The sequence below is a fragment of the Rhinatrema bivittatum genome, chromosome 5 (assembly GCF_901001135.1).
Source record: "Rhinatrema bivittatum chromosome 5, aRhiBiv1.1, whole genome shotgun sequence".
Taxonomy (NCBI): domain Eukaryota; kingdom Metazoa; phylum Chordata; class Amphibia; order Gymnophiona; family Rhinatrematidae; genus Rhinatrema; species Rhinatrema bivittatum.
Genome location: NC_042619.1, coordinates 109,537,204 through 109,677,890, shown reverse-complemented (window position 1 = coordinate 109,677,890; position 140,687 = coordinate 109,537,204). Strand labels below are relative to the sequence as shown.

Here is a 140,687-nt window from a genome sequence, read left to right as displayed (position 1 = left end):
GTATAGTGGACCTAGGACCAAGGCAAGGGTGGGATTTTCATTTTTCTTGGCTGGACAGGGAACCGCTCAACATAGGTCTTCCCTATATGACCCTGCTCTTTCGCTCCTGCTCCCCAGGAATTCACACACGTAGATAATCTGAGATTCACTCCAAAATATAAAACAATCAATGTTTTATTGTCTGGGGTTACCAGCAGACAAATGTCACAACTGAGCTCTAAATAAACAAATGGCCTTGGGGTTCACAAGTTTCTACAACCAGGTGGTGGTAACAATATTATTATTTTTAATAAATAAATACCCAATTATTTGAATTTTGACTCATTGTTTTGTCTGTCATTTTTGTTTTTATTATCGTTTGATTGTTGACTTTGTAATCTGCTTAGCCTAACTTGGTTATTATAGGTGGAATAGAAATACTTTTCATAAATAAATAAATTAAAATAAATTAGCTTTCAACAGCTTCCCAAGTGCAATGTTTAAAAAAAATCAGTACCACGGCCAGTACCTCTTCTCCAATTACTCCATGTCATCTCCTGATGAAAACCACATCACAATTTCCCTTATTGAGTACCTTCATACCCTTTTCCCGAGCGCACAGATAAGCTTCTCTAACCTTCCTGGAGTTTCCTCTCTTCCCAAGACAGCTCCAGAAGATATCCTTCAAACCTAGGCAGGATTTTTCCCCTGGACTCCCCACTTCCAATCTTCTTCCGGAACACCTTCTTTCCCAGTCATGCACTGCTAGTGAGACCTTCCACTATTTCTCTTCCTCTGAGAGCCTGGACAAATCCTGTGGGTTATTTCCTCATGTGAGGAAACACCATTCTAGCCTCAGGCATACCCCTTTGAGAGAGAAAGCCCTTTCCATTTGGAGAGGCACCCTGGGCCACCGGACTCTAAAGTGGGGTCCCTCCAACTCCTCCTACCAATTCTTGAACTCAGCATTTTATATTGTGGAACACCCCTTCTACAAGATCTTTCTCCAGTCCTTCCTTAACGAAAGTCCAATAGACAATTTTCCCCACATTCCACTTAGCACACATGCATAGAATAATTTTACCATACATTATGTCATCTAGTGGTTATTCAATATAGCACACTTTTCAGTGAACTGAGTAGTACTTACTGACAGCTTTTGCTCTCCTACAGTATCTCCACAACCTTTCATTCTGTAAAAAAAATCCCGATCATGATCCAAATAGAGACTAAGTGGTCTCCTTCACCCAAGATCCTTTCTAGGGGGTCTTCTCAGTGATGGAAAAGAGCTCCTTCTTGGACGACCTGTCAGAAATGGAAACGGGAAGAGAGTTACTCATATAAAAGAGAAGTCACTGAACCCGTCGAAATCAGCAATCAATTACAGTGATCGACTTATAATCATAGAAAGCTCACGTAACTATTCAAAAGGAACAAATTATCAAAGCAAGAAAATGATTTATAATTTAAGAGGCTAGGTGCTGCGAGGCACACACTGTGTTTTGCCAAACCTGCCTCAGGTGGGGGAAATCCAGTTCACAAAGTATTCTAAACTTACTGCCACTATCTCTGGTAATGGTAATAGAATGGTCTGAATAATTTGTGGATTGGAGTTCACCCTTCTGAGGCAGCTATGGTGAAATACAATCCTCTTAAATTATAAATCATTTGCTTTGCTAATTTGCTCCTTTTGAATACAGGCATGAGCGTATTGATAGCCAATTTTGGCAGGTTCAATGACTTGTTTTTTTATGAGAAGCTCTTTTCCCAATTACATTTAAGTCATTTAATGAACTATCGATTTGAATTTAAATTTCTTTGTTCTGGACACGGTAAAGTATAATACTACCATCCCTTTAGTTTATGTCGATAAAATAATGAATCCCATGTGAACGCAGAAAGTCCATTCAATCACGGGAAGCAAATGGGGGACCACTCCAAAACAATCATGTGGGGCAACTCATAGGGCACCACCCATCCTTTTATCCAATGTAAAACTGAAGCTGCTGCTCCATTTCACAGCCAAGTTATTTATTTATCTATTTATTTATTTATTTGTTTGTTTATTTAAAACAATTTTTATATACCGACATTTGTTGAGAAGACATCACATCGGTTTCCATACAACGAGAAATCAGCCAACGAGGTTTTACAGTGTAACTAATAAAAGAACTAGGGGGAGAGAAAGGGAAGAGAGGGGTAGGGGGTAGGGTAAACAGAGGCTTTGGTGAACAATCAATAAATGCAAAACAAAATTAGATACATAAAAGCAAAATTATATACAATTATAGTACAAGGGATAGCGGGGGGGGGGGGGGGAGAAGGGTGGTGAGGCTAAGGGCTGAAGAGGTAGGAGGGTAGGGGTAGCTGTACAGGAGAGGAAGGGGGGGGGGGTTTAAACGGAGGCAGAGGAGGGAGCGGAGGGGGATATAAAAGGGTGAGGAAAGACAGGAGAAAGCATCCCAGAGTATAAGAAATGTCATCCCCTCAGTTTCACTCACATCCACAAGTAAGCATTCCCAAAGTAGCTTCTCTGAAGTCATAAGTGTGGGTGTAGTTTTGAGAGGTAGATTGTCATAAAATGAGCTCCTGGTGCAACAGGCTTTGACCAATTCAATGTCTGCATCCAGACCTGGTCACCAGAGAAAATTCCAGGCCAGGAAATTCATTTTGGGAACTCCCCTCCCCCTCCCCCTCCCCCAATGTGCTACATGTAATTATGGTTAAAATATGCCTACAAAGCCCTATGGGGATTACCACTCATGAGCCCCATAATAAGTATCTTTAGACCCAAATGAGTTCAGACCAATGCTCCCAGAACCATGCACTGATGGCCTTAGGCTTCGGGAAAGGTTAGGCCACCCTTTTTGAACACAGGCACCCACTTGACATAGCTGTGGGTACTGTTGTGTGTGTTTAGTGACCATCTCTGGGACAAAAGGCATCTTCTGGAGTCCCAGCCCAGAGTCCTGGCCCAGATGAGGACCAGTCTAGCTCAGACAGTGGCAATATCAGACACAATAGAGCTTCTGCCTTTAAACATGTTGCTGCCAGAGTAAGCACTTCCATTTATGGACCCAAAGTTTTCAAGAGAGGTTCATGGTCTGTGCCTAAGGAAAAATGGTGCCCATGCAATAACAAATACCAGTTTTACAGACGGTTTGATACTTAGGTGTTCTGATTGATCCAACACTGGCCCAAATTAATGCAGAAGTCAGATCCTCTTTTTATAAGCTGCGCCTGTTACAACAGCTGAAGCCGCTCCTGGAGTCAGATGACTTTCACTTTGTGCTACAGTCACTGATTCTGAATGGCTTAGACTATTGCAATTCACTGTGAGTTTGCCAGCTTATTCCATCAAAGCAATGCAAATAGTTCAAAATGTAGCAGCAAGGATATTATCTGGTGTTAGATTACATAATCATATCACTCCTGTATTGCACTCACTTCATTGGTTGCCAGTATAATATCACATTCATTATAAAGTTGTTAGTCTCATTCAGAAAATTACTAAACAATGACATTGATCTTGTGCAAACCTCCAAGAGCTCTGCACTCAGCCCAATAAAATGCCTGCTTGAGTTCCTTCCCTAAAGCTGGCACACCTATTAATAACTAGAGATGGGGCCTTCTCTGTTGTCAGTCTGCATCTATGGAATGTGCTTCCTCAATCATTGTGTATTATCTGTTGCCCAAAAGCCTTTGAAGTACTATCATGAGCCAATCAGGACCCTGCTCATAATTTTGTCTTAGCACAGCTATGTTGCACATTTTTCTGTTTGTTTACTGTTCGTTATTTTTATTATTTATTTATTTATTATTTTTATATACCGACATTTGATCTCAATCGAGATATCACCCCGGTTTACATTCAGGTACTGTAGGTATTATGTATGTTCATGTATGTAATCTGCTTCACGTATAATGTGTAGATATGCAGAATATAAATCTTTTAAAAATAAATAAATAAACTTTCTCACTGTGAATACAATCGCTAGTGCTGTCCTTTTCGAGCTGCAAGGCTACTAGTTGATTTCTGCCCTTGAGAATGCGCAGGATGTGAAAGCAATTGGATGCAAATCCCTATTTGGAAATCTGTTCACTAACACAGCACCTACCCCTACAGGTGAAGTGTCAGATCTGTGCACTAACACACCACCTACCCCTAAAAACATAAGAACATACTGGGTCAGACCAAGGATCCATCAAACCCAGCATCCTGTTTTCCAACAGTGGCCAATCCAGGCCAGAAGAACCTGGGCAAGTACCCAAAAACTAAGTCTATCCCATGTTACCGTTGCTAGTAATAGCAGTGGCTATTTTCTAAGTCACTTGATTAATAGCAGGTAATGGACTTCCTCCTCCAAGAGCTTATCCAATCCTTTTTAAACCCAGTTACACTAACTGCACTAACCACATCCATACAGGTGAAGCATCAGATCTGTGCACTAACACAACACCTACACCTACATGGGGGAGACCTGGCTTCAAAGTAGGGAAAAAATAGGGAGCAGGCACTAAAATGCTTTGGCTGTGTCCAATCAGACTGATAATATTTTGACGAGAGCCAAGGGTACACGGTCACCAAGTAATTTGTTAAGGAGACTTACCAAGGGTCACCATATCTGGTCCAAATTGATGTAATAAACCAATATGGACAGAAGATTTGAACTCTGTTGCATGTTTAGGCACTGGAGGGGCTTCTACAAAATAAATTGTCTTTACTTATTAATTGTTGTGTTTTGGTTACATAACTGCAGAGGCAGATTTATCCTTGCCAATGCCTTTCCAAGTGACCCTATGTTACCTTCCATTTTAATGGAGCCTTTCCCAGCAAGAAAGGTGCCAAATGCCTTTCACACATTAGATTGATCTAAGGGAAAAAAGCCTATGACATTTGACACCCTTGATGAAGGGAGGGAACCTACGTCAAAACATTATATTTACGTCAAAACATTATATTTAAAAGATGTGTAGATCCCGTACATCCCTGAGATGGAAGGAAAACAAGCATGCATGCACCAGACATGGATGAGTCACTGTGTATGAATGGGAATCAAGCCAGCTGGAGATGTGATACCCCCATAATTCATTCAAAGGATGTTGGAATATGACTCCGATGGTAGAGTACATGCTGAGTGATGCCCCCTCCCTTGGTGAGAGATTAGTTGAGATAAGGAATTAATAACTTGTTGGTATGCTGATGTTCCAGTCCTCATAAGAGAGGAGGGTGGAGACTGTAGAGCACTGGATCTTAACTTCAGCTAAGAAGGGAGCAAGGTTTATTCTAAGAAGACCGTTGTAGTTCACTTCAGGAGTGACTTTCATTCAGCCCAAAACTTCAGCAATTTACAGAGGTCATTATTAAGTTGGTTTTTTTTTCTGTTTTCCTTTGAATGTGAGCAGGACTGGTGCTGACTGAGCTGCCCCTTCCAGTGGTTGTGATGGTGGGGCTGGTGGTCAAAGCATATAGGGGCCTGTGAGTCGGCCTGCTCACAGGCTCCACAGTGGCCCTGCTTCCTGCATGGGTTTCCTTACTGAAGAGGAAGCCCATACATGAGGAGGGGTCAGGGCCACTGAGAGACATGCCAGCCTGCTGGCTCACTGGTCCCATGCTCTGTGACTGCTGCCGCTACCAGGAGACGTTGCCAGGAGGAACAGGGCTGCTCTCCAAGCTGCTGCTCTGACTGGGACATTCAAGGCATAGAAGTGCAAGATTAGCAGACGCCCAGATCCACTTCCCTGGGCCTGGATTCACCAGACTGAGGCAGAGAAGCTTGAACCTAGCACATTCAGTATTGCCAAATCCACTGACTCACATCAAAAGAGAAACTCTTAAATATATGAGATATAGTTAGGGACCTTCATTTTGGGTTCTAATTTTATTTTGCCTGGAATTTCAATGTTATAACCAAAATAAGACAAGGGAAAATGACTGTTATAACACACAGGAGAAAAATCAGTGGAAAAGTCATTTTATCACTGATTGTTTTAAATCACATTGAAATTTCCCAGGAAAAGTAAAAACTGAAAACGAAGGTCCCTACATATGGTATATCAATCATGAATTACTATTTTTTTCAAGTATAGACAAGGTGTCTTACAAAAAAAAAAAAAAGAGTAGCATACACTGGCCACCTGTGGCATTTATTTGGATAAAGTAAAAAGAGGAGGTTTGATAGAGGAAGTTGTCTTGATTTCACCCAAACGAAAAGTTTTAACTGTGTCAAATTTCCTTCAGTGGGAAGTAATAGGAGTTTGCCTCCGACTTATACTATCCTTGAACAGGAGAACCTGCCCAAGTGAATTTATCTGTGTCTGAGATGTCCTGCAGGCAAATTGAAGGATTGTTTGCAATTCAGGTGCATTGGTCTTTGTGGGAGGGTGTGCACTGCAGGCAGAGTAGAGGGTGTTAATGGGAGTGGTTCCTCCTCCTGTGCCTTCAGATAACCTTTTGTGGGCCATTCCAAATACCTTTTACAACAGTGGTTCTTTCTTTCTGATATTTGCCCTCCAGAAGCCAAAATTATTTTGGGTGAAACCCCCCCCCCCCCAAACATATCAAAGCTAGAGAAGACACCAATGTTGTATTTGAAGTTTATGCTCAATTTGTAAGTTTTAGCAAGAGCCCTATTCTAGGGAGACACAGATATCCACTCTTTATTTCAGATTTCCTACCATTATTATGTCAAAACTCTATGGCCTTTGAATCCAAGCAGAGCCTCAAGTCACTTTCTGATCGCACCTTTTTGTTGCGTCCCCTTCCTTTCAGGCTCCAACGGAGCGCACTGTTAACTCACATTTGGACACGCATTTTCGACGCGCTAGCTTTACCCCCCGCTCCCCCCCCCCGAAACTAATAGCGCCCGCAACATGCAAATGCATGTTGATGGCCCTATTAGGTATTCCCGTGCGATACAGAAAGCAAAATGTGCAGCCAAGCCGCACATTTTACTTTCAGAAATTAGCGCCCAAAGGTAGGCGTTAATTTCTCTCGGCACCAGGAATGTGTACAGAAAAGCAGTAAAAACTGCTTTTCTGTACACCCTCCAACTTAATATCATGGCGATATTAAGTCGGAGGTCCCAAAAGTTAAAAATAATCAAAAATTTAAAAAAAATAAATTTAAAATCAGCCTGCTGCTCTCGGGTTGAAAACAGGAACGCTCAATTTTTGCCGGCGTCCGGTGTTCCGAACCCATGGCTGTCAGCGGGTTTAGAACCGATGCCGGCAAAATTGAGCGTCGGCTGTCAAACCCGCTGACAGCCGCCGCTCATGTCCAAAAAGAGGTGCTAGGGACGCGCTAGTGTCCTTAGCACCTCTTCTTATCGCGGGCCCTAATTTGACTAATTTTTTTTTCTGAATCGCGCACACAGGAGAGGTGGCCTGTGCGCGCCGGGAGAGTGGGGCACTCACCCGCTGTCCCGCGATTTTACTGTGTCGGCCTGTGTTTGGGAGAAACCAAAGCACAGGGGAGATAGTCCATGGCATGGCCACAAAGCAAAGTCAAATGCAGACTTAAAACCAAGAAGTTATGGGATTTATCTCCTAAATTCCGCAACCTGAATCTCTATATGGACAACAAGTCTATATGAGGAGCACTTCGGTGTATGTCGTCATGCTTCAAAAATGTTATGTCATTTATTCTACTGTCTATCATTAGGATACTTTTGCTCCTCAAGAAAAGTGCTTCATGAGACAGAGCAGAATCCTAAACTCTTTCTTTTTTATCATAAGCAAAGTCTTGAATTTGATATGAAATTTATAGATGCTACCAGCTGCACTCATTCTAGCAAATAAAGTGGCCAGAAAGTGGAGAAATGGCTAAACTTTCCCAACAGCATTTCACAGAACATATATTTTTCAAGTGGTCAGAGGTGAGCTGTGCATGTAAGGTTTACATACTTTTCCCTAATGGAAATCCACAACTTTAGTTCAATGTACCTTTAAAAAGATAAAATAGCAAAAGGCACCACTCTTGTCAAATATTTATAGAGGCTCCAAAACAATAATATATTTCTTTCACAAAACGTAAATAGTAACAGATAGTATGTAATATATATATCTCTTGTTAAATATTTATAGAGTTACAAAACAATAATATATACTTATTTCACAAAATTTCAACAGTGACAATATAGTATATTTATCTATATATCCCGTCAGAAAAATTCATATATCTTAAACAATAATATATATTTTTTCACAAAACTTCACAGATCCATTATAGCATACTATGTAAATATTAACTGTAAATGCATTTTTACTATGTAAATATTCCTGTCCCTCTCTCTTTTCCTCCTATCCCAGTTGTTAACTTCCCCGTTCATTGTAACTATTATTTTCCGCACCAGTTCAATACCTCTAGTTCTATATTCAATGCACAACTTGTTAAATGTAAACCGACTTGATGCAACCTCTGGTCGTGAAAGCCGGTATAGAAAATAATAAAATAAATAAATAAATAAATAACAATATAGTATATAGCCATTGTACAATCTCACACCCTGTGAAATTCAAATAAATAATCAAAACATGCAAACACAAAACAAAGCTTACTGAAACCACTACACTAAATTCACTGTGATTGTAATAATTGATTTAAAGTACTATAATCAAGGCAAAATATAGCTAACAGCAATGCCAGATGGCATTCTCGCTGGCATCGTGAATAGTGCCGGATCTCTAGTGAGAACTGAGGGCTGGGATCTGGCTGGAATTGGATGGATTGCTATCTTATAACTGAATAGTGTTGATGCTAACGTGTTGCTTAGAGTCATTCCAAAATATTTGTAAGCAGTGCTAGGAGCTACCATAAATTTGCTTACTGAAATATTCTGGATGAGACGTTCTTGGAAGAGAGCCCGGTGGGCAAATCGGGAGTTGCTCCTGTGTCCACAAGATACTCGAACATAGTCAAGGTCGGTACGTGTGTTACCTTTGTCACCCGACATGCGGCAGGAACGCAAAAGTATTTTAAAACACAGGGAGGTTTTGAGGCCTCACCTCATTTTTCAAGAAATACCTATGTTTGCTTCAAGAAATAAAAGAAAAAATGGGGGATCAAAAGACTATTTTAATCAATAAATGTTTACCCATAGGCTAATAGGATGTAATGTATGTGATAAATTATTTCTTATTAAAACTGCATCAGCAAGCCAGACAGCGTATCTCTTACTTGAAGGAGATCGCTCGGGTCTTCTCAATCATTTTGCGGTTCTAACCAAAGTCCTTTGTTGAGGGAAATAATTTGTACAGTTCTTATATTAGATTCTCTTCTTTGAATACAGTAATAAATAGTCGGTATTCTGACGTGCTGATGTTAAGCATTGAAATCATATCTACGTGGTCTAGCTGCTGATACAGAACTTTAAAGAGTACAATAAGCATTTTCTCCAAAGGGTCAAAACTGCTAAAGCGGAACTTCTGAAAGGCTCACCATGGCCGAAGTTTCACTTGAGAAGCTTCATCAGGAGCCCAACTTGTCAATCTTCAATCAGACAAATAGCTTTTCCCATAGTTATGCAGTGTAAAACAACTTGGAACAGCGATGTCCTCCTATTTCTTTCAACGCTCGGCGTTGCTTTAACATCAGCACGTCAGAATGCTGACTATTTACACTGTATTCAAAGAAGAGAATCTAATATAAGAACTGTACAACTTATTTTCCCTCAACAAAGACTTTGGTTAGATCCGCAAATGATTGAGAAGACCGGGCGATCTCCTTCAAAGTAAGAGATACGCTGTCTGGCTTACTGATGCGGTTTTAATAAGAAATAATTTAACACATACATTACATCCTATCAGCCTATGGGTAAACATTTATTGATTAAAACAGTCTTTTGATCCCCCATTTTTTCTTTTGTTTTTGCTCCCTGCCTGGGATCTTTTTGCTCTTTTTTGATCTTGCTTTCAAGAAATACCTATGTTTGCTTTCTCAAGAGCATGAAACCTGAGAGATCATTTGGTTCACTCTGCGATGCCCACAAGCCCAATACAACACCCACCGGGGGGTGTCACTATCCCTGTGGTAACTGTAGTGTTTGTTTGATATCTTTTAAGGGTGAGAGGGTTGTCCTGCCCAATAGATGCTCCTTCACTTTATGATCAAGAATGACCTGCGATTCTAGTGAGGTGATCTATTTGATTTGGTGCCCCTGTTTTTTTATGTTATATTGGAAAAACCTCTCGCAAACTGAAAGTCCAAATTCAAGAACATGTGAGTTGTATTCGACGAGGTAGACAGGAAGCCCCCTTAGTCAATCATTGGGAAGCCGTAGGGACACATAATTGAAGAATTGACATTTGTGGCCTTGGAACAACTGTCCCCTCGTATCAGAGGGGGGAATTTCAAACAGAATGCTGGTTACGAAAGGGGCAACATTATATATTCTATTGGACTACTGTAGCCCGGCAGGGTTTGAACAAGGAAATAGAGTGGAACTCAGTCTTATAAAGATGTTTTCGATAGGGAGGTTTAAGACAAAGAACAATAAAGTGTTTTTATTTTCTATATTTGAAGAGTTTTTTTTAGAATACTACTAATAATTTTGTGGGTTTATATAATGTTTCTTTTGGGTATTTGTGTTATTATAAGGGATAACAGATTTGTAAGGGATGAGAGGGTGGGGCATCTGTGACATGTTCTTTTTTTGTGGGGTGGGGCTTAAGGGTTTAAAAATTTTCTTGTTAACACACTACTATTGTTCGATGTAAAGTTACCTCTGCTACCTCTGTTCGATGTAAAGCGCTACTCCAGGCGCCGTTTTGTGTTACAATGTGAACCGATATGATATCATTGATGAATGTCGGTATATAAAAATCTCAAATAAATAAATAAATTAAATAAATAAAACATGAGCACGTTCACACTCAAGAACATTGAATGAATAGCGACTACGATGCGATATACACTCATTATGTGGGTAAGTGGGGTTTTCATGTATTTTTTGAAGTTGTTTTAACAGAATAGGGTTGTTATTGAGGTTCTGTTTGTTGTCTGTAATTTTACAGCAATTAAGTTGGTCCCCTGATGCAGGCAGCTTAGTGCTGCCAAAACACTGCAGCAACGAGCAGAGTACGGTTAGCATTGATTACCAGGTCCCAGGAAGACTATTGTTCACCAGGTTGAATAATATACAGATTAATTACAGTTTTCATGATGGCTGAGTGTTCTAAGGTGCTGAACTGAAGTGATCTTTATTCTCTGTGTTGGTTGTTCTGGAGTTGTGGATTCAAATCCCACTTCTGACATGCTCGTCCTTCAATGTGATACCTTAATCATAGAAATGTCGGCAGAAGAAGACCGTCTGCCCAGCAAGCTTCCACACTTATTTTTTTCTCATACTTATCTGTTACTCTTGGCCCTTATTAGTAACTTTTTGGTTCTAGTTACCTTCCACCCCCACCACTGATGTAGAGAGCAGTGCTGGAGTTGCATCTAAATGAAGTATCAAGCTTAATTGGTTAGGGATAGTAACTGCCACAATAAGCAAGCTACTCCCACACTTATTTGTTTACCCAGCCTGTGCAATTCAGCCCTTGTTGGTTGTTGTCTGAATATAAATCCTCTTTTCTTCATTCCCCTCTGCCGTTGAAGCAGTGAGCTATGCTGGATATGTATTCCAAGTGAAGTATCAGGCTTAATTGATGCGGGGTAGTAACCACCGTAACAAGCAAGCTACACCCACGCTTATTTGTTTACCCAGACTATGCAATTCAGTCCTTGTTTGTTGTCTGAATGTAAATCCTCTAACTTTATTCCCCCCTGCCGTTGAAGCAGAGAGCTACACTGGATATGCATTGAAAGTGAAGTATCAGGCTTATTTTGGTTTGGGATAGTAACTGCCGCAACAAGCAAGCTACTCCCCCGCTTTTTTGTGAATGCAAATCCTTTTTTCCACATTTCCTCATGCCGTTGAAGCATAGACCAATGTTGGAGTCGTATTAACCGTGTGTATGTTTATTGAATAAGGGTATTAATCACCAGGTAGTAGCTGTCGTTCCTGCAAGCCCCCCTATGCCTCTTCCCTTCATTCACATCCTCTGGACTTTATGGATCCACAGTATTTATCCCACGCCCCTTTGAAATCCTTCACAATTTTGGTTTTCAATCGGCTATTCTTTCTAATCGAAAAAGTAGAATTTTACATCATAGAAGGTAAGGCTTGTCTATTTGCGGATGATACTAAGATCTGCAACAGAGTGGAAATGCCGGAAGGAGTGGAGAGAATGAGAAGGGATTTAAGGAAGCTGGAAGAGTGTTCAAAGTTATGGCAGCTGAGATTCAATGCTAAGAAGTGCAGAGTCATGCATATGGGCTGTGGAAATCCGAAAGAATTGTATTCTTCTGGCTGGTGTGCACGGAGCAGGAGAGAGACCTTGGGGTGATAGTGTCTAATGATCTGAAGTCAGCAAAACAGTATGACAAGGTGATAGCTAAAGCCAGAAGAATGCTGGGCTGTATAGAGAGAGGAATATCGAGTAGGCATGTGAATTGGAACCGGAATCGGTTCCGGTTTCGTGGACCATTGGGAAATTCTGTTTCCCGTGGTCCGAACAGGTTTTTTTTTATTGGCTGTGCCCAAGCAGATAAACAAAAAACTCACCCCGACCCTTTAAATCTAATTCTTTAGAATCCCCCACCCTCCTGACCCCCTCAAAACTTTCTTAATGTACCTGGTGGTCCAGTGGGGGTCCCGGGAGCGATCTCCCACTCTCAGGCCGTCGGCTGCCAGTAAACAAAATGGCGCCAATGGCCCTTTGCCCTTACCATGTGACAGGGGCTATTGGTGCCATTGGCCGGCTCCTGTCACATGGTAGGAGCAATGGACGGCCGGCGACATCTTTAAAAATGGTGCGGGCCATCCATTGCTTACCACATCCTCTGGCAACAAATTCCACAGTTTAATTGTACACTGATTGAAAAAATACTTTTTCTGATTTGTTTTAAATGTGCTACCTATTAACTTCATGGAGTATCCTCTAGTCCTAGTACTAAAGGGATCAGTGCACCACCAGAGTGTTTTCCTGGTTCTACCTCTCTCAGCTCCCTGTTACCAACGCAGGAGCTCTGTCATCAGCTGCACAGATCTGCTGCTTGCTGCCTGTGCCATCACTGCAGCACCCCTTAGCCCCACCCCTGCTGATGTCACCTGAGCACCGGGCTAAAGGGACCAGTGCATTGCCGGAGTATCCTTCTGGTTCTGCCTCTCTCATTTTCCTTTTACTAATGTGAGAGCTCTGCCTGCCTGTCATCAGCTGCACGGATCTGCTGCTTGCTGCCTGTCCTATTGCCACAGCACCCCTTGGCGTGGTGGAACTTCTTGTCCCACCCCCTGCCGACGTCACCTAGGCGCTGGGCTAAAGGGACCAGCGTGCCACCAGAGACACCGTGCACTGGTGCGTCATGCACAGAAGTGCAACAAAGGGGCCTGACCCCTTTGTGCGCCTATTTTTTGGACTAACTTTTCTCCATTTTTCTCTCCATGTTTCTTTAGATTTTTAAGGTTAGTAACTTTTTACTTCCATTTCTATTCACATACTCATCATGAATATCCCTACTCATAGATGTAGAAATTCCTTAGTATCAATTATACCATGTACTAATTCAGCATTAATCTTGGTTTTGACTATGTCTCTGTTAGTGTTTAATGCTCAGTCTCTAAGGAAAAAATACCTATCATTCACGATTTAATTGAAACTGCTAAGACAGATTGCATTTTGATTTTGGAATCTTGGCTTGTTGATTATGATATTGTAACATTAAATAAACTCTGTCCTGCAGATTATGTACCCATTTCCGAGCCTAGACCAAATCACCGAGGCGGAGGGCTGTTAGCTATCGTTAAGGCCTCTTTAAACCCTAGTAAAAAGACACTCAACACTAATGGTCATCATGAAATTTTATTGGTATCAATATCTGTTGCCAACCTTTATGTGGTATATTGTCCACCTGGCACATTAATTTCAGATTTATGCCCCCTACTAGAAACATTATCTTCCCTACCACTTGATTTATCAAAAACTATAATAGCCATTTATTTCAAGTTACATATTGTCTCCCCTCCGTCTCCTACTGTTTCCATCTTCCTTGAAGCTATGGCTGGTCTAGGCTGGGAATAATTGTTAAACAACCCACACATAAACTTGGTCATACTCTTGACCTTGTTGCTAATTCTAGTTTTGTTTATCCATCTTCTATAGATTTAAAGTTGAAAACAATACCTTGGTCAGACCACTGTCTCATTTCCTAATGCTGTCAACTAATACCAAGAATTCCATTGAACCAAACAAATCTAAAAAATTATTAAAATGAAAAAAGGTTGAACTAGCTCAGTTCATCACTTCTTTTCTCCCGGCTATACCAGACATGACCATTGATAATATTACCGCTGTATCAGAGTGGAATACCTCCATTGTCAAGACATTGGACTCTATCGCTCCTTTGAAACCTACTAATATTAATCATAAACAGAATGCACCCTGGTTCAGTGCACATTTAAAAAATGTGAAGAGAATTCTAAGGCACCACGAGTATTGGTGGCAAAAGAATCCATTAGCTGCTTCCAAAAATACCTATATGGCTTTTCTAGCACTCAGTGCAAAAGACTGGAAAGCTTCCCTCTCGCTGCCGGACTACTTCCTGAATCATAATTTTGTTGATTGTTATCGAGTAAAAATTTCTAATGGAGAAGGGATGAAAAGCTAATCTAAAGTACTTTTAGTCTATAGATTTATTTTATATTTGTTTGGCAATGACCTTCAAAACAGTACAATTAATTAGAGATGTGAATCGTGTCCTCGATCGTCTTAACGATCGATTTCGGCTGGGAGGGGGAGGGAATCGTATTGTTGCCGTTTGGGGGGGGTAAAATATTGTGATAAATCGTTAAAATCGTTAAAACCCGCTAAAATCGTTAAAACCCGCTAAAACCCACCCCCGACCCTTTAAATTAAATCCCCCACCCTCCCGAACCCCCCCCCAAATAACTTAAATTACCTGGTGGTCCAGCGGCGGTCCGGAATGGCAGCGGTCCGGAACGGGCTCCTGCTATTGAATCTTGTTGTCTTCAGCCGGCGCCATTTTCCAAAATGGCGCCGAAAAATGGCGGCGGCCATAGACCAACAGGATTCGACGGCAGGAGGTCCTTCCGGACCCCCGCTGGACTTTTGGCAAGTCTTGTGGGGGTCAGGAGGCCCCCCCAAGCTGGCCAAAAGTTCCTGGAGGTCCAGCGGGGGTCAGGGAGCGATTTCCCGCCGCGAATCGTTTTCCGTACGGAAAAATGGCGCCGACAGGAGATCGACTGCAGGAGGTTGTTCAGCGAGGGTTCCGGCGCCTCGCTGAACGACCTCCTGCAGTCGATCTCCTGCCGGCGCCATTTTCCGTACGGAAAACGATTCGCGGCGGGAAATCGCTCCCTGACCCCCGCTGGACCTCCAGGAACTTTTGGCCAGCTTGGGGGGGGCCTCCTGACCCCCACAAGACTTGCCAAAAGTCCAGCGGGGGTCCGGAAGGACCTCCTGCCGTCGAATCCTGTTGGTCTATGGCCGCCGCCATTTTTCGGCGCCATTTTGGAAAATGGCGCCGGCTGAAGACAAGATTCAATAGCAGGAGCCCGTTCCGGACCGCTGCCATTCCGGACCGCCGCTGGACCACCAGGTAATTTAAGTTATTTGGGGGGGGGGTTCGGGAGGGTGGGAGATTTAATTTAAAGGGTCGGGGGTGGGTTTTAGCGGGTTTTAGTGTGCCGGCTCACGATTCTAACGATTTATAACGATAAATCGTTAGAATCTCTATTGTATTGTGTTTCATAACGGTTTAAGACGATATTAAAATTATCGGACGATAATTTTAATCGTCGTAAAACGATTCACATCCCTACAATTAATCTATCTACATCTTCCTAGTTATCTACCCTATTGACTTGTTTTACATTAAACTCCTTCTCTATAAAATCTGTAGCAAATTACTCCTACCAAACACAATTACCATGTAAAATCAAAATATATAAAACCAAATAAGGTCTAACTCAATAACTGACATCTATTTTGTACTGCTATTTAACCCAACTCTTTGATTTAATATCCTGTCAAGATTGTTAAGTTGTTTTATTATGTATGTATATTTGTAAACCGCCTAGACGGACATGTAAATGCCCAAGTGTGCGGTATATAAAAACTTTTAAATAATAAATAAATAAATTTTATTTTTATTTATTTTTAATTTTTATATAATAAACAGATAAGATATAGCAAGGTAAATAGATAAAGTATAGTAAGGAAGATTGAGGGGCACACACCTAATAGCACAAGCTTCCAGTCCACTTCTACTGCAAAAGGTGTAGGGCCTCTTGAAGCTAAGGCTGTGAAGTTTAAAGCCTGGACCTGCTCGCTGTGACCTCTGGAGTCCTCTCCCGGGGGCTGCTGGGAAAGGTATGCAGATGAGCCTTCCGATCCTCTTCTGCTGCAAGGGGTGCAGAACCTTTGAAAGCTGAGACTGTGGAGTTCGAAGCCCAGCCACTCGCTGTGAGCTCTGGAGTCCTCTCCTGGGGGCTGCTGGGAACAGTATGCAGATGAGCCTTCCAGTCCTCTAGAGAGATTATACATAATTAGATCCTTAATTCTCATCTATATGGCTTTTGGAACAGATTCTCCATCATTTTGAAAGCCATTTCTCTGGACTGCCTCCACCCTGTCTCTAGCTTTTCAGAGGTAAAGCCTCTAGAGATGGACACAATATTCTACGCTATGTCTCACCAATGACCAGTACAGACACATTATCACCTCCTTTTTTTCTGCTTGTTATGAATCTCCCTATGTATCCTAGCATTTCTCTGACTCTAGCCATCATCTTGTCACACTGTTTTGCTATCTTGAGATCATCAGCGATGATCATCCCAAGGTCTTCTATGGTATTTTGTAAACCGCGCTGGCTAGATATGGTATCTGTTGTGCGATATATAAGAAATAAAAAATAATAATAAATAATCCCCCCAATTCTCTCAGCATGTAATCTTGGGGTCATCTTTGATTACTCTCTCTCCTTCTCTACACACATTCAAAGCACTGCTAAAATTGTCCTCTAAAATTACCAATATGCTTCCCTTTATTTCTGAACACACACACTATTAAATCCCTTATCCACTCTCTCACCACCTGCTTAAACTACTGCAACCTGCTTCTCACAGGTCTCCCAATGAATGATCTCTCTCCACTACAATCTATTCAAAATTGAATTATGTGACTTACAATGGGGCCGATGTAATAAGCCGCACTCAATCTGCCGTGGGTAATTGCGCGTTTTCCTGCACTGATCTTATGGGCATATAAGAAATTGCCATGCTGGGTCAGACCAAGGGTCCATCAAGCCCAGCATCCTGTTTCCAACAGAGGCCAAATAATGCATTCACCACGGAAAAAATGCTTGCACAACCCACACAAAAAGCCCGCAGTAGGTTTTGTGCAAGTGCATCTAAATAGCATGTAATGGAGGCAATTATCCATTCATGGGCTACGCAGGGAGCAGCACAAGCAGGGAGAATGGTGAGTGCGGGTTTTTAAAGCGGATTTTTTAGCACCTGGGTCAGGGCAGGAGTTAAAGCACCTGTTTGAGGACCATTTTTCTCCATTGCTAGCACTGGTGTGGGTGTGTGTCTGTGCAGCTCTGGTGTAATTATGGATTACGTTCACTTTTTTTTTCTGATGCTATGGTACATTTTGCAGGTCAGTCGAAAAATGACAGTGGCAGAAGCCTTACGGCATGGCAGAAGAGAGAGACAGGAGAGGAAACAGGCTGAGAAAAGGCAGTTTCGAGGAGGGCCTGAGAGATGCAGGTTGTCCAGCCTTAAGCCAGAATCAATCACCGATTCATTTCTGCTGTATTTTAATGCCCGCTCTTATCAGCTTCTGCCATTATAGCTCCCACGCGGTCGGAGTCAGATCGTGAAAGGGTTAGACATTGCTCTACCCACCTTCAGTTCCACTCCCGGATCACTAACTTCTTCACTGTCTTGAAAGGGAAAGGCTTTCGCCCCAATAATTAATTGTGGGTCTCCACACACTGGCGGGTTTTCTGCGTGGATTGTTACATAGGGCCTGGAGTGCATGTTTTTGCGTGCATAATGGAGCGTGTATTTGTTTCAAGGCAGATTTTCTGTGCGTATCTCATTAGCATACCTTTTGGTTATCACATCCTGCGAAGCTGCCTGTTTTTGCCATCCGCACTCAAAATAAATCACACAGAAAAATAGTTCAGATTTCAGCTCGGGTCTTATTACATTGGCCCCAATATCTTTTGTCAATGTCATCCCGCCTGTATAACCTCTCTTCTCAAGGCACTACATTGGTTCTCTATCCATTTCTGTATACAGTTCAAGTGTCTCTTATTCACTTACAAATGCATTCATTTTGCAGCTCCTCACTACCTTTCCTCTCTTACCTTTCTCCCTTCACTTCTCCTCATGACCTCCACTCACTGGGCAAGTCATATTTTCTAAATAAATTAATTTCCCAAAGTCTCTTTTGTCCTGTATATTTGTCTTAACTAGATTGTAAGGTCTATGGAGAAGGGGCTTCTTATGGATATTTGCACAGTGCCACGTATATCTGCTGGCGCTATAGAAATAAGTAGTCATAATAACTTTCCTGGTTCTGGCATATCAATATCTCATCTCTACCGTGTACCGCTCCTATGAATTTCTGCACCCCAAATGCACGACTCTGCACTGTTTTACATGGAACCTTAACTGGCCATTCAGTGATGCTATTGGTATCTATTCAGGCAACTGATACAGGGAATAGTATGACTTTCTTCAAATGAATGCTTTGATTTGTATTCTGTGTCTGTTGATTTGTAATTTTTATTCTACGACTCCCCTTGTGATTTATGGATGCTAATCAAGAACAACTAAATAAATACATTCCTGAGATGAGGTTGAATTGTAAGATCTGGGAATTAGACATAATCTCATTCAATGAATGACAGTGCCCCAGGAGCCAGGTACAGATCAAGAGGGGTAGGGCAGTTGCCTGGGGCTCACCTTAGAAGAGGATGCCCCATATGGTCTTTACATAATAGAAGTAGCACAAGTGGGGCAGAGGTACTCATAGCTGGGGTTCCATCTCAGGCCCAGGATACCTTTATTCTATCCCTGCCAGTAGCAATAGCTCTGTGTTTCAGATACAGGGTGATACTGATTTGTGGGCAAATTCAGCATATTGGGAGGGAGACCATCACTGGTAGTATTTGATGTTTTAGTTAATGACAGATCCCAACACAAAGAGCGTATAATAGGTCCTAATGATCAAATCCAAAACACACAAAAGGCACCTCTTCTGTCAACTGTAAATCAATGAAGGCGTGTCCCGTGATTTTGTGAATATACCATTGAGAGACCTGGAGTCCGTTTCTAAGGAGGTTGTTACCCCTGACGAAGCTGCCAGCCATGCAGCGAAACACCGGCCGCTGTCGGGAATTTTGTTTATAAATATCAATGGGACACTGGGACATTATTCTTTGTTAACAATTGTCATTTATGAAAAAAAAACATTTTCAAGGCTTTATTGCTTTCACAACAATTAATAGGCTTCACGGCCGGGTAAGACCCGCAGATGAAGAATAGACCGGACGGTCTGACCGGGTGAGGTTAGACACGTCGTCAGGCTTGCAGATGCGGCTCCTGCCTTAACAAAAATTTTTCCTTTATATATTCACTGTTTGATTGCACGTCTTAGTTGATTTACAATTGTCAGAAGAGGTGCCTTTTGTGTGTTTTGGTTTAGTTAATGACAGAACATAACTTTCTTGTTACCCAGTCACCCACTCTTGTAGTAGGGTTGCCAACTTTTCTACAGACCAGGACTGGACACTGGAGGACCAGAGGGCAAAGGGGAGAAGGTACCCTTCATTTGCATAAATTTTAGATCTTGTCAGTGAACTGCCTAACAGTGTATCCTTCTATGCATTAAAGGTCAGTAATGAGCTGATAAGGCTGAACACAAGCAACAGTTCATCTTCCAGCATCTCAGTGTCTATGTCCCCTTTCCTTCTTTTTTGTTTCTGTCCCCTCTCCCTACCTCCATTTGTCTTGTCTGTTTCTTCACCTTCTCCTCTGTGTCTGTATCTGTCTTAACAGGCACACTGCAACCCCTCTCTTGGTTCCTGGCCCAGAACATTGTGAGAGATGGGACGGGACAGAGATCCATTGCTACAGAGCTTGGTGGAACCGCTGGGAGCTGAGGGCGGCACTGGTCCCCGCCTTCTCATCCTATACCATCCAATCACAGCATGGGAAAGGAGATAGGGGGCCGGGATTTCTCTTCCTCTAGGAGGCTGTGAACGAGAAGAACCACCTGCAAAACCAGACTTTTTAGCATTTGGTCAGACCTTCTGACTGGATGCTGTACAGAAGGCATGAAAACCTGGCTGTCCAGTCCCAATGGACGGTTGGCAACGCTATCTAGTAGTAATCAGGACTTGCTATTTATAGTACAGTACTACAGCATTAAATTTATAGGAATCTAGGCAGGCGGCTGGCACACCCCTGCCACTAGGCTATTCATCTAAGTGTGTGTGTAATCTATGAGTGCAATTCTCTCTCTTATTTCTGTGTGTGAATGTGTATAGTCTCTGAGTTCATCACTCTATTATGTCTGTGTGTGTGTGTATAGTATGAGTACATCGCTCGTGTGTGTGTGTGTGCCTGTGTGTGTGTGTGTGCATTTATCTCTCTATCTCTGTGTGGGGGTGTGAGTCAGACAGGTCCTGGGCCGCTTCCAGCCCGGCGCACTAATACCGCCAGAAGGCTGCTGGGCGGCTCCAGCCTGACTGACGCCGCCGGGGGCCACTACTTCTGCTGCTGCTGCCGCGACCGAGCCCTCACTCCTCGCTCCGGCCAGGAAGGGCTGAACAGCAGGAGCCGGCCCCAGCCAGACAGCGAGGGGCTCTGGTCGAGGTAAGAGCCGGCGCGCACGTCCCTCGGGGGAGGCTTGGCCAGATCCCAGCAGTGCTGGGAAGACGGAGGTGGTGGTGGGGGCTGGGGGATTTCTCGGGACTCCTGCTGCATCCCTGAGCGGTCTGCGCACGTAGACGTCGCAACTGCCGCCTTCCAGCGAAACAAATCCTGCCGGCGATTGCGGATCCCCTGTCCTTGCCGAATCGCCGCGACGTGAGAAAGCCTCCGCGGGGAAGGTGTTGCTGCTTCGTGACTCCTAATTTGTAGTTCCTGAAGGATGGAGGGAAAGGCGTAGGAGGGAGCGGGCGCTGCTGGCTGTCCCCCTCGCTGTCAGAGATCAGTGAGTGCCTTGCCTTTCGGCGTCGTTCATATTTCAGTGTGCTGGAGCTTCGCAGGGAGGGGGGAAGGAGGGAGGGGACAGTTTCTTCAGGAGACAAACTGACGCCAGTATTGTGATCGGAAAGGAGGAGGAGGAGCAGCAGCAGCGCCAGGCAAGCATTGGGCTCGGAAAATGCCGCTTGCTCCTGGATGGAGCAGGAAGGAAAAGCAGTCTGCATACTTTTTCTTGCCTTTACCCCCACATGGCTTGTGATAGTTTTCGTTTTCCTTGAGTGAGATGAATATTTTAAAAAGGGAACTATGTGGCATTACTATAATAAACGATTGCACCTGCAAGGGGATTAGCTAAACATTTCTTTAACGGTGATGATGTATACGGTATATGGGAAAGACAGAAATAATTATATCTCCAACTATAGCTATCTATCTTTATCTATCCATCTTATCTATCTTTATCTATTTATTTGTCTATCTATATATACACACAAACACACACACCTGTTGTGTGTGTTTGTGTGTATTATCAAAGTCACCCTCTATGATTGCCTAAGTCACCCTGTTTATTATCAAAGTCACCCTCTGTGATTGCCTAAGTCAGACATTGTACATAAAGGTGGAAATTGCGTTTTCTTTTTCTTTTTTTTTAAATCATCTAAAGGAAGGATTATTATGGGGGAAAAAAATCCCAAAACAATGTGAGCTTAGTGGTGGAGGATGCTATACGTGAGAGCCATGAATCCCCTCATCATGACCCGGACACTTATCCTACCTGGCATGACTCGGTTGTATCCAGGATACTCCCTTCTCCGGATCTTCATATGGGGCGGCCTCTGTTCCTTCACGCTGCTTCACCTTTCGTTTTTTTTTCCTCTCTGATGTGCTGACTCTACATATACTTTATCTTTTAATTTTTATTTCAGCGAAGAAAATGTTGTGTTAGCACCATTTAGGGAAAAATATCATCTTTTGTATATTATTTTTTTTTGTGCACGATTATTTTGAATCCTAACCTGCAGAATTGAGAAAGATGAATGAAAAGAAAGAATTTAGCAAGCATGGCTTTGGTTAATCAGCATTTGGAAGTACTTTATTTATCCAAAATATTCATGGACCTTCAAAAATTGGGGGCAGAGGGCGTGTTAAATAATTGTTTTCTAAAAAATAGTACTTTTTGTACTTTAAATTTGCAGTCTGGTTATGTGAACTTACAAAACTTGCAGTATTTCTCAATGTGAATTCCTTACCTTCCAAACCTTTAAATATCACTGAACCCATCAGTGACAGAAGTATTTTCTGTGAAAGGAACATTTACATTTGAGTATTCATTTCTCCATTACTTTTTATGAGGGGGATAGATGAAGAGAGCTGTTAGCATTCCTTTTGCTTTAGTGCCTTGGTGTTTAAATTCTTCAGTGTGGCAGAGAAATAACCCACAGAACCCCAAAACTGAGTTGATTTCATTTCTGGGTAGACTGTTGCTCTTTTGGAGGCTGTGCTTATTTCATCAGAATAGCAACACATGATTTTGATGGCCAAAAAAACTTTAAATAGCTTATTAAAAATGGAGCAAAGGGACAAACATAAGTGACAGAGGGAATTGAAAGCAAGTTCTGTGAGAGGCAGGTAGTTCCCAGCCTTCCTCTTCTTGGGCAGTCATTCTGGCCTTCTAGAATTGCTGCAAGTTGTAGAGCTAAGTTTAAGCATCAGGCAAAAGTTTTAAAAAAAGTGTAAAAAGCCTGCAGTTTCCTTAAACACAGTTCTTATATTTTGGGCAAAAGTCTTAGCATGCATTTTGTACAAATGTTTTTGTCTGTGCATTGTTTTTCCCCCCCCCCCTCCAGAATTTACAGAAAATTAATTTTGGGGGGGGGTGGGGTGGGCGAAAGATATGCTATTTCAAAATTGCACAAGCAAACTGACTTGCAATCTCTTTTAACCTTTTCTTAAATTTATTTTTTTTTGCTCAAAGCTGCATTCTGATGCTCGCTATCTTACCATTTTTTCTCTGATACAGTGAATATTAAAACAGCAGCTGCTCAGCTTTAGATAATAATGCAGCAGCAGCAGCTGACAATTAGATTTATCCGTGAAAGGAAAAATAAGCAACTGTTCTGTGGTTCCCCCTCCCTGCTCGCTCTCTCTTTTCGGAATGTTCTTTATTATTTATTTATCCAGGTAATTCAGCTGAAAGCTTTGTAGGACACATGCCAATGTAGAATAATTTGGCAATGAGCTTAGTTATCCAGAGGGGGATGCGTAGTGGGACTCCTGGATCCAGACCTTGAGGTTGTGTCCTGCGTACAGAGCCAGTGGCAGACTCAATTCCCCCCTCCCCCCAGGCAAAGAAGTGCTGATCTGCACAGGGAGCACTAGCACTGGGAGAATTCTGCAGACCAGTAAACCACAGCACTTGTCAGACTTCAGGCTGTTCTCTAAGCCAAATATCAGCCAGTAAGTTGCAAGCAGTTTGCTGGGAATGACATTTTCCCACCCTGTTCTGTGCATAAGTAGCTTTCTGCATTGTAAGTTTCCATCCTGACAGCTGTTATCAGTCACAGACAACATCTGCCAGGATTCAGTCCCATAGCGGTAGTATGACTATAGCATAGTTGTTGATCTAATTCAGTAGACCACAGTGTTATTTCTCAGTTGTTCGGTGCATGATAGTTGGGATCTGCCCATGATGTAATTTCCAACTGCAATAGCAAGTGGAGTTTATAAGCCTCCATCAATCTTCATTTCAAATTAGAGAATTGCACTAATTACAGAAAACCTGCTTTGTTCTCTGATTTTATGTTATTGGTACAATAAAAGCACTTACATTAAATTTAGATTTTTCTAATTTGCCTATCGCTGATATTGTAACATTTTCTTGATGTCTACAGTGATCAGGGGCATCTCCAGTATAGCGTTTCCCCTTATATTCTCTGGGAAATGACAGTTTACTGTTGGGAGGGTATCCTTGATCAATATATTAAGCAAGCAGTCCACATCTAGTGTACATAACTATGTCCTCAAACTGTGAGAGAACTCAATTTGCTGGTGGTTAATATTTGTATGGTGGATTAATAGCATAACAGTCAGCACTGATGACATTATTACTGTAATACTTCAACTTTAGATACTGAGAGATTATTTTACTGGAGAGAAATTATTGTTTTATGTATGATACTCAAGGCCCTTCTTTTTCAGTTTAAATTGACTTTTTTTTTTTTTACTGAAAATAGCCCAGGTTTTCACAGATTATTCTGTTTTTATTGCTTTTCATCCTAATGTTGTAAAACTCAGCAGGCAGAATTTGTGACTGCTCCAGATTCCCCTCACCTCCCTAGTGTTACATTGTCCGGCTGCCTACCCCAGTACAATGCCCAGCCCTCCTTTCCCATCCTCCCCGGGACAAACTGCTGCACTGGAGAGGATGCATGCTGCTATCCATCAAAATAAACACTGACATTTAGCCAGAAAAATGAGGAGATATTTTTGCATTGATTTTCTTCCTTTTTAGCTCACTTCACATCAGATTTTCAGGACCTGTCCGGGGGGAAGAGAATGAAGATTCTGACAGGCAGGGGGTGCGTACTTGTGGACCGCAGATGCACATCTGCACGGGTTCTGCAAAGTTGGCTCCATTCATTTTGGGTAGAAATTATTGGGTTTTTTTTTTTGGGGCCCAGTGGTTTCCTGCCTTTGCTTTGGGCTTCCAGCTCTGTCAGAACCGTCCTCTGTTGGGCTACGGCACCATGAGTCTTCATTTGAATTTTCCTCCTATTTTTAGTCCTTCCTAACACCCTTAGCCCAGTGACAGATCTCAGTTAGGAGCCATGCACCAAGGCTCCTTCTGGAACCTTGCAGTCATGACCACTAGGTGTTGCTATTGCATAATGACTGGGGCTGTCTCCAGAGAGGCGGTGAGTGCTGCCTCTCCAGCATCTAAAGCCCTGGCTGTCATGGGGAGCAGAAGAATTCCACTCAGAAATTGAACCCAGGCTCTCTGTATAGCACTGCTACTGAGTCAGCGATAGGGCCTTTTCTGCCATTTTTATTGTTGTAAGAAACATTGCTAAGAACATAAGAAGTTGCCATACTGCACAGGAGAAGGTGGGGATGGGAGGGGAACAATAGGAGGAAAAAGGCAGGGTTAGGGAACAGAGTAGCTCTTCTTTGCTGTGCTCTTGGACTTCAGCCTCACTCCCTCCCCTCCCATCCCTACCTGGGAGAGAAGGGGCTAAAGCAGTAAGCAGAACAACTGTTTTGTGCTGCCTAAGATAATGGAGTCACGCCTACTACCACCTCTGTCATAGAGCAGGTCTAACTTAGCCAGATATAACTTTATCTGGCTAAGTAGTGATTTGTACACATATATTCAGCAGCATAGCCGTGCTGCTGAATATTCCATGCAAGTTAGCCAGATAACTATTATCCGGCTAACTTACATAGACTGAGATCTTTGAATATTGAGGCCATACATTTTGAAATACAATGTTTTAGTAGACTTTGAGGCCAAATCCCTAAAGCTTCTTTCCTATTTTGTGTTTATTGGAAAAGATCTTGACATATCAGGCCCTTTATAAGTTATTGTTGTGCAAGGCTTGCTGCCCAGTATGAAATACTTTATAGAATGTCCTGGAGCTACTAAATTGTTTGAAAGGATACCTTCATCATGATGTGGTTCCTAAGGAGCCAGTATTACTTCATATCCATTTTTGTACTTTATTAGCTAGTACACAATGAAAAGTATTATGAAAACAATAACTTTAATGTGTAATGAAATTAGTAAAAAAGAAACAATAAATTGGTAATATGATGACTGCCTTCTCCCACAGTAACTCAATAATAATATTAAATATAGGGTTTTGGGCATTTGATTATGATTTATGTACTCTAGTGCATTCTTATTTGTGTTCATAATATTTTGTTATACTCAGTTATTCCTTATTAAAACAGAGGGTACAGCTTACCCAGAGTTGCTCATTTTTTGAGTGTAGCAGTTCTGTTTCATTTTGGATACAAGTTCAATGACTATCAAAGGACACTGTCACAGTAATTAAAGTTCTGACAGTTCCCGCACATTTTGGATGACGGCTCTCTATTTTGGGAATTATGCAATAGGCTTGCTGATCTCTGTGCAGAGTTGACATACTGGTTTCTTCCTGCTTCTTTGGACTTCCAGCTCAGTCAAAAACAGTTTCTGTTGGACTACAGTATCATGAGCCTTAGTGGTGACTACCCATGTTTTTTCCCATATTTATATATTGCCCTCCAAATTCAAAGCAGCCATTGCTGGAACTTGATTTACCTGGATCCTAAATGTAGTCATCAGGCACTGAGAATGACTTTGAATTTCCACACAGGAGCCTCTGTAGCTCCCTGGGAATGGAAGACTGGCCCGAGAATCAAACCTAGCTTCTTTGCATGGCAATGAAAGTGCTCACCATTAAGCTACTGGGGCTAACTTCAACATGTTAATTTTTTCAGAGTGTTATTGAGTGAGGCTGGAAAATGGAAATTCTTGTTGTCCACACATTCTTAGTCTTGGGCTACTGGCTTTGGAGGGAGGTTAGTGTGTGCACTGCTGGACTGAAGATGATCTGTTAAGGCATGTTGCACAGGATTTCACAAGGAACAGTAGAAAAAAGTGAGGTGTGTCTCTTAAGCAACAATACAATAGCAGTGGTGGGGACGGATAGCAGCTTTCTTCATGGTTAAGCATATAGAAAGTGATACAAAAAACAATGGGGTAGAAAATAGAATAAGATACTCCATATGTGCACTCATGCGAGGAAATGTTGCATATATATATATATATATATGTGTATATGGAAAATTTCCAATTAATTTTTTTGACATAAAGTAAATATAATCTGTTCACACTCACACAAAATTTCAGAGGGAAAGCAAAATGATAGAACTACCTCATTGTAATTACAGTTAAACTATTTCTATCGCCAAACAACCAACCCTGTAAATTAGAAAGTCAGTACTTAGCTATGAATTCTTTTCATTTTGACATGTTCATAATCAGGCCTTACTTACAGAACGTTGTTTATTATTTATTTCTTACATATGCAAATCAAAGTGATGTACATATAAGACATGTATAACATTTTACATATACATATAGAATAGGTTAAAACTATATAAAACAAAAAATGAAATCATATCAATAAAAGAAAACCCCCAACAGGTTTCTGTAGCTTTTAAGGTCCTAGGTCCTGATGGTGCACACTCCTAGGATACTAAAGAGCTGAAGAATCTGCTGATTGCACCCATTGCAACTCTGTTCAATTTGCCCTCGAAAACCGGGGAGGATCCAAAGGACTGGAGGGGAACAGGGTGTTGCCCTGCTACACAAAAGCAGGGGCAGGATGGAGGCAGGCAGTTACAGACCTGGTAGTCTGTTGTCAGTAGTGGGTGAAATCTATGGAAACAAGAGTACAGCACCCTGAAACAAATAGATTACAGAACATGATTTGGATCCAGTCAGGCACGCTGGATCGAGTTCCATAAGTAGAAGGCAAAAGCTTAGAGGTGCAGTAGATTTTGCTTATTTGGAATTCAATAAGGCCTTTGACGCTTTTAGATTGAAGACTGGTAAGTAGGCTGGAGAGTAGCGAGTAGGCCAGGAAGTTGTACGGTTGGTGAGGAGCTGGTTGGGCAGCAGGACGTAGAGAGTGGCGGTAAAGGTGGTCCATTCCAGTGAAGGCAAAGTGACTAGTGAGGGACCTAGGGCTTGGTACTAAGAGAAGTTCTATTAGTGACATTGCTGAAGAGCTTGAGGGGAAAATATGCTTATTTGCAGATTATACAAAAATTTGTAATAGAATAGACATGCCAAATGATACCTTTTTTTTTTTTTTCAGGACAAGCTAATCCAATCCTTGTTTTACCCCTCTATCAATATGGACATGTAGTCCTGCTTTTCTTGCAGAAATCAATAGCAAAAACAGAACTACAAATCCCTGCATGTGATGGGATAAAAGAGAGAGTGGATCAAACTGTCCTGAAAAAATAGAGCCAGGTGCGTCCTTGGCAGAAAGAGGTGAAAAAATTAAAAGGGGGCGTGAAAAAACTGGAAGAATAGTCCAGGGCAGGGCCGCCGGTCTCCAGCGAGTCCCCGGCCGCGGTAAGGGCTACAAAATCCGACCCTTGCTGCAGAATTGGCTGCTACGGGAGACCGGGGCCATGGGAGACGTTTGCAGTGAGCTCTTCAAGCCCCCCCCCCCCTCTCTCCCTGGAAGAGAAGCGGCATTGGTGGCAGTGGGGAGGCGAAATACTTCCCTTCCAGCGCATCCTCCCTTCCCTCCCTCCTGATCCCATAATCACCCTCCGTGTTGGGAAACAGCTCGGGCTGCATTCTCCTCCTCTGCTGCCTGCACCTGAATGTCACGTATTAACCACGTGGTTCAAAGCACAACTTGGGCCCCGGCAGAAGAGGAGGGGGAGGAGGATGTAGCCCAAAGTGCTGCAAGGCCATCTTCCTCCTCCTGTTTCCTGACAAGGAGGGTAATGGGGTTGGGGGGGGGGGGGATTGGGTTGGGGGACGGAGTGAACCAGGGTGATTGAACAGATGGGGAGGAGGTGAGTGAACCAGGATGATGGGGGAGGGAAGGGTGAATCAGGGTAATTGAGGGGATGTGGGGGAAGGGGGAGAGGGGAGAGGGAGGAAGTGAACCAAGGTGATTGAGGGGATGGGGGAGGAAAGTGAGGGGATGGGGGAAGTGAGCAAGGAAAAGTAAGGGGATGGTGGGGAAGGTGGGGAAGGGAAGTAAGTGAGGGGATGGGGCAGTGAATGAGGGAGAGTGAGAGGATGGGGTGGGTTTAAGAAGGAGTAAGGGGATCATTGTGAAAAGTGAGGGAGAGAGTGAGGGGATTGGAGTGGGTGTAGGATGTGAGTGAGAGGACTGGAGGGAGAATTGGGGTGTGAAGGGATCAAAAGGGGCTTTGGAAGGGAGGTAAGGGAAAGAGGGGATGGACTATGGCTTCCTTCCTTCCTTCTCCACCCCATCCCAATCTCCACTCCTCCTCCTCCTTCACCCCATCCCCATTCCTCTCTCTTTTCTCTTCTTTATCCCACTCTTCCCTTCTCTATCACCCCAGACCCAGTATTTCCTTTTTCCCCTCCTTTTTCCTTATCCTCCCTAAATCCCTCATCCTCTCCTCCTTCACACTCTATCCTCCATCCCTTTATTTATTTGAATTGAAAATATGTGCAAAATTATACAGATTTGCCACAGAATCTTGAAAAATCTGCCACAGGAAGCCAGAGACTCTGGTCTAGGAATGCTAAATGAGATCAGTGCTAAGTACGGTATATGCTCATTATTTGGGATGTAAAAATCCATTAGGCACACATCATCAATTATAAGGACAAGAACTGGAAACTAACAGACAAGTAAGAGATTTAAGAATAATCATCTCAGATGACTCTGCTCATCCAGCTTGCAGTAGGATGATTAGGTAGCATCTCTCCTGCAGAATAAATGATATTGCAACACACACTCGTATTGAGCATACTTGCAGAGATGGAAATACATACAATTGCATTTTGCGAGTGAGTGTTTTGGCTGCCTCTCTTGAGGTTGGTCTCAGGGCCAGTGCTTCCCTATAGGAAAACGAGGCAGTCACCTAGAGCGCCAAGAGTTTGGAGGCGGCAAAATCCTGCCAGTGTGATGTGATGTACCACAGCCAGTATTGTCAAAGAAGGGAGGCACAGCCACCGGTAGTTAAGTTGGGGGAGGTGCTGGATGACCAAAGGTTCACCTAGGGTGCAAATATGCTTGCACCCGCCCTGGGTGGTCTTACTTAGGCTGAGATTAGCACACAAGCACATGCTGTTCAAAGTGGTGAGAGGAGAGGGGAGTTCAGCAAGCTGCTGTAAGCCTATCCTTTGAATTTACTAATCGACTTCAGATTCACTGAGCTTCGCTTCTTCTCTGGGGATGTGCAATTTTCCCAAAGCCATTTCCTCAGGTGAAATTGCCCTCTCCAGATGCAGCTGAAGGGATGTGGGGGATCCTATGAGCATGTGTAGCTCGTGTGCGTTCGGTTATCAAATTTCTGCATGCTCTTTTTTTTCTTCCCCTCTACAAGTGCGAAGCCCGTGGCTGCTTTTAGTGCCCGCACTTTGTGCTTGCCCAAAACAATGCGAGTCGGTTCTCCTGTGTGTTCATAGCGCCTGGGAACCCCTTGGAACTCTGCAGGCTGTTTCAAAAGCGCTCCCTTCAGCATCAGTGCTAGCATTATTTTGTCAGATGGAGAGCTAAAGCAAACACAATCATGCAGATTGCCCTGTATCCTTTTTAATTTGTGTTTCCTTTTCTTCAGGAGAAATACATTTAATTTTCGAAAGCGCTATGCACGTTAGGATGTTCCCTGTATTACATATAGTATCTAAGTAAATCAGGGAGCTTCTTTGCTGAACCTCATCGGAACCCTAGGTTGGCATCCCACAAGTACATGGAAAGCATAAAATGTTTGGACTGGCAAAAAGAGAGCTAGCTTATGAAGATTTTTTTTTTATAAGAGGGACTGGTACTAACAAAGTGCAATAAGTGAAAAATATAAGATATAAAATTTATTAGCCCAAAATGTAGAGAGAACCGAGAGATCCCACGTTACCCAGATTGGTGATTTGGAGTATTCTAGATTCAGGACTGACTCTGAAGCCTCATGTTAGGTCGATAGTAGTCTTCATTTTTTAAAATTGCGCATGTTGCACAGGCTTAAGCCCCTTTTACCCGCTGCAGATTTTCGCTCTGTTTTGCAGGCGCTTGTGCTTGGCGGAGGGGGGGGGGGGGGAGGGAACTTGATGACTGCAATTCGTTACGGTTGGGTTTCCCTGGATCTATGCTGTGGGCTAGATCCAGGGAAATTGTGCAGAACGTTGTAGCAAGGCTACTTACAGGCACAAGGGTTTTTGATCTTGTCACACCAGTCTTAAAAACGCTCCATTGGTTACCAACAGAATGGAGAGTTAAATGTAAAGTGGCCATGGTGATCCATAAAATGATGGTCAGTAATGACCTTGCTCCTTCTTAGAGTATATGTGCCATCGTGCTCTCTCCCCACTTGGCCAGAAAAGGCTTTCTTGAAATCCCCTCATTTAGATTGGTTCACTTTGTAGAAGCTTGAGAGTGTGCATCCTCTTGCAGGTCCAACGCTTTGGAACTCCCTTCCTGAGCAATTGTGACTGATGAGAGACACCAAATGATTTAGAACCGCACTTAAAACAATTCTAACATTTCTCTTTCAGATGGCATATGGGGTGGGGGGGGGGCACTTGATGACAGTTTGTCTTAATTATATCGACGCAGGATGTTTGATGTTGATGTTTTAATTTTTATGTTTTTTAAGTTAATGTTTTATTTTGGCTGCTTTTTATTTCACTTTCATTATTTGTACTTTGTTTTTTTAATGGATTTCATTATGTATATCTACAATTTCCTAGCGTGTAGCAGATGGATTCAGGACTAATGGGTATAGTGTGCTCCTGATAGCAGTTGGAGACGGAGTCAGATTTCAGTCTGACGTCAGCACCAGTACATATACCTGCACAGGAAGCCCTGCTCTTCAGTATTTTCCGTCTCCATAGCATTTCAGGACTCTATGCATGCTTTCTCAGCGTTAGAGTACTCAAACCAAAGAAGAAGAAAGAAAACATTTCAAATCTTACCTCTCCCGTTCTCCTGCGGTGATACCTAAGGGTCCCTCCCCCAGTTGAGATTTCCTGAGGTGATTTCCGAGATCCCTCAGAAGTAGGCCTCGGTCCAGCGTGAACTTAGCCCCCGGCAACGGGAGTGGCTGAGAGGCAGCGGGTGCAATACCGAGCATGACGGTGAAGGTACTTCCCTCTCCCCCCGCAGCCGGAGACCGCCCGGAATGAAACCAGGAAATGCCGAGACAAGGTAAGGTAGAAAACGTTTTCTAAGTCTCCGAGGCTCGGATAGCCACACAGATCGCCTGCCGGCGTCTATGCCATCAAGTTGATCAGCCCAGCCCGGGCTAGACCCAGATCGGATACGACCCCTCTGGGGTGGTCGCCATCTTGCTCGCGCGGTCACTGACGCCATTTCGCCGCTCTGTCCGCCTAACTGAACCGTGCGCATAGGGACAAGCCGAGCACTCAAATCACTTGTGCGCACAGCGGCGTGTGCATAGGTGCCATACACACAGCTACGCGCACAACTGTGCCGGGCACACAAGTTAAGGCTATGCGCACAGTGGCGCACGCATCTTGGGCACACCCAGAGCGCATAGCTAAGCCTCCCGGCGCGCACATTAAATACACAGACCGGGGTTTCAAAAATCTACGCACACAAAACCATGGCACTACTGGCCAAGAAATCCAAGGCACAAGTCCTTTGCTCAGCCTGTCACATAAGAGCGGTGCAGCACGAGGAGGCCACGGCTCTGTGCCTACAGTGCGAGGAGCTCCTGGGAGAACCCGCACAAGGCCCTCCCCAGCCAGTACAGGAATCTGGATCCACCGATAGTACCCCGGACCTCTCTATCCCCAGCACGACCCTCCCCCAAACGGGGTCCCTGGGGACCGCAGTGGCTTTTAATCTAGAACCAGGATCCTTCTCCTGGGTAGAATTCTTTAAGGGTCTACACACCTTTGTCCACATGCAACCGCCGCCGATGGCACAGACACATCCGCCACCAGAGGACCCTTGCCTCCCAGGGCCCTCCAGGCCTTCCAGTGATGTACTCCCCCCGGCCAAAAGCCTCTCCATAGGGGACATGGATACCTCAGACGAGGATCAAGACTCGCTGGAGGAAGGGGAAATACCTCCAGGAACGGATCCTCACCTAACCATGAGGCGTTTCTTCTCCAAAGACGAAATACCAGATCTCGTGGCTATTAGCTTGAAGGAGCTTGCCATTCCAGGCACAAGTGCCACAGAGGAACCAAAGACGAACCCTCTTCTAGAAGGACTCTGCCAGGCCTCCCACCATTTCCCCTTGCTGCAAGCCGTACAACAGCTGATCAAGTTGGCATGGGATGCCCCGGAGGCCAGCTTCAAAGGGGAGCGGGCCCTGGAAGCCCTATATCCACTGGAACCCTCAGCCAAAGATCTACTAGTGTTCCCCAAAGTGGATGCCATGGTCTGTGCGGTCACAAAGCGCACTACCATCCCAGGTGAGGGAGGAGCGGCACTCAGGGATGCCCAGGACAGACGTCTGGAATCCATCCTTAAACAGTCATTTGACGTATCAGCTATGTCACTACAGATTGCTGCCTGCTGTGCCGTGGTAACATGCACCTGCTTATCCATGACCAGGAAAGCTGCCATGCCTGGTGAAGCACTAGAACCAGCGGTATCCTTCCTCACAGATGCGACATCTGACCTGGTATGCACCTCAGCCAGGGGCGTCTCATCCATAGTGGCAGCCAGAATGCAACTCTGGCTCCGAAGTTGGTCAGCCGACGCGACCTCCAAGACGAAGCTCACGAGAATGCCTTTAAAGGAGCCCTCCTGTTTGGAAGTGAACTGGAGAAGTTAGCCGACAAATGGGGCGAATCCCCAGTACCTCGACTACTGGAGGACAAGAACAAAAGAAGCCAACGCCCCTCTCCCCGATTACCTAGGGGCAGAGGATCACAGCGTTTCAGACCCTACAAGAGTACATATCAAGCCCCTCGCCCCGCAGGCAGGGGACAGTCCTTTCGGAACAAACACAAGAAGAGGGGAACCGGCTCTGACACAGGCCTCAGCCGCACCCCACAATGAGAATCAGCCGACCCATCCACAGGAAGAAGCCATAGGGGGCAGGCTTACCCTATTCTACCAAAGATGGGTCGAGATAACAGCGGACAAGTGGGTTCTAACCATCATTCGGGAGGGATACTATCTGGACTTCCACAGCATCCCTCCAGACAAGTTTGTGAAATCTCCTTGCCACGCACCCTCCAAGGCTTACTCACCCTAAAGGCCATAACACCGGTGCCCATGCAACAACAAACTACTGGGCACTAATCAATCTATTTTATCGTCCCCAAGAGAGGGAACGTTCCGGCCCATTCTGGACCTCAAGCCGGTCAACCACTACCTGAGGGTACCTTACTTCCGCATGGAAACTCTGCGCACTGTCATAAGGGCGATACAGCCGGGAGAATTCCTTACATCCTTGGACCTGTCAGAAGCATACCTGCACATCCTGGTCCATCACGAGCATCAACGCTTCCTGCGCTTCGTGATCCTGGACCAACACTACCAGTTCCGAGCGCTACCCTTCGGGCTCACCATAGCCCTTCGGACATTCACCAAAATCATGGTGGTAGTAGCGGCACACTGAGGAAAGAGGGAATCCTCGTACACCCATATCTGGACGATTGGCTGATCAGGGTAAAGTCTCCAGAGGAAAGTCATCAGGCAACCACCAGAGTCAAGGCTCTACTGGAGAACCTCAGGTGGGTTGTCAACACAAACAAGAGCTGCCTACAGCCCTCCCAATCCCTAGAATATCTGGGAGTCCGGTTCGATACCAAACAAGGTCATTCTTCCCCCTACAAGGAGAAGAAAACTGACGAACCAATTGCGAAACCTGCTAACAAGTCTTTGCCCCAAGGTATGGGACTACCTCCAAGTCCTCGGCCTCATGACATCAACCCTGGAAGTGGCACCATGGGCAAGAGCTCACATGTGACCTCTACAGCGCTCCCTACTGTCCCGGTGGAACCCGATGTCCCAGGACTACTCCATTCGCCTGCAGCTTCCGGAGGAGGTGCGGAACCATCAACAATGGTGGCTACAAGAAGACCATCTGAGCAAGGGAGTAAGGCTATCCCCACCGACCTGGACCTTGCTCACCACAGACGCGAGTCTACGGGGGTGGGGAGCCCACTGCCAGGAACTGATGGCCCAGGGGCAATGGGACAAGGAAGAGTCGGGATGGAACATCAACCGACTGGAAGCCCGGGCGTTCATACTAGCATGCATACGGTTCAGTCACAGACTCCGGGGCAAATCTGTCAGAGTCATGTCAGACAACTCCACAACAGTTGCCTACATCAACCGCCAGAGAGGAATCAGAAGCCAACAGGTGTCCTTGGAAATAGATCCTCTATTGGCGTGGGCGGAAGCAAACCTACAAGGGATCTCAGCTGTCCACATCGCAGGAAATAACAATGTCACTGCGGACTACCTCAGCAGAAAAAGTCTAGACCCAGAGGAATGGAAGTTGTCAACCACAACCTTCCAGTTGATAATAAACCGCTGGGAAACCCCAGCCATGGACCTCCTGGCAACCCAGTCCAAGTTCCCAAGTTCTTCAGTCGCAGACGAGAACCACAATCCCAAGGGATCGATACCCTCGTTCAGACCTGGCCACAGGAAGACCTACTGTATGCCTTCCCCCCCGTGGCCACTACTGGGCGGGATCATCCGCAAGATAGAGCACCACAGGGGTCTAGTACTTCTAGTGGCCTCGGACTGGCCAAGAAGGCCGTGGTATGCAGACATGCGAAGACTCGTGACGGGGAGCCCTCTCCCTCTACCGCCACACAGGGATCTGCTCCAGCAAGGCCCGATCCTCCACGAAGACCCAACTCAATTCTCTCTTATGGTCTGGCCATTGAGAGGACATGCTTGAAGAAGAGTGGATACTTGAGGGCGGTGATTGACACCTTGCTCTGAGCACGCAAGTTCTCCACATCGCTAACCTACATACAAATATGGAGAATATTTGAAGCCTGGTGTGAAAACCACGACATCCTTCCCCGGACAGCCAAAATTCCCATGATCCTGGAATTCCAGCAGGACGGCTTACAGAAGGGGTTGTCCCTCAACTCCATCAAGGTTCAGATAGCCACGTTGGCATGCTTTGGAACCAAAGTGCAAGGCACCAGCCTAGCATCTCATCCAGATGTCTCCCACTTCCTGAGAGGGGTCAAGCAGATTCGACCACCCTTAAAGTGGCCGGTACCCCTTTGGAACCTTAATCTAGTACTAGACTTCCTAGCGGGAGCCTCCTTCAGACCTATCCGAGGTCTGCCTCTACAACTACTAACCTTGAAGACTGCATTCCTAGTGGCAATATGTTCGGCCCGTCGCAACTCCAAACTTCAAACGGTTCCCTGTCGGGAACCATTCCACAGGTTCACACCAGGATCCATACAGCTATGCACAGTCCCATCCTTCCTCCCAAAAGTGGTTTCTCACTTCCATCTAAACCAAACCATCTTGCTGCCATCTCCAGATGAGCATAAGGACTCGGACGAATCTCGCCATCTTTGCCACCTTAACGTCGGCAGACTCCTAGTCCGATACCTAGAGAGGTCGGAACCCATACGAAAGACAGACCACTTATTCGTCATTCACAGCGGGAAGAAACAAGGGGAAGCGGCCTCGCGGGCAACCATAGCCCGCTGGATCAAAGAAGTAATCAAGGCGGCCTACGCAGAGGCAGGCAAGCCTCCACCTCTACAAGTCAAGGCCCATTCCACTAGAGCCCAGGCAGTGTCCTGGGCGGAAGCAAAAATGCTGTCACCCTCCGAGATCTGTCGGGCGGCGACATGGTCCTCCATTCACACCTTCATCAGGTTCTACCGCCTGGATGTTCAAGCTCGAGAGGACACAGCATTCACAAGGGCAGTACTAAGTGGGCAATGGGCAGCCTCCCACCCGGCTCGGGAGTAGCTTTTGTACATCCCATTGGTCCTGAATCCATTTGCTACACGCTAGGAAATGGAGAAATTACTTACCTGATAATTTCGTTTTCCTTAGTGTAGACAGATGGATTCAGTATCCCGCCCACGGCTGCCGCTATGCACGAAATCCTTGGGTGTCAGTTCCCAAGAACAGGAAAAACACGGGTAAGCCATGCTTCCCTTCAGCTAGGACACCCATAGTTACCGGGTGTCGGCGTTTCTCGGTTGAGGGCACTGGCGGTCTCCAGCTATAGTCCTCGTCAACCAGTTCAAGTTGATCACGTTTCTCAAGTTATTCAAGTTAAACAAAGTTAACCAAGTTAATCAAATTATCCAGACATGCATATATCCACACTTGCTTTGCAAAGAGAATACTGAAGAGCAGGGCTTCCTGCACGGATATATGTACTGGTGCTGACGTCAGATTGAAATCTGACTCCGTCTCCAACTGCTATCAGGAGCACACTATACCCATTGGTCCTGAATCCATCTGTCTACACTAAATAAGTAATTTCTCAATTGTGTGTCTTTCCAATTGTAATCCACTTTTGCATATTGGATTTAGTGGGGATATAAATGCTGAAATAAAGATAAAATAAAAAAAAGGACAATGGACGTACAATAGACAACTTAACATTTTGGTGTGATGTATCTAGTGTACTGCTTTAAATAGAATTAGTTAAAGATAAGTACTGTGGGCATTTAATTGACTTAGTGCAAGGTGGGAAGAGAGTACAATTGTAGCAGGGCCCCCAGTTTCCCTTGATTCCCTGGCTGTGATAACTGCCGCATAATTTCTCTTTTCCCATGGGGAAACAGTCTTTCTCTCTTTCTCTCTCCCTTTCTCTCACCCCTCCTCCCTTTTTTTTTAGCAGCCTGCAAGTGAGATGGAATTTCAGAAATGTGTAAATTGCAGTTTCTGTCTATACTGAAATGACTGAGACAAGATCTCTATTCTCTTCTTATTCAAATCTAATAATATACAAATGATGTCAGGTATGAGGCCGAACTCTTTCTCCTAAGCAAATTGATGTGCTGCGTGCACTACCTTTCTTTTTTTGCTTTTTGACCCGGCAGTCTCCTCTTGCATCTTTATATTTCAAGCTCATAAGCCCCCTCCCAAATATTCCAGCCAGTCATTGCAGAGACTTTCCAGAACCTTGCAATCATGGGCCCCTGAATCTGGCCACTAGGTGTCACCCTTGGGCAATGACCATGACTCCTTCACCCTCCCAGGGGTTGTGAATGTGCAGCATTCAATGCCCAGGCTGACCCAGGGAGTGGAAGACCCAACCCGGGGTTTGAAGCCAGGGGCCTTCTGCATACCAGTGCACAGCACCTACCATCTGACCCAATGACTTGGCCCACTAAGTGTTATAGAAAATAGAAAAGATTTTAAACAATTTCCTTCACAGAAAATGATAGTCCAATTAACATCAATAGGTGAAACACATTTAAACACCCAAGCAAAATGCACATAAATTTTAAACCAAGCATATGATTCAATAGAGTTAACCAAGCTATATTGAAATGCTATTAAAATGATCAGTGGTCTTTGTTCTAAAATATATGCGGATAAACATGTATGCCCTAGCGGGAAAGAAAGATAGGGGAGGTACGATAGAGATTTAAATATCTCAAAGGTTTCTATGCACATGAGGTGAGCCTCTTTCAACAGAGGCTCTTAGGAAATATTTCTTTACAGAGAAGGTGGTGAATGCATGAAACAGCCTCCCAGTGGAGGTGATGAAGACAAAAACAGTAACTGAATTCAAGAAAGCATTGGATAAAGTCAGGGGATCTCTGAGGGAGTGATGGGAATTGTAAGAGCTAGATAAATTGGATACATGGGCAGACTGGATGGGCCATATGGTCTGTTTCTGCCATCACGTTCCTGTGTTTCTTATAATTTTTACACTTTATATTTTGGTTGTTGCTAACATTTGTAATTATTGGTCCCTGATTTCCCTAAGGAAAGCAAAGAACAGCCTTCACTCAATCACAAGCTAATTGCCATTGGTTGTAGGTGTTATATCTATGATGGTTACTGATTGATGACCCAGTGCCATTAGATATCATTGGGCTGGCCTTTTCACATAATGACCTGTCACTACAGGACTGCTCAAGCCCCCTCTTTTAGTCCAATATTTATTTTTAAACTGCAGCCCCAGAACAGGGTCCTTTAATGTCACATTGCTACCACTGCACAGCCAGTGTTTTGACCCTTACCTATTCTGCGTGGCAAACCCATGGACCTGACATGACATTGGGCCTGCAGCAGCATTAAGCCTTGAGCTGTGACTGTGGGAGAAAGGATTATTGAAGGGGCTAACACATCCACATCAAAGCAACCAGTTATACATGCAGGCTGTAGTTAGAGAATATTGCTTTGCATGCATCTGTTGATGGATACAGTACAAATACTATACAGATAATTCTTTATTCATACCACTTAATAAATATACAGCAAGACTACTATGTCTGTTTTCACAGTGTTAGTGGTGTCGTTTAATGCAACATTTAAATATTTTCCCTTATTACTTGTCGCAGTGACTCCTGTCCTCTTGATTTTACCAGGCAGAGTGTGTCAAACAAATTTGAATGATATCTTTGATTGGGTGATTTGAAGATTAAATCAAGGACATGGACTGGATGCAGTTTAATTGGATTTCAGCAAAGTTTTGACTTACAAGACTTATTAATAAACTGAGCAGCCTTGCGGAGGGTCCCAGCGTGTTGGACTGGATTAGAAACTGCTTGAGTGATTGACAACAGAGGTTAGTGGTAAAATGGAAGTCATACTGAGGTGAGAAAAGTGATTAGTGGAGTGCCTCAGGGGTCGGTCCTATAGCCGTTTGTATTCAAACTTTTTGTGGGTTAAAAGGAAAAATTTGCTTTTTGGGAATGATACAAAGATCTGAAACAGAGTGGACACTCCTGAGGGGGTAGACAGAATAAGCTAAGAAAGCTAAAGGAGTGGTTGAGTGCTTGGCAAAAGTGTAGTATCAGGCATTCGGGGCACGAGCATTTGAGAGTTTAGTTTAAGAAGCTAATGGGCACCAGTCAGGCGAGAGATCTCAGGATGAAAGTGTCTGATGATCTCAAAATGGTGACAAAACTAGAATGATTCTGGGGTGAATAGGGAGAGGCATAACTAGCAGAAAAAGAGAGGTGATAATGCCGCTGCACAGTCAGATAGGGTGGAGGTGAACTAGAGAAAAGCTACCAGAATAAGAACATAAGAACATGCCATACTGGGTCAGACCAAAGTCCATCAAGCCAGACATCCTGTTTCCAACAGTGGCCAATCCAGGCCATAAGAACCTGGCAAGTACCCCAAAAAAGAAGTCTATTCCATGTTACCGTTGCTAGTAATAGCAGTGGCTATTTTCTAAGTCAACTTAATTAATAGCAGGTAATTGACTTCTCCAAGAACTTATCCAATCCTTTTTTAAACACAGCTATACTAACTGTACTAATCACTTCCTCTGGCAACAAATCCCAGAGTTTAATTGTGCGTTGAGTAAAAAAGAACTTTCTCCAATTAGTTTTAAATGTGCCACATGCTAACTTCATGGAGTGCCCCCTAGTCTTTCTATTATCCGAAAGAGTAAATAACCGATTCACATCTACCCATTCTAGACCTCTCATGATTTTAAACACCTCTATCATATCCCCCCTCAGCCGTCTCTTCTCCAAGCTGAAAAGTCCTAACCTCTTTAGTCTTTCCTCCTAGGGGAGCTGTTCCATTCCCCTTATCATTTTGGTAGCCCTTCTCTGTACCTTCTCCATCGTAATTATATCTTTTTTGAGATGCGGCGACCAGAATTGTACACAGTGTTCAAGGTGTGGTCTCACCATGGAGCGATACAGAGGCATTATGACATTTTCTGTTTTATTCACCATTCCCTTTCTAATAATTTCCAACATTCTGTTTGCTTTTTTGACTGCCGCAACACACTGAACCGACGATTTCAAAGTGTTATCCACTATGACGCCTAGATCTCTTTCTTGGGTTGCAGCACCTAATATGGAACATAACATTGTATAACTATAGCATGAGTTATTTTTCCCTATATGCATCACCTTCACTTATCCACATTAAATTTCATCTGCCATTTTGATGCCCAATTTTCCAGTTTCACAAGGTCTTCCTGCAATTTATCCACTCTGCTTATGATTTAACTACTCTGAACAATTTTGTATCATCTGCAAATTTGATTATCTCACTCGTCGTATCTCTTTCCAGATCATTTATAAATATATTGAAAAGTAAGGGTCCCAGTACAGATCCCTGAGGCACTCCACTGCCCACTCCCTTCCACTGAGAAAATTGTCCATTTAATCCTACTCTCTGTTTCCAGTCTTTTAGCCACCTATCCCATGACTTTTTACTTTTCCTAGAAGCCTCTCATGAGGAACTGTCAAACGCCTTCTAAAACTCCAAGTATACTACATCTACCGGTTCACCTTTAACCACATGTTTATTAACTCCTTCAAAAGAGTGAAGCAGATTTGTGAGGCAAGACTTGCCTTGGGTAAAGCCATGCTGACTTTGTTCCATTAAACCATGTCTTTCTATATGTTCTGTGATTTTGATGTTTAGAACACTTTCCACTATTTTTCCTGGCACTGAAGTCAGGCAAACCGATCTGTAGTTTCCCAGATCGCCCCTGGAGCCCTTTTTAAATATTGGGGTTACATTAGCTATCCTCCAGTCTTCAGGTACAATGGATGATTTTAATGATAGGATACAAATTTTTAATAATAGGTCTGAAATTTCATTTTTTAGTTCCTTCAGAACTCTGGGGTGTTTACCATCCGGTCCAGGTGATTTACTACTCTTCAGTTTGTCAGTCAGGCCTACCACATCTTCTAGGTTCACCGTGATTTGATTCAGTCTATCTGAATCATTTCCCATGAAAATCTTCTCCAGTACGGGTACCTCCCCAACATCCTCTTCAGTAAACACCGAAGCAAAGAAATCATTTAATCTTTCTGCGATGGTCTTATCTTCTCTAAGTACCCCTTTAACCCCTCAATCATCTAACAGTCCAACTGACTCCCTCACAGGCTTTCTGCTTCGGATATATTTAAAAAAGGTTTTACTGTGAGTTTTTGCCTCTAAGGCCAACTTCTTTTCAAATTCTCTTTTAGCTTGCCTTATCAATGTCTTACATTTAACATACCAATGTTTATGCATTATCCTATTTTCTTCTGTTGGATCCTTCTTCCAATTTTTGAATGAAGATCTTTTGGCTAAAATAGCTTCTTTCACCTCCCCTTTTAACCATGCCAGTAATCGTTTTGCCTTCTTTCCACCTTTCTTAATGTGTGGAATACATCTGGACGGTACTTCTAGGATGGTATTTTTTAACAATGACCACGTCTCTTGCACACTTTTTACTTTTGTAGCTGCTCCTTTCAGTTTTTTTCTAACAATTTTTCTCATTTTATCAAAGTTTCCCTTTTGAAAGTTTAGCACGAGAGCCATGGATTTGCATACTGTTCCTCTTCCAGTCATTAATTCAAATTTGATCATATTATGTTCACTATTGCCAAGCGGCCCCACCACTGTTACCTCTCTCACCAAATCCTGTGCTCCACTGAGAATTAGATCTAAAATTGCTCCCTCTCTCTTCGGTTCCTGAACCAATTGCTCCATAAAGCTATCATTTATTCCATCCAGGAACGTTATCTCTCTAGCATGTCCCGATGATACATTTACCCAGTCAATATTGGGGTAACTGAAGTCTCCCATTATTATCCCACTACCAATTTGGTTAGCTTCCCTAATTTCTCTTAGCATTTCACTGTCCGTCTCACCATCTTGACCAGGTGGACGGTAGTATACTCCTTATCAATATAGTCTTCCCCGACACACAAGGGATTTCTACCCATAAAGATTCAATTTTGCATTTAGTCTCATGCAGGATGTTTATCCTGTTGGACTCTATGCCGTCCCGGACATAAAGCGCCACACCGCCTCCCGGGTGCTCCTCTCTGTCATTGCGATATAATTTGTACCCCGGAATAGCACTGTCCCATTGGTTGTTCTCCTTCCACCATGTCTCTGAGATGCCAATTAAGTCTATGTCATCATTCACTGCTATACATTCTAATTCTCCCATCTTACTTCTTAGACTTCTGGCATTAGCAAACAAACATTTCAAAGTTTGTTTTTTGTTTGTATTTTCATTCTGCTTTTTAATTGATAGGGATAAGTTAGAATTTTTTTAGCTCAGGTGAGTTTTTAGTTACAGGCACTTGGACTACTTTTCTTATTATTGAAACCTCACTGTCGGGATGCCCTAATTCTAATGCATCATTAGTATCCTTTGAAGATACCTCTCTCCAAACCATGCACTGCTAAGCGACTGTCGGCTTTCCCCTTTGTTCTAGTTTAAAAGCTGCTCTATCTCCTTTTTAAAGGTTAGCACCAGCAGTCTGGTTCCACCCTGGTTAAGGTGGAGCCCAACCCTTCGGAAGAGACTCCCCCTTCCCCAAAAGGTTCCCCAGTTCCTAACAAAACTGAATCCCTCTTCCTTGCACCATTGTCTCATCCACGCATTGAGACTCCAGAGCTCTGCCTGCCTCTGGTGACCTGCGCGTGGACAGGGAGCATTTCAGAGAATGCTACCCTGGAGGTTCTGGATTTAAGCTTTCTACCTAAGAGCCTAAATTTGGCTTCCAGAACCTCCCTCCCACATTTTCCTATGTCGTTGGTGCCCACATGTACCATGACAGCCGGCTCCTCCCCAGCACTGTCTAAAATCCTATCTAGGTGACGCGTGAGGTCCGCCACCTTCGCACCAGGTAGGCATGTTACCAGGCAATCCTCACGCCCACCAGCCACCCAGCTGTCTACATTCCTAATAATCGAATCACCAACTATGACGGCTGACCTAACCCTTCCCTCCTGGGCAGTAGGCCTTGGGGAGATATCCTCGGTGCGAAAGGACAATGCATCACCTGGAGAGCAGGTCCTTGCTACAGGATCCTTTCCTGCTGCACCCGGTTGATGCTCTCCAATCATGAGACCTTCTTCCTCCAAGGCAGCACCAGGGCTGCCAGTCTAAAGTTGGGAGTTGGCTACTATGTCCCTGAAGGTCTCATCTATATACCTCTCTGTCTGCCTCAGCTCCTCCAGGTCTGCCAATCTAGCCTCCAGTGATCGGACTTGTTCTCTGAGAGCCAGGAGCTCTTTGCATCGCATGCACATGTACAACTTCTCACCGGCGGGTAAAAAATCATACATGTGACACTCGACGCAAAAGACTGGGAAGCCCCCCTCTTGCTGCTGGGCTGCTGCCTTCATCTCAATTTTGTTCAGTTCCTAGTTAAGTTTTAGGTTGCTATGGGAGTAGGAATGTGTCTAATTAACATCCTTTAAATGTATTAGTGAATTCACTATATGTCTGGTAGTGGCCTACAAGGGACTGATCAAACTCTCAATAAAGTTTTTTGTTTTTTTTTGTGAAAGTGGCACCTGCCTATAAATTAAAGGATGAGCTAGGGGTGGGTGGGCAAGTGGTGGGAGGGTTGGGAAATCCAAACAGTCTAACTTCAGTTAGTCAGCCAGAGTGACTCACTGCTCTCTTGATTATCAAATGTTGGTACCTAATCAAACAAATCACACTACCTCAACACCTTTTCAAGGTGAGTAACTGAACTGAACTTTTCAACCTTTTTACTTAGGTATACACTGCTCCTAGCTTATTTCTAGCTTCTGGCTACTTTTTTTTTTTTAAAATACAAACACTCAGTTCTGCTTACTAGTTGTCTTACAGACTTTTAAAAATAAACACACTAACTACTGCTTACTAGCTGCCTTACTGACTGACCATTTAAAAATACAAACAGTCTAACTTGTTTATTCGCTGCCTTACTGACTATTAAAAGCACAAACACACTAAATAATATTTCCAAATAGTTAACTTTGCCCCAATACTTTTGAAAAAGACAATGTCTCAAGCAAAAACTTACTGATTCCTTTCAGCCACCAGCAAGGTGATCCTCTCCTCTCAGTGCAGGGTCAATATCACAAGCCATATGGGACGAGATTTAAGTGCATAGAGTGCATAGAGGCTAGAGGTGGTCTAGAGAAAGTCAACCAAAAGCCATATGAAATGAGACTTAAGCACCTGAATTTGTATACTGTAGAGGCAAAGGGGGAATATAATAGAGACACCTGAAAGGTATTAATAATGCCAAGAAGTAAACCTTTTTCATTGACAAGGAGGTTGTAGAACTAGAGGTCATGATAGGAAGTTCTAAGTGAGTAGATTCAGGAACATCAGAAATATTTTTTTCATGGAAAGAGTGGTGGATGCCTGGAATACTCTCCTGGAACAAGTGGTGGAGGTAGAGAGTCCATCAAGCTAGGTTGAGAGAACCTTGCCCAAATCCCATCTTGGAGTGAGTTTCCTCACTCCGAAGGCCATCAAATCTTCACAAGAGACCACTGTTCTGTTCGTAGGTGTCACGTAGCATGTCAAAGTGGCCCCTAACCCCCTACACACTTACCTAATCCCCACCTCGAGTTACTAGGTGGGCCTACCCTAGGGTTACAAATACCTGCCTATAGGCCATGCTATTATGGCCAGTTTCTCTCTCTCTCTCTCTCTCTCTCTCTCTCTCTCATTGAAAATCTGGTCTCCCAGTGGTTGAATGCAGGAAATACATCAGGTTTGGCACATCGCAGAATCTGAAATGGTATCGCAATGTGCACAAACTTAGCTCTTCGCACAGGTAATTATCGCAAATTGCGATAAATACTATATTAGCATAAAACATGCCCCTTTTGCTATCGCAAGCGGTACTTACCGCATTTTGATACATGACCCCCTAAATTAGTAATGGACTTCAAAAGGTTATAGATAAATAAAGAGGATCCTTACTTGTAAAATGTGAAGGGATAATGGAAGCATGACCTAGAGGCCTCAAAGGCCATGAAAGTAGACAAGAGTAAGCAGTATGCACAGTGGTGATTTTTGAAAAAAACAAAATGTCAGGGACAGTCCAGCCAGGATCTTCACCAATGGCAGATGATGATCTATTCAATTAGTATGGGGAAAATATCATTATTGTGAAAAGTGACCCTACCAATCAGTCTGTCTTTCTCTCCTCCTGGACCTCAACCTGTCCTCATTACAGTGGCATTTCTAGACAGAAGTATTTTTCTGTTTTGGGGGGGAAGGGGTAACAGGGAGGTAAGCTAAGAATAGAGGAAGCAAATCAAAGAGACAATCCCACACATCACACCCACTCTCAGAGCATAGTTCCCTGCCTTTACATTGGCTATAAAAGATACTATAAGAAAAAGCCCCATGGTCCTTTTGTGCAAAAAGAAAAAGAATCCTGGCCAGTTTCAACCACCCAGTAAAATTACCATTCAAATTATTTGATAGTAGCATTCAACCAGTTCTTCTATATAAATATAGGAATGAAATCTGGAGTCATACAATATGGACAAGGAAAGGGCGGAGTAAACAGCACACACATATAGGTAAATAACAACAAAATAATGTATGGCAAAGAGTTATGCTGAGCAATAACAGTGTTGCGGTCCTGGCCGCGAGCACCGCGACCAGGCCCTTACTTCCTTGTTCCCGGACCTGCTCCCGCCTCCGGAGCCCTGGCTTGCGGCCTGTTTGGCGGCGCAGCCCCGCTGGGGCTGCGCAGCCGTGAAGGTTCCTGAGGACGTCCTGCTCCTAGGCGCGCGCGCCACTTGGGCGCCTTTCTAGCCCGTTTCCCGCCATTGGTGACTCCGCCCAGTTCCTGATGTCAGACGCCGAGGCCTTGATAAGCCGGCTGCGGCCATCCGGTCCTTTATTTATTTATTTATTTAAGGTCTCTTTTATACCGACATCCGTTGACACATCGCATCGGTTTACAAAAAACAAAAACATTTGGGCGGAGCCCTTACATATAACAGCGGAACAAGATTAACTTTTGGGCGGGGCCCTTACATATAACCAATAGATTACATTAAACAGGGGGGTGAAAACGGGTTAGCTTCCCGGTTCCCTGTTGTGCTGTGCCCCGGAGTGACTCGCTTGGCTTCGTCGCTCCGTTCCTGCTACAGTACCTGCTTGGTTCCTGTCTGCCTGCTACAGTTCCTGCCTGGTTCCAGTACCCGAGTCTTGCTTCAGTTCCTGTCTGGTTCCAGAACCCGAACCCAGTTACAGTATTGCTACTGTCCTAGTCTGGTTCCAGTTACCTGTCCTGATCCACGACCCGCCTAAGTCCCAGCAGCCGGGCCCCTACGGGCTCCTCCCGGGGGGGCTTCGGCTTCCAAGGGTGAAGCCACCTAAATCCCAGCAGTTGGGCTCCTACGGGCTTCTCCCGGGGGAGTACCAGCTTCCAGGGTGAAGAGCATCTGCCTCCCGGCCTGCTATTCATTAGAGACATTGACCATCTATTCCCAGTCTCCAGCAGGTCGGCCCAAGGGTCCACTAAACTGAGACTCCCACAACAAACAGTTAACAAAATGATTTTTTATTTTTGCATATGCACACGTAAATTATGCACGGTGTGAAAATCTACAGTATACAATATTTTATATAAACACGGGACCCCGACACGGACCCCGGCCGCACGGGGTCCCCCTGCGTCAGGGGGACCAGAATTTTCACGATTGTTTGTTGGATAATTGTGATGTGTGATTATTTCTTAAGACAAGTGTGCAAGTTTGTCTTAAGAAGTAATCATACAAGACATGGAGGTTGGGTGGAGAGCTGGTACCGGGTTGCGTATGGGAATTTAAATGCTGATTGGAGGAGAAGCCATTACCTGCTATTAAGTTCACTTAGAGAATAGCCACTGCCATTAGCAATGGTTACATGGAATAGACTTAGTGTTTGGGTACTTGCCAGGTTCTTGTGGCCTGGATTGGCCACTGTTGGAAACAGGATGCTGGGCTTGATGGACCCTTGGTCTGACCCAGTATGGCATATTCTTATATTCTTATGTTCTTAACTGCAGTTGGACAGACTGGATGGCCCAATTTGGGCCTTTTCTGCTATCATTTACTATATTATTTGTTTTCTTTCATGAGATTATGCTGAGAGAAGTAAATAACAAGGTAGATTTTGCAATGTCTCGTGATTTAGTAGATTAGTATTAGTAGATCTGCAGTGCATTCACATTTCAGGCTGGGTTTGAAAATGGCCTTCATGCTTTCATCGTTTGATGGTTTGAGCCCAGTTTAGAGTTACCTCTCCTAATGGAAAGCACTCATAGGCTTTAAATGCTCTCATAAGTTTTCAAATCATACTTTAAAAGACATGGTAATGAGCAGGGGGAGAAATTACACAATGCAGACATTTCATCTTGAGCTGTTTTGCCTGGTGTGCAGCAAAGCGCTCCATTCACTTTCCTACACACCTTGGCTTGTTTCCCACTGCCAACAGTAGTGTGCTGGCTCGCTCTGATGTCACTGCTGAGCTATTTCATTTGGCTGCAAGAGATAGCCATGTTTATTTTAAACTTTGCCAGAGAAATAAAATAATTGCTGAATGTTGCTGCATTATTCTCTGTGTTAGCTGCTAGGATAGTACTGGAATACCTTGGCTTATCAAGTGCAACTGTTTACCTATGCCCTATGCTGGGGAGAACACCTCTTGATAAGAAAAGGTATAACCAGCCTTCTCCTGAATTGCGCAAGGAGGAACCGAGAGCAAACACTTACCTGAGGCAGGCATGAAAGAAACTCATTGATCGTGGTTTTCAAGCTGCCTTCTCTTATCCTCCTGTTCATCACAATTTGTTACTCTGGCGTTAAAAGAAATCTGCACTGTTTGCACATTGTGCAGTGTTTCAGGAGGACAGGAGAACACCTGACAAGCAATTACAAACCGGACCTGTTAGGTCTTTTCTTTCCTTGCCCCGTATCCTCCTCTTTCTTCCCCTCCACCCCTTGCCCACCAGCATCCACTTTCTACCACCTATCCCTTAACCTAGTACATTCCCCCTCTCTCCTCCTCACCTCTGTCCAGCAGCAGCCCCTCTCTCTCCCAACCCCCTCACTCCTACAACGCTCTGCCTAGCAGCAGCTACAGCAGTCTCTTCTCCCCAACCCTCTCTCCAGCAGCAGTCCCCTCTCCCCTATTCTCTGTCTAGCAGCAGCAGTAGCCCTCTTCCCCCACAAGTTCCTGCCCAGCAGCAGCAGCAGCCCCCTCTCCTCCACCCCTCTGCGGCAGCCATGACTGCCTCTCCCCCACCAGCTGCCTGCTCAGCAGGCTTTTCTCTAACTACATCCCAACATCCTGCTGGCTCCTCCCCACTTCACCCCCGGCCAGTGGCAGACCCTCCCCCCCCTCCCTCTGTTTTCTCTCTCCTCCCTTCTATGCGCCTCAGGCTGCAATGCTGTAGATCTTTGGGCAGCGGCAGCAGCAATAGCAGGAGAAATTTAAAATAACTTCTGCACGGGGCCTGTGAGCTAATACGCACCCACAGACCTTGAGGCAGCCCTGAACCTTCTCCCACACAGGTTTGTTCCATGCAGTATCCTGAAACCCTGATTGGCTGAGGATTCTCCAGGACAAGTTTGGAAGCCACTTGCTTAGATCCTTCAGCCTTCTGGCTCCCTCTCCCCCCTCCCCCATTCATTTTTAGGCCCAAAGGCCCCCACTAATATTTTGGTAATAAAATTCAGCAATCATTCTACCACAATCCTCCCAGAACAACCTCTAAATCATATAATTGGATGTCATACTTTTAAATATTAAAATGTGTTTTGTGTATATAAATACATATAATACAAATATGTTTCAGGATTCATATCACAGGGTCTGATGAACATGCCTTATGTGACTTTAAGAAATAGACTACAAAAAGAATCTCAAGAGATTCCTAAATTTATCAATTAAAAGTAAATTTGACTACATTGGTTGCAGGTAATCTCCGAAGCAGCTGGCTGTGCTGAACTGGAATGTTCCTCTTACTTCTCACCAAAGGAAAATGTTCAAATTATGTTGCCACTTCAGTAAGAGTGGCACAAAGTCCCTCCATTATCAGACACATTCTGAAGTAACACAAAACCCTGCAAAAAGTCACTCAGAACCTTTATAGCAAACCTGCACTAACCAGATCCTATATACCAAAACAGCACCAACTCCTAGAACTCAAACTGCAACAACTCTGTATGAAAAGGCTGCAAGGCAAATAATCCTAAAATACCAATGCAGCACCTCCTGTGGGAAAACAGAACGAGCTGGACTCCTACAGATCCCTACACAGAACTTACATGCTAGCAGAATACTTCACCTCAGTCACGTACACAGAATACAGACTCTCACCAAATATGGGGGAGGAGGGCTTCTGCTGCTGTTACAGGGAGAAGAGGCTGCTGCTGCTGCCTTTTCACACAGAGTTGTTGCAGTTTGAGTTCTAGGAGTTAGTGCTGTTTGGGTATGTAGGTTCTGGTTAATGCAGCTTTGCTATATAGGTTCTAAGTGGCTTTTTGCAGGGATTTGTGTTACTTCAGAATGTGTCTGGTAATGGAGGGACTTTGTGTCACTTTTACTGAAACATAATTTGAATATTTTTCCTATGGTGAGAAGTAAGAGGAAACATTCCAGTTCGGTTTTCCCATAGGAGGTTCCGTGTATTGGTTCAGATAACAAATTAGAAATATAAAGATGCAGACAAAAACGGAATTCTTTGTTCAGCTATCTACTCCAGCTTCACCCTCCAACAAGAGGAGAGGATGGGGCTGGATTGGGGAGCAGACTGGGGGCTGGATTAGGGGCTGGACTGGGGAGCAGACAAGAGTACAGTGTTTTGCACTGTACTCTTGTCTGCTCCAGGCTCATTCCCCACAGTCCCCTCCTTGCATGCTGCCTGGGAGGGGAGGGGCTAGAGCATGAAGCAGAGGGCTGTTCTTTGCTGCCTGAGATTCGGGACATTGGCGCACAGCCTTGTGTGCTTTACGCACAGGTAAAAGAGCAACTCTGCTGATGACAGCCCCTTGGGCTTGACACCCTGGGGCAGCCACCCCACCTGGCTCCTCCCAGTCCTGGCCCTGAGTCATTATACCTCAACATGTATTTTGATCTTTTTCACAGTGGATACAATGTACATTTTGTTGAATTCTGTGTAATATGATATCAGTGGAGGTTAATATTTTCCTCTGGCACCCGTCCTGGCTATTGAGCATGATTGGACTGGGAAATCATATCATGTTTACAAAGTCATAGAAACATAGAAAACACAGAAGTGACGACAGAAAAGGACCAACTGATCCATCTAGTCTGCCCAGCAAGCTTATGGTAGCATCTGCCGTGCCATCCAGGTCACCCCCATACTTATCAGTTTCCCAGACCATCAAAGTCAGGGCCCTTGTTGGCTGCTGTCTGAGTCCAATTCCCCATTACCTCTTGCCGTTGAAGCAGAGAGCAATGTTGGAGTTGCATCAAATGTATCAGGATAAGGGCAGTAATTGCCACCACATTCAGCTCTTTTGGATTACCGCATCCCAGATGCATGACTCTGCACTTCTTGTCATTGAATCCCAGCTGCCAAATCTTCAATCACTGTTCAAGCTTCCTTAATTCACTTCTCATTCTCTCCACTCCTTCCTGCGTGTCCACTCTGTTGCAGATCTTAGTATCATCCGCAAATAGACAAACTTTACCTACTATCCCTTCCGCAGTGTTGCTCACAAAGATATTGAACAGAACTGGTCCCAACACCAATCCTTGTGGTGCTCTGCTTAACACCGCTCTCACTTCAGAGTAAGTTCCATTTACCGTCACACGCTGTCTTCTAGCCATAATATTAGAAATTCTGTAGGCTTTTGAAATATGTGAAAGGTATCCAGCCGGCCAAAAGAATTTTAGACAACAAAGCTCTAATTTTCTCCTGAAGATATCCAGAAAAATCCAGCCTTGAACACAGGGATGCCCCAATCCACCGCAGTAAGGGGGACCAGGCTCGCACAGTGAATTCTCCAGAATGGATTAAAGGAGTAAAAACAAGCAAAATCAGGTCAGACAGGAGGATGACCCCACAAGGTGAAATTTCCAACTCCTTTTTAATAAATAAGGGAAACATTTACACAGCAGGAGACATGGGGGCTCCCGTCTGCTTGAAAGTCCAACACAAAATCCATGAGGATTGATGGTGCTTTAGGATGATAAACAGCTAGACCGTACCATCTGAAGCTCCACAAGGGGGGAGTAAAACCCCATACCTCTATTTACTACATCTGCACTGGATCTCCCCAGAAATTTAGTGCATTCCTTTTAGGGAGGGAAACCAAAGGTTCCCTGCACAAGCAAAATTCTAGGTAGAGACGATACCTGTATAAGACTAACAAATACTGGAAGATGTAAGCTACCCAGCTACTTTGGTGGTTGTAAGTCATTTTTATCTTCGAATGTCTAACACACTACTCTGTTTCTACTTTCTCTGCAAACTGGTGAGAAAAGTTTCCCCCATTTCACTATAAAATATGTACAGTGTTTCTTCTTTATAACACATTGACTGGAAGCCGTGAAGATGATTTCTAGGGCTGAGTGTGACCATTCCGACAAATACTGTATGAGATTTTCTTAAGGGGGCCGGACGGAGTGTCTTAGCCTCCTCATAAGCTAGGATTGCTGTAAATTGGTTTGTTATGGATTCCTGCATAAAGGGAATGTTTCAGTAAGGGTCAAAAACTCATACTGATCTTAAGACTAACTGAGACTTTTATTCTTCTACCAGGTGAGATCAGAAAAGATGCAGAATTGAAGACTTCCCAAGCTGCCCCTGAAAACAGATGAGGAAATGCTGCTTTAACAAGGCGGCCGCCCGTTCGCTGCTGAAGATTTCCCTGGGCCTATCCGCACTGTACAGGAAACAGCTTTCCATTTCTGTTCCCATAACCCAAGTCTTCCTATGAACTCCAGCACCCCTATAAGTTCCCTGTTCTCCTTCACCAGCCCGGCAGTGAAAAGACTGCTGGGCTGGAAGCAAGGAGATGAAGAGGAGAAATGGGCAGAGAAAGCGGTTGACTCCCTGGTGAAGAAACTAAAGAAGAAGAAAGGGGCCATGGAGGAACTGGAGAGGGCGCTCAGCTGCCCCGGGCAGCCCAGCAAGTGCATCACCATCCCACGGTCACTGGATGGAAGGCTGCAGGTGTCGCATCGCAAGGGCCTGCCCCACGTCATCTACTGCCGGGTCTGGCGGTGGCCTGATCTGCAGTCTCACCATGAGCTGAAGCCGCTGGAGTGCTGCGAATTTCCTTTCGGTTCGAAACAGAAGGAAGTGTGCATAAACCCTTACCATTACCGACGGGTGGAGACCCCAGGTGAGATATTGATCAGAAAGTGCCTCTCTTAAACCTCCCCTCTCTCTGTAGCATTACTTCGGTACCCTCTTTCATAAGCTGACGCATAACTGTAACCTCTTGCTCACAGTTAGATGAGAGATGACTGTGAGCAGGGAGCCGTCTCTTATTTTATGGCAGGAATTGCTTTTCCAAAGTAATCTCATTTATAAACTGATTTATCTGTGAGCCGGACGTCCTTGGTCTCCTCTTTCTCCTCCTCCCCTACGTGTTGCCCCTGCTAACTGGCTGAATGGTTTCGAGGTGCTGCTCTGCTACATAAACACAGCGCCTTTGAATGTTTGGACAGTCTCTAGCTTATTTATGTAGTAAGTGCCTGAAATGTGGAGTAGCTGTAGCTAGGCACTGTTTTCCCGATGTGCTCAGGTGCCTGTTGTAGAGGAGACGAATAAGAGCTGTGGTTTTTTTTTTTTGGTTTTTTTTTAGCAGAGCTTTGCCATAGGTGGAGAATAGGACTGCATTATCAATTCAACCCTTCCAGCCTGCTCCGAAGGGGACAGAAGGGGGTGAAATTTCCCATTTATTCCAACTCCTCTGTGATATCAGCTTAATGAGATGAATAAGATGGAGGGCATCTGGCTTATTATAATGAGACCAGTCACTCTCAAGATAAAGAAACGTCACTTAATGCTCTTCTAGTGATATTTATAAATGCGGAAAGAATGTTGCATGGCACATCTCTGGAGTCCCACTAATGAATCTGTTCCTAATTCATGGCTTCATTGTTTGTAGGTGCCAGAAACATAGAAATACAATGGCAGACAAAGACCATATGGCCTATCTAGTCTGCCCATCCTCTCAACTGCTCAGCTCTGCAATCCCTATCCCCTACCTCTTTATGAAAAATGACACAGGCATTTAATAAACTTGCAGATTTATTGAGGCCTAAGCTTTCAAGGACAAGAGTCCATGCTGTCAAGGCTGCATCTGATGAGGTAGGCTCTTGTCCTTGAAAGTAAATCTGTTTGGGAGCAGTAATCAAGCTGCCTGTATTGGTGCAAATACCACGTGTACGCTTTATTTGCCCTGATAATCGAAGCAAAATTGCACACAGGTCAGTTATAAAATGTGTGTGGGCCGTGCGTGAGCCATGTGGATGTAAAAAAGCCGCGAAGTACACATGTATATATACTCATGTGCGCATAAAAAATAAGAGGCCAGAAAAGGGGCGTGGCATGGGCTTTCGGGGCTGGGCTAACAGTTACATGTGTAACTCCGTATTTTAAAACCGGAGGCCTGGGCGCACATTGGCCTGTTAGCTGCATAACTTTGCTGCTGCTCGAGTTGAGGAGCAAGTCTGTAGATCTTGAGTTATAGGGTTTACAGGATAGGGGTCTTGAGGACCTCAGTATTCCCTGGCCAAATTGGTGGACTAATTGGAAAAACTGGATGTTTTAAAATTTGCCTTACATACGCGCGTAAAAACCGGCAAAATCCTAGGAAAGATATGCGAAGTACGTTTTCCCGAGCAATCTCGTAAGATTAGACTCATACTTACGCGCAGGAGGTGTATTTTAAAACATACATGCGCAAGAGCGTGTACAGTTTAAAACTGCAGTGTATCTCCTCGCATGCTGCTACATGCTTGTATGGGCGCACGAACGCTTGTTTTAAAATTAGCCAGATAATTTTGCTTCGCTTATTGCCTCATAGACAAATTAGCCACAGAAGTTCTGCTTGCTTTTTTTTTTTGGAGGGTGGGGGGAATGTAAAAGAAATATTACAGGTACATTTGAAAATTCAGTCTGCTTGCTGTGTTTTGCTCTTTGACCTAAACGCGACCTAAGGAACAGCTCCTGATCGTGCAGGTAAAAGAAGGTGCATCGTAGAGCAGCATGTGTACCTGCAGTAAAGGTGGGCAGTTTTCTCAACATACTGATTCTATGTGGGTAAAAAGAGTTTATTCGCCTCTGTGTGTCATTTTTGCCACTGCAGTCTTGACCAGTCTGGAAATCGTTTTTATGAAAGGTTCTTTGTGGAAAGTGGAGCTGTATATACCATTGACTGTAACTTTATAGAGCAGCTGGAGGGAGGAAGATTGATCTCAGAACATGGAAGGAAAGGCCACTAACGTTGAATCCAGAACAATACAGGCAGAAAAAACTGAGCATCCAGGTTTCTTGTGTATCCTTTTTCCATTTCCTGCTATGCAGGGCCAGTGCAAGGGGATTAGGTACCCTAGGCACCTTCAGCCTTGCGCCACCCCCAGCCCCGCCCCCGGTCACAGCCCTAACTCCAGGCGCAGGGACCACATGCCGCTACTCCCCCACCCCCAAAAAAAACCAACTTACAAAACACCTGGTCCAGCGAGGAGCCCGGGAGCCATCTGCCGCTCCCAGGTCGTCGGATGCCACTAATCAAAATGGCGCCAATGGCCTTCAGCCCCTACCATGTGGTAGGGGCTACCGGTGCCATTGGTTGGCCCCTGTCACATGGTAGGGGCTAAAGGCATTGGGAGGGTCACACGACAGGTGGTGGAAGGCAGGGTGAGGCGGGGGCTGGGCAGAATTTTGAAGGGGCATTTTTTGCCCTTTCAAAATTCTGCCGCCTGAAGTGACCACAAGTGGCGGCGGCGCCCCCTAAATCTCGGCACCTTAGGCACAGGACTAGCTCGCCTGGTGGTTCCGCCGGCCCTGCTGCTATGGCTATCTCTCTTTATAAACCATAAAAGATAGTATAGCGCTATGTGAGTTCATAGAACCTTATCTTGAATATTTCAATGATTGAGACTTGAGAATTAATCAGATCAACATATCCTTCATTTTTTTAACAATTGCTTGCAGACAAATCTTTCGGACCTCTGACACGGACCGTGTTTCGCCACAAGGGCTGCGTCGGGAGGGACAAAAGCCCAAAACTGAAACTAGGAAGAATGAAAACAATGCTATAATGAGGAACCATAAAAATAACAATAAAAATAACAAAGACACCAACAGCACAAGGAAATCAATAACATCAAACGTTGATAAATACATATAAATATTAGAGATGTGAATCGTGTGATCAATCGTCTTAACGATCGATTTCGGCTGGGAGGGGGAGGGAATCGGATCGTCGCCGTTTGGGTTTTTTAAATATCGTGAAAATCGTGAAAATTGTGAAAATCGAAAACCGGCACACTAAAACATCCCTAAAACCCACCCCGACCCTTTAAAATAAATCCCCCACCCTCCCGAACCCCCCAAAATGCCTTAAATTACCTGGGGTCAGTGGGGGGGAGGGCGGGAAAACCGGCACACTAAAACATCCCTAAAACCCACCCCGACCCTTTAAAATAAATCCCCCACCCTCCCGAACCCCCCCAAAATACCTTAAATTACCTGGGGTCCAGAGGAAGGGTCCCGCTGTGATCTTCCACTCTCGGACCTCCGGTGCTTGTAGAAATGGCGCCGGCGCTACCTTTGGTTTTTCTGTACGGAAAAACGATTCGCATGCAGGAAGTCGTTCCCGGACCCCTGCTGGACCCCCAGGGACTTTTGGCCAGCTTGGGGGGGCCTCCTGACCCCCCCACAAGACTTGCCAAAAGTCCAGCGGGGGTCTGGAACGACCTGCAGTCGAATCGTGTTGTCTACGGCCGGCGCCATTTTGCGCCGCCATTTTGCTCAAAATGGCGGCGGCCGTAGACAACACGATTCAACTGCAGGAGGTCGTTCCGGACCCCCCGCTGGACTTACCCTTCCTCTGGACCCCAGGTAATTTAAGGTATTTTGGGGGGGTTCGGGAGGGTGGGGGATTTATTTTAAAGGGTCGGGGTGGGTTTTAGGGTTTTTTTAGTGTGCCGGTTTTCCCGCCCTCCCCTTTCCCCTCCCCCTTCCCCCGATTTACGATTTTTGACGATTTAAAATATATCGGACGATATTTTAAATCGTCAAAAAACGATTCACATCCCTAATAAATATGACTGCATGAAAATCGAATAACTGACATAATGGTAAATAATAAAAAATATAAAAAAAAGAAGACAATGCTTGAAGTTTAGTGTTAATGTAATAGTAAACATAAGAATGTTTAATGCTATACCAAGTTTTCAGATGGTAATTTAGATATCAAGGAAGGATTAATGTAATACAGAGGTGAAGTGGGGAAACATGAGAAGGAAGGTGAAGAAAAATTGGGGAAGGGGAGGGGGAGGGAGGGGAGGGCAGGGGGGGAGAGGGGAGGGTAAAAAGGGGTGAAGGGGAGAGGGGGAGAGGGGGGAGGAGAGAAAAAAGGGGGGGGGAAGGAAGGAGAAGGAAAGTGGAGGACAAAAAGGTGGAATAAGGAGGAAAGCAAAGAAAAGCATGACAAAAACCAAGGCAAGAGCACAAAGACACAAAGGACAAACGACAGTACCGGTGAAACCTGTGACCTGAATATGTTGAAAATGTAGTGGAGCCCTGCGGAGGGAATTCAATTCAACTAAAACAAAGCAAAACAAAGAAACCTGTTAAGAAACGCAAAGAATACTGCCAAAAAAAGTGAACAAGTAATTATTTGGGAAGAGATACCTCACAAACATGTTATTGAAATGTATGACGGCGACTCCTTTCGGGAGGATTTCTGAAGGTTACCCAAGGTAGGAGGAGCATGTAAAGCACTTTGATCATAGCAATGACAGCAAATATCAACAAACAGTGTAGGCAGAGAGGTCGACTAGAAAATAAAACAAAAACAAGAAAACGAAAGGAAAACTTACCGAATGAAAGAGAAAGTATGGCGACTCCGCAGGTCTGCTGCTGCATTGGCACGCCGAGATTTTAAAGGGGAAGGAGGACCAAAATCACGCGAGAAGACACGCGAGAATTAAAGGGAATAAGCATCTATGGAAACCAAACAAATCAATAAATCCAAGCTAGGAAGGGTAGAAAAGAATTTAAAGAATTAAAAATTGCAACTTAATGAGAAAAACCAGTGTATTGTAAGAATCAAAACAGTAAAGTGAAAGTAAAAAAGGAAGAGAAAATAGGAATGAAAAATAAATATGAAAAATTGAATCTATTATCTTATTATTTTAGTAATAAAGGATGGGGGAGGAAGGGGAAGGGAAAGGAGAAGGGGAAGGGGTAGAGGAAGGAGGGGAGAGGGGAAAGGAGAAGAAAGGAAGGGGATGAGAGGAAAGGGGGAAGGGAAGGACAAGGGAGGGGGAAGGGGAAGGAAGAAACTAATGGGAGGGGGGAAGAGGAAGTGGGAGGAGAAGGAGGAAAAGGGGGGGGGGAAGGGGAGGGGGAAGGGGGGGAGAGAAGGAATGGGAAAGGAAAGGGTGAGAACAAAAGGGGAGGACCAAAGGAAGCAGGTAAGCTGAAACTGAAAAAATCAAGGGATGTAAAAGATTTCATATTAGAAGAAAGTCGACCATTGAATCTCCCGATTCAATCCAGCCAGGGAAGATGTATGAAGAGTGAAAATCCACCATTGTTCACGTCTTAGGAGCCACATGTAAAGTCCCCTCCACGTGCCCGCGGGGTGGGGACCTCAATAGCAAAAAAGCGTAAGTCCTCTGGTTGATGATGAAATTCTAATCAGTGTGGCACCATGGGGGCTTCTTCTCTAGAGTTCCATATGCAGCTCATATGTTCAAAGACACGAGTTTTCAAGGGTCATAAGGTTTTTCCTACATACAAGTATGAACATGGCAAATAATGACATATATGACCCCAGTGGTATTACAAGAAGAATGGCGGAGCGAAAAGGAATGTTTGGACATGGGATGAGTGGAATTCTGTATACTAAGTGACAAGGGACAAGCAGCACATGTCCCACATGTGGACTGGCCAAGAGAAGATGAGGTTGCATGAGGAATGGGACAAAGGTCCGAGGAGACCAAAATATCTCTGAGATTTTGAGCGCAAGTGAATGCAAAACGGGGAGGATCCTGGAACAAAGGTTGTGGAGAAAGAATATGCCAAAACTGACGGATGATTGTGCAAACCTGACCTGTTTTAGAAGAAAAAGGAAGAATGCATGTGAGTTCAGGTGAAACAGACTGGTTCTGTGGTAACAGTAGAAGTTCATGATGACTATAGAGAGCACGCTTGAACGCACGTTTCAAAAGGCGATGTGAATAGCCACGTGATTCAAAATGAACCATCATGGACCGAGCTTGGATCACAAAGTCATCGCGTGAAGAGCAGAGGCGTCGTAACCGGAAGAATTGTCCGACGGGTATGTTCTCATGAAGGCATCTTGGATGAAAATTAGTGAAATTTGGTAACGTATTACGATCAGTCGGTTTTCGATAGATAGAAGTAGAGAGAACACCTGAGTGAAATGTAATAAATAAATCTAGAAATGAAATGGAGGAAGGATGTATGTGTGCTTGAAAACAGAGGTTAGTATCACAGAAGTTCAAGACATCTAAGAACATGTAAAACTGAATATCAGTCCCTGACCATACCAAAAAGACATCATCAATGTATTGAAGCCATGTGATAATAAAACTGTAGAACGGGGAATTATATACAAACCTCTTTTCAAAATTGGCCACGTAGAGGCACGCGATATCGGGGGCCAAGGTTGCACCCATAGCTGTCCCCTTTATCTGTTGGTAAAACTGACCATCAAAACAGAAAACGTTGTTCTTGAGAGCAATGCTGGTAAGTACAACCAAGGAGTCTGTGGGTATGCGGCAAGGGGCATCACATTGTTCCAAGATTGAGCTAACAATCTCAATAGCTTCCTCCTGCGGGATAATGGAGTATAGGGATTCGATATCCAAGGTGACCAGAAAAAGTGAGGAGCCTGGTAGTGTTAGAGACTGAATAAGACCAATAAAGTGACTGGAGTCACAGACAAATGAAAGTATGAGTGGGACAAATGGGACAAGAAATTTGTCAACGAAAATTGAAAGTGGCTCCAAAAGGGAACCAATACCGGAAACTATAGGGCAACCTGGAGGATTAGTTACAGATTTATGAATTTTTGGGAGGATATAGAAAACAGGGGTAGTGGGATGTTTTTCGATCCAGAAAGCGGCTTCATGTGTAGTTAGGAAATGTAAGGAGAGGCCACGATCCACTAGCTCAGAAATTTGTGCAGTCTGCAGACAAAAGTCTGTAAAAGGTCTGATCAGATAGTTGACGATTCACCTCCATGATGTAATTTAGCTGATCCAAGATGACTACTCCACCGCCTTTATCAGCCGGCTTGATAATTATAGAGGTGTCAGATGCTAAGGCATTAGTGGCTAAGAGTTCTGCACGAGACAGATTCTGAAACGGAAACACAGAGGAAGAATCAATTGATGTGAGATGATGTAGTACCAAATGTTAAAAAGTTTTGATCAAAGGATCCAAGGGACTAGGGGGCATCCACCTGGATTTCCTGCAAATAATAGAAGAATCAGGGGTCGATGGTGACTGTCAAAAAACAGTTTGGTATGTAAAAGCCTGAAAGATGTTTGGAGGGAGATCCGCATGGTAAAAGGATTATAACCACATGTAGGAACAAATGAGAGGCCACGACGTAGAACCTGAGATTCCGAAATTGATAAAGGTTGTGTTGATAAATTAAAGATAGGAACATCACTTACATCAACCTCAGAAGAAATTATTGCCACAGGTCTGGTAGGGAGGACTATTTTGACCGTGAGACACGTTGCGTGCAAGGAAGACTCTGTTGACGAAACCTGTTGCGGTATCCACAATCCTGTCTGAGGAGTTGTTGAGGTTTGTTGTGGAGTGTTTGATCTAAAAAAAGAGGGGGTACTGCAGGGAGAGGGAGAACAGTAGAGGAAAGGGAAGAAGAAGAAGAGGAAGTTGGAATAGCTGGATAAGCTTCATCTCCAGAGGAGTCGTCTGAAGATCCGGCGAAGGTGACTCGCTTCCGAGCGGAGCGTGTAGTGGACATCCATGGATAAACGAAACCTTTAGAATAATCTGATTCGTCACAAAGAAATTTCTTGTATTTGTTGGTTTTGAGATCTGCTCGGAATGTGTCAAGATTCTTCTTGAACTCCTCCAGCTGTTCTGAAAAGGTGTCTATAGGAAGTTGAAGTTTCAGATCATTCAACTGGGAATCTACCTTTTCTTGGCAAGCAAGTGCTGTACGTTTAGAAGTTTTGACAATCAAGATCATTAAGTCGAACGAACACTTATTCAGAATCTGATTCCATCTTTTCACAAATTCAGTCTTCTGCATGAAGGTGGGGTTCTTTTCAAATGTGGAGTCCACAGGGAATACATCCGACACGACAGTATTCAACAAGTGTAGCGGAATGAAGTTCAGCTCGGGTAGCACGTTTTTGGGTCAAAATTATCTCAGACCAAGAAGCAGAAGTAGGGACTGGCAGAGAATCCGAAAACAAGGGAGCATCCAAAAGTAATGCGTTAAAGTACTGTTCTGAGTAGCTGAAGGTGTCAGGGGCATGAACAGCCATAAACTCCACGAGGATCAGCAAAGGCTAATAAGAAGTGGAGGTGATGAGCGGTATACAATTAGGTATAAACCATAAAAGATAGTATAGCGCTATGTAAGTTCATGGAACCTTATCTTGAATATTTCAATGATTGAGACTTGAGAATTAATCAGACCAACATATCCTTTATTTAACAATTGCTTGCAGTCAAATCTTTTGGTCCCCCGACATGGACCGTGTTTCGCCACAAGGGCTGCGTCGGGAGGGACAAAAGCCCAAAAGTGAAACTAGGAAGAATCAAAACAGTGCTATAATGAGGAACCATAAAAATAATCATAAAAATAACAAAGACACCAACAGCACAAGGAAGTCAATAACATCAAATGTTGATAAATACATATAAATATGATTGCATGAAAATTGAATAACTGACATAATGGTAAATAAAAAATATTTAAAAAAAGAAGACAATGCTTGAAGATTAGTTTTAATGTAATAGTAAACATAAGAATGTTTAATGCTATACCAAGTTTTCAGAAGGTAATGTAGATTAGTCAAGGAAGGATCAACGGTAATACAGAGGTGAAGCGGGGAAACATGAGAAGGAAGGTGAAGAAAAATTGGGGAAGGGGGGAGGGAAGGGAGGGGAAGAACGAGGGGGAGAGGAGGGGAAAAGGGGGTGAAGGGGGAGAGGGGAGGAAGGGGGGAAGGAAGGGACGGAAAGGGGATGGGGAAGGAAGGTAGGAGGGAAGGGGGGGGGAAGGAGGAGAGGAAGAGAAAAAGGGGGGAAGGAAGGGGAAGGGAAGTGGAGGACAAAAAGGTGGAAAGGAGGGAAAGCAAAGAAAAGCATGACAAAAACCAAGGCAAGAGCACAAAACACAAAAGACAAACAACAGTACCGGTGTGAAGGCTGGTGACCTGAATATGTTGAAAATATAGTGGAGCCCTGCGGAGGGAATTCAATTCAAATAAACAAAACAAAACAAAGAAACCTGTTAAGAAACTCGAAGAATACTGCCAAAAAACGTGAACAAGTAAGTATTTGGGAAGAGATACCTCACAAACATGTTATTGAAATGTATGAAGGCGACTCCTTTCGGGAGGATTTCTGAAGGTTACCCAAGGTATTCTCAAGTCTCAATCATTGAAATATTCAAGATAAGGTTCCATTAACTCACATAGCGCTATACTGTTTTATGGTTTATACCTAATTGTATACCGCTCATCACCTCCACTTCTTATTAGCCTTTATCTCTCTTTATTGCATCTATTTTAATGTTTGTAACTATATTTTATTTTCTGTTGAGAATTGTATTGCTAATTGTCAGTGGGTCAGGGAGAGTTCAGTGCAGAGAAGTGCAGGACTGATTCCCAGACCTCAGTCAGCCAGTGCTGGGAGCGCTATGAAAATGAAGGAGACAGAAACATCCACTGGCTGACCAAGTGACACAGCTCTGGAGGGAGGCACATCTCCCTGCTCGAGAGCTGATATGGAGGAAGAACTGATATGGAAAATAGCTCTGGAAACCGGAAACAAAGACCCCCATGGTATCTGAGCTCCGTGGCTTCCCCGTCAAGATGGCAGGGAGTGGTGACAGTTGCAGGGCTGATTTTCTTCAAAAAGAATAGGATTGGGGGATGCTGGGTAGTGGAGGTTGTTGGGAGGTGATAGTGAGGTGGGGCTTGCATTGACCTTCTCTCCACCACCCTCCAGTTACTTTCTGAGTAGCTACAGTGGTGAGAGACTCTCTCAAAGCCTTTATCCCCAGCAGCTTCTCTCTCTCAATCTCCTTGTTCCCAGGGGTCTCTGTTCTCTCCCTCAATCTCCCTCCATTCCCAGCACTTGCTCTCTCCATTCCCGATAGTTGCTCTCTCTTTCTTGATCCCCCCAACACCAGCACAGCAATCTCTCAGGCCCCCTCTTCCCCAGCAGTTTCCCTCAATCCTCCATCCTCAGCATAGTAGTCTCTCTTAATCTCCTTTATCCCTGACAACTTCTCTTTCTCTGTTTCTCCTCTCCCCATCCCCAGAGCAGCAGTCTTTCTATTGCTCAACCCCCTTGTTCCCAGTAGTCTCTCTTTCTCCCTTGATCCTCCCATTCCCAGCCTCTCTCTCAATCCCCCTCTCCACAGCACATCATTTCTAACCTCCCTCGTCATTAGCAGTCTCTCCTTTACTGCATCCCCAGGCTCTTCACCGGCAGGCACCAACTGTCCTCTTCCTTCACGACCCAGGCGACGATGAAGACATCTCCTTCTCTTTGGCCTTCGCAGGCCACTGAATGCCACCAAAATGATTCCGGGTCAGTGACCCGGCACAAAATCACCACTGCTGAGTTGGTTCCAATTGATTGAAAGCTCAGAAACTGGAAAATGCTAGCTGGTGAAAATAAAAGAAACGTTCCCCTGTTATTGCTCTACTATAAGAAAACCATTCAGATAAGTTCAAACTAATAGGAGTATTACAAACCTGCTGCATATTTCCTGCATGTCTGCATCTTGAAAATATTGCCCAGGACATGCCAGCTCCATGCATAGGGGAAACCTTTCTCCCTCTCTGACAGAGCAATGTCACATGGCTAAGGACATTGTGGTTCGTTCTTCCTGGATTCACGTTTCTAAAATTCAAGCAAATAACATCCTCATCCAGGAAACTGATGGCTCCTTTCACGAGGGATGGTCCAAGTTTTCATAGTAGTGGAGAGTTAAGATGTGATATGCATAGATGGGAGTAAGCATGAAAAATCCTCTTTTCAGCTCTCTACATTGAGGAAGTTTGTAGGCAGAGAGCAGAATTTTTGGAAGCAGAGAAAATAAAACTCGATTTGCTATATATGATGCCAGGTTGACGGTTCAGGCTCTCTCTGCTAAGTACAGTATTAGCGACGGACTTTCTGAAACTGCTCTAGCTGAAAGGCTGAGCACGTTCTCTCTGTTTGGCTCTTCAAACCTGGTGGGGATGGATTTCATGATAACTAGTATTGCTCCCGCAATCAAACCAAAGTTTGAAATTCAAATATTAACTGATATGAAAATGGAGTTTTAATGGGGGGACTGCTGCATGATTGCTTTATTATTTATTTAGTAAAGTCATAACCCGCTAACTCACAGACCATGCCTACGGCGACTTACATACAAAGAAAACATAGAATGCAAATGTAATTATTTATTTTATTTAAAATATTTTCAGCCCGCCTGTCTATCATCCAAGGTGTTTCATTGTATTTAGGTGCATTCCAGCATGCACCTAAATACAATGAAACATTTAAAAGGCAAGAGCAGCTTGGCCCTCAGGGACATACGTCATCAAAGGCCTGAATAAAACAGAAGGCCTTCACCATCTTCCTCAAACACAGAAAGTCGGTTTCCTGACAGAGCTCTGTCAGACCTTTTGTTCCAAGTGCATCTTGTAGTCACTATAGGGGGCTGTAGGCTTGAAAGTATCTGTCTCAAAGATCAGACTTGTTGTATCTGATGCCACAGTGGGACCTGGGCTTCTGAAGTTACTGCCTGAATGGCACTCGCTCGTCGATGGAAACTTCAGTGATGTCGCTGCAGGAATTTCAGCAGCAGAAGCTGAGTTTGGACTAAAAAATTACACAAAGGGCCGATTTCTGAAACCCAGCTCTGTTCCCCAAATTATGACTGCAGGGTTAGTTTCCAGTAATGTTATCTAACTAACTTAGGCCTGGATTTACTAAGGCTTTTCTCCCATTCTGTGTCTATAGGAATAATGCTTAGTAAATAAATATCTAGGGGCCTCGTTTACCAAGCATTTTTCCCATAGATACAGAATGGGAGAAAAGCCTTAGTAAATCAGGCCCTTAGTAATAGATGGAATGACAAAGGCAACAGCGATCAGGAAAACAAAGAGCAGTTTGGGGCAATGGCATTAAAAATGGCGGTGGTCTGGAAAGAAGGGCAAAGAGAAAAGTTAAGCATGGAAAGAACTGGAGCATCAAGGTTGCCAGCCTTGGTGTCGAAGGTGGCACGCGATGATTCTTACATGTGCATGGTAATTAATGGACTTGCCAGTCCTTTAAAGATACAATTCTGTCTGGATTTACAGTCACTTTACCATTTCTTTGATATATGACAGTCATAAACAATACAAGTTAATAAAAGGGTGACAGAAATTCAGGTTTTTCTTGGTTGCCACATGGTCTCCTCTCTCCTGCTGAAAAAATCTGGTGGCCAAATAATTGTTTTCTACTGTACACTGTCTGCCAGATGGGACCCTTACGCATACAGGACCCACCTGTCCCTCAGTTCATACTATATCTCTTTGTGGTATGGCTAAGGCTCTTATATACCAATATGTTTTATATAGTGTATGAAATAAATTATTTGCTCTAATCTCTCTGTTGGTCTCACTCATTCTCCCTCTGATTGTTCTGCTTCATGTGCCTGTCATGTTTTGGTTCATCTGGTCCCTTCTCAGTGATCTTCTGTCTCTGTTGTAGTGCTCAGTAACACCAACTCACACACATTTTAATGCTCCACTTCTTTTGCAAAGTCATTCCCTTCCTTTTCTGTAATCCCCTTTCTCTAGATTCCAGTTTACTGCTACTTACTTTGTTCCACCTTCTGTGCCCTTGCTTTGAATCGTTCATTCTCTGTTTTCTTCAGAGTTGTTAAATTACAAGAGGATTGTGAGAATTTGCAAGAGGATCTTGGGAGACTGGGAGTCTGAGCATCCAAATGGCATTTAATGGGGACAAGTGCAAAGCGATACATATAGGGAAGAGCAACCCAAATTATAGCTACATTGGGGGTCACAACTCAGGAAAAGGATCTAGGCGTCATTGTGGATAATACGTGGAAATCCTCTATTCAGTATGCAGCAGCATCCAAGAAAGCAAATAGAATTCTAGGAATTATTAGGAAAGGAATGGAGAATAAACAGAGAATATCATAATGTTTCTGTATCGCTCCATGGTGTGACTACACGTTGAATATTGTGAGCAATTCTGGTCACCGCATCTCAAAAAAGATATAGTGGCATTAGAAAAGGTACAGAGAAGGGCGACCAAAATGATAAAAATGATGGCGTTTTCCTTTGCCGGCCCCTTGTTATGGAATACTATGCCCTCCGAACTACGCCTTGAGCTATCTCCCAAAACATTCAAGCAAAAACTCAAGACATGGTTATTCACACATGCCTATACTTGATATACATATGTCTTTCTACTCCTTTATATGCCCTGCCTTATCTACCCAACACCTCCTTTTTATACACCATCTCTGATGTCCCCTTATATCTGCTTCTACTCTCAATACCCTTCTATATAACTGCTCTTAATTGCAATCTAAATGCTATCTCCCCCCTCTTACCACCTCTAACTTAGAATTCCTTTTCTTCTTTACCATTCCCTAACCTCATACCTAAATTCCTAGAATCCCTATATTCTCCAGCTTTGTTTAACTCAGTTCAGTTAGGTTACTCCTAAATGATCGTTTTGTTTTTTAATTGCTTCTACTTGTTTTATGTTCAAATTCTTATATATTAACCTTTGTTAAATGTATAACGCTCCGGCGTAAGTTCCTGTTCACTGTACACCGACGTGATATCTCTGATGAGCGGCGGTATATAAAAAACTATAAATAAATAAATAAATAAAGGGGATGGAATGATTCGTTCGTGAAGAAAGGCTAAAGAGGTTAAGGCTTTTCAGCTTGGAGAAGAGAAGGCTGAGGGGAGATATGATACAGGTCCATAAAATAATGAGTGGAGTGGAATGAGTAAACGTTAATCAGTTGTTTACTCTTTCAAAAAGTACAAAGACCAGGGGACACACAATAAAGTTACTGGGTAATACATTTAAAACAGAGAAGAAAATAATTTTTTTACTCGGTGCATAATAATTTTCAGGAATTTGTTGCCAGAGGATGTATTAAAAGCTAGTAGAATTTAAAAAAGGTTTGAACAAGTTTCTGGAAGAATAGTCCATAAACCATTATTAAGGAGGACTTGGAGAAATCCATACACCCCTGGGATAAGCTGCTTGGAATCTGTCAACCTTTTGGGATCCCGCCAGGTATTTGTGGCCTGGATTGGCCACTGTTGGAAACAGGATACAAGACTTGATTGAACTTTGGTCTGACCCAGTCTGGTAAATCTTATGTTCATTGCCTACTTTTTTCCTACCAGCCTCTTCTATTTGTTCTCCCCTCCATGCCATCTTTCCTGCCTCTCCCCAGTTATGCTCATCTGCCTTTCTGTCGGGATGTCTCTGTAACTCCCCACTTTCCCATGCTCTATTCTTTTTCTCTTCCCATCCTCTGGTGATGTTTCACACTCATTGAAGCACCTTGAAGTGCTCCAGCTGTATAACGGGGGTATAAACTTACAGCTTGCTGCTCTTTGGGTCAGACCAAAGGTCTATAAAGCCCAGCAGCCTGTTTCAAACACTGTCCAATCCAGGTCACAGATACATGGCAGGATCCCAGGGGTAAGCAGTGGATTTCTGCAACTCCACCTTAATAATGGTTTATGGACCTTTTTCTCCAGGAACTTGTCCAAACCTTTTTTTTAAATCCAGCTCCACTAACAACTTTCATCACATCCTCTGGCAACTGCGTCTCTAAGTAATCACTTCTATTCTATGACTGAGATAAGCATCCAAACCCAGTTTTTGTCCTTATCTGTGAAGACAAATCACAACAGGTCTACCCTGAGGGATAGCCCTAATATTTTATTGAGTCTTTCATGATCTGTCCTGTTTGATACCAACCATTAAAAATGTTTTAAAACTGTAGACTGGTGACTACAAGAATCTGGGGATGCAGCAGGGCCATGGGCTTTTGAGAGCAGCAGGTTGTCTGGTAGCAGTGGCAGCCTTTTGCCATGTTTGACAAAAAAAAAAGAACAAAAACAAAATAAATTCATATCCAAAGCACAATTTTCCTTAGGCATCAAACACAGTCCGGCAGCTTGCTGATCAACCTTGGTTGCTAAAAAAGGAAAATCTAAAAATAATCACAAGCCAAAATCCAGTCCTTAAAAAAAAAAAAAGCCCTCAAGAAAAAATCCTCTTGCAGCAGAGATGCTGCTTTTCCTTAATTAGTACACAATATTTCTTGTCGAGAATTGATTTTATAGCAGAAAAATACTTTCAGTCTACAGTCTCTGTTTCAGAGTCCGCACATGACTATCATGGAAGGAAAATCAAAAAGAAAGCCAGATTAAAAAACCAGCTGAAGTGTCCTGCATTCACGTCTGGCTGTCCTGAAGTGCACCGGTAGGGTTCAGTTCAGCCAGAATTTCATGGTTCTCCCTTGCTGGGGTAAAGCACCAACCAAGGGCTTCTGCGTCTAGAATTATGGTGGGGGGGGGGGGGAGTAAGTGTTCCTGTGGATTGTGAAGAGGAAGGGAAAATCACACCCTTCATCCACCCCCACCGCATTACAATCTATGCATCTACACACAGCCAGGAGATCAAATCCTTGCAAGCAGCAGCAATACTTCTGTTCTTACTGTGTCTTGTCCTTAAGTAGGGATGGGGGCGTGAGGAGGCTGCAGTACAGGAAGACTTGGTTTCCTCCAGCCTTCAATGTAGGGAATGCATTTCCTGTGGTTGGCTTCACAGCAATGATTAGAATGGGTACCGTAGGGATGCTGCTCTCTGGGTGATGTGCTGTGTTGGGATTGTGCCCAAAAAGGTTGCATTTAAGTTTTGTCAGCCCACAAAACATTTGGCTACATGGCTAGAGTATTCCCTAAAGAGTTAATTTTCAAAGGAATTCCATGCCTAGAATTCCATGCCAAATTAGCATATATGCACCTAAGAAGCTTGCATTAGGGTTACTGGGTGGGGCCAAGAGGTATATGTGTAAGTTGCTGTTTTATAAGAGATTTATGTGAATGCATTAGACGACTTGTCCACGCAATTTTCCCACCTGCTAATTATCCAGCACATCTGATATCAAACTTGTCTGTTAGTTACTATTGTTGGGTGGCAGGTCTGGATGAACTGGGGAGAGTTCAAGGTGAAGAACTAGGAGGGTCCCGATGACATGGAGAAGGACTGGGTGAACTGGTAGAGATAGCGACAAACTGGTGACTTCATTTATGCACACCTGTTTTACAATATACTGTCTTCCACGTATAAATCAGGGTTTTACGCCAGTATGTTTTATTTGTTCCGTGTGTAAAATATACACCCATATGTTTATAAAATAGGAAAAGTATGTGATTTCGTTGCATTGGCATTGCAGGTATTCACGCATAACCAAACATATGCGCATGTTAGGGGATAGACATACACTTATTTTATAATCTGCGTGTAGCTGATACACACAGGTTATAAAATGCTGTAGTAGATCTCCACACAGCCATATACGCATATATATGGGGCTGTGCAGAGCTGTTTGAACGTTAATTCTCTAACGACCCGATTTTAAAAGCCTGATGTGCAAATATCGGGAGATATACGCACGTGGCCGGGTCGTGTGCACGTTGAGCACATTTTAGAAACGGCTCCTGAAAGACGCAGAAGTGCCGGGTTCTGTAAAAGGGGCGGGGCGTGGGCGGGGTCTGGGCGGGTGGGGGCCGGCTGGGACAGCGTGCACCGGCAGCCGGCTGGCACGCAGAACTTAATCCTGCTCCATTGAGCGGGTAAGTTCTTAAACAATAAAATCTAAGGTAGTTAGGGTAGGTTTGGGGGGGTCGGGAAGGAGAGGGGAAAAGGGAGGAAGGCTAGGTAGGGGGATAGGAACGTTCCCTCCCAGTCTGTTCCTTAATTGGAGCGGACTGGGAGGGAACTGGGGTAGGCCACTGCACGGTTTTTACAAATATTCACCCTCCCCCCCGGGCACCAATACCACATCGATATTCACATATATTGTAGCTATCTTCAAAAGTTCACTTAACACAGGTAAAGTACATTTACTCGTGTAAAACCCAGTTTTATGCATGTACATCCTTTTGAAAATTAGCTCCTGATTGTTCATTTGCATACTTCAAATGGGATTTGAAGGGGGCTTACTTGAGTAATGTCTTCCTTCTTGCCATCCTACAAGACAGGCCAAATTTGTAGAGTGCTTGACCAGTCTTGTCATAGAAGCCTGTAGGTCTTTCAAAGTTGCCAGTAGCCTTTTGGTTGCCTCCCTGATCAGTCTCCTTGCTCAATCATCCAGTTTGAAGGGAAGACTTGACCTAGGCAGGGACTTGGTGGTGCTGCCTTCCACCTTCCACTTAATAATTGGTTTGCTTGTGCTCTGAGGGATATTCAAGGACTTTGCATTTCTTTTATACCCATCCCCAAATTCGTACCTTTCCACAACCTTATCGCAGAGTTCTTTTGACAGCTCTTTGGTGCTCATGGTTAGGTCATTGCTTTGAAATTCATGACCCAGCAGAGAGAACCAATAGGAACTGATGAATTTAGTCTGTTATCATGTGAATCAGTACAATTTAAGACTGGTGGGGCCAATTCATTTGGTGTATGCTTTTGAATGCAATTATTTACACCAGAGTTTTAATTATTTAGGATTGTTACAGAAATATGAGGGGGGTGGACACTTATCCAACCAAACTATTTCATGCTTTCATTTCTACTTCATTTTCTAAGGAATTCTGGAATATATTTTTACTTGGCAGTAATGGGGTAGGATCTATGCATAAATAGAGCAAGCACGGTTTTAATGCATTTTATTGCCAGACTTGGAAGGGGGTGTAAACTTTTATTGCCACTGTAAACATCCCCCTACATATTTTATGTTCTCCCTTGATGTCTCTTCTCCTTCTTTTACCCTTGTTACTTTTCCCTATCCCTCTGGGCCCAGCACACTATATCATACAAGTACACATACATATTATGAGGTGAATTTTCTGATGCATATGCACATGTAAATGGACTTTTGAAAATTATCCCACGGGTTGTCTGTGTAAAAATGATTTTGTGCATAGTTTTATACGTACTGCAAAGAGGCGTTTCCAGGGGCAGAGCTGGAATGAGGAAACTGTTTACACGCGTACTTTCAATTTTCAAAATGTAAATCATTTATGCATCGAAATCTGATTTGAAAATTAGGGCTGTTGTCCATGTGTGCGAGGTGCATACACACTTCAGTCCTGCATGGGCTGTTATAAAATTCAGCTCTGTGTGTACATCTTCTCATTCTTTATTCATAGAGAATCTTAACAACAATCTAGAATCAGGGTCAGTGTGTAAACATCTGGCCGGTCGTGGGATGGCCCTGTAACTGGCCACACTCACCCTGGATGCCACTGACCTGCCCTGATGCCACCTGGATGCTGCGCAAAGAACGCCACCTCACTCAGGCCCCCACCGTGCTGTGCCTAAGGCGCGCGCACACCAGCTCCATTCTTAAAGGCCCCGCGGCAGGAAACAGCTCTCAGCATGCCAGGCCATTTAAATCCAGCTGGAGCCCTGAATCCTTGTTTCAGCAATAGGTCCTCCTGCCTAGCAGTGTGTGTTGCTACTTCCTGTGCTTGTCTTGCTGTTCCTGTGATTCATTTGTTTTTGCCTGTGTACCCGTTGTTTGCCATGCTTGGATTGTGCCTTGCCCTCCATACCTTGTCCTTTCCCTGCCTTGCCCTGATTCTCGTTGCCTTGTCTGCCCTGTCCTGTCTTGTCTTTCAGTGCCTCATCTCTGTCCATCTTGACTTGACTTCCCCATTTTGACCCCTGCTTGGATTCTGACTACTCCCTGCTTGCTGCCTGCCCTGATCCTTGGCCCTGACCCAAACACCATCTTCTTGCTGCTTGCCTCGTCTTCTTGCTGCTTGCCTCGACCTTTGGTCTGAACTGGAATATTCTCTACGCATTGCCAGCCCTGTCCACTATCTGTACCTGGGCTGTCTTTGACCGCTCCTTGAGGGATTCTCACTTAAGTCCTGCCGGCCCCTGGAACCCAAAAGCTCAACCCGCAGGGAATGGGGCTGGTATAGGTAAATTTCCAGGTCCTGTCCCAGCAAGGGTATGTCTGTCAGCTGTCGGCTTGGGCCTAGTGGGTTCACCTACTAGCTGAATCAGTCACACCACAACCTAAGGCTTATCAACCGTGACATGGTGCAAGTGTATTTGTCACCCTGGGCAAACCTTTGGTCATGTACCACCACTCTCTGAACTTACCTCTAGCACAGTGCTCTCTCCTACCAGCAGCAGTGGTGCCAGCACAGTGCTTCCTTCATTAGTGGTATTCGCTCTGGTGCAGAACCTCTCTGGGCCTTGTGTTAGTGGGATTTTGCTGCCTGCAGAATTTTGGTGCTCTAGGCAACTAATTAGTCTAATGGAAGCATACAAACACATACACACACACACATATTTTAATATTTGATGTTATATCAATTTACTGATGTACTGAACATTTGATGCATTACTTTTAACAGTGGTTTACATCTTTTATACCATCAAATAATTAATGCATGAGCAATTCACAAATGCATTATAGTACAATAATTGGTAATATTATATGTTCTCTAAGCCCCCAATCACATATCTACCCTGATTTTATTATTTCTGATGCAATCAGTTGGGGAACTCTTGTTTATTGGTGTAATGGATTTTTCTTTCATGAAACATGAGTTTGGGGGCTGACCCAGTGACTGAGTGTTGCATAACCATGCAGAAGACCTGGATTCGATTACGGGTTCAAATCTTCTGCTCCTCGAGCTGGCTGGGGATGGTGATGCAGCAATCACAGTCGTTTGAGGGGAGAGGGAGCCCCAGTCATAGCACAGTGGTGACATCTAGTGGCCAGATTTAGGGTCTATGACGATAACTTTTAAAAAGGTGCACGGGCACACGTGTGCGCACGTTTGCCAGCTTGTGCCCAGAGACGTGTCCATTTTATAACATATGTGCGTATATGTGTGCATGTTATAAAATAGCCTGGATGCGCCTACATGTGCGTGCAATTTTAAATGGACGCGTGCAAATTTCGCTTCTACCACGTAAGTGGGAGAATCTTATAAGGGACAAGGGGCGACACCATTCGCCATTTTCCCAGTTCACCCAGTTTAGGGGTAGAACTAATTTAATAGCCACCATTCCCCCCTGTTAGTCCTGACGCTTAAAACCCTGCTGCCTTGCTGATATTGTAAACCGTTGTGATCCTCATTTGGAACGCCGGTATATAAAATGTCCAAATAAATAAATACATATTATTTTGTTTTACTACTTACATGCCATCCATAGCAGAAGTGCGCAAGGATGTGTAAGTATTTACACGCACATCTCTTGGCCAGGTCTCGACATGTCCACACTCTGGTCAGACCATGCCCATGCTCCGCCCCTTTTTAGGGAGATATGCATATTCTTGAGTGGCTTTTAGAATCTGCTCAGCGTGCTTCGGCCTGACTTGTGTGCATATCTCCTGGTTTTGGCATGCGTACTAGGCTTTTAAAATTCATCTTTAAGATTGCAGGATTCTGAAAGTCACCTTGATGCATGGAAGAAGGGGGAAATTCCCAAGTAGTTGCAAATGAAGGTTCCTGGGTCCCAGTCCCAAGTCCAATTAAGCTGGAAGCCCAAAGGAATAGAAGGAAACTACTGGGACCCCCCAAACCCCACTCTGAAGCATAAGTTCAAAAGAAGAGTTTCAATATATGTAATGTGAGGTGTTCACATACTTAAGATATAAATGCTAATCATGTTAATGTCTTGAATGTTCCAGATTGTTTTGCCTGTCTTTATGAAACAACTATGAAATCGATTAAGTTAAGCATGAACCTTTCCAGTATTTGCTTTTGATCTAAGATGCAGGATGTTCATGTTGAATAGCTCTTGAGTAAGGAAGGGCATGTGATCTATATCTGTTACATGATATTTCTGGTATGGTGGCACATTGAGAGATCGTATTAGAAAGAAAGGGAAAGTAGATGTGCTTGTTTTGAGTTTGTGCCCTACTGGAAGGGTTCCAGCAAGAATCCTCTGGAATGTTTGGCCAAAGTCAAAATCCTCAAAGCACGAAGGGAAGTGTCTAATTGCCACAGGACGGCCATGTCCTTTCTATGTAGAAACTAAGTGAAAGCACCTGGGACAATCTAATGGCATAGCCCAAAAATGAATAAAAAGGTCTGCTAAAAAAAGGAAGAGTCTAAAGCTTACTAAGAAACCAAACCAGGCCTTAGTGTCCTTCAGATCTAAAGCTTGTGAGTGCAAGTACTGGTCAGATATTTTTGGTTATGGAGCTGAATTTATTTTTATCTAGTTACATGAGCTGCCCTAATAAACAAATCAATTATTTCCTGTCAGTCTGAGAGAAGCAGTGACAACAATAAGCGCAGCTCACAGCATTTTTGCCTTTGATGTAAGATGTGTTTATTTTTGGCATTATGGCAACTTTGTCTTTTGTTTTATTTCAGTGCTGCCACCTGTGCTGGTGCCAAGGCACAGCGAGTTTAATCCGCAGCTCAGCCTTCTCGCCAAGTTCCGGAGCGCATCCCTCCACAGTGAGCCTCTGATGCCGCAAAATGCCACCTACCCTGAATCCTTCCAGCAAGCGACGTGCACCCCGTACCCTGCATCGCCCGGCATGTTCCCACAGTCGCCCATCAGCTACCCTGACTCTCCTGGAAGTTCCTCTGCTCCGGAAAGTCCATACCAGGTCACAGGTCAGCCATTGGAGTGCTGCTTCAAAGTGGTCAAGTCGGTGAAGTCTCTGACATTGACATGAGACTGTTTGTACTAAGAGTCTGTTTATGGACTGGTCCACGGAGAGGGCAGTTTTCAAACGCCATTGACCTGGGTAAATACTGGTTTACCCAGGTAAAAGGGCTCTTTGGAAAATGTGCCCGCCCTGCATATGGCTAAACGTGTTCACGTAGTAGAGCAGTAGGTGTACTCTTACTCACATTTTGCAGAGGCAATACCGGGGATGTGATTTGGTTCGGAGAGTTAACAACGTACCTAGTTGTGCATTTTCAAAAGTGCACGTATTATTTTCCTCGGAAAACGTACTCCGAGTAAAAGCAGGCACAAATTTGTGCAGGTACTTTTCCCCAGAGCAGGATGCTCGTCCTTTCTCCTTGAAAATCAGCGCAAAGCCCAGGGATACTTCCAGGCAGATAGCAAAAATTGCCCCAGTTGTGCATAAGGTTGACAGTGGTGTGAAATGCTTTCCACTGAGATAAGGAACTGAGGCCCACGCAGAGATTTCATCACGCAATAGACTAAAAGTGCGGTCTCGTGGTGGGGGTGTGATTTTCAGTAGCCCAGACTGGGCTGTTCTAGCCTGGTGCACCCGGCACCAGTTTTCAGAAGTAAACAACTTGTCTTGTTACCCTTTGACAAAAGGGCAGGTGCTAAGTACCTGCACGAAAAGTGTCCATGTACATTGCAGCTACTGTTTCTGCGGGCAGCCAAGTAAGGGTCAAAGTGATGCATGTGGTTTGGGAAATCCCAGGTGTGCATGCTACTTTCCTCTCCCCAGACCTAAAGCAATGTTAAAGAAGCAGCTGCTCACTTTTAGCCACGTTGGGGAGAGCAGTTTGCAGTCAAGCAAATATCTGTTTACCTGGGTGAAAAAATGTCTAAACATTTCTCTCTCTGTTACTAAAATGATGAGGCACTGTTCAAAATGATCAAATATCCTTTGGAAGGTGGGGTTTACATGCTCTGGGCCTTCTAATTCATTGTAAGGTTTTGTGAGGTCTTGGGGTTGGGAATTGAAATAAAACGTATTAAAATGGCTTACAACAGTTCCTTTAATATTTATAACAGTGAGGTCAGGTACAACAGAGCCACATCAATGGACTTCAAGTCTAAATTTAAGTGAGGGCTTTTAATTAGATTAATTAGTGCAACCAGTAATTTTCTTGTTTGGAATACCAGTGATTCATTTGTCAGTCATCTGACATTCAGTAATTACTAAGTTCAGAGTGTGTGCCCAAGAGATTTGTGTTTCAGAATGAATATGCAGTATTTGGGAGTGCAGTAGCGCCACCCAGGGCAGTTCTATAAGGAGGCAAGGTGAAGTGCTTGCCTCAGGCTGCAGAAAGTGCTTCCCCAAAATACCCCTGCGGTGGCTGCCTCACTTTGCCTTGCTTAATGAAAGTTGGTGGGGGTTCCCACACCCCACCGACAGGATAAAGGAAAGCCCAAATGGTGGTGGCGGTGCACTCGATGACATGCTGGCGGGGTTCCCACTCTCCAACAGCAAGAAGGTGGTCTCAAGTGACATTGACACACCAAAATGATGTACTGGTGGGCTTCCCACTCCCCACCAGCAGGAAGAAGGCCCACAGGATGCAGACACATCAAATGACCTGCAGGAGGGGTTCTCACGCCCGGCCAGCAAGAAGATGGCCTCCTGTGATGCCGGTGCATCTAAATGATGTGCTGTTGGGGTTCCCCGCCAGGCAAGAAGACCAACATGGGTGTTCTAATAGTGACTGCCGGTAAGAGGAAGAAAAAAGAGGAGGCAGAGGGAAGGAAGGGAAAGGGATGTGGGTGAAATCATAAGGGAAGGAGGTAAGTGATTGAGAGGAGAGGAAAGGGAAGGGGATAGGAAGAAACAGATATGAATGAGAGGGAAAGGAAGTGAATGTGAAGGTAAGGGGGCATGGTGAATTGAAAAGGAGGAATAATAAAGGGAGTGAGTAACTGAGAGGGAACAGAGGGGGTATTAATGAGAATGGAAGGAAGGAAAAGAGAGGGGTGAGCCAAAAAGGAAGTGAGGGGGAGGCAGGGATGAGTCAAAAGGGAAGGATGTGAATAGGAAGGTAAGGGGAGAGTGAGAGGAGAAGTGAATCAAAAAGAAAAAGGAAGAGGAGTGAGGGACAGGAAACTGAAGGGGTATGAATAGGAGTGGATGGAATGGGAGGGGTGAGTCAAAAGGGAAGTAGGGAAGAGGGGGAATGAAGGGGAAGAGGAGAATAAGTGAAAGCATATGTGTGTAAGAGAGAGAGAGAGTGTGTGTGTGTGTGTGTGTGTGAAAGAGCAAAGTTTCGGCATCCCTTACTCTTCCCACTAATCCATGAAAATCTCAGGTTGACTGGAAATCAAAAAGAACATTATTTTTTATCCTTTTTAGTTTGATTATTGGGTGTTACTTTATGTGTCTGTTATTCTGAAATATTTTATTGGTTTTTGGGAATTACATTTTTTTTTATGAGTTTATCAGGTATTCTATTTGTGAGCTGTTTTGACATTTCTTTTTATTATTTATTATTAGAAAAAGGTGAACTGGTAGATGTAGTGATTTGGATTTTCAGAAGGTGTTTGACAAAGCTCCTTATGAGAGGCTTCCAGGAAAAGTAAAAAGTCATGGGATAGGTGGCGATGTCCTTTCCTGGATTACAAACTGGCTAAAAGATAGGAAACAGAGAGTAGGATTAAATGGACAATTTTCTCAGTGGAAGGGAGTGGGCAGTGGAGTGCCTCAGGGATCTGTATTGGGACCCGTACTTTTCAATTTATTTATAAATGATCTGGAAAGAAATATGACGAGTGAGGTAATCAAATTTGCACATGATTCAAAATTGTTCAGAGTAGTTAAATCACAAGCAGATTGTGTTAAATTGCAGGAAGACCTTGTGAGACTGGAAAATTGGGCATCCAAATGGCAGATGAAATTTAATGTGGATAAGTGCAAGGTGATACATATAGGGAAAAATAACCCATGCTATAGTTACACAATGTTAGGTTCCATATTAGGAGCTACCACCCAAGAAAGAGATCTGGGCGTCATAGTGGATAACACATTGAAATCATCGGTTCAGTGTGCTGCAGCAGTCAAAAAAGCAAACAGAATGTTGGTAATTATTAGAAAGGGAATGGTGAATAAAACGGAAAATGTCATAATGCCTCTGTATCGCTCCATGGCGATACAGTCTCCAGTTTCACACGTCCTTAGCGCTTCTTGAAACCAACCCATAACCCTTTCCGCACCCAGCATGTATATCATATGTAAATGAACGAATTGGCTATTTAGTGAAGGAATTAGCTATTCCTTCCCGATACTGTGACGCGTGCTCCGATAATCTCCTTTGTAACCTGCTATTTTGCCGCGTCCTTAGCCTGTTAGTTTACCGCCTACCCTCTACCTGGTGTTAGTCCTGCACCATGGACGACCTTCATATATACTAACCCGCTTTCAAACTGCATTCAGCCCTTCTTTTTGCATGAACGATGCTGCACGGAACTCCGATTGCATTAGTTATTTGCTTAAAAAAATTATTTCATCCCGCATGTTCCGTATGGGAGTTGACAGCGGCTTACAAAAAAAATTACAGTTCTCATAAAATGCTAAAGTTGTTATATATATATATATATATATATATATAAATACCTTGTCACTTTCCGAATCCCCCATCTCCACACGGGCGGGCGGGCGTGCGGTCATCAAGGTGGCGGCGGGAGCCGGCGGGAGCCAGCGGGCGGGTGGGCGTCCATTCATCCAGGCGGCGGCGGGAGCCGGCGGGCTGGTGGGCGCCCGTTCATCCAGGCGGCGGCGGGAGCCGGTGGGCGGGTGGGCGCCCGTTCATCCAGGCGGCGGCGGCAGCAGCCGGCGGGCGGGCGGGCGCGTGTTCGATCCAGGCGGCGGGAGGGTGGGCGCGCGTTTATCCGGGAGCCGGCGGGCGGGTGGGCGTGCATTCATCCAACGCGCACCCACCCGCCGGCTCCTGCCGCCGCCTGGATGAATGCACGCCCACCCGCCCGCCAGCTCCCGGATAAACGCGCGCCCACCCTCCTGCCGCCGCCTGGATCGAATGCGCGCCCGCCGGCTCCCGCCGCCGCCGCCTGGATGAATGGGCGCCCGCCGGCTCCTGCCGCCGCCTGGATCGAATGCGCGCCCACCCACCCGCTGGCTCCCGCCGCCGCCTGATCGAACCCGCCGGCTCCCGCCAGTAAGTTTACTTTTTTTTTACACTTTATTCCCTTTTGTTTTAATTTTCGCCCTGCGCCTTGCTTCGGGAGAGGGGGAACCATCCACTTCCTGGTACCTGTCATTTCAAATGTCACTTGAAATGACATTTGAAATGACAGGTACCAGTGCACCCTGGATACTGTATAGGCGCTGTATTAAGCACCTATACATTCCATCCCAAGACCCAAAAAGAGAGGTGGTGGCTTACTCCTGGCCGCAAAAAAGCACCTGAACCTCAAACTCCAACCCGTCTGCCCCCCCCACAAAGCTAGAAATCGGACTATTCAAATCACCCTCCCTTCAGATATGCCTCATTTACGCCCCACCTAACCTTCTCGAACACGACTCTTCCCCCCTCTTTGAATTTATTATAGACAACATCAAAACAGACTCCCCCGCAGTGATCCTCAGAGACTTTAACCTCCATGTGGACACCACTCCCCGTACCCCTGCATGCGAAACCCTCCTTACCACCTTCGAAGCCCTAGGTTTCAAACAGCTCATCACCTCCCCCACTCATAAGGCAGGGCACACTCTCGACCTCCTATTTGTCAACTCCCATCTATCTGCACCCAACACCCTTTATCCACCCCCATACCCTGGTGCGACCACTTTATCATCAATGCCCAAATCTGTCTCATCTCCCCCACCAAGATATCTCCAACCCAAAAAAAAACTATATCCTTCCGTAAACCCTGCTCATCAGAAAGCATAACTACAGCACTCGACAATGCTGTAGAGAACCTTGACCTCTCAAATCCAGATGCAGCCCTTCACTCCTGGAATCACATCATCAAATCAATAGCCAATAAACTCTGCCCCATGATACATAAAGAAATCCCCCTCCTACAGAACAAAAAAAAACCCTGATACACTAACGAACTTCAAATCCTGAAACAGGACCTCAGATCAAAAGAACGCCTGTGGCGCCGCCATCCCTCCCCCCGACACAAAGCAGTGTATAAACAATCACTGCACAACTACCGGCAAGCCACCATCAATGCCAAAAGGGACTTCCACGCTTCAAAAATCCACAGCCTACAATTCAACGCCAACGCCCTCTTCTCCTACGTCACTAACCTCACTAAGACCCCTCACCCTGCTACCATTGAAGAAAATTCCAAGGAAAAATGCGAGGACCTTGCTAAATACTTCCAACATAAAATTTCCAGTATCCTCCTACGCTTCCCCCACAACCCCACGACTACCTCCCCCTTCCCAAAGCACATTAGCACATGTATCAGAGCCTTCGACCCCACCTCTACGCTAGAAATTGAGACCATCCTCAAAAAAATGAAACCGGCCACGCACTTCTCAGACGCAATCCCCTCCAAAACCCTCCTCTCCATTCCCACCACCATCGCCAAACCCTTAGCTAATATCATTAACTGCTCCCTCACCTTCGGCAAAGTTCCAGATCCCCTCAAACTTGCCGTTGTGAAACCCCTCCTAAAAAACCCCTCCCTTGACCCCTCCGACCCTGCAAGTTATCGGCCCATCTCCAACCTTCCCTTCCTTGCAAAAGTCCTCGAGAAAGTAGTCAATACCCAGCTCACCGACTACCTCGAGGACCACAACCTCCTACTCCCATCACAATTTGGATTTCGGAAAGGCCGAAACACCGAGAATCTCCTCTTAGCCATCACTGATACCATACTCATTGGACTAGACCAAGGAAAATCGTTCCTACTGGCCTTACTAGATAAATCGGCAGCCTTTGACACTGTCAATCATCAAATCCTGATCACACGCTTGACAGAGATAGGCGTTGCCGACACAGCACTAGACCGGCTCACCTCTTACCTTACGAACAGAGAATACCTTATAAAACTCGATAACTTTGAATCCTGTCACGTTCCCCTCAAACAAGGCGTCCCCCAGGGATCTTCCCTATCCTCCACCCTTTTCAATATATACCTCCTCCCCCTCTGCAACTTACTTTCAAACCTAGGCCTGGACTTCTTCTTATACGCTGACGACGTACAAATACTCATACCCATTCAGAAAACACTCAATGAAACCATCCTTTTCTGGGAAACTTGCCTAGTCACCATCAACTCCCTACTAACCAACCTTCACCTTTCTCTTAATACAACCAAAACCGAACTACTCTTTATATCCAAGCATCCTGAACACGACTCCTCCACCACACCACCACGCCCCACCATCTCCCCCACACTACCCCCCTCCGTAAGAGACCTGGGAGTCACACTTGACCAACACCTGAACTTCAAGCCATACATCAAGTCCCTTCTCAAAACAGGCTTCTACAAACTCCAGATCCTCAAAAAGCTCAAACCTTTACTCCATACCCAAGACTTCAGATTAGTCCTACAGTCCACCATTTTCTCCAAAGTGGACTACTGCAACGCCCTGCTACTAGGCCTCCCTTACTCCACCATCAAACCACTTCAAACCCTTCAGAACGCCATGGCACAAATCCTTACTAATACACGTAGAAGAGAGCATATTACACCTATCCTAGTAGACCTACACTGGCTGCCCATCCATTTCCGCTCCCAATATAAAACCCTAACCATCCTTCACAACACTCTCTACAAAAACAACTCCTCCTGGCTTAAGGAAATGCCCCACTTCCACCTCTCAACCCGCCACACAAGATCCACCTCCACAGGCACCCTTCACACACCCCCCCTCAAAACAGCCTGCCTATCCACCACCAGAGAAAGAGCCTTCACCATCGCAGGCCCTGCACTCTGGAACTCCCTCCCCACACACCTCCGTCTTGAACCCTCACTACCCAATTTCAAAAAAGGCATCAAGACCTGGCTCTTCAGACAGGCCTACCCCGACACCAACCCCCCGTAGTCCACCCCACTGAAACCCCCCTAGTCACACCCCTGCAACCCACCTATACCCTCCTATACCCCACCCACCCACACCCTCCATATACCCCCTCCCCACCCACCATACCCCTCTTCGCACCCCAGGCACCTTCCTCCACTGTAAATCAAGTTAAAATGTACAACCTTTGTTAAATGCTAAAATAAGTTATCTTATAACCTGATATAACTGCTGTAAATAAGCTACTATATATATCCTTTTATATACCCTATATTTCCCTCTTTAACCGCTATAATTAAGCTACAATGTTTAACCCACGCCATTTAGTCACTCTTGTAAATACTGTTACTTTCCTCTACCTTCTCAGCTGCTATCTTTCCTCCTTTACCTTCTCCCCCTCTCCCCCCCCTTTTTTCACTCCTGCTCCATTACCCACTCCCTGTTTTTTGTAACTTTCCTCCTTTCTCAAGTTTATTGTAAACCGGCGTGATGTGCTCGCACGAACACTGGTATATTAAAAGCTGTTAAATAAATAAATAAATAAATAAATAAAATGGGTTGCGCGGGCCTAACGCTTCCCTAATGCTTTGCAGACGCGGCTTGCATTTGCAAGCAATTTGAATAGAGTATCGAGCGGTATGTGAAGAGAACTCTGCGTGCGGGGAACGAGGGTGCGCCCGGCACTGCCGCACTCTTTCTAACGCGGCCTTACAGTATCGACCTGTAAATTTGGTTTAGTAGTTGCATGATGATATCTAGATACATGTTAGCTATGTTTAATGTTTTTTCAATTGTGTCATCGATGGGTAGTATTAATTGAATATCGCATGTGTATATATAATGTGTGATGCCCAGACCAGCCAGCAGGTGACATAGCGGTAACAGGTAAATGTTGAAGAGTGTAGCAAATAGGGCTGATCCCTGTGGTACTCCTGTTTAAAGGTTTATTTTTTCTGACATTACGTCTTTGATTTGTATTTGGAAATATCTGTTACTTAGATATGATCTAAAACATTTGATAGTTTTGTTACTTAATCCTATTTCATGGTTCTTAGAAGATAGTAGAAAGACTAGGGGGCACTCCATGAAGTTAGCATGGGGCACATTTAAAACTAATCGGAGAAAGTTCTTTTTTACTCAATGCACAATTAAACTCTGGAATTTGTTGCCAGAGGATATGGTTAGTGCAGTTAGTATAGTTGTATTTAAAAAAGGATTGGATAAGTTCTTGGAGGAGAAGTCCATTACCTGCTATTAAGTTCACTTAGAGAATAGCCACTGCCATTAGCAATGGTTACATGGAATAGACTTAGTTTTTGGGTACTTGCCAGGTTCTTATGGCCTGGATTGGCCACTGTTGGAAACAGGATGCTGGGCTTGATGGATCCTTGGTCTGACCCAGTATGGCATTTTCTTATGTTCTTATGTTCTTATGTAGTCTATTTAAAAGTATGTCATGATTTATGGTATCAAAGGCCGCTGACAGGTCTAACATCACTAGAATGTAATGTTTGCCACTGTCGAAACCTCTCATGATGTTGTCTGTTAGTGCAAGCATTAGTGTCTCTGTGCTATAGTGTTTTCGAAAGCCATGTTGTGATGGATATAGGATATTATCGCTATATAAGTGTTCCGCTAGCTGCTTTTGTATAGTACAATGGATGATTTTAATGATAAGTTACAAATATTTACTAATAGATCTGAAATTTCATTTTAGAGTTCCTTCAGAACCCTGGGGTGTATACCATCTGGTCCAGGTGATTTGCTACTCTTCAGTTTGTCAATCAGGCCTACCATATTTTCTAGGTTCACAGTGATATGGTTCAGTCCATCTGAATCATTACCCATGAAAACCTTCTCCAGTACGGGTACCTCCCCAACATCCTCTTCAGTAAACATAGAAGCAAAGAAATTGTTTAATCTTTCCGTGATGGCCTTATCTTCTCTAAGTGCCCCTTTAACCCCTCAATCATCTAACGGTCGAACTGACTCCCTCGCAGGCTTTCTGCTTTGGATATATTTAAAAAAGTTTTTACTGTGAGTTTTTGCCTCTACGTCCAACTTCTTTTCAAATTCTCTCTTCGCCTGTCTTATCAAGGTCTTACATTTAACTTGCCAACGCTTATGCTTTATCCTAATTTCTTCTGTTGGATCCTTCTTCCAATTTTTGAATGAAGATCTTTTGGCTAAAATAGCCTCTTTCACTTCCCCTTATAACCATGTCGGTAATTGTTTTGCCTTCCTTCTACCTTTCTTAATGTGTGGAATACATCTGGACTTTGTTGTGCTTGGAGGTGGACCCTTGTCCTGGAGCAATAGAGAACAGCTCCCTGGTAGGGACCAAGAAGCACCTGCCCCCAGGGGGCAGAGCACAGGAGGAGACAGAGACTAGGGTGAGCTTCACCACTGGAAGCCCGCGGTCCCCCTGGGTTGAACCTGTAAGGACCCAGGCCGCTTGGACTTAGGTGGGCCTCACAGGGTCTCCTGGAGAGGTAGTAGAGAGGCGTGCCCACAGACAGCAAGGGCTGCTGCTGGGGAGGCCGACCCATGACCTGCAGAGGAGCTAGCGAGGTGAGTAGGCCCATGCATGGGCTGGGCACGGACGGGGCACGTAACAGACTGTGCTTCTAGGATGATATTTTTTAACAATGCCCACATCTCTTGCACACCTTTTATCTTTGTAGCTGCTCCTTTCAGTTTTTTTCTAACTATTTTTCTCATTTTTTCAAAGTTTCCCTTTTGAAAATTTAGTGCTAGAGCCGTGGATTTACTTACTATCCCCTTTCCAATCATTAATTCAAATTTGATCATGTTATGATCACTATTGCCAAGCAGTCCCACCGCCGGTACCTCTCTCACCAAATCCTGTGCTCCACTGAAAATTAGATCTAAAATTGCTCCCTCTCTCGTCAGTTCCTGAACCAATTGCTCCATAAAACTGTCATTTATTCCATCCAGGAACTCTATCTTGCTAGCATGTTCTGATGTTACACTTACCCAATCAATATTGGGGTAATATAAACAGAGTGCAAACAAGTTACCCAAAAGAGTAAACAATCCCAAAAAAACAAAAAAAGGAGGGGGGGGGGGAACCTTTTTTTGGGAGTAATTGAAATCTTCCCTTATTACTGCACTACCAATTTGGTTAGCTTCCCTAATTTCTCTTAGCATTTCACTGTCCGTCTCACCATCTTGGCCAGTTGGACGGTAGAATCTTCCTATCACTATACTCTTCCCCAACACACAAGGGATTTCTACTAATAAAGATTTGATTGTGCATTTAGTTTCATGCAGGATCTTTATCCTGTTGGACTCTTTGCCATCCTGGACATAAAGCTCCACACCGCCTCCCAGATGTTCCTCTCTGACATTGCGATATAATTTGTACCCCTGTATAGCACTGTCCCATTGGTTATCCTCTTTCCACCATGTCTCTGAGATGACAATTAAGTCTATGTCATCATTCACTGCTATACATTCCAATTCTCCCATCTTACTTCTTAGACTTCTGGCATTAGCATACAAATATTTCAAAGTGTGTTTTTTATTTGTATTTTTATTCTTCTTTTTAATTGATAGGGATAAATTGGAATCCTTTAGCTCAGGTAAGTTTTTAATTACAGGCACTTGGACTACTTTTCTTATTATTGGTACCTCACTGTCGGGATGCCTTAATTCTATTGCGTCATTAGTATCCTTTGAAGATACCTCCCTCTGAACTATGCACTGCTTTCCCCTTTGATCTAGTATAAAAGCTGCTCTATCTCCTTTTTAAAGATTAGCGCCAGCAGCCTGGTTCCTGTGTTCTGTATTTATAGCCAAGGTGAGATATTCTACTAGGGTGTAGTTTCTGTGTAGGGCTCTAGAGCAGTTTGACTTGTTCTGTTTTCATAATAGGAGGTGTATTAGTATTCTGGGACCTAGTGTAATAGTTGCAGCATTGCCTATTTATAAGTAAGCTTGTTACTGTTTGAGTGTGGAGGTTAGAGCTGTTTTGATATGGGTGTGTAGTATATTATAATTGTAATTCAGTTTACTCATGGCTTAGCGCACACCCAATATGCATTACAATAGGTCTAATACCATTTGAGTTCCAAGTGATTTTTTTGCAGGGTTTTCTGATTGGTACCACAGCAGTGCATGTAAATATAATATACATGGTATTGTAAGTAATATTTCTACATTAGAAGGTCATTGAATGTCCTTTTTCATGCAAAATCTCTCTTTCTGGGTCAGGGAATTTAAATACATAATTGTTAAATGTGTATGGGGAGGCTGGAAGGAGGGGAAGGTTGGCGCAAGACTATGAGGTTTGTCTAGGATGCCTAATAGCCTTTCACTGGCATAAAAGAGTGCATCACACACAGACCCCGGCCATTCACCCATCTCCTACATCTCCAGGAGGCAGATTCTGGGGAAGGGTGGGAGGCAGGTGGTAAGGTTCCTAGGACTGTGACAGGATTATCAACTTCGTAGGAATATTGTCACGGGTTCTCTAACTGTCACTTCTCTGGGAACCATGACGCCTGCATTTCCCTTTCCAGCATTTCAAATCACCAAAAGGGCCAGACTCCCAAGTGGGAACCTTCCACCTTGGCCTCCTCAGTGATTTGACTTTTGACATGCCTCGGAAGAGGGGCGCAGGCATCAGATTGCCTTGAGCCACCCCCTGACGCCACCATTGCTAGGTTTGGAAGGGCACTGGCATGTTAACCCCCACTTTTCACCGCTGCATAGTTTCCAAAGGAAAGGCATTGTTTTCTTAAAGTTTGTTACAACCTTCATTAGTACCCCCTGTCAGTAAGCCAAACTTGAGAAAAATCGGTTCAGCAGGTTCTGAGCTAGATGAGAGCAAAATAACATCAATTATTCATCTTGAAACATTTTTATTCATTTGTTGTCCTCAACTAGCTCGCAAGCAGCTTTGTGTTTTAAAATCAAATCTCATCCCATCAGAGCCTAAACCAAAGCAGATACCTCTGGCATTTTCAGATTTTTTTATGTTTGGGGATTTTTTTGTTAGAAATTAAGTTCTTTGCATGCATCAGAAACAAAATGTAGTATTTTTGAATATTGGCATTCCCCATGGAGACCAGCATTTTGAGATATGTTTTTACCCTGAATAGAAATATCTATGGCATTGGATCATCATGGTGCTTGATATACTGTATTAATGCACATGCTCAAAGTGCTGCAGCATTGCAGTGGACACAAAGACTAATTTATAATATCAATGCTTATAAAACAAGACTCTATTGGCACTAACACTGACATGTAAAGCTAGGAAGTTTGATAGCAATTCCTGCCTTGACCTGGAAGAACCAAAAGATCAAGATGAAATCCTTCAGGTCTGATAGCCCAGGCAAAAAGTTTTACCTCACACCCTATCATTTTGTATAAGGCTGTCTACACTTGTGCAGATGTCCCTAGCAATAAAACTGGAGAAAGATACTGATTCTTAGAGTTGATGATCATAGCACTAGGGTAGCACTATGGAGAGCTGTACAAACTTTAAAGAAAAATATTTTGAAAGTATGGAGTCATAGACACCCAACAGTTACATCTCAGTACATTTTTACACTCTAATTAGATCGTGAATGACATCACTGGTGTTTTTTCTGATATCATCCCACAAATATATTGAATTGTATAAGGCTATATTTTTTTTCATTTAGATATTCCATTACAAAATTCCAGAGCTATGTTTGATAAGGCATAATAATATGGACTTCATAGTTTCTAGCGTAAGAATAGATGTTCTGTTGATGTAGGCATGTAATATATGATGCTGCTTTTCTCATCAATTTTGGATGATGTGGTAGAGGTTACATGACAGTGGAAAAGCATCCTGAGGTACAGGCAAATAAGTTAGAACACCTGTATTTCTCAACATTGTAAAATGTCACTATAGCAAACCATTTGCGATGGACTGACATTGCAAAAGTGCTTTTTTCAATTCTGAAGTGTCTGAGTTTTGGGTAACTTGGCATTACAACGGTAATAGTCCCATAGCAAGGTTTTGAAAAAGAATACAACAGAATGTTAATACTGGTCTATTCTTGTTTATAGTTGAAACACCTCCTCCGCCCTATAATCCATCCGAGGCACCAGGAAACCGCAACGGAAGACCTGCAAACTCAACCAGTGACTCACAGTTAGTGCTGTCATTGCCTAATAGAGGTAATTCTGCTGATGAACGCCTGCATGTGCTGTTTATTTTATTTTTTTATTTATTTAAAATCACTTTTAGACTGCCTTCTGGCAACAGTGCTAATCAATACTTTTGGTTTACAATCCAAAAGTACCATATATATATATCAACAAAGCAAAAAACAAATTTCACATAAAATCAAATATAAAAACTAATTTCATATTAAAATCATATCAATTAAAAAGAATCTCGCATTGATTGCCACTGACAAATAGAATCAGGCATTTTCCCCTGGAAACAACCATGTTTTCAGCTGTTTTCTGGTGGCTTCCTCTTGGCAAATATGTGTTGGCAAATCATTCCACAACTGTGAAGCCACCATTGAAAACCCTCTAGCTTGTATGTGTTGCCTATGTATCATGCTAACTGTTGGCACTACCAAATATGCCTCTTCCATCGAACTGAACATCCTCTTGGGTGACCTTATCCTTTAAATAATCAGGGGCCTTCCCCCTCAATACTTTAAAAGTCAATGTCAAAATTTTAAATTTCACGCCAGATGCAACAGGTAACCAATGTAATCTCAGTAGCATTGCAACCACTGAGATATAACTTGAAAACCCTAATAACCTTCTAGCCTCAACATTTTTTGCCATTTGTAATTTCTCACTAACCTCAATGGCAAACCCACTAAAATAACATTACAATAATCTAAATGTGAAGTAGTCAAACTCTTTACAATTTTCCTAAAATTAAACTAATCAGAGAAGGATTTCAGTTGAGAAAATAGCTGAAGCTTCATTCCCATACATGTGCTGAATAATCCTAGAAACCACCACTTCCCCTTCCAAACTGGCTTCCAATATCAGTCCAAGATCTTTTTATTTTTTTTCACATATTTTTATTGAGATTATTTGAAACATACAAATAGAGCAGTAGTCCATGAGTACAATAGTGCAAGAATACAGTAAATACAACGATAGATTGCCCCCTGGAGGGGGTCCTATAACATTGGAGACAGTGTCCCCTAATTCAACATCTGAACAAAACTCATTACTAATCCTTTATTTCTGATAGTAGAATCTTATTTAGCCTGGGTTGTGCCATGGATTATCAATTTAGATACCACTAGTAGTGATCTAGATTAGCAGAGAGGATAGGGTGCCCAGTCCAAGATCTTTTACCTCCTGCATGGTCTCTGACAAATAACCATCTATCTCAAATGTCAAAGAGAGGGCATCTCTCCTACCTTATCAATCCTAAGCACCTCAGTCTTGGCTGACATTAGCACAAGTCCATTAGATTTTGGCTAAGCCGTAATTACCCCCAATTTATCGTTAACCTGTTGTACTGAACTATTCGTATTCTTCGCTAGAGGGAATACCAGCTGAATGTCATCCACGTACAAATACTCATGTAAAGTCAATGAATGAATACGTTCCCCTAGGGGCTGCATATAAACATTAAACCAAAGTGGTGAAAGTGCGGGCCATCCAGTGCTCCTACCATGTGACGGGGCTGGCCAATGGCACGGATACCCTGTCACATGCTAAGGGCCATTGGCGCCATTTTGTTTACTGGCAGCCGACGGCCCAAGAGCGGGAGAACGCTCCCGGGACCCCCACTGGACCACCAGGTACTTCAAAATTTTGGGGGGTCCGGAGGATGGGGGATACTAAAGAACTAATTTTAAAGGGTCGGGCTGTATTTTTGTGTTACTTTTAAGTGCCCTTTCTTCCTGCCCTCCCCATGATGATAAGAGAACCCACAAAATTAATCGTGGGGTTTCCTATCGTTATCGGGGACCCCCCGATATCTGACGAGATTGAAAATATCGTCCGATAGTTTCAGTCGTCAGATAAACGATTCACATCCCTAGTTTAAATCCCATCATGTAGAGTGTTTCAAATTGGGCTAACACCCACCTCAACCCACCACTACCCTGAACATCTCCCTGGGAGTTCACAACATCATTGTTCTCCAACATATCCAGTTCTAAACCCACTCAAACTGACCTCTTAAGCCTTCCAGTTTCTTTAACAAATGAAATCCTAAACTCCCCACTGCTTGGCAACAAGCTAAAATCAACTGTATTAATGATCTCTTTTCCTAATAATCTATTAACCACATCAAACAGAACCCTAGCACTTCCTGCATGTTCTGCAATCACAGCTGAAAAATCTTTTTTTTCTCCTGTACAACATTCTTATGATAAATATTCGTCTTTCTATGCCAATTAATTCTATTGTATACAGACAGAAGCATGCTCCCTCTTACATAGACACAGACAGATAGAGAAAAGCACGCTACCTCTCTCACACAGACAGAAGCACACTCCCTCTCGCATGCTCCCTCTCACACACAGACAGACAGAAGCTTGCTCCCTCTCTCACACAGACAGAAGCATGCTCCCTCTCACAGACAGACAGAAGCTCGCTCACTGTCTCATACAGACAGAAGCACGCTCCCTCTCTCACAGACAGACAGAAGCTCGCTCACTCTCTCACACAGACAGAAGCACGCTCCCTCTCTCACAGACAGGCAGAAGCTCGCTCCCTCTCTCACAGACAGGCAGAAGCTCGCTCCCTCTCACACAGACAGAAGCATGCTCCTTCTCTCACAGACAGAAGCACGCTCACTCTCTCACACAGACAGAAGCATGCTCCCTCTCTCACAGACAGACAGAAGCATGCTGCTTCACACAGACAGAAGCATGCTCCCTCTCTCACAGACAGAAGCTCGCTCACTCTCTCACACAGACAGAAGCATGCTCCCTCTCTCACAGACAGACAGAAGCTCTCTCACTCTCTCACACAGACAGAAGCACGCTCCCTCTCTCACACAGACAGAAGCATGCTCCCTCTCTCAAAGACAGACAGAAGCACGCTCCCTCTCTCATAGATACAGACAGACTGAAGCACGCTCACTCTCTCACATAGACAGAAGCACACTCCCTTTCTCATCGACACAGACAGACAGAAGCACGCGCCCTCTCACACAGACAGAAGCACACTCTCTCTCTTACAGACAGACAGAAGCACGCTCCCTCTCACACAGACAGAAGCATGCTCTCTCTCTCATAGACAGACAGAATCATGCTCCCTCTCTCACAGACAGACAGAAGCATGGTCCCTCTCTCATAGACACAGACAGACTGAAGCACGCACACTCTCTCACTTAGACAGAAGCACACTCCCTTTCTCATCGACACAGACAGACAGAAGCACGCTCCCTCTCACACAGACAGAAGCACACTCTCTCTCTTACAGACAGACAGAAGCATGCTCCCTCTCACACAGACAGAAGCACACTCCCTCTCTTACAGACAGACAGAAGCATTCTCCCTCTCTCACAGACAGACAGAAGCATGGCCCCTCTCTCATACACAGAGAGAGTGAAGCATGCACACACAAACACACACCTCCCTCTCACAATTGTGCTTCAGTTTGTTTTTCACCACGCAGCCTGCCTCTTTCTCCTTTCTTCAGCCCTACTGGCCTGCAGGTCTTGCCTTTGGCCCTGCCAGTCTCCCTCAGCTGAGCAGCTCCTTTTTTGGCTCTGCCAATGGCCCACAGCTATTTTATGACCTCGCTGGCCTGAGATCTGGTAGCAGTCTGCAGCTTTGGTCTTTGGACCTGAGTTCTAGCAGCAGTGATAAGCTGAGTAGCTCCTTTTATCGGCTCCACTGGCAGCCCGCAACTGTTTTCTTCATCCCTCCGGCCACTGGCAGGGAGGCAGGATGTGAGGGGAAGCAGCTGGACTTTTTCCCCACCGTTGTGGGGTTGCATGAGGGGAGGAGGTGTCCTCGGCCCATGCTTCTGCTGTACTGAGGCCACCGCATACAACATTAAGGCAGCCTTGAGCGGAGACAAAAGCTGCTGTGGGTTGAGGTTGTGCACAGTGGCTCCATGGGCATGGGGCCACTGCGACCAACACCAACCATGTGGTTGGGCAGACCGGCCCACTGGGGCATGCCCAAAGTTCCGATAGGCCAAACCGCCTATGATTATATGGAGTAAAGTGTTTCCACCAAATCCTTTCCAATCGCCAAACCTCCCTCTTTAACGCCTGTAATTCCTCAGTATACCATTTCTTCTTTGAACTCAACTTACATTTCAATGGTTTCCAAGGTCCCAACTCATTTAAAATCATACTTACCCCTTCATGCCATTGCTGTAACAAATCTGAAGCAGATCCTCCCAATGAATTTTCTGCCAAACTCACCACTCTCCTATCAAACCTTTCCTTATCAATCCTAGCCCTGGGCACTTAAATCCCAATCTTTTTAACAGCTCATTTTACCTGTCCCAATAACTGGCCACATATCACATTTAATTCCAAATAATCACTCCAAGGAACCCTATGAGATCTCAAAAGATTCAATCCCATTTTTCATAAAACTGATTAGATCCTATAATCAAATCTAACACATGCCCTGCCCTGTGTATTACTCCTGTAATCAAAGGAGCTAACGCAACATCCAATAAGGAATCCACAAAAGTCTGTGTTAAACTAGATTCCAAATTATCAGTATGCAATTTGAAATTACCTGCCACTAATGTATAAGGAAAATCTAGGGCTACCATAGCTAACAATTCATTAATTTTATCATATACTGAACGAGACACATCTGGTAAACAATAAATCAGCAAAGCCTTAACTCTAAAAGGCTGAAATATCTTCAAATATAACCATTCACAGTTAAAGATTTTAAATTTTCCTGTTGAACCGCCCACTCCTCCCAAAACAATGTTGTAGTCCCTCCCCCTTCCTCAAAAAGCAAACTGTAACTTATAGCCCTTAGGACACAACTGAGACACAGAAACCTCACTTTCTGTTTTTAACCAAGTCTCTATAATTAAAATCAGTTCAGATTTTGCCTTCTTAATCAAATCATGTAACCACAAGGATTTTTGATTCACTGATTGAGCATTAATTAACATCCCCTTAATCTGTCCCATGGTTCTACATTTAAGAGCATGTAACCTTGGCATATACATGAACTATTACCCATCCCATTATGACCTGTCCTTTAACATGTAGCCAGTCCTCTTCCCCTGTTGGCTACCAATTACATTAATTACATTCCCAAGCATGCAATGTTTTGACCATCACAGCTTAAAATAATCCCAACAGTACATCAATCAAAAACAATACCTGTAAGCCAACACATTTCTTCCAGCCCCTAGGTTCCCCACCAGGATCCCCTATAGGGGCACCAGAGGTGCGCAAGCCAAAGTCTTGCATCTAGGTAAGCCGCCTCATACCAGCTCCTTGCCTTTATTTTCCAGGGGCTTAGAGACATGTCAGGTAGGCGTGGCTATGTGCCAACAAGGGGAGGGGCTTGTAATAGGTTTTCCTCGGAGCAGCTAGTTTCTCCTTCTCTACCACTGCAATGACAAACGCATCACTGACAAAGTCTCTCTCCTCCCTCAATGGTAGCATCTCTGCAGTCTTTACTAATAGGAAACCCCCAAAATAACTCCCAAGACTGCTACATTATTGTCTAGAAGACTGTATGGGAGCCTGTATTTGGTAAGATTTAGCATGGTAAAATAAGCAGATTTCCCTGTGTCCCAGAATGATGATTAGGTTCATTGGGTTAGCTTTACAGTAGTGAAATACAAGTCACCCCCCTCATCCCCTGCAAAAAAAAAATCCCTAAGGTGATGCTGGAAAAGAGAGGCTGTTTCGCATTCATTCTGCACCTGGACAAACTAAGCACCAGCATGTTAGCCCCAGTGCCGTTCCCAGGACTGGTTTGTGTGTAGGAGCTGCTGTGGAATGGCTGTGGTGTGGCAGGATCTGCAGATCCAGCTGCAAACTATGCTTTATCTTTAGCCCCTCCAGTTCCTGCTCCGTCCATCCTTCTGTTCCAGTGCACTTCAGACTAATTTGCCTGTTGTCAATCACAAGAGGGCTCTAGCACAGCAGACATATTTCAAAAGCCTAGGATTAAAGTGTTTCACTTGTCTAGATAGCCTCCACCTCTCTTTTACCTTTAAATGAAGAGGCAGAGAAGGGCTGAGGAATAGGTCAGAAAGCACACTATAAAAGAATTATTCTTTCACGTTCTTTTCAGAGGGCAATTTTCAAACTGTCAACATCGGGACAAAGATTGTATGTATATTTTACCCACGGGGCTTTGCAGCAATTTTCAAAGTGAAAGTATCAGCGTACTTTTGCGTTGAAACTTGTCAAGGGTACAGTGTATGCCCAGTTACTTGTACTTGCTTTTTCTGTGGGTAGAATTTTGCTGGAAAATGTTCTCTATTGCCATCTAAATTGAGTGTGGGCATAGCCTCTTGCAGTGGTATTCACTCCTGGCCCTCAAGGTCCTTAAACAGGTCCAGTTTTCAGGATATCCCTAATGAATATGCATGAGCTAGATTTGCATATGCACTGCCTCCATTGTATGCACGTCTATCTCATTCATATTCATTAGGGATATCCTGAAAAGCTGGCCTGTTTGCGGCCCTCGAGGCCTGGGAGTGAGTACCACTTGCCTAATGGTTTAAGCTGCAGCCTGAGAACCAAGGAAGCCAGGGGTTCAAATGCTGCTGCTCTTCCTGATGACCTTGGCTAAATCACTTCCCCCTCTATTGACTCAGGTACAAATTTAGATGTAAGCCATCTGGGGAAAAATACCTACTGTCCCTGAATGCAACCCACTTTGAAGTAACTGACCAGCCATGAAAGATAGACATTAAATTAAATCACCATGCATGTTTTCCCTCTCCTGACCTAAACACGCCGTCAGAAGCTCCTCCTCCTCTAAGTGAGAATAAAAGTCTGTGAGTTGCGGAAAGATGTGCTGACTCAGCTATATTGAGGAAAGGCAGTCTTCAAGCAGCCAGTGAACCTGGGTAAAACACTTTTTGACATATGTAAATCACTTTGGAAATTGTCCTCTTAGCTCTTGGTGGTCTGGCCAGCAGCTGTTTTACAAACCCGGGAGGGGGCATGACTTGCTGACCCACCAGCCCTGAGGTATTCTTGGGGGAATTTCCCCATAGGAAAAACCCAACAGAAGTTCACTTCAAACTGTTATAGGGCTGCCTGGCCCATGTGCCATGACACTTGCACCAGTGGGAAGTAAAAAAAAATAATAAAAAGTTCATTTATTTTTGTTAAATTGCCTTATCTGAAGCATTGCTGGCTCTCAGCGCAAGATAAAGATTCCCTTAAATGGGAGCTATATGTCAAAGGTTATATGGGAACACCTTGTATTTCAGGTCCAGTTAGATTTATATTTTTTATAGCACAAGTCAAGCTATGAGAGACAATGTTGGAAACTCATTAAAGCCAAAGAATTCCCCAGCCTCATCTGCTTATAGTGCAGGTAGATATCTTCCTTCTGTTGTCCTCACTAAACAGTTTAACTCCCACTAGAAATATTAGTTTCTGGGCCCTATTTGGGTTCAGTGTATAAGAACCAATTTTGTGCAGCACATAGCAGCATAGAAATATGAGGGCAGAAAAAGACCACATGGTCAATCTAATATGCTTGGTTACACAATTAATTTAGCTTTATAATTCCTACCACTCCTTTAGAGATCCCCTGTATTTATTCCCTGCTTTCTTGAATTCAGAAATTGTTTTTGTTTCAGTCATCTGCATTGGGAGGTTGTTCCATGCATCTGCTACCCTCTCTGTAAAGAAATATTTCCTAAGAATACTCCTGAGTCCACCCCCCTTTCACCCTCTGCCCATGACCCCTCATTCTAGAGCCTCCTTTCTTTTGAAAGAAACTCTCCTCTTGTGCACGGAAACCTTTGAAATATTTAAATATATCTATCATATCTTGCATTTTCCCTAGGGTGTACATGTTTAGATCTTTTAAGTTTATCCCCATATGCTTTAGAACAAAGACCACTGACCATTTTAGTAGCCACCCTCTGGACCGACTCCATCCTGTTTATATGCTTTTGAAGGTGCGTTCTGTACAGTATTCCAAACAAGGATTCACCTGGGACCTATACAAGGGCAATATCATCTGTATAAATCTCTGTATAAGCAAGATCACCTGTATAGCACAAAATGCCTTATTCATTAAGGGATCCATTTCCAAAGGGTTTAAGCAACTAACTTTGGAAATTATACTCCTAAATTGACACCTTTGAAAACTGTCTAGGATTGACGTTCCTAAATTTTGATCTGTAAAAAGTAGGTGGGGCCAGGATGGAGTCAGGTCAAGGGAAATAAGTTAAGGCATCTAGCGCCGCAAATCAGCACCAAGTACCTAACTTACTTCCCCCAACTTGACCCCACTCTGGCCCCAGCCTCTTTTTAGGGTTCAAAATTTACAGGCCTGGCGCCACTGAGTGTGCAAACCATGCAATTACACAAGGTGGCACAACCAGTGGGGTGGCATCGGGAGCAGGGAGAAGCCCGTGCTGCCACTGGTGGACCCAGTCCCACCTGCAGCAGAAGAAGGAAGTCCGTGATGCAACCAGTTGACCTGATCCCACCAGCAGCGCAAGAAGGAGGTCCGTGGTGCCACCAGTGGACCCGATCCCACCTGCAGCAGAAGCAGGAGGCCAAAGCAGAGGAAGCCTGTCTGGCAGCCTCTCCTCCACAACTGGCCCTGCAACATTCAACACTAGAAGGTCCTGTATTCTTATGAGATGAGAATACAGGAAGTGCTAGCACCATGAGTATTGAATTACCTTGGGGCCAGCACATGAAGAGGAGCTGCAGAACGGCTTTTCTCCACAAAGGAACAGGCTGGCAGCAGCAGCAGAGGAGGAATGACCCATGGACCATGATTGCCTGGTCTGTATATGTGTGTGTGAGTGAATGGGAGGCTGCCTGTGATGAGGGGGTGTATGAATGTGAATGTGAGACTGTCTGGAATGAGTGGGTGTGTGAGTGAGACTGCCTGTGATGGGTGTGTGTGTGTGTGTGTGTGTGTGTGTGTGTGTGAATAGGAGGCTGCCTGGGATGAGTGGGTATATGAATGGGAGGCTGCCTGGAATGGGAGTGTGTGTGTGTGAATGGGAGCCTGCGTGGGATGCATGTGTGTGTGTGTGTGAATGGGAGCCTGCCTAGGGTTTGGTGGATGTGAATGGGAGCCTGCCTGGGATGTGTGGGTGTAAATGGGAACTTGTCTGGGGTGTGTATGTGTGAGAGAGAAAGAGAGAGAATGGGAGCTGCTGTGTGTGTGTATGAGAGAGAGAGAGGGAAAGAGAGAGAAAAATGGGGGCTGCTGGTGGATTCCATCCTGTCAGAAGCTGAAATGAATATGAGGGCCTGGGGCTGCTGGTAGATCTCAACCACAAAAGAGCTGGAGTTGCCTGCAAGTTTGTATGAGAGGGATCTTATGTGTGTATGAGCTTGTGTGTGTGTGTGTGTGTGTGTGCATGTGCGTGTATATAAGAAAGAAAGGAGAAAGTTTGTGCATCCCACTCTCACTACTCCATGACAATCCCAGCGTGACTGGAAATCAAAAGTTCCAAGGTATGGAGAGTGTAAATTTTTAAAATCCTTTTTAGTTTTATTTTTCACGTGTTATTTGCTGTGTCTGCTGTTTTGTAATATTTTATTGGTGTTTGGGACATTTAAAAAAACTTGTATATGAGTTTTTAATTATTTGATCTTTTATTCATCAGCTTTTTTGTAATAATATTATTAATATGTTTTTAGTGTTTATTTTATTATATGATTTATATGATTATGTGTTTATTTTATTTCTTGATTTTATTGTTTGATGTTTGAGGAATGTGATGGTTCTGTTTTTTCATTGCTGCACTGCACAGAGGGGCAGATTTTCAAAGGGGTACACGCGTACCCCTCGAAAACCTGCCCCAAGCTCCCCCTGCGCGCACCAAGCCTATGTTGCATAGGCTGCCAGCGCGCGCAAACCCCCCCTGAGGGGGTGTGTCGTGGCCAACGCGTCATCGGGGGCGTTCCGGGGGCGGGGCCGCGGGCGTGGTTCCGGCCCGGGGGCATGGCCGTGGCCTCTGGACCAGCCCCCAGACTGGAAAATGGCGCACCGGCAGCCGGCCCGGTGCGGGCAGGCGTAACTTTTCGAACAAAGATGGGGGGGTTGGATCACGTGATGTGGTGGGTCTGGTAGGACGTGTTCCTCCACTCTCCGGCTGCCTCTCTGGCCCTATCTGCTCTTAAGCGACCCATATGCCTACCTGACTGGCTACCAATCTCACCTTTTGGTGCAGCGCGCCCTGCGGTACATTATCCTTTGCATTTGCAGTGGGTATATGGCTACCCGGACCCTCCGAAAAGACAAACCGAAATCACTAGCGCCTGGAAACAAAATGGCCGCGGCTGCGACAGCGGCCCTCTCGGCAGATGGTGAAACCCTGGAAGAAAAAATATCGCATGTAGTGGTCACCGCTCTCGATGTGCGTTTACATCAATTGTCTGATCAGATTGCTGATGTGAGGGCCTCTTTGACAGAATTTGATGCCCGCGCCGAAAAAATTGAGGGGCGAGTGGGACTGGCCGAAGATGACATCACCGCACTAGAAAAACAAGTTGAGGAGCTAACCAAGAAGGCAGTGGCGAGTGAGGACCGAATAGATGATCTGGAGAACCGCTCCCGAAGAAACAACTTACGGTTTGTTGGGTTCCCGGAGGCGATACCGGAGGCGGACCTCCCGCGGGTTTTGGAAGCATGGCTGCTGGGGCTTGTCCCTACTCTGGCTTCACCCTCTGGTGGGCTTTTTGAGAGAGTGCATCGTCTGGGCCGGAGAGGGGAGGGCGAGTCGGACCGCAGGCCTCGGGTGGTCATAGCCCGCTTCTTACACTTTGTGCATTGATCCCTTGTTCTACAACACTTTCGGAAAGTGCGTGAGTTTTCATATGAATCACAGCGGATCCTGGTGTTTCAGGACTTTTCCTCCCGGGTCACTCTACAGCGTAAAACTTTCCATGATGTCTGCTCAGAACTTGTTAATAAGCACATCAAATTTGCACTTATGTTTCCCGCTAAGCTTAAGATCATGCATCAGGGGCAAACCAAACTCTTTGACTCTGCAGCGGAGGCGCGGGTGTTTGTCAACGGACTCATAGGCTCGGATCCTCCAGAAACTGTGTCTTAAACACGGTACTAAATGAATACATGTTTGCTGTTACGAGACGAAGGGAAATGCCATGAGACGTGAATTGATAGACTGCAGAACCGTGTGTGGATCGCTATGCTGGGGGTTGTATAACACAGCTCTGTTTATTAGACCTACATGATGACCACAGGATTACGGAAACCGCGGCAACGCACGACAGACAACCGAACCACAACACAAGGACATATAATTGACTAAATCAGAATACCAATGCGAATACAAAGACCTTTCTGCTAAGGAAGGCTCTATGGATTATACACAAGTCTGTATGGCGTAGGGGTCTTATCCGCCGATACCTTGTGGATTTTCACCCCTTCTTCTCAGTATGGCGTCGACCACTGCCTATTGGACTCTGGTAGTCGTTCCTGTTTAATGTTTGAATTTTTGTCCTTTACTTCTTTAGTTTTTGAATTACTCTTGTATTGGTTAGCATATTATGGTGTATTGTGCTTTAAGGTTTGGGCACCAACTGCCTCCATTTTGGGCTCTAGGGCGGGGGAGGCAGCTGAACACATTATAAAACTATTTACGTGATCTCTTCCTGATATAAATCAGGTTCACTAACTTGGGGTGTGGGAGTGGTGGGCTGAGCATTGGGAACCTGGGCTTGGTTCCTGATGGGCCCAGCTTGTTTGAGTGTTCTAGGGGGGGGGGGGGAGATGGGGGGGGGGGGCGCAATCAGAGAACCTATGGTATTTGGGGACTTGTGGGATGTATGTATGGTTGATGGTTTGGATGTGTTTTTTATCTGCACAGGGACAGCTGGGGCGCATAGGTAGTTTTTTCCTGGGAAGACGGAATGCGCTTTCTTGGACCCTGCTAAAGTTCATTGCGTTGGCTCTGCCTCCTACGGGAGATCTCTTTGGTTTTTTGTTATGGCGGTAAACGTCGTTACATGGAACGTGGCGGGTTTGGGTACCCCCATAAAACGTGAAAAAGTTTTTACTCGGTTAACCAGACTCGGTGCTAAAATTACATTTTTACAGGAGACGCATATGTTGTCCCAGGAAATATTGAAATTAAAAAAAAAGTGGGTCTCCCAATTGTATTACGCCACGGGGTCTTCAAAGAGCCGGGGGGTTGCCATTATGATTCATCAATCCGTTCCTTTCACCAAATTGGAATGCATAGAAGATTCCCAAGGTCGCTATGTGTTAGTGAAAGGCTGCTTGTTAGGCTCCCCTATCCTTCTTGCTTCTATTTATGCCCCGAATGTTTATGATCACACCTTTTACACTACCTTACTATCCCATTTGGTTAAACTGGGAGATTGTCCTATGATCCTGGGAGGGGACTTCAATTTTGTAATTGATCCTGAGATTGACAGGCAACCAGCCAGAGGGGGACATCACTGTAGTCTTAGAAAGGGGCCAGGATTTCTCTGTAACCATCTTGGCCTTATGGATCTATGGCGTGTTCTTCACCCCGGTGTTCGGGAATTTACCCACATTGCGAAGGCACACCCGACACAAACTAGAATAGATTATCTCCTCATATCTGAATCTCTCTTTCCTAAATTTACTAAATCTGATATTGAGGCACTGGTGATCTCCGATCACAGTCCGGTGACAGGGACTCTTCAATTAAGTGCCCCTGGTGTGGGGGGACAATGGCGGCTTCCTGCCTCCCTAGCGAATGACCCGGAATTTCCAAAGTTTCTGAAAGGTAAATGGCAGGATTTTCTGGCCAATAATGCCCAACATTTGGATCAGCCGATTCTTTTATGGGAAACCGCGAAGGCGGTTCTGCGGGGCGATATTCTTAGCTATACTAGTTACAAAAAGAAAAAACTCAATACCGAGATTGTTAGCTTGGAAAAGAAACTTAGGAGTGTTAAACGCTGACTGTCCATCTCTGGGGATCCCACCATAGCTGCCCAGTTTAAGGAAATTCAGGTGGCTCTAAATGATTTGCTACATATTAGGGCGGCACATGCTCTACGCTATCTCCAATTCAACTTTTTTAAATATGGTAATAGGGCTGGCCGTCTCTTGGCTCGCCTATTAAGAGCGCAGGAAACTTCCAAGTTTACTGCCAACCTTCAGAATACGCAGGGAGAGATAAAGTCGAATACTAGGGACATTGCACAAATCTTTTCAGACTATTATAGATCTCTTTATGCTGCTGAACCTGTCAATGAGGAGGACATACTCCGTTTTTTGCAGGGTTTGCCTTTGCCTAGTTTATCCCCCACGCAGCTTCAGACCCTACAGCAACCTATTGTGGAGAAAGAGGTACAAGATGCGATCCATTCGCTCCCTCATCAAAAAGCTCCGGGTCCTGATGGTTTGACCTCCGTTTTTTATAAAGCTCTAAAAACAGAGGTTAGCTCCCTTCTCCCCTCAGTCTTTGAAAGGATGACGGATACTCAGGAGATACCTCGGTCAATGCGAGCTGCCACTATTGTAGTCCTTCCTAAGGCTGGACGGGATCCGTTGCTTCCCTCCTCGTATAGACCGATATCTCTCCTCAATTTAGACATCAAGATATATGCCAAGATTTTAGCTACCCGTTTAAAATCTCTTATGCCTTATCTGGTCTCCCCGGATCAGGTGGGATTCGTAGCTGGGAGGCGCTCCACGGTAAATCTACATAAAGTACTGGCTGCCCTGGAGATTTGCTCATCAGCTCAAGTTTGTGACCCTCTTTTGGTAACCTGCGATGCCGAAAAGGCGTTTGATAGGGTGGCCTGGCCCTTTCTGAAACAGGTGCTGAACAAAATGGGATTCGTGGGTAGAATTTATGACTATATTACCTTGCTCTACACAAATCCCACGGCCCGCATTTTAGTTAATGGGGAGCTATCGGAAGAATTTCGGCTCCAACGCGGCACGCGGCAGGGTTGCCCCCTGTCCCCTCTTTTATTTATCTTAACGGTAGAACCCCTTGTATGTAAATTAAAAACTACCCCTGAAATCACTGGCATTCCTGTGGGGGCGACCTCTTATCTCACACTCTTGTTTGCTGATGATATCCTCCTATTGCTATCCCAGGCTAGAGTTGCTCTCCCAGCGGCAGTGGCGATTTTTCAATATTATCAACTTTTATCAGGCTTTAAGTTGAACCTTGATAAGACAGAGGCTCTTGACTTGTCGGGATCCCTTAGGGACACATGGGAACATTTCCCGGTAAAATGGGCAGCGAACACGATTAAATACCTGGGAATTACCATACATGCGGACCCGACAAGATGGTATGCGCTTAATATTCCCCCCACTATTACCAAAATGACTCACAAGTTGCAGGGGTGGCAGTCTCTCCCCCTTTCAATTCAGGGGCGTATTGCAGTAATTCAAATGGTGATTGCACCTTTATTATTATATAAGCTACTAATGTTACCTTTCCTACTTCTCTCACGGGATAGGCGATTGCTTCATACCGAGCTCCGCAGATTCATCTGGAGGGGCAAAAGGCCGAGATTGTCTTTGGCTACCTTGATGGCACCAAGGTCACAAGGGGGTTATGGGTTGCCTAACTTCCATCTGTACTCCTTGGCGGCCAACCTCCGCTTTTTGGGAGATTGGTTCTTAGGGACCTCGGAGTATACTGATTACTCCTTAATACGTATGCTCTGTTCACCATATTCTCCCAGTTTTATTCTACATACTACCTCCTCTCTCACACACCGGTCCATTAGCCACTTCATATTAGTTAAAACAATGCGGAAGGTATGGAGAACAACACGTAACATGCTAAAGCTTTCTGTAGAGGTTTCTCCTCAATTTCCTATGCGGGGCTCTTTAGTGGAATCTCTGCCTGCCAGCACTCCTCCCCCCTCGCTCACCCTGCCGGCTACCTGGCCCCTGGGCTCATTGCTGGACCCGATCACAGGTCAAATGTATTCCTTTAACCACTGCCAGGTTCATTTGGGGTTTCGACCTAGCCATTTTCTGTTATATGGGCAGTTGCGAGCCAGATCTCGAATGTTGCTCCGGGGACGGGAGAGCAGGGTGCGTAATTCACAGTATGATGATTTGATGTCCTGTTTTCAAATGCGAAAGGGCTCGTTGTCCTGCCTTTATTCTTTTTATATCACCGTGCAACCGTATCAGATATGTCATGATTTATCTGCTAAGTGGTCTCGAGATTGTGGTGAGGATATACAGGCTGCTATGCTTAAGAACTCTTATGCTGCTATTTTCACCATAACGAACAATGTTGGTCTTCGAGAGTTACAGCAGCGGATCTTCCATCGTACCATCTGTTCTCTGGCCCGAGCCCATCGCATGGGATGTGCGCCATCGGCGGCGTGTCTAAAATGTCCGGAGGTGTCGGCTACATTGTTCCATTGCCTGTGGAGTTGTCCTTATATACAATCCTATTGGGACTCCATACGAGGTTGTTTATCTTCAATTCTTCACAAGGAGGTCCAATGGGTGTCCTCTTTTTGTCTTCTGTACAACGATGTGGGCGATCAAAGTTTAAATGTGGACAATATTGGTCTGATTTCCAAAGCATGCCTGATTGCCAAAAAGTGTATTATGTGCAAATGGCTTGACTCGAGCCCTCCCACTCACAACATGTGGCTTTCAGCACTGACAGAGCTTTACCAGTTGGAACATGGATCCATGTACAGGTGCTTTACAGTTAAGCGGAGACAACAATTCCGGGAGATTTGGCTTCCATTCTATCAGACTCTCTCGCCTACTGTACGGAATGCAGCTCCATTGTCGGATGCGTGACTCTGGACTGCTCTGAGACTGAGTTACTACTCTGGGGGGGCACACCCAATGATTTCCTTTTATGGGTTCTCTCAGGCAGGGGAAATGCTCTCAGCTGTCCCGACATGATGATTATTATCAACCGTGCTTATGTTGTGGTTTGACATTTCTTGTCCTTTTACGTTGTATTGATTTTAATGGTTCTCTTAGGGAGGGAGGGAGGGGGGTGGGATGGGTAACCTCAAATTAAGCATTTCTCAGAAAAATGGAAAACAATATTGGGGTTGCACTTGCCAAGTGTAGTGTATACTCAATTGTGTTTGTAGTTGTTTACAAGTTGCTCCAATAAAAAATTGTTATTAAAAGATGGGGGGGTTTAGATAGGGCTGGGGGGGTGGGTTAGGTAGGGGAAGGGAGGGGAAGGTGCGGGGGGTGGAACAGAGGCAGGCTGCGTGGCTCGGCACTCGCAGGTTGCCGATTTTGCGCAGCCTGCGGCATATCTATTAAAATCCGAAGTACTTTTGTTTGCGCCGGTCGCGCGAACAAAAGTATACGTGGGCGTAGTTTTTAAAAATCTGCCCCAGAGTGTCTGGCTTCTTGCAGTTTCCAATTCAGTTTTTGTCTGCGCATTTGTATTTCTGCTTTATGGTTGTTCTGTTCAGTATTTGGTGAAGGTCTGTTTAAGCTCTGCATGTGTGACTGAGGTGAGGCATTTTCCTAATAGGGCTTTCAGACTGTCAATCCCACACCCAACACACATCATAATAGGTCTAATACCATATGGGTTCCAAATGTCTTTTTTGCAGGGATTTCTGGTTGGCCTCACAGCAGTGCATGTAGATATATAAGTGATATTTTTCCCTCAGAATACTGTATTTTGATATTTTTCATGTGAAATATAAATGCATAATTCTTAACTGGGTGTGTGGAATAGGGCGGGGGGTGTTGTGGAAGGCTATATGGTTCACCTAGGGCACCTAATACCTTTGCAGTAGCCATGAGTTGGGGATGGGGGGTGGGGATGGTATCAGTTTTTAAAGTTTGTATCACTGAAGGGAGCTGGATGTTTTATTGGTGGGCCCAGGACAGAAAATACATGAACGGGGGGGGGGGGAGCACACTAATTGTTCGCACAGGGCAACAAAAAAGCTAGCACTGACCCTGAAAATTTAGATAATCATCCCTAGTCAATTTTCAAAGGTGTCAATTTAGGTGTCTAAAATTGATCCCTTAATGAATAATGGCTTTGCGCTGCAGAAAACTAGTTCACAGGTAGGTAAATAAATAGCAGGCCTAAATTTAGATTCTCTCAGTTTTAGGTCCCTAAATGTAAGAAAATGTCAAATTTGCATTTGGCTGAAAATTCTTTAGGCTCAGCTTTCTGTGAATATTCTACAACCTTTCTTCCATTCTATGCCTATGGGATAAAAGCGTACGAGTGAAATTTTCAAAGGAGTTGAGTTCATAAAAGTAGCAACTTTCAAAAGTCCGTTTAGGCACATAAAGTACACGCATAAAACCCAGTTTTACATGCATACATCCTTTTGAACATTACCTCCTTAGTGAGTTAGGCCCACCATTAGAATCGTCAGCACACTCCACAAGGTTCTGGACAGAGAGATTTTGCCGCCCACTCATCTGTTGATTTTCTTTCAGAATTCCGACCTGTCTGCTATGAGGAGCCCCTGCACTGGTGCTCAGTGGCTTACTACGAACTCAACAACCGGGTAGGGGAAACGTTCCAGGCGTCCTCTCGAAGCGTACTAATAGATGGATTTACAGATCCTTCAAAGAACAAAAGCAGGTTCTGCCTTGGCCTCCTGTCCAATGTAAACAGAAACTCTACCATAGAAAACACCAGGCGGCACATTGGAAAGGGTGAGAGCACAGGGAAAAATGAGAATGCAGAAGTACCTGAGTTCTTTTATAACACATAGTTCGGCTGCTCACATTTACTGGTTAAAATCACATATTTGCATAAAATGGGAGAAATCCTTTGGTGCATAGGCCTTATTATATTACCACATAAAAAAAAAAATGTAAAGATGTAAAGTGATTGTTTTTTCAGGAGCTGACATCACACAATGATATCCTGATGATAATGTCAACTCCTGAAAGAATCATCTGGAACATTCCAACAGGGACGTTTCATAGAAAAGGCTAGCTAGAAAATTGAGTTGGCATTCCAACTGCATACTTAAAAGGAGCCATACAAGTCCTAAATATAAACTGAAATAAAGAACCATACACATGGCTTTCTTATGGGTCATTCTGATGGCAAATGAATAAGTGATGATGACATTTATTATTACACTTATTTAAGAGGAAGTTACTATCAAGGATATGGTCCAATAGCAGCTAATTATTTTGATGTATGGTGCATCATTTTTGATGCTTGTAATTGTCTTATACCCCTTTTCTGCAAAAAAAAACTGGGTGCCCATTTCAGTTTTAGGCTGCTTTTATAAAGTGCTTTGGAAAGATAATCAAGTATTTACCTAGTGCAAGACTGTAGGGAAGCAGAGAATGTGCTGGGAGAGGAAGGTTTAGGAAGCAGAGCCAGGGGTTGGAACAGAAAACAAGTGAAGCATCTCTCCCCTTCTTCCAGGCTCTCTCTGGCACTTTCTTATTGCTCTCTGTGGTTCTGTCTCTTCTCACTCTCTGTAACTCTCTCTCAGCTGCAGAAATCTTTATTGGCATGACAATTTGTACATCTGTTGCCAAAGGGACATACATAAAGTGGGCTGGACAAAGGAACTTATTGACCCTTATGTTGGACAGCCCCCTATACTAAGCATTTTTCCCATAGACACAAAATGGGAGAAAACGTTTGGTATACAGCCCCCATATTGTCAGCCTTTTCTGTATTATGTTATTTGCCCATATTATTGCACCCTTGATACAGCCATATTATTACATCCTTGTGTTTTAATGGATGGATAATGAATTGTTAAAGTGGAATTAAATCCAGTATCACTTGATTCTTCTGTTCCTTCCTTGGTTGGTCTTATTCCTAAGTCTCTTCATTTTTTATTTCTTGTAAAAATGAATTTTATTTCATAGATTTTTACCCTATTTTGGGATAACAGATGTATAAACATTTTATATGGTCATGATTTGATTTTATAATCTCCTTCTGAGAGATCAATCTTAAGTTACTCAGGCGTATTCATGCTTTATGTGGCTTAGTGAGAGGCCCATTTATGTAATATTGGTGTGAGTGATTAGGGTAGGAGGAGCTGTGCAAAATATTAAATACCAGAAATGAAATAAAAATCAGAATGAAAACCAGGATGATGGTGAGTTTCTTTAGTTTTGCCTGCCAACCGAATTATCCGGATATCGAGGTTTATTATTTTTTCTTAATATTGGCAGAAATGATGCCCATGCACTACTTGAATCAGTATAGCGCACCTTGCCAATCTTTGTAAACTAACGTGGCTGTCTGACTCCTTCCAGGCGTGCATCTGTACTATGTCGGGGGTGAGGTTTATGCCGAGTGTGTGAGCGACAGCAGCATTTTCGTTCAGAGCCGCAACTGTAACTACCAGCACGGCTTCCATCCTGCCACCGTCTGCAAGATCCCCAGCGGCTGCAGCCTCAAGATCTTCAACAACCAACTTTTTGCCCAGCTGCTCGCCCAGTCTGTGAACCAGGGCTTCGAGGTGGTCTATGAACTGACCAAAATGTGCACCATCCGCATGAGCTTTGTGAAAGTAAGGACACCCTTTACAACAGGCTCCAAAGAGGGGCCTCACGCTATTTATATTGCCTTAGAATGCAGTTCATTCCCTTTCCAATATAATGGTATTTTGCATCCTTGATTTCCTCAATTGTGTACCTCCACAGCAAGAAGATGGCAGACATGCAGCAAAAAAAACAAACGTATATAAAATAGTGCCTCACAAAGCAAGGAGGAGCCACTAAAACACTAGATAGGAGAGTTGTACAAGGACAGCTTACAACAGAAGTATTAACAGACACCAGCACACGAGATCCGTAATTCAGAATGAGAGTATTAACACACACAGAGGGGTACATTTTATAAAAAAGCGCGAGCATACCAGGAGTAGCCGCGCGTATCTTATATTATCCCAGGACAAGCAGGATGCTAGTCCTCACATATGAGTGACGTCACTGACGGAGCCCTATTGCGGGAAAACTTTCTGTCAAAGTTTCTAGAAACTTTTGACTGGCCCTGAGAGGTCACTGAGCACGCCCAGCATGCCATGATATTCTCTGCCACAGGGGTCTCTCTCTAGTCTTCGTTTTTCCGCGCTGCTGTAAGCATCGCGGATCAAGGAGCCTTGTGAGTTTTTCCTCACAATATATCTGACTGAAAAGTCAACAAATTCTCAAAAAAATTTCTCCCATAAGGGATCTCTCTCAGTTTTCCATCAGCCAGTGAGTAAACTTAGTCTTGTTTTTACTTTTAGTAAAAACTTTCTCTCATTTTCTTTTCCCATTTTTTCATCGACGGCTGTCGACAGAAAATGGCTTCCGGATTTAAAAAATGTCTGGTTTGTAATAGAACAATGTCCATAACAGATCCACACCTAGAGTGTGTTATCTGTTTGGGAGATAAACCTGATCTTTCATCCTGCCCTCAATGTGCAGAGATGACTCCTAAAAGAAGAAAACTTCAACAGGAGAAGATGGAACATCTCTTTCACCTTCAGCTCCTTCCTTCTCCTTCAACATCAACGAAGTCGTCCCCAGTGGGGGTTACAAAGTGAATTTTATTGAAAAAACGTCATCTGGAGGGATCGGGAGATCATCCATCGCCATCGATTTCAACGGCATCGATAAGATCGGTAGTTGAACATCGACCAAAACATTGCCACCGACATCGACACACATCGACTCCAGCGACGCCCCTCTCCCCGGAGGAACTGATCGCTAAACGGCAAAAACCTCAGGAAACTCCGCTACCTTCGGTGCCAGGGCCTATACCTGCATCGATCGAACCTCCACAGGGATTTGCGGACGTGATATCGACGCCTATACCGCCACCACGTACAGCTGCTCTGACTACACTGGTTGTATTGCAGGAATTGTCAGATTTTATCAGACAAGCGGTGCTCCAGGCCCTGAAAGAACACACACCTACTCCGGCGACTTCACCGATGCTGGTGCCGTCACCGATGCCAGTTATTGAACCGATGCCAATACCTTTACTGATGCCGGTGATTGCACCAAAGCCAGTAACTATACCGATGCCAATGACCTCGTCGATTCCGGTACCTATGCCGATGCCGACGATTCCGTCGATGTCGTCACCTACAACGATTCCAGTTAAGGTGATGCCGGCATGACCACCGAAGATACCGACACCATCGTCGATTCTGGCACCGTCACTATTGATGCCAATCTCTCCTGGGGACCCTGGACATCCAGAACTGGCACTCTACCAACTTTTAATGAAGAGATTTGATGAGGTGGTCGGTGCTCTTCCTCCCAAACCTGGGAAAGAATACCTGGAGGACTCACCCTTGGAAGAGCCACAACTAGGTCCTTCAGGGATTCCTAGACCGCCTAGAACTTCCACAATCTCTCCACCTGGACAGGATCCATATGATACTTGGAGTGATACACACTCAGATACCTCATCTGAAGCTTTCATGTCAGATCCTTCACCACCGGATCCAAGGAAAAAATCTCCACCGGAAGATTTCTCATTCACAACCTTTATCCAGGAAATGTCTGACACCATCCCGTTCTCCTTGGTCACAGAGCAGGACGTAAGGCAACAAACATTGGAGGTTCTTCAATTTGTAGACCTTCCAAAACAAGTGGTAGCTATACCAGTCCATGATGTGCTTCTGCAATTACAACATCGGATTTGGGAACATCCATGCTCAGTGCCAGCTGTTAACAAAAGAATGGACACTACATATTTGGTGTAGTCTGCTCCTGGCTACAAAAAATCACAGCTTCCTCACCAGTCTATAGTGGTAGAGTCTGCGCAGAAGAAGTCCAAGAGAATTAGTCCACATTCCTCAAATCCCCCAGGAAAAGATCACAGATTTTTAGATTCCATGGGGCGCAAAGTCTATCAAGGGGCCATGTTGAATTCCAGGATATTTTCATATCAATTATACATGACCCAGTACCAAAGACATTTGTGGAAGCAAATGCAGGACTTTATTCCATCACAACATCAGGAAGCAGCCCAAATGATCATTCATAAAGGGCTAGAAGCAGGCAAACACAAGGTCTGTGCGGCCTAAGATGGTTTTGAGACAGCTTCCAGAGTGGCTGCATCGGGTATAAGTGCCAGACGTTGGGCATGGCTTAAAGCCTTGGATCTCACACCTGAGGTCCAGGACAAGTTAGTAGATCTCCCATGTCTTGGTGATAATCTTTTCGGATCTAAGGTACAGGATGCAGTTGCTCAATTAAAAGAGCATACAGAGACCCTGAGACAGCTTTCATCGATCCCGCAGGATCCACCTATGCAACCAATTCGTAGGCCTCAAAGGAAGGATTCTAGAAGACCTTTCTATAGACAGAGGCAGTATTACCCCCCTACATCTAAGAGCAGGTCTTCTAGGCCGCAACAAAGGGCTCAACCCAGACAGCCTAGACCATCCAGACCTCAACCTCCACCACAGACTGGTCCAGCTGCTGGCTTTTGAGGCCATTTCCAGGGAACACAGCCTTCTCTCCAATCCTCATCCAGAGCTTCCGGTAGGAGGTCGAATATCCTCCTTTTACACCCATTGGGTTCAAATAACAACAGACCAATGGGTACTTGCAATAATATCTCGAGGTTACCAACTCAATTTCCTCTCAATTCCAACAGATTCTCCTCCGAGACCTCTTTCTCTCAGCGAAAATCACATAATCCAATTGCAAGTAGAATTATCCACCCTTCTGAAAGCCAGGGCTGTAGAGCCAGTGCCCCGGACTCAGCAGGGCAGAGGATTCTATTCCCGTTATTTCCTCATTCCAAAGAAAACCGGAGGCCTACGTCCCATCCTAGACCTCAGAAATCTCAATAAGTTTCTGAAGAAAGAAAAGTTCAGGATGGTGTCTCTAGGCACCATTCTTCCACTTCTTCAAACAGGAGATTGGCTTTGTTCTCTGGATCTTCAAGATGCTTACGCTCACATTCCAATATTCCAATATCTTCGCTTCATGGTGGGTCATCTACATTTCCAGTACAGAGTACTACCATTCGGACTTGCCTCTGCTCCCAGAGTATTCACCAATTATCTAGCAGTAATAGCAGCACACTTGCACAAAGAAAGTGTCCATGTCTTTCCCTATTTAGATGACTGGCTCATCAGAAGTCAATCTCAACAAGGAGCTCTGGCTTCTCTCAGTCGAACAATTACTATACTTCACTCCATGGGCTTTCTCATCAATTATCAAAAGTCCCATCTTACTCCATCTCACCTGCTTCAATTCATCGGAGCAGAATTGGACACCATCCTCTCAAATGCTTTTCTACCCAAGGATTGAGCAGAAACACTTTCCCTACTGGCAAACTCGATTCACTCAAAGAAACAAGCAGTTTCTAACCTTACTAGGCCACATGGCCTCCACAGTTCATGTTACTCCTATGGCAAGGTTAGCCATGAGGGTAACGCAATGGACTTTAAGATCATAATGGATCCAAGCCATTCAACCACTATACTCCCCAATTCAAGTAACCCACCAGCTACGTTCATCTCTATTTTGGTGGGCAAACAAGGACAATTTGCGCAAGGGCCTTCCCTTCCAGCAACCAATCCCACAGATAACTTTAACTACAGATGCATCCACCTTGGGTTGGGGAGCTTACATAAACAATCTCCAAAGCCAGGGTACTTGAACAAAACTCGAAGCAACATTTCAAATCAATTTCCTGGAACTTCGAGCTATATGTTATGCACTGCATGTGTTCAAGGACTGCCTTTCACACAAGACTGTTCTCATCCAAACGGACAACACAGTAGCCATGTGGTACATCAACAAACAGGGAGGTACAGGCTCGTATCTCCTTTGTCAAGAAGCTGCACAGATTTGGGACTGGGCCCTGACACACTCCATGTTTTTCCGGGCCACTTATCTGGCAGGCATTCACAACGTAGTGGCAGATGACTCAGTCGTCAGTTCCAACCATATGAGTGGTCTCTGGATCCCTTAATAGCGACCAGGATATTTCAACGTTGGGGACAACCAACAATAGACCTCTTTGTGTCACATCTGAATCACAAAGTGGACAGATTCTGTTTTCTACACAAACAAAAAAACCAGCCAGCCAAGGACACCTTTGCTCGCCCTTGGAACTCAGGCCTTCTATACGCGTATCCTCCAATACCGCTCATAACCAAAACTCTAGTGAAGCTACAACAGGACAAGGGGTCCATGATATCCATAGCCCCATATTGGCCTCGACAAGTATGGTTTCCAACACTTCTAGACCTCTCAATCAGGGATTCCATTCGCCTGGGTGTAGCTCCCTCTCTCATAACTCAGGATCAGGGTCGGTTGCGCCATCCCAACATTCAATCCCTATCCCTGACAGCATGGATGTTGAAAGTTTGATCTTACGACCACTCAGTCTTTCAAACAATGTATCTCAAGTGCTTTTAGCTTCACGTCAACCTTCAACACGAAAGAACTATTCTTCAAAATGGAAAAGGTTTACTTTGTGGTGCAGCCAAAAGAGTATTGACCCTTTCTCCTGCCCCACAACTTCTCTACTAGACTACTTATGCCATCTTTCAGACTCTGGTCTCCAGATTTCATCTGTAAGAGTCCATCTAAGTGCAATCTCAGCTTACCATAACAAGATGGGAGATGCACCAATATCCATACAACCTCTTGTCAGCAGGTTTATGAGAGGTTTAACTCAACTTAAGCCACCAATTCGGCCACCAGTCACAGAATGGGACCTGAATCTGGTCTTAACGAGACTCATGCGTTCTCCCTTTGAACCCATGAATTCCTGTGAGCTTAAATTTCTCACATGGAAGACTATCTTCCTCATAGCCATTACATCGGCTAGAAGGGTTAGTGAGTTACAAGCACTTGTCACGTATTCACCCTACACAAAATTCCTACATGACAGAGTGGTTCTCCGTACACATCCAAAATTCCTCCCCAAGGTAGTTACGGAATTCCACTTGAACCAATCCATAGTTTTACCCACATTCTTTCCAAGACCTCATTCACACCAAGGAGAACGAGCCTTACATACCTTGGACTGTAAGCGTGCGCTAGCATTTTACTTAGACCGCACGGCTGTTCACAGGAAATCCACTCAACTCTTTGTATCTTATGATCCAAACAAGCCGGGTAAAGCAGTGGGTAAACATACTCTATCCAACTGGTTAGCAGATTGCATACAGTTTTGCTATGGAAAAGCAGGCCTTCCTCTCCAAGGGCGAGTAAAGGCACATTCAATAAGAGCGATGTCAACCTCAGTAGCACACTATCGTTCAGTGCCAATTCTTGACATATGTAAAGCAGCAACATGGAGTTCTCTTCACACCTTTGCAGCTCATTACTGCTTAGACAAAGAAGGACGACAAGATTCAGCCTACAGACAATCTGTCTTAAAGAACTTGTTTCCAGTTTAATCCCAACTCCTTCTACATCCAACCTGCTGTGATCTGCGGCTGCCTCGTTTTCAACAATACTTCACTGTTGATTCATTACAAAATGACACAGCCTCTAGCTTGCTAATCACCCATATGTGAGGACTAGCATCCTGCTTGTCCTGGGATAAAGCAAAATTGCTTACCTTGTAATAGGTGTTATCCCAGGACAGCAGGATGTAGTCCTCACGAAACCCACCCTCCACCCCACGGAGTTGGGTCCGATACATTTTATTATTTTATTTTTGCTAATGCTTATTGCTACATACGAGACTAGAGAGAGACCCCTGTGGCAGAGAATATCATGGCATGCTGGGCATGCACATTGGCCTCACAGGGCCAGTCAAAAGTTTCTAGAAACTTTGACAGAAAGTTTTCCCGCAATAGGGCTCCGTCAGTGATGTCACCCATATGTGAGGACTACATCCTGCTGTCCTGGGATAACACCTATTACAAGGTAAGGAATTTTTCTATATCCGGGGTTGGCGCGTACAAGGGGGTGCACATTTGTGCACCTTGCGTGCACCGAGCCCTGTGCGCGCTGCCCGTTCCCTCCAAGGCCGCTCCAAAATTGGAGCAGCCTCGGAGGGAACTTTCCTTCCGCCTCCCCCACCTTCCCCTCCCTTCCCCTACCTAACCCACCCCCCCAGCCCTATCTACACCCCCCACCTTTATTCCCAAAGTTACGCCTGCCACGCCCCCGGATGACACGCCGCCGTGACACGCCCCCGACACCCCCCCCCCAGGAAAGCCCCTGTGGTGTGAGCCTGCATACACATGTACATGTGCACCCATGCGCCGGTATCAGAGTTACCAACTTTGTGTACTGACCCCATATCAGTTGAAGAGTAACTGAGTATGATGGACCTGCAACCTTCATTAACCCTGCAGATCCATCCACTCCCAGATCACGTAGAGGAGCTAAAGGATCCCATACTGGGGCTTTTCACAGAATGGTGAGCCAGTGTCCATTTCACAGTGCCTGTTAAGGGGTGAGGTTATGGAAGATGATTGTTGGGCTAGTTATCACAAGCATTTGTATGCTGTAGCTGGAGGAGAAAATTGCTATGTTAGTTTCTTTCTTTTTGTTAAACTGGATAAATTGTGGTTCAGCAAAGCTGAGCCCTGTCGTGGCTCTGAAGCAAAGGCTTCTCACAGGAAAGCTGGGTACATGTATAAATCTCCTGCTTCACGGTGTGTGATACACTTACTTTAGCAGTTTGATATAGTAGAGCCATTTTTCATTTACTGCATTTAGTCAACGGTATGATATTTTTGCTTTCTCCAGCCATGGGTCCCTGTCATTTGGGGTGGACCTTTGGTCAGAAGAGTTGATGGGTCAGGCCTGAGTCGAACATCTGACTTACAGGCAAGGCTGGCCTGAGTCGTCACCATATGTGCCCAAGCATATGTGATGTTTACACTGGCTTAGCTGCTACACATAGCAGGAAGTGCTCGCTGTTGGTGCACTCAAAGTAATTCCAGCAGGGGTGGCAGTTCTCTCCCTTTTAATTGGAAGTCATAATTGAATTCTGTTGCAGCAAACAGATACAGGGTTTGAAGCTCCAGGGCATTTCCCCCACTGGTAGACCTGGTGTATACTGGATGTAGGAATGACATGTTCTGTGTCCAGATAACCCAGTGTGGAGAAGGAAGCTTTAGTCTTCTTCTTTAATTGTGCATACATGACGAGCAGTATATAATGACGACACGAGTACAGAAGGTCGTCTTTTCAACATGCCCTTTTACAAGCAACTGCGCTTATTAAAAAAAAAAAAAAAAAAAAGATAAAGTACCACAGATAATTTGCTACTGCTGACAGACTCGATTGTAACAAACCTGTCAAACACATTGACAGGCTCCTGTCCCCACAGTTCTTAAATATCATTTTATGTTGTCTAATTGCAGAGTGCTTTGAAGAGTTCTGGTCATGCTTTGATCCCTGCTGATGCGTCACTCAGCATACTCATCAGCCGGGATCCATTCTCAGGCTGACATGCTTGTGTATGCTTTTACCCTTTGACTGTTTAAAACACTTTGGTTTAAAGAGTTACTCATGGCTCGTCTTTTTGGTGCACTGATCTTCAAGCACTTGGAGGCTGATTTTCAAAAGGATTTGGGCATCTAACTTTTAAGGGTTAGGGCGACTAAACCTTCCGAAATAAAAATTCTGCCCCAATGAGTGCCTAAATGTAGGCACCTAAAGAATGGATTGGGCCAGGGGTGGGGAAACGAAGTTAGGAGCTCAGCAATGAATTAACTTAGGTGAAACAATAACTCCCTAAGAACTTAAGGCTGGCTGAAAAGAAGCACCTTACTTAGATACCTAAATCGAGGTGCTCAGCAATATTTGAATATCGGCCTCTTGGTATTTGGTTAAGGTGGCAGCACAGAGCAAGGTCCTTGGCAGAGGGAAATGCGCTGAGGTGCTTGCTCGTTCTTTCATCGTCTCTGCTCTTCTGTATCCCAGGACCAGCGTATTAACTGGGATGACCTTACACGTGTGTGTTTGTATGGGCTCAGTAGCATTTCCACATGGGCTGTGAATGGTAAATTGTTAACAGCACACGAGGCAGATCATTCAGATGGCAGGCTGACATGGTTTCGCCTTTCTTCTCTTTGTATGTTTCTCAGGGATGGGGAGCTGAGTACCACCGCCAGGATGTCACCAGCACGCCTTGCTGGATTGAAATCCATCTGCACGGACCCCTGCAGTGGCTGGACAAGGTTCTGACCCAGATGGGCTCGCCTCATAACCCCATCTCTTCCGTCTCTTAGTTGCAACCTACTATGCTATTGCAGGCAGTGGCTTATATAGAATTTGACCGTGGCACTTAAGAGAAGTTCCTATTGTATATAAAGATTATGTACATTCTCCTCTCCATGTTTATATTTCAGAATCTGTGTTTGTGGCTTCTAGTTGAGCTGATGCCTGTGTGATGTTACGAGTTCCTTTTAGACTCGTTTCTGATACAGTGGGTACCCTTTATCTTGTGAGAGGATGTTGCATTCACAGGAATTTTGCAATCATAGGAAGCTGCTCATAAGCCTATATATAGGAAAAACATGGTACGTCAATATTGAAGAATGTTGGTAAAATGTATTTAAAATATATATTCTATGCATAAAGAGAAGGCCTTGAAAAATCTGATTACTGTAGGATAGAAAATCCAAAGATTTGCTTTTTGCTGCTGCACTGTTCAGCTCACTCCGCTTTCCTTCTTTTATAAATGAAATTTAAAGTGCTTAAACTATGGTCTATCTGTTCCCAGGCTTCTATGGTCTTCACATCTGAATGACAAGGGTCAGACTCTCTCAGTCAGGCTATGAAAGCAAAGCACGAGAAGGATTAGTCTCCCTCGTTTTCAGATGATATGGAATTTCACTGATAAAGTACCAGTTTTTGTCATTTAAAAGATTCCAGTTTTTACTGATTTACTCATTTTCCAGCTTATTCAGTATTTTCTCCAGGTCTTGATTTTTATAAAAACCATAAAATGGAGTACTTTTGTACTGCAGCAGTGAGGTGGAAGTTGTTCTGAATGTGAAACTCACTACAGACACATGGTGGAGCTGGTCAGAAAATCAAACTAATGTTAATATTGCATTATGACAGGCTCTCGTAAGAGACGCTATCCAGCTAGTGCTTCCGTTCAGTGTCTTGCTGAAAACAAAATATCCATAGAAAGAAACAGTTAAACATGGGTTGAAAACATGTCATTTCTTTCTCTAAACACATTACCAGAATCCTTATCCACTCTCTTTGTCATCTCCCTCTTAGATTATTGCAACCTGCTCCTCACAGGTATCCCATTGAACCATCTCTCCTACTATGTTCTATCCAAACTTCAGCAGCCTCCAGTGTCATTACAACCATGTAACTCCTCTTCTGAAGTCACTACTTTGGCTCCCTATCCATTTGCACGTAAAGTTCAAACTTCTACTCACATAGAAATGCATTCACCCTGCAGCTAGCTGCTCATTAGCTCTCTGCTCTTTCCTCCCCTAGCATCCCTCCTCACAACATCTGTTCATCAAGCAAGTTGTTCGTTTGTGTTCCCTTCATGCCTACTCCCGACTCCACACTTTCTACAGTGCTGAACGGTATGCTTGAAATAACCTTCCTGAACTGGTGCATCTTGCTCGCTCTCTGGCCATATTCAAGACCCAGCTAAAATCTCATCTTTCTGAGGCTGCTTTTAAATCTTAAATTCTGGCTGTTCCCAATGGTAGTCTTGTTGGCTTTAATCCTGTTCACTGTAATAAATACATTTCCTGAAGCCTCTTATTTGTCTTGTCTGTTACTTGACTAGTCCATTGAGTGGGGACTGTCTCTTGTGAGTATCTGCACAGCACTTCGGTATGTTGAGTAGCGCTCTATAAATGCATAGTAGTAGCAGCAGAAAACACAAATTGGTATCTGAAGATGCACAAGAGAATCAGTGCTTAGAAATTTTCAAGAAACTTAAAGACAAAGGTGAAGATGAAAACCAGAATTTTTAAACAAGAAAGTTGCAAACAAAGCAAAACTTGACTTTCTTTAAAAAAAAAAAAGAAAAGAAAAAAAAAAAGAATCCTTGTTAATGGATATCAGAGAGCATGGATGTGATGTTTCATTGAATCTGAACAGCATAGGACAATGACTTGTGCTGGGAGTATGATGATGCTATTTCTTGCTGTGATACACACACACAGAGGTAGATTTTAGAAGCTTTTGTAACCCTTGAAGTTCAATTTTCTTTATGACTCCTTGTGTCTGAAACCTGCACTTTGATTCCCAACCCAGTATCAGAAATGAATCCACATGCTCTTTAGTGAGTAACAGTTTTATCTTTACTGGAATGAATGACTGAAATAAATCTGTTCACTTCCTAAGCATCTGCATTTGTCATATAAACACATGTATATAGTACAAGAGAAAACTCAACTTTGTCATAAACTCATGTTAAGTATTTCAACCAGAATCAGCATGTGATATAGCACCCGACCTTAAGCAGTCTCTGAACAAGCAAAGTCCCAGATTGTATCCTACTGTGTGTCCATTTGAAATTTAGAGCTGAAGAGGGCGTCAGTACTGCTCTTTGCTTCAACTGCCAAATCCACAATACAGCAGCCTCTATCCAAAAGAAGAGCTTCAAATCCTGACAGGGCACAGTTCAATTACTCCCAAGTCGTCCACAGCAGGGTTCCAGAAAAGAGAACCTTAATCAGTACAGATAATATTTATTAATTCAGAGCAGGGCAGGAACTCTGTTCAAGCTGAGCAGTGATCTGTTTGCACATGCTCAGACAATCCAATTTTTATAAATCTCTTTAGGTAAAGTAAAAACAACTTCAATACATCTCAAAACAATGTTAACTAACATAAATACATTACACATGAATACAATTATAGAGGGCTGCTCACCTTAATCAGTACAGATAATATTTATTAATTCAGAGCAGGGCAGGAACTCTGTTCAAGCTGAGCAGTGATCTGTTTGCACATGCTCAGACAATCCAATTTTGAATCTCCTTTCCCCCCCCCAGCTCTTAAAGAGACAGCACTCTATTGTCAGCCTTTTCATGTCACAATGATGATTCAACATTTCTCTGCCCTAGTTCCTAGAGGTATGTTACACTTTGCATGTGCAAAAGCAGCCATGTACATGCATTTTAAATGGCTGGGAAGGATGCACATACAAAGTAGGTAGAAAAGGGCCAGTGCCAGCATTGACATGTGTAACCCCCTAATTTTCCTCAGCCAGAGTACATAACTTTGCTACAGCTCCTCTGTAGGTGTCTGTGAACATTGGGGGAGGGGGCAAGGAAGGAAGGGAGAGAGAGAGAGAGAGTGACTTTTTATAGGGCTCAGCCTGACATTACTTTGATTTGGGATGAGTTTTCGGGAGGTGGGTTGGGGTTGGGGGGTGTTGTTACAGAAACATTCAGAGGTATTCATTGTAAAACTGATATCATGAAATAATTTTAGTTTTATAAGGGATGAAAAGGAGTTGATTTGTACAATGCAGCTAGCAGAGACTGCAGTGTACAAATCAACTCCTTTTGTTGGAATTTTCATCTCTTATAAGCTCTAAAATTCTTTAATGAGGTCAATTTTACAATGAATACCCTTGAAAGTTTCTGTTAACACCCCAGCCCAACTCCCGAAAACTCACCCCGAATCAAAGTGCCCCTTTACAATGGTCCATATATTGAGTGTCAGGCTGAGCCCCCTAAAGAGTCACTCTCTCCCTGCAGACATATGCACGTGATAAGTATTTTAGAGCCTGTGCACATACTTTATAAAACAGCGCGTATCTTTGGGCGCATGTGCAGCCCTTTTAAAATCTACCCGACAAGAGTTTAAACGCCATTGGATATATGAAGATGTTGGCATATTGCTAAAATATGTATATTTGGGAGGAGGAGGTTGTTAACCAACTTTTTTCTTTCTTTTACCCTGATTTCTACTGTGATTAAATATTTGAAAAATAAACCAAAAAATTCTCAAGAAATTTGTTTAAAAAGAAAAACTCAAAATGCCACGTACTAAGAATGATGCAGCAGATTAGCTTACTCCGGGTAGGATTTTCAAATGTAAGTTTTTGGGGTTTTTTTTAAAGCAGTTCTTGCTTAGTAGAGAGTCTAGTCAGCCTAGTCAGCCCTCCCCTTTGGGGCTGATGTAATAAGACCAGCAGTGAAATCGGCACTAGTTGTCTGCGTGTATATTTTTTTTTTTTTTTAGTGCGTGCAGCAAAAGCCTCCACAGGATGTAATAAGGGAGAGGCATGCAAATGAGATATACGCAGAAAACCTATGCAAAACAAATATCTGTGCAGATATGAGCGCTACAACACGTGCTGAAAGCCCTATGTAATAAACCGGGCATAAACTCGCATTAATGTGGTGACCCGTGATTGATTATCGGTTGAAAGCCTTTAAGACAGCAGTGAGTGAGTGGGCCAGGAATAGGACTGAAGGTGGGCAGAGCAATGTCTAACCCCTTCATGACCCATCACTGACTGTGTGGGAGCCATAATGGCGGATGCCGGAGAGCAGAGGAAATGCAGCAGAGATTTGGAAGGGGTTCTAAAGCATTCAGAATTTCTGACATGTGCCTGTTCCCTCTCCCACCTCTCTTCTGGCTTCTGCTGTTTAATTTTTTGAACTCCAGACAGGTGCTTACACTTAATTCCTACCCCGACCCAAGCACTAAAAAACCCACTTAAAAAAGCCTGAACTAAATCCAGCACAGCTCTCTGCATTGGCCACGAATAGTTAATTACCTCTTTTGCATGACATTAGCATAGACTTGCGCTAAACCAGCCATGGCTTTTTGAGTGGGTTTGTGCATTTTGGGGGTTTTTTTTGTGCTAACTACATTATTACATATATGCGTAAGATTAGCATAGGAAAACATGCACAATACCATGCGCAAAAACCCGTAGCAGGTCTTCCGCAGTTTATTACATCTGCCCCTTTGACTCTTGACATCATTTTGATGTCCTGCTGCTACAGCTTGCACCAGATACTCCTCTCCACATTCTAGGGGGAAAGCTGAGCCGCACGAACCCTTGCTGAGCTAGTGTGAGAGCTGCAAAGGATTAGAAGCAGATGGAAAATGGGAATTCAGTGATAAAAATAATAGAAATTGCCATGCTGGGTCAGACCAAGGGTCCATCAAGCCCAGCATCCTGTTTCCAACAGAGGCCAAACCAGGCCACAAGAACCTGGCAATTACCCAAACACTAAGAAGATCCCATGCTACTGATGCAATTAATTTTTATCCAAACTGCATTGGTTGCCAATTAAATATCGGATTTTGTACAAAATATTGACCATAATTCATTCTCTATTAAATAGCCCTAATTCATCCTGGTTATGTTCTGTTTTGAGAATATACAAAGCTTCTAGAGAGCTTCGATCCTCGAATATGAACCTTTTGGACGTGCCTTCAGTTAGATTAGCAAGATTAAATGTTACCCGTCATAGAGCTTTTTCTGTAGCTGGGCCTATACATTGGAATGCTCTACCAAATGCCCTACGCCAAATTTCAAATACTAAGGAATTTAAAAAATCATTAAAAACATATTTCTTTAGAGAAGCATTTAGAATTACTGAATAAAATATTAAGTAGATACATTTTCTTTTATTTTGTTGTGTTATTATGATGTTATTTTAATTTTCCATCTTTATGTTTTGTTAAATTTAAAGTTAATTTAATTTTAATTTAATATCTTTTAGGATAAAGATATTTAGTAATATTGATAATGATAAGTTACTATGTAATTTTTATTCATACTTTTTATTATTTTTATTTTTACTTTCACTATATGAAAGGATAATATTTATTATTTTGCTCATTATTGTAAACTGTTTTTGTTCAAATCTAATTTGCTAAAGACGGTATATAAAAAGTCTTAAATAATTAATTAATTAACAGCAGTGGTTCCCTGTATGTACCCGGATCAGACCAGACTCCTGGCTTTTGCCTCCCCTCCAGCAGATGGAGACAGAGAAGTTTCAACGTCCCATACCCCCGAGGTGCCACCCAGAGTCTGCCAGTATTTCTCTGTCTCCAGCAGATGGTGGAGGTGCAAAACCTTTAGTCTGAGTTTGGTGTTATGTTTTTAGTTTGTTGGTATTTGTTCCTTTAGAAATCTTAAAAAGACAAGGATTTAGTAAAAAAAAACCCCGTTTTTAGTTTGTTGGTATTTGTTCCTTTAGAAATCTTAAAAAGACAAGGATTTAGTAAAAAAAAAAACCAAAAAAACAGAGAAGATATCTCTTTAAGCCTCCTAGGGGGTTTCTAGGTCCTGGTGGGACTATCCCCCTTGGTAGCAGAGGCTCTGGAGCAAAGGGTTGGGAGCCCTGTAACTGCCCACGGCTGAGAATAGAGAGCAGCAATGGGTTCTGACAGAGCATTTAGTCCACCAAGGTGAAGCACTGCATAGATTACAGAGAGGGGGTTATGGAGCAAGAAAAAAGTCTAGAGCAGGGGTAGGAAACTCCAATCATGGAGTGCCATCATCAGGTCAGTTTTCAGGCTATCCACAATGAATATGCATGAGAGATATTTGCATGCAGTGCCCCTATTGTGTGCAAATCTATGTCATCCATATTCATTGTGAATATCCTGAAAACCAAATCTGTTAGTGGCATTCCAGGACAGGAGTTGCCGACCCCTGGTCTAGAGAATTCAGCAAATCCAGTGCATTTCCCAGTACTGCAAGGAGCCTCCCCCTTCCAGAAGAATCGACAGTGAAATACATGGCAGAGTGTGTTGGTCCTTGTCCATGGACTTTTTGATTTTCCTATGCTAGCATGTATTTTTAATAATTCTACATTAAAATAACTTTTGTCCTGAATTAATCTTTCCCTCTGCAGTATTGGTGAATGTACAGCAGTGGAATTCACTCCAAGCCCTCAGGGGCCACAAACAAGTCTGGTTTTCAGGATATCCTTAATGAATACGCATGAGATAGATGTGCAAACAATGAAATCAGTGTACATGTAAATCAGCCCTAATGAATATGCATGACAGCGTGAATACCACTGGTATACAGTATTCATTGACTTCTCTGGAAGAGATTTTATCTGCTAAAGATAAAACAAGAGCAATTAACAAGACCTTCTATGTAACTCCCAGTGCTACAAAAACAAAATGATGAATGAATTTTCAAAAAGTACTTATGTCTTGAACATTTCAGTCATAGTGATGATTAAACCAAAAAGGACTTTCTCAAGAAGACTGTCAGCCTGATTCCTATTCCTATAAATTGATTTCTTCGTGTTTTTTTTTCACTCCTCCCACCGTCCACTCCCACAGTTTGCAGTCATTTCATGATCCCCCACAGTGGGCTGTAAAGAAAACTGAAGTTCGTCAATGTTGCTTATGTGCCACTTGGGGGTGCCAAATCAGCATGCAGTCACCAGCAGTCCTTCGGAGGCCTAACCACATCAGCCCTGCAATATGTCCAGTTCCCATGCACCTGCCAGCCCACCGGAGCCAGACAGCGGTGTTCAGTATTCCTTTCACCTACACTGTGCTTGGGTACTTCCCACTGGGGCCTCAAATTCTTGTTTTTCAAATGCCAATTAATTCCCCCTATCATGCTGTCCAGGTGATAACATTTATGTGTATCAGATGAGAGTTAGCTATGTATGGGCCAAAAGGCAGCGATACAAACACTCTTTGTTATATTTTTTTTAATGTAATTTTGCTTCTATGGCAGCACACAGCAATATAGTAAACAAGCAGGTATAAATGCTGCATTAAATTGTGAAGATAATTCAGCTGTAAACAAAAGAATGACAGATATACCACATTATCAAGGCACCGGGAAAACTTTCTCCTGCATATATGACAGAGTTGGTGACAGTTTATTTAAAAGAATTGTTACATGAAAACAACACATTCTCAAGATACCCTAAATGAATTATGAAAATACACTGTATGCCTGTTAAATATATGTAGCCAAAGCAAGTTATTAACTGGACTTTTCCTAGAGGAAAGAAGGGAGCATGAGGATATGGCAGAAACAATCAAGGAACCAAACATTTTGCAGTGGAAGATAATTCCGGAACCAGGGGGGGTCATAATATGAGAATCCAAAAGAGTAGACTGGGAAAAGAATAAAGTGATGAATAAACGGAATAGCCTGCCAGGGGAGGCAATGGGGGGATCAAAACTGGTATTGGAATACAAGAAAGAATGGGATAAGCAGAGAGGGCCCTTAGTTGTGAGGAATTGGAGGAAAGTCACTTGTAGGATAGTCTTTGCAGTCCTGCAGTGGGAAGGGCAGCTAGGAAGCCTTCATTTAGCTAGGTCTTAAGGTATTTAGTTTGGAAGCCTCACTTAATTTTTGGCCTGCCTGGGCAGAGGATCACCCTTATGACCGCACTGTTAATATAACGCCATCAGTAAGGGAATTGAGAATTGTTAACCAATTTTTCCAGGTCTTACCTGTCCACACCTCTTTATTCTTTGGTAGATGTGGGCAGTGCCTTTTCATGTTAACAGAGTTATAAAGACTCACAATTTTTTTTTTAAAGCTAAACACCTGGCTTGCACCATCTTTAAATATAAAGTCACAAATGTTTTTTAATTTGTTTCAGTTTGTATAAAATAGTATGATTACTGGGTTAGTCCACTTAGATACAGTGGAAAACTTCTTCAGTGTTTGTATGACTGCAGAGGTTTAAAAAATATATTCACGATTTTCTGTTACCAAATAAGTGCACAGGTGTGCAGGAAGTCTCTCTTTTTTTTTTTTATCTGTCAGAACATTGCCTCCTGAGGATGCTGGACTGAAGAAGGATTCAGCTTTGCCTCTGTTGGACCCGAACATTCCAGAATAATTATGAGGCACCAACTCTGACAGGAAGACAAAAGAGATCAGTGATTCCCAATCCAGGCCTCCAAATTCATTATTTCCTGATACCCACAGGGAATATGCAGGAGATACGTTTGCATGCATCTGGCAGAAGAACTTCATTAACTGACATATTTTGGTTACTGTGAAATGAGAGCTGTTTGGGAAGTTGCTGAAGACTAAATCTGAGAACCTCTGTATATGTAATGGAAGAGGCAAGCAAACAACATTTGAAAACTCTTAAAGGAACAGCCTAGGAACTATTTTTTTTTTTTTTTAGATACTACATTTTTTTCAGATAAAATAATTTGAGCTCCTTTTTTTGCATTTTGATTTTTCTATTCAGTTTCTTAACAAGTATTTGTGTTTCAATTATTTGAATGCACAAACGGGCCGATTCGGTAAAGTCCGTGGGAGAGCGGGTGAATGCCTGCTCTCCCGGTGCACGCACAGGCCATTCTCCTGTGCGTGCAATTCAGTATGCTAATTAGGCCCGGCAGTAAAACCAGGTAAAAGGAGGCGCTAGGGACACTAGCGCGTCCCTAGCGCCTCCTTTTGGACTGGAGCGGCGGCTGTCAGCGGGTTTGACAGCCGACGCTCAATTTTGCCAGCGTAGGTTCTCGAGCCCGCTGACAGCCACGGGCTCGGAAACCAGACGCTGGCAAAATTGAGCGGCCAGTTTTCGACCCGACAGCTGCGGGCCGACTTCAAATTTTTTATTTTTTTTTTAACTTTTGGAAAGTTTCAGGACCTCTGACTTAATATCACTAATTTCTGAAAGCAAAATGTGCGGCTTGGCTGCACATTTTGTTTTCCAAATCGCTTGGGAATACCTAATAGGGCCATCAACATGCATTTGCATGTTGCGGGCGCTATTAGGTTCGGGGATTGGACGCGCGTTTTCGGTCCCTTACTGAATAAGGGGTAAGGGAAAACACGCGTCCAATGGCAGGTTAACAGTGCGCTCCGTTGGAGCGCACTGCACAGTATCGGCCCGTAAATTAGGTGTATCAGAACTTCAGGAGAGCATCAAAGTAAGAAATGCCATACTGGGTCAGACCAAAGGTCCGTCAAGCCCAGCATTCTGTCTCTGACAGTGGCCAATCCAGGTCATAGGTACCTGGTAGGATCCCAAAAAATAAGTCCAATCCTTCTTGCTCATAAGCAGGTGCTTTCCCAGATCTTCATGGCTGATAATGGTTTATGGATTTTTTTTTCCAATAACTTGTCAAAAACACTTTATAAACCTAGCTATGCTGCTTTCACCACATCCTCTGGCAAAAAAATGTCCACAGTTTAATTGTGCACTGAGTGAAAAATACTTTCTCCAATTTATTTTTAAATGCTAGCCATTAGCTTCATGGAGTGTCCCCTAGTCCTCATACTATTGGAAAGGGTAAATAACCAGTCCTTCTTTACCCATTCCACACCACTCATGATTTTATAGACCTCTAGCATATCTCTGCTTATTTCTCTCTTCTGTGGGCTGAAGAGTCCTAACCTGTTTTGTTTTTCTTCATGTGGGAGACATTCCATCCATTTTATCATTTAGTTTGCCCTTCTCTATACCTTTCCTAGGGCTGCTATATCTTTAAGATGGGACAACGAAAACTGCACACAGTACGCAAGATATGGTCAAACCATCAGTTGATACAGAGGCATTATGATATTCTCTTTCTTTCATTCTTTTCCTAATAATACCTAATATTCTATGTGCTATTTTGGCTGCCACAGTGCATTGTTTACAGTGACTCCCAGATCTTTTTCCTGGTTGATGACATCTAATATGGAACCCAGCATGCATCTAAGGTTTGGATTATGCTTCCCTATATACATCACTTTGAACTTGTTTGCATTAAATTTCATCTACCATTTAGATGCCCAATCCCCCACTCTTACAAAGTCCTCTTGCAATTTGTCACAACTGACTAGTGATTTAATGTCTATGAATAATTTTGTGTCATCTATGAATCTGATCTTCTCACTCTTCACTCCCTTTTCTAGATCATGTATACATATACTAAAAAGCACTGGTTCCAGTAGAGATCCCTGGGGCACTCTACCTTTCTCCATTGAGAGAAATAACCATTCTGTGTTTCTTTTAGCCTTTTGCCTCCTATCCCATCATATATTAAAGTCTTAATGAGTCTTTCACAAGGGACTTTGTCAAATGCCTTCTGAAAATCCAGATATAGAATATTAACTGACTCACCCTCATCAACATGTTTGTTAACCCCTTCAAAAAATATTTATAAGACAAGATTTCCCTTTGCTAAATTCATCTTGGCTCTGCCCATTTATCTGTGTCTATCTAGATGGCTAGTAATTTTGTTCTTCAAAATAGCTTCTACTATTTTCCCCAGCACTGATTTCAGACTCAATGATATGTAGTTTCCCAGATCACCTTTGGAGTCCTTTATAAAAATGGGTGTTGCGTTGGCCATCCTCCAGTCCTTAGGTACCATAGCTGATTTGAACGAGAAGTTAGAGATTACTAGTAATAAGTTGCTTATTTTCTTTTTTAGTTCTTTTAGAGCTCTGGAGTGAATACCATGCAGTCCCAGTGATTTGTTACACTTTAGTTTGTCATTTGCTCTGTTACATCTTCTCAGTTCAGAATGATGTGATTCAGTTCCTCTGAGTCATCACTCTCAAAGGATGAATGAACAACTGATGAGCAGACTCGGGGAAGGAAAGTTTTAGATTCTGGGAGTTGGACAAGAGAAAATCTTTAATTCCAACCAAAGCATGAAAACATAATAAATTATACTGAGACAAACAAACTGGTGGAGAGGCCCAAATCATAATATAAAGTAAATTTGCAGAGGTAAGGGAACAAATCTTCTCATCCACAAATTTTTCTGTTCAAGATAATGAATTTATTATAGCTTCATTAAAGATCCACTATGCAGTAAACAGAAACTAACGGTCCCCTGACACGGGTCGTATTTCCGAGAGCTGCATCGGAAGGAACCATGTCAGAGCTCCAAGATACTCAGAATTATAAATAGCGCAGCTACAAAGATGTCCAGAGCTTCCTCGTCACATTTATGGAAGCCATGAATCTCTGGGAGACTTTACGTTTATACATTCTGTAAATTGGGTGATGCCATAACTTAGCAGACTGTCCTCAAATGATAGGGCTAGGGGATTCTCATCTTCATCTTCAACCGGTTGTCATAAATGGCATGTACCTGACAAAAACCGATTAATGCTTCACTCCTGGCTATCCTGCTTTTCCCTTCTTATACTGCTGAAGTTCTGCAGCAAAATTATATCAGAATCACATAACTACGGGGAATGCTCAGAGAACAATATGGAAATCATTTGTGTAAATCCCACTTGCATATTTTAAAATAGCAGCCTTACTTTGGAAGCCCATTTTAAGCTTAGAAATGAAAACAAATCATAATAAACCTGTCCCTGCACTGTGTTGTATGTTGTCTGGTTTCTTGAAATCCCGACAGGCACTAGCTTTCTCCCTGTCTTACAGCTGAGGAGGAGGGATTCCCTGCCCTGTTGCTATCTCTGATGGGATTTGGAGACTTACTGTTAAGGCTTAGTGATGCTTGCCTTGTGGTGAGGGGAGAAAATCTTCACCCCAGTCTTTACTAGTTAGGAAGCTAGGAAAAGAGGAAGGTGTTAACAGAAGAAGTGCCATGCTAGGTCCGTCAAGCGCAGTCTTCTGTCTCTGACATTGACCAGTCCAAGTCACAAGTACCCGGTAGATCCCCAGCAAATGATCTGTTTCTTGTATTTTCACTCCCAGAGATAAGTGCTGGCTTCCCCAAATCTACCTGGCTAAATACTATTTATGAAATTTTCCTTCAGGACGGTGCAGGGGCGGATTGCGGGCAAATATCAGCCCAGGGGATTTTTTTTTCAAAACTGGCCCACAGGGTATCTGTGACTCACTTGTGCACTTCCTGTGCAGCATGTGCTTCAACCAGCTCCCCAAAAACACACCAAGCTAATCGTTGAAAGGAACACTTGGAGGCTGGCAGAACTGAGACAAAAAATTCTCCAAATAAAATTTACGTTTTTACTAACAAACTAAGCACAGCCAATTCTAGATCAGGGACAAACAAACTAAGCTGCAGACCCCTTCCAGCCATGTAATCGATTGGGCCCTCCATATTTAGTTACATCTCTTATATATCCTGGACTCCTGGTCTGGTATTAAAGTCTTTTGCCAAGTAATGGGACAACACAGCCAGTCAGTACACACACATGTGCTGTGGTGCTGCTTCTCTTGTGCTCAGTGACTGCCCCCCTGCCTCACCATTGCTGCATCATTATGCAAATGTTGATGCTTATTAGGGATGTGCAGCAGGGACGGATTCGTCCCATTCGGTATTCGTATTCGTCGAGACCCAAATCCGTTGCATCCGTTCTCAGGGGACCCCGATCCATTCATTAGTTACATATGTATTTGTTTCCCCCCAAAAAACCCCATCACAACCCTTTAAAATTTTATTTACTACAACCCCCCACCCTCCTGACCCCCCCCCCCCCAAAGACTTACCAAAAGTCCTTGGTGGTCCAGCGGGGGTCCTGGAGCGATCTCCTGCACTCGGGCTACCGGTGCCATTGGTCGGCCCCTGTCACATGGGGCCCGGTGCCATTGGTCGGCCCCTGTCAATGGACGGCCGGCACCATCTTGTGCTCCTACCATGTGACAGGGGCCGACCAATGGCACCGGTAGCCCCTGTGACATAGTAAGGGCAAAGGCTATCGGCACCATTTTGAATACTGGCAGCCAACGGCCCGCGTGAAGGAGATCGCTCCAGGACCCCCGCTGGACCACCAGGGACTTTTGGCAAGTCTTGGGGGGGGGGTTCAGGAGGGTGGGGGGTTGTAGTAAATTAAATTTAAAGGGTTGGGATGGGGGGGGTTTTTGGGAAACGAATACATATGTAACTAATGAACAGATCGGGGTCCCCCGACAACGGATGCAATGGATTTGGGTCCCGATGAATACGAATACCAAATGGGACGAATCCGTCCATGATGCACATCCCTTATAAGCATCAACTTTTGCATAATGATGCAGCAATGGTGAGGCAGGGGGGCAATCACTGAGCACAAGAGAAGCAGCACCACACACATGTGTGTGTACTGACTGGCTGTGTGGTTGTATCCTGGTGGTCCAGCAGGGGTCCTGGAGCGATCTCCTGCACTCGGGCCGTCGGCTGCCAGTATTCAAAATGGTACCAATAGCCTTTGCCCTTACTATGTCACAGGGGCTCTCGGCAACATTTGGAATACCGGCAGCCGACAGCCGAGTGCAGGAGATCGCTCAAGGACCCCCGCTGGACCACCAGGGACTTTTGGCAAGTCTTGGGGGATCAGGAGGGTGGGGGTTTATTCGTTAGTGATATGTTGTATTCATGGGGGTTCGCAATACATTTCGTGACCCCCATGAATACAACGAATATGGCATATACGTTATGGATTGCCAATACGTTGCAAACGAATGCACACCCCTAATGCTTATTGCCAGCCCTTCCTCAACTTGTAGCAGCTCTCTTCCTTTCCCATTCTCACCCCTTCTTGACACCCTCACTCTCCAGAAGTATTAGGTTTTGTAGGTTTCGTGGACCCTTGGGGCCCTGTGAACCCTTGGGGAGTTGACTCTCCCTGAGGGGTTGAACCCACAGGGCCCCACCGTCAGGAGGCGAGGTGGAATGGAAACACAGGCAACTGGACCATGGCTGTGGCCCAGGAGAAAGGAGGCGTAGCTGAGCTGTCTCCATCACAGCAGGCCCGAGGAGCGGGGAATTGTGGAGACTGGATCTCTAGTATAGTAAGGATGAAGCTACCCAGAGGAGCGAAGAAGTGTAGAGACTGAATGTCCGGCATGGTAACGCTGAGGCTGCCCCGAGGAGTGGGGGAGCATAGAGGCAGGAAATCCGGTGTGGCAATGCTAAGGCTGCCCCGAGGAGCGGGGAAGTGTAGAACCAGGAACTCCGGTGTGGCAATGCTGAGGCTGCGTCGAGGAGCGGGGAAGCGTAGAGACAGGAACTCCGGTGTAGCAATGCTGCGGCTACCCCAAGGAGTGGGGAAGGGTGGAGATAGGAGTTATGGCAGAGTAGCAGTAAGGCTATCCCGAGGAGCGGGGCAGCCCAAGACAAAGTCCCGAAAAGGAGCGCAGAGCAGGCCCCCGAGGAGCACGTACCCAAAGCCAGAGTCTAAGATGCAGAGCAGGAATCCAAGGCAGGAACGGCAGGTCCGGAGAAGAGGAACAAGCACCAACGGAGCTCAGGGAACTCGTTGCCAAGTCAGCATAGGCCAAAGGAGGTGCTTAAATATCTCAAGCTTGTGATGTCATTAGTCGGGGACGCCCCTGAGGTTCCTGCCATTGGGCCTTTAAAGGGAGGCCCGATGGCGCACGCACCTAGGAAGACCCAGAGTCGACATGTAGATCAGCGGCATCCCAGCCACCACGTGGAGTCTCAGAAGCCAGGAGGTACGTGGCGGTAGCGGCTAGCCACAGCCGTGAGTTCACCCGAAGTGGAGAACAGGGCATGACATGATGTGAGCTGGGTCAGCCACGGCCGACGGTCATAACAAGAAGACTCACCATTTCCACAGCCAGCTGCCCCTCAAAACTTCAGACAGAAGTCTCACTAACATTGCTCTTCCTCTCCCTTTCTGACAGTAGTTTGCTCCACTTCTCAGGGCCTTCCCCGCTCCAGCACATTCTCATTGATTGTGTGCTACAGTCTGCTGCTTATATGGTTCCCTAGGCTCTGCTCTGCCTACCTAATCCTGGGGACGTGAAGACTAGAAGTGATCCATTCTGCCTGCTTCCTCCAGGACTTAAGAAAAAGAAAATTAAGCCATGGCCAACACTAAAAGCACCACTGCTGCAACCAAGACTGAGGAGTGCCTAGACCATGACAAAATAGCTCCAAATCAAATTTTGCTCTCCCACAATGTGGAGCTAGGGCAGCCAGGACTGGTGCCAGAGTATTAGGCAGCCTAGGCAAAACTTACAGCCTTGCATCCCCCAGCCCCACCATACATACACATGCACACAATTAAGAATTATGCATTTGTAATGAAATTTAACATGAAAAAAGGACAAAGTAAAGTATTTTGAAGTAAAAATATCACAACATGTATACTATATTTGTATGCATTGCTGTGGTGCCAACAGAAAGCCCTGCGAAAAATTAAAAAGACACTTGGAACTCATATGGTATTAGGCCTATTTTAATGCATAATGAGTGTGGGCTTAGCCCTCAGAAAGTCATGAATAAAATAAATCACAATTACAATATAGTAAACCTTCCGTACAAATCAGTACTAACTGACAGCACTCAAACAGTAACAACCCTACTTATGAAAAGGCAACACTGCAAGTCCTAAAATATCAATACACTTCCTATTAAGAAAACAGAACAAGCTAAGCTCTATAGAGCCCTACATAGCAACACCATAACAGAATATTTCACCTCTGTCTGAGATAGGCAGAACACAGACAGACCTTCACCAAATACAGAATAAAAAGAGATCGTAAAGTATAAGCAGAAATGTGCAGACAAAAATTGAACTGGAAATAGCAACAAGCTAGACATCGTATACAAAAAACAGAAACATTACTATTCCTCATAAATATCAAACAATAAAATGTAATAGTAAAACCATACTTTAAAAAATAACAAATATTTAAAAGCAACTGATGAATAGAATATCCAATAAATAAAAACTAAAAAAAAAATAAATAATAATGTTTTGAAATTGTTTTGTTTGGGAGACACATCAAATACCACCCAATAATTAAAATTAGGATAAAAAGATATCCCATGCTCTCCATATTTGGGAATATTTGATTTCTAGTCATCCTAAGATTGTCTTGGATTAGCAGGAGAAAGAAGATGTACAAGCTTTCACCTTCCTCACACACATAAGTAAACAAGCTCCCTCTATCTTTCTCACTCACACACAAGCAGGTTTCTTCTCACTCCCACTCTCTCTCAGACACTCAAGCAGGTTGCCCTTCTCTCTTTCTCACACACACAAAGCAGGCTCCTTCTCTCTCTCTCTCTCTCTCTCTCTTATACACACACACAAGCAGGCTCCTCTCTCTCTCTCTCACACATACAATACACACAAGCAGGCTCCTTTTCTGTCACATGTAGGTACACACACAAGCATGCTCCTTCTCTGTCTCTCTCTCTCATATAATACACACGCAGGCTCCTCTCACTCTCACACACATACACAAGCAAGCAAGTTCCTTCCCTCACACACACATACTAGCAGGCTTCTGCTTCTCATTTTCTTTTAAGGCTGCTGCCAACCTGGGATCCGATGGTGGCCCGTAGCCTCTGAATTTCTTTTTTGGCTGCTGCCAGCCTGGGCTCTGACAGCAGCCTGCAGCCTCTCATTTTCTTCTTTGGCTGCTGCCATCCTAGGAACCAGCAGCGGCCTGCAGCTTCTCTTCTCCAGTTTGGGCACTGCTGGTCGGATTTCAGCAGTGCCTTTTCTGGACCATTCAGCAGACTGTGGGGACACAATAATGGTTATGCTACTTACTATTACCATGTGACCAATTCGACCGGCCCACCAGGGGATGCCCGATTCCACGACAGGCCAATCTGCCCCTGGGAACTTGTCTAATCTTCTTTATCTAATCTACTATGTTAATTGCCTTGACCACAACCTCTGGCAACAGATGCCATAGCTTGAGAGTTCTTGTGAAACTAGGAGAGTGGGCTTCTAAATGGCAGATGCAATTTAATGTGGACAAGTGCACAGTAATGAATGTAGGAAAAAATAATTCCATTTACAAGTACACTACGCTGGGGTCTGTGATAGGAGTCAGCACTCAGGAGAAGGACTCTGGAGTCTTTCTGAACAATCCCTTGAAATCTTTGGCTTGGTGTGCAGAAGCAGTCAAAAAGACAAATAGAATGTTAGGAATTATTTGGAAAGGAATAGAGAACAAAACTAAGAATATCATAATGCCTTTGTATATATCCATGGTGAGACCGCACCTTCAGTAAGGTGTGCATTTCTGGTCGTCCTATCTTAAAAATGACATAGCAGAGATAGAAAAGGTATATAGAAGGGTGACAAAAATGATAAAGTGGATAGAAATGCTCTCTTAGGGAGAAAGGCTAAACAGAATAGAGCTCTTTAGCTTGGAAAAGAGATGACTGAGAGGGAATAAGATATATAAATTACATAAGACTTGCCATACTGGGTTAAACCAAAGGTCCATCAAGCCCAATATTCTGTTTCCAACAGTGGCCAATCCAGGTCACACGTACATGGCAGGATCACAAAGGGGTAGATACATTCCAAGCTGTTTATCCCAGGGATAAGCAGTGGATTTCCCCAAGTCCACCTTAAGAATTGTTTATGGATTTTTCCTCCAGGAGCTGCCAGTTGTTAGTTTCATGGAATGTCCTATTGTTGTTTGAAAGGGTAAATAACCATTCCCCTACTTATACATTTCACTCTATGCATGATTTTATAAGTCTTAATCAAAGAGAGAATTTGAAAAGAAACTTGCAGTGGAAACAAAAACTCATAATGAAAACTTTTTCAGGTACATTCGAAGTAAAAAAGCCTGTGAAGTAGTCAGTTGGGCCATTAGATGATCAAGAGGTAAAAGGGGCATTTAGGGATAACAAAGTCATAGCAGAGAGACTAAATGAATTATTTGCTTCAGTATTCAGTGAGGAAGATGTAAGAGAGATACCCATGCCAGAATTGATATTCAAAGGTGATGACTCTACATAACTGAAACAAATCTCAGTGAACCTGCAAGATGTACTAGTGCAAATTGACAAACTAAAGAGTAGCAAATCACCTGGACCAGATAGTATACATCCCAGAATGCTAAAACAACTGAAAGATGAAATTGCGGACCTGTTATTAGTAATTTGTAAACTATCATTAAAATTGTCTATGGCACCTGAAGACTGGAGGGTTGCTAATGTAACACTAATTTTTAAAAAGTGCTCAAGGGGTGATCCAGGAAACTGCAGACCAGTGAGTTTGATATCTGTGTCAGGCAAAATGGTAGAAACTATCATAAAGAATAAAATTGCTGAACATATAGATAGGCATAGTTTAATGGAACAAAGTCAAAATGGATTTAGCCAAGGGAAGTTTGCCTCACCAATCTGCTATACTTTATTGAGGGCGTAAATAAACATGTGGATAAAGATGAGACTGTTAATATAGAGTATCTGGATTTCCAGAAAATATTTGACAAAGTCCCTCATGAGAGACTTCTCAGGAAATTAAAAAATCATAGATTAAGGGGAAGGAGTTTATTGTGGAGTGGGAACTGGTTAAAAAATAGAAAACCGATAGTAGGGCTAAATAGTAAATGCTCCCAATGGAGAAAAGTGAATAGTGGAGTACCCCGGGATCTGTTCTGGGATCTGGGACCACTGCCTTGTAAACGACCTGGAAATAGGGACAATATGTAAGGTGATCAAATTTGCTGGTGACACCAAATTATTCAAAGTTGTTAAATCACAAGAGGATTGTGAGAAATTTGCAAGAGGACTTTGCAGAACTGGGAGATTGAGCATGTAAATGGCAAGTGAAATTTAATATGGATGCACTTAGGTAGGAGTAATCCTAATTATAGCTACACAATGCAAAGTTCCACATTAGGAGTCACCATTCAGGAAAAGGATCTAGGCATCATCGTTGATAATACATTGAAATCTTCTGTTCAGAGTGCAGCAGCAGCAACCAAGGAAGCAAATAGAATGCTAGGAATTATTAAGAAAGGAATGGAGAAAAAAACGAATGTCACAATGCCTCTGTATCGCTCCTTGGTGCAACCTCATCTTGAATATTGTGTGCAGTTCTGGTCATCACATCTCAAAAAAGATATAGCAGAATTAGAAAAGGTACAGAGAAAGGCAACCAAATGATAAAGGGGATGGAACAATTCCTCTATGAGGAAAGGCTAAAGAGGTTAGGACTCTTCAGCTTGGAGAAGAGACGGCTGAGGGGAGCTATGATAGAGGTCTATAAAATGAGTGAAGTGGAACAAGTAAATGTTAATCAGTTGTTTACTCTTTCAAAGAGTACAAAGACTAGGGGGCATACAATGAAGGTACTAGGTTATACATTTAAAACTAATAAGAGAAAACAATTTTTTACCCAATGCATAATTAAGCTCTGGAATACATTGCTAGAGCATGTGGTGAAAACTATTATTGTAGCTGCATTTAAAAAAGGTTTGAACAAGTTCCTGGAGGAAAAATCCATAAACAATTCTTAAGGTGGACTTGGGGAAATCCACTGCTTATCCCTGGGATAAACAGCTTGGAATGTATCTACCCCTTTGGGATCCTGCCAGGTACTTGTGACCTGGATTGGCCACTATTGGAAACAGAATATTGGGCTTGATGGACCTTTGGTTTAACCCAGTATGGCAAGTCTTATGTAACTTATATATCTTATTCCCTCTCAGTCATCTCTTTTCCAAGCTAAAGAGCTCTATTCTGTTTAGCCTTTCTCCTTAAGAGAGCTTTTCTATCCATTTTATCATTTTTGCCACTCTTCTATATACCTTTTCTATCTCTGCTAAGTCATTTTTGAGATAGGGCGACCAGAAATGCACACCTTACTGAAGGTGCGGTCTCACCATGGATATATACAAAGGCCTTATGATATTCTTAGTTTTGTTCTCTATTCCTTTCCAAATAATTCCTAACATTCTATTTGTCTTTTTGACTGCTTCTGCACACCAAGCCAAAGATTTCAAGGGATTGTTCAGAAAGACTCCAGAGTCCTTCTCCTGGGTGCTGACTCCTATCACAGATCCCAGCGTAGTGTACTTGTAAATGGAATTATTTTTTCCTACATTCATTACTGTGCACTTGTCCACATCAAATTGCATCTGCCATTTAGAAGCCCACTCTCCTAGTTTCACAAGAACTCTCTGCAATTTCCTTAAAATCTGCTGTTATTTTAATGACTCAAAACAATTTTATGTTATCTGCAAATTTATGTGGTAGCATTGATGAGGCAGTTTTACCACAGGCTCATAGTTAGTGAAACCCTTTGGGAAATAGGGCACATTATTTATTAACTCATTCTCTACTACTATGAGTGATCACCTTGTGGTTTGAGCCGGTGGCAATGGTGATAGAAGGCCCGATTGGCTCAGGTCATAAGGAACAATAATAATACATTTCAACCTGTTTTATAATTTTCCATGTTGAGAAACTTGCATAAGGCTTTGAAGCAGAAGGATGGAAAACCAGGACTGGCTTACCTGCTCCATGGGACTTGGAGCTGGGCAATGGCTTTTTGGAGCTCATATGCCATAGACAGAACTGCAAGTGTGAGGACCAGTCGGGTAGTTGTGTGAGGAGTTCAGTATATGGAAACCACAGGGGAGAGAGAAGAGAGGCCTTGGAAGTGTGTGGGTTTACAAGAAATACTACTAATTAAATGATGACAGCCTTATTCTATGGCTATATATGCAATTGCTACTTAAAGATTAGTCTATGTGGGAGGGAAAGGCAATACTAATTAACACCCGAAAGAAGGTAAAATACCACTGCTTTAACCAGTTTACTTCACAACTGTTTTTACTGTTGAAGCAGTCTTAAAATATCATTTTTATAGAGCAATAGAAGTACATTCAAAATACCTATAATTTATAAATGTAAATCCATAAACCAGGCGCAGATTTAAATAAAAATGCTGCTTTGAAAACTCCTTTAGAGGCATATGCATGGCTGTTTTCTTGTCAGAAGTAAACTAGCAAACACCATGTTGGAAACAATGAGGAATATGAGGAAAATAGTAGGGATGTGAATCGTTTTTTGACGATTTAAAATATCGTCCGATATATTTTAAATCGTCAAAAATCGTTAGAAGCGCGATACAATAGGAATTCCCCCGATTTATCGTCAAAAATCGTAAATCGGGGGAAGGGGGAGGGGAAGGGGGAGGGCGGAAAAACCGGCACACTAAAACAACCCTAAAACCCACCCTGACCCTTTAAAATAAATCCCCCACCCTCCCGAACCCCCCCAAAATGCCTTAAATTACCTGGGGTCCAGAGCGGGGGTCCCGGTGTGATCTTTTACTCTCGGGCCTGCGGTGCATTGTAGAAATGGCGCCGGCGCTACCTTTGCCTGACAGGTCAAAGGTAGCGCCGGCGCCATTTTGTTTTTTGTCCCCTAACGTCAGGAGCGTAGGAGATCGCTCCCGGACCCCCGCTGGACCCCCAGGGACTTTTGGCCAGCTTGGGGGGGCCTCCTGACCCCCACAAGACTTGCCAAAAGTCCAGCGGGGGTCCGGGAGCAACCACCTGCAGTTGAATCGTTTTGCCGTACAAAAAGATCGCTCCTGGACCCCCGCTGGACCCCCAAGGACTTTTGGCCAGCTTGGGGGGGCCTCCTGACCCCCCCCCCAAGACTTGCCAAAGTCCAGCGGGGGTCCGGGAACGACCTCCTGCAGTCGAATCGTTTTGCCGTACGGCCGGCGCCATTTTGTGCAAAATGGCGCCGGCCGTACGGCAACACGATTCGACTGTAGGAGATCATTCCGGACACCCGCTGGACTTTTGGCAAGTCTTGTGGGGGTCAGGAGGCCCCCCCCCAAGCTGGCCAAAAGTCCCTGGGGGTCCAGCGGGGGTACGGGAACGACCTCCTGCAGTCGAATCGTGTTGCCGTACGGCCGGCGCCATTTTGCGCAAAATGGCGCCGGCCGTACGGCAAAACGATTCGAGTGCAGGAGGTCACTCCCGGACCCCCGCTGGACTTTTGGCAAGTCTTGTGGGGGTCAGGAGGCCCCCCCAAACTGGCCAAAAGTCCCTGGGGGTCCAGTGGGGGTCCGGGAGCGATCTCCTACGCTCCTGACGTCGGGGGACAAAAAACAAAATGGCGCCGGTGCTACCTTTGCCCTGTCATATGACAGGGCAAAGGTAGCGCCGGCGCCATTTCTACAACGCACCGCAGGCCCGAGAGTGAAAGATCACACCGGGACCCCCGCTCTGGACCCCAGGTAATTTAAGGCATTTTGGGGGGGTTCGGGAGTGTGGGGGATTTATTTTAAAGGGTCGGGGTGGGTTTTAGGGATGTTTTAGTGTGCCGGTTTTCCCGCCCTCCCCCGATTTACGATTTACACGATATTTACAAAAACAAAACCGCGACGATCCGATTCCCTCCCCCCCCCAGCCGAAATCGATCGTTAAGACGATCGATCACACGATTCACATCTCTAGAAAATAGATATATAGGACCCAAGTTACTAAGCATTTTCCCATTGAATTTCATTTCTTTGTCATTTATATTCTGCGCCCACCCCCAGCATTGCCCTAGTCAATCAGGCCCATAGAGATGCTTTAATTAAACACTTCTCTACTTCCCTCCATCTTATTTCCGCCTGTCTGCATTGCAGGTTTCTCTCTGCTCGCTGCCTGCCAGCCAGGTCAGTGGGGTATATCGATGTGACCCGCCTCATGTTCTAGAAGTGGCAGATACATGGTGCATTAAGAGCACCACTTCCTCTTCTCTCTCTTTCCACAAGGAAGTTTCTAGCACACTCATAGCCTTCACGGCCTAGAAGTTCATAACCACTCCCCATCTTCTAGCCAGTCACATAAAATATTATCAACGTGTTCGGCCTAATGAATGCTTCAGATTTTAGGGGCTGCTAACAGAAAACTGCCTTAAAGCAATACCAGTATAAAAACCATACAATGAAAGTTTGCTTCTCAATATTTTCCATTACTGCTGATTCACTTGTTGCCTTCAACCTTCATGATACAGGCTGCTAGTAGATGCACATAACACTGGCAGCATTGTATTCCATCATACCGCCTTCTGCAGTTTGTAAAGATTGTGTATTATCAAACGGTCAATCAGCAAATGCTGCATGAGATGGGAGAACCTCATTCTCAAAATCTAAAACCCACTAAAGCAGGGCTTCCCAAACCTGTCCTGGGGACCCCTCAGCCAGTTGGGTTTCCAGGAGATCCACAATGAATATGCATGAGATAAATGTGCATATCTGACAGGACAGATTTGGGAAGTTCTGCACTAGAACTTTGCAAGTTCAAAGGTCAAAATAAACCAGATTTTTTTTTTTTTTTAGTATTGGGAGTTTTGAGAAGATTGTATTTATTTCTTGCTTATTCTGGTGTTCTGTCTCCACAATGTATGTGTGTGTATATATGTAAATATATTTCTTTATTATGCTGCCACCTGGTGTCACCTTGTGATATTGCACAGCTTAGATTCATTGCAGGGTTTTTTTTGGTTTTTTTTTTAAGTTCCCTGTTCTGATTGGTTATTGCTAGTTGCTCCTTGAATGTTTTTGAACCTCCTCTTGGATTGGTTCCTATTTGCTCGCACTCTCTAACTCTTACTTGCTCTATGCTTTTCTCCTCTTCCTATTGGTCCCTTGGCCCTAGGAATGTCTGGAACAATTTACTTCCTGTAGAGACTTTCTGCTGGAAGAAGGCTCTTGGCAGGCTAGCAGCTTGTTCTAATCCTCTTTTGAGCTCTGACAAGCATCATCTTTTCACCTCTTATTTACTATTAACTCATAGCTACTGTCAGCTTTCAGAGAAAACTTATTACAGCTGTATCAGTCTCTTCAATCTGTG

At 44.1% G+C, this 140,687-nt stretch overlaps 1 protein-coding gene across 5 annotated transcripts; it reads left to right on the top strand.

Moving 5' to 3' along the window:
- The first annotated feature begins 20,748 nt into the window (after positions 1-20,748).
- SMAD9 (SMAD family member 9) lies at positions 20,749-118,005 on the top strand. Of its 5 annotated transcripts, XM_029602727.1 has the most exons (9): positions 20,749-20,933; positions 37,797-37,920; positions 39,502-39,701; positions 52,636-53,221; positions 74,925-75,173; positions 88,304-88,414; positions 105,787-106,008; positions 107,590-107,846; positions 116,355-118,005. In XM_029602727.1, the coding sequence occupies exons 4-9, from the start codon at positions 52,810-52,812 to the stop codon at positions 116,496-116,498; spliced, it is 1,395 nt and encodes a 464-aa protein (XP_029458587.1). In that variant the 5' UTR covers positions 20,749-20,933; positions 37,797-37,920; positions 39,502-39,701; positions 52,636-52,809; the 3' UTR covers positions 116,499-118,005. The 5 variants fall into 5 exon arrangements, with proteins under 5 accessions (XP_029458587.1, XP_029458585.1, XP_029458586.1 ...); XM_029602725.1 differs by lacking the exon at positions 37,797-37,920; XM_029602726.1 differs by lacking the exon at positions 37,797-37,920 and having other exon boundaries at positions 39,502-39,730.
- The last annotated feature ends 22,682 nt before the right edge of the window (positions 118,006-140,687 follow it).

Coding starts and splice junctions, on each gene's coding strand:
- SMAD9 (XM_029602724.1), top strand. CDS start 52,810: ATGAACTCCAGCACCCCTATAAGTTCCCTGTTCTCCTTCACCAGCCCG. Junction 75,174..88,303: donor AAGTCCATACCAGGTCACAG/GTCAGCCATTGG, acceptor TCTTGTTTATAG/TTGAAACACCTCCTCCGCCC. Junction 106,009..107,589: donor CAGGCGGCACATTGGAAAGG/GTGAGAGCACAG, acceptor GACTCCTTCCAG/GCGTGCATCTGTACTATGTC.